At 44.9% G+C, this 144179-nt stretch overlaps 1 protein-coding gene across 1 annotated transcript; it reads left to right on the top strand.

Moving 5' to 3' along the window:
• Nucleotides 1-20177: 20177 nt before the first annotated feature.
• Nucleotides 20178-116516, top strand: LOC144682447 (short transient receptor potential channel 4-like). The gene is made up of 11 exons (XM_078544850.1): nucleotides 20178-20246; nucleotides 63826-64230; nucleotides 70916-71434; nucleotides 85912-86248; nucleotides 98742-98881; nucleotides 100615-100937; nucleotides 104480-104675; nucleotides 105233-105439; nucleotides 105568-105609; nucleotides 114973-115062; nucleotides 115704-116516. Exons 2-11 carry the CDS (start codon nucleotides 63853-63855, stop codon nucleotides 116448-116450), a joined length of 2979 nt encoding a protein of 992 aa, XP_078400976.1. The 5' UTR covers nucleotides 20178-20246; nucleotides 63826-63852; the 3' UTR covers nucleotides 116451-116516.
• The last annotated feature ends 27663 nt before the right edge of the window (nucleotides 116517-144179 follow it).

The raw sequence follows: 144179 nt of genomic DNA on the forward strand, positions 1-144179 counted from the left end.
TATCTCTATGGTGGTCAGTTTAGTTTTGGTACAGAGGCGACAGAGATTAGAGTTTTCCATCTAGATCGTCTTTAATATTTACACCAGGGGGCAGTTAATCTTTGAAGAAGTGGATAGCCAATATCAGGTAGATTGTAAACTGGATGGAGGCTATCACACAGCCTTGCTTGACACTGGTTTAGGTTTTGACGGTGACTGTTTCAGATCTTCCATTCAAGACAGCTTTTGTTTTTATTCATTTTCGGGATGTGAGCACTGCTGGCTAGGACAGCATTTATTCCCCTTCCCTAATTGCCCTTGAGAAGGTGGTGGTGAGCTGCCTTCTTGAGCCGCTGCAGTTCGTGCGGTGTCGGTGCACCACAGTGCTGTTAGGGAGGGAGTTCCAGGATTTTGACCCAGCAACAGTGAAGGAACGGCGATGTATTTCCAAGTCAGGATGGTGAGCGGCTTGGAGGGGAACTTCCAGGTGGTGGTGTTCCCAAGTGTCTGTTGCCCTTGTCCTTCTAGCAGGTAGTGGTCATGGGTTTGAAAGGTGTGGCTAAGGAGCCTTGGTGAATTCCTGCACAGCATCTTGTAGATGGTACACACTGCTGCCACTGTTTGTCAGTGGTGGAGGGAGTGAATGTTTGTGGATCAGGTGCCAGTCAAGCGGACTGCTTTGTCCTGGATGGTGTCAAGCTTCTTGAGTGTTGTTGGAGCTGCACTCATCCAGGTAAGTGGAGAGTATTCCATCACACTCCTGACTTTTGCCTTGTCGATGGACAGGTTTTGGGGAGTCAGGGGATGAGTTACTTGCCGCAGGATTCCTAGCCTCTGACTTGCTTTTGTAGCCACAGTATTTATATGGCTAGGCCAGTTCAGTTTCTGGTCAATGTAAACCCCCAGGATGTTGATAGTGGGGGATTCAGCGATGGTAATACTATTGAATGTCAAGATGCGATGGTTAGATTCTCTCTTGTTGGAGATGGCCATTGCCTGGTGCTTGTGTGGCATGGATGTTATTTGTTAATTGTTTACCCGAGCCTGGATATTTTCCAGGTCTTGCTGCATTTGGACATGGACTGCTTCAGTATCTCAGGAGTCATGAATTGTACTGAACATTGTGTAATCATCAGCGAACATCACCACTTCTGACCTTATGATGGAAGGAAGGCCATTGATGAAGCAGCTGAAGATGGTTCGTCAATACCTTGGCAAATTCCTGCCGTGATGTCCTGGAACTGAGATGAATGACCTCCAACAACCACATCCATATTCCTTTGTGCTAGTTATGGCTCCAACCAGTGGAGAGTTTTCCCCCTGATCCCCATTGACTCCAGTTTTGCTAGGGCTACTTGATGCCACATTCCGTCAAATGCCTTGACATCAAGGGCAGCCACTGTCACCTCACCTCGGGAGTTCAGCTCCTTTGTCCATGTTTGAACCAAGGCTGTAATGAGGTCAGTAGCTGAGTGACCCTGCTGGAACCCAAACTGAGCGTCAGTGAGCAGGTTGTTGCTAAGGAAGTGCCACTTGATACCACTGTTGATGACCCCTTCCACTACTTTACTGATGATCAAGAGTAGACTGATGGGGCAGTAATTGAACGTGTTGGATTTGTCCTGCTTTTTGTGTACAGGACATAGCTGGGCAATTTTCCACATTACTGGGTAGATGCCAGTGTTGTAGCTGTACTGGAACAGCTTGGCTAGGGGCACGGCAAGTTCTGGAACGCAAGTCCTCAGTACTATAGCCGGAAAATTGTGAGGGCCCATAACCTTTGCAGAATCCAGTGCCTTCAGCCATTTCTTGATGTTATGTGGAGTGAATCGAAATTGGCTGAAGACTGGTGTTTGTGATGCTGGGGACCATGGGAGGAGGCCGGATGGATCATCCACTCAGATGAAAATTGTGAAAGCTTCAGCCTTATCTTTTGCACTGATGTGCTGAGCTCCTCCAACATTGAGGATAGGTATATTTGTACAGCATCCTCCTCCAGCGAGTTGTTTAATTGTCCACCACCATTCATGACTGGATATGGCAGGACTGCAGAGCTTAGATCTGATCCGTTGGTTGTAGAATCGCTCAGCAGTTGCAGGATTGAGATGAACATTCTTGGACATTCAAATCTTTGGAGCACAATCCACAGACCCTTGAGAAAGAACAGAAGATAAACCTATAGAATAAAAGTAAAGACATGCATTCATAGAGTGCTTTTCATTATTCACTCGCTGTCTCAAAGTACTTTCCAGCCAATGCCATTCTTTTGAAGCGTGGTCACTATTGTAATGTTGGAAACACAGCAGCCATATTGCACTCAGCAAAAAAAGCAACGTGATAATGACCAGATAATCTCAGCATTTCTGGCAGCATCTATGGAGAGAGTTAATGTTTCCAGTCTAACATGACTGGCTCTGAAAAAAAGTCATGTTGGACTCAAAATGTTAAATCTGTTTTTTGTGATGTTGTTTGAGGAATAAATATTGGCCAGGACACCAGAGATAACTCCCCTGTTCTTCTTCGAAATAGTGTCTTGGGAGCTTTTACATCCATCCAAGAATGTAGATGGGGCTTTAGCTTAACATCTCATCCAACTGTGCAGTGCTCCTTCAGTTCTGCACTGGAGTGTCAGCCATGATTTTTGTGCTCAGGCCCTGGAGGGGAACTTGAACCCAGAACCTTGTGATTTAGAGGTGAGGGGGGCTATCATGTGAGCCACAGCTGACACACAAAGCTCTTAAAAATCTTGTTAGAAATTGCCCTCATCTTGTCTGCTTTTTCTTCTCAGTAGCTGAAATTTCTCAGCTCTAAATTTCTTCTCAGTTACAAATGGTGGCTCTTTGGCTATTTATCCTCCACCCAGTCCACTTTCTGAGATCAGAATATACCATTTAGGATGCATGTGATGGACTGCCTTGAATGGAAGGTAGCAACTTGGGACAATGCCTTACTACAACATAAGTGGCCATGTATGTGTGCCAAAAATGACAAAAAAATGGCTCATTTTTTAAAATTGGCCAGCTTCTGCAATGCAAGTAAATTGAGCTCTACAGTCATTTTACAATAGGGATTTCCCAGCCACCAGCAACACTTAGAATAGGGATATGCAGTTATACATTGGTCCCATCATTCTGAGATCGCAAATGTAGGGAATCATATTGTAAGATTACAGGTTACTAATTTCAATTGAACCAAAGACATGATCTTCCAGGTTTTTCCAATAGGTCATTTAATGGAGCAATCATCCATGTAAAGTGATCAATGTATGAACTGTTGGAAGCAAGCACATTTCTATAATGTCTATTGTTTCAATCGTCAAAACAGGTAATCCGGGCACAGCCATGATTATCACAATTTAGCACCTTAATAAGTAGGGAATGAGTTTCTTCACTTCTCACTTAAATTAACTGCCAATCTGATGTGAATTTTCATGCAATAGCCCAAAAATTATTGTAAAATGTTTGTTCCAGAAATATTGACATGTCTTTTACTGTCAGAGCTACCAGCCAAAGAGTGACAATATTTTATCTCAGTTGCCTTCCCCAATTCACAAACTAGAACGCAAGTTTGGCAAATCACCAGTAGTACCAATCCAATATCCATTACCCGCTGAATCTGGTAGGATGTCAAGAATGTGTCCACGGTTTCAAGAAAACAACAAAAAAGCAGAAACAAGCCTTCAGATAAAAGGCAAGGTAAACCATGGGTGAGGGGCTTCAAATATTCAAGCTTCACATACAAGTAGAAGAAATTAAGACAGAATTCTTTAGCTTAGAGTCTGGAATGAGTGATTCAGGCTGACATTGCCATATATGCATGTGAGATGGAAGAGAGCAATACCACAGAAGTGGAAGCAATTAATCTCATTGATAGAATAAGATGTAGAGATAATTAATGAATAAATAGATAATTTCTAAGTGAAATTGGTTGCCAAGGTTTCCACAGCCTGATTCAACATCAGCATGTGGCTTGGGAAGGTAATGGGAGTAATGGAGGTCAACTACAATGGCTTTAGTCTCTCCAATCTTCAGAAGAAAGAAAACTTACATTTATACAGAACCTTTCATGACATCAAGGCACCAAAAGTCAATGAAGTACTATCAAAGCGTAATCACATGTAATGTAGGAAATACAACATCCAATTTGTGCACAGTGGGGTCACACAAACAGCACTGAAATAAATGACCAGATATTCAGTTACAGTGATGTTGTTGGCCAGGGAGAACTTCCTTGCTCTCCTATAAGTAGTGCTGTGGGATGTTTTAATAGAGGGCAGGAGGGGCCTTAGTTTAATATCTCTTCCGAAATAAGGCATTTTCATTGATGCAGCAGTGCCTCAATATTGACACTGGGTGTATCAGCCTGGATTATTTGCTCTTGCCTCTGGAATGGGATGTGAAGTCGCAATATTCTGACTCAACAACAATAACATTTATATAATGCCTTTAACAGAGTAAAATAGTCTATGGTGCTTCACAATAGCACTATCAAACATTGAGCCATATAAGGAAATATTAGGACAGGCGACCAAAAACTTGGATAAAGCAGTAGGTTTTAAGAGTGTCTTAAAGGAGGGAAGGGAGTTGGAGAGATGGAGAGATTTATGGGGAGAGGTGGGGGGTGGAATTCCAGTGTTTAAGGTTCAGGCAGGTGAGGCACGGTTTTTAATGATAGAGCAATTAAAATTGGCGCATTAAGAGGTCAGATTTGGAGGAGTGCAGAGATAGAAAGGGGCGAAATCCAGAGGGGGGTTTGAAAGCAAAGATGAGAACTTAAAAACTCCGAAGTGAAACTGCTGTCACTGAGTCACTGAGAAAATAATTACTCTTCAAAACTTAATGTCAAACAGTCTGACAGCACAGTGACAATTATAGAGTTGAAGGAATTGGCAGAGAGCTGGGTCTTATCATCACACATTTGAAAAGTCTGTGGAAAATGTCACTGCACAGCAGTGTGTTAATGAGAAAGTGGGCAAAATCCCTGGGAACTCCAGAGGTGACTGTGTGGGAGTAGAGCGAGAAGCCATTGCTGCAGGTCTGTTGCATTTCAACAGGTTCTGTGTGGAACCGAACAATTGCCATCCTGCAGGGTTGGACAATAGGAGGAAGGTGTTGGAGGATGTACCATCTTCAGGGAAGGTACGACATTTTCCATACTTGACAAGGACTCACATGTTGATGATCCACTAACTTGTGAAGGTACATGTGCTTCAAATCCTGTGCCGGTAACTGGTCCAGCAGCATTGGATACGTGATATTCCTGATCTGATCTTCCTTCTCTCATGTGTGAGCATTCTTGGAATCTCCCACAGCAGGATATTCCAAACTCGGTGCAGTGACATTTACATCAACAGACCACTGTATTTTCCTTAAGTCTAAACTAAAGTATAACCAACAGAATGGGATAGACAGGGCATATAACATGCCCTTTATAGAACCTGCCTGATTTTCCTTTTATTGATTTAAATGGTTCTGTAGAAGCCACACAATTGGTCCCTCAGGATTACTGTCCAGACAGTGAAGATGAAAATCTACCCCATGTGTATACTGTCCAGTTTAGATAAAAGAAGGACAAAGCCATATTATGTGACAGGAAGGATAAGTCGGCTTATATGATGTTACAACTAGGATTTTAACACTTGCAGTGAAATTGTTGACAGCTGACAAACCCATGGAGGTACTGGGTGCTCAGGAAATACATTGGCATTCACGACTAATTGACAATTTGGTTATAAATGCAAACAAAAAAATCTGTAAGAGCAATTGTCTTGTTAATTTTGCAGTATCTTTAGTCAAAAATAATTGAGAAATGCGTATTTTATTTAAGTAATAGGTTAGATACCTGTTAAGTCGCTTCCCAGTCTGATGGTGAATTACAAAACTGAGAAAGGCAGGAGTTAATAATTTGTACATTAAGTTTTGAAACAGTTAGGCAGGCTTAAACAAAATTGCCTGTTAGACCATTATATTTGACCCGAACAAAAGCACATGTTTGTTGCTCATAGCATTATTGCATTGCCGATTAGAGATCCTTAAAAAGAATGTAAAATATTAGCTGTCTCCAAAAAAATTCTGATGTAAGTATTTAATCTAATATGTAAGCAAGTGGCTAAACAGTAATTAAATTACTATGATTACAGTTCCCAATAATTGTTTTAATTTAATCTGAGAAGAGGAGAAGCCAGTTCCATCAGCTATAAGTGTATTTGAGTAATCAATCTTAAAGTTGACTTTAATGTAAAGCATAGGTTGCAAAGTTTGGCTCCGTCATGCCTGGTTTTTCAGTGACACAAGGGCTGTTTTGCCTCCAAAATAGAATCAAAATGCACACACACACAGACACACACACACACACACACACACACACAGGATTCCATTTTGGTAATGTTAGTATGCATACGGGAAGCATTCACCTAAGATATGCAAAGTTGTCAGATCATGATGTCTATCAGCATGCAACGATGAGTTAATGCATGGGCTGCCATCTTGGTGCTCAATCCTCCAGCTAACCCACTCCTAACCTCACATAACCGATCATGCATTCAGCAGCGAAAAGGAGGCCCCCAGCTATGTTATTTAAAGGGATCATCAACTATTTTCAGGTTAGTTGTTGATTGATTTCTGTTGGCTCTTGCTGCAATTATAGAAAGCTTTGTTGTTTTCCAGAGTTGTTTAAAGTTGCTGACGTATTTAAAAGCAGGTGAGGTATTAGCTGTAGAACTTTATTCTGACTTCAATGATTCTGCACAAACCATGTGTTGTCATGGATGCAGCTGTTTGCATCTCTCTTGGTCTATAGCACCGGGAGCATGAGCAGGAGTTACACAATGCATGACAAGTTGAGGGATGCAGGGAAGGTGCTCTCAGCTGGAGTGATATCCACCCAGGATGTCCAGGAAGCAATTCTTCAGGAAGGAACATTGTTGTTAGATGCCTCCACTATAGCATGGGCATCCTCACTTAAACCTGCCACTTGCTGCAACTGCAAGTACAACCTCAGAGCAGGGTGAGGACGGCATTGCCAGTGGCTGTGAAGGTGACCATGGCCGTGACCTTTTATATGTCTGGCTCCTTTCAGGGTGGTGCAAGCAATATTTGTAACCTCTCTCTTGTTTTCCATCTACATAAGGGAGGTCAGTGAGGCTCTGTATTCTAAGGGAGCTTTTCATTCTCTCTTGCAAGAGAAGCAGGTAGAGTGAGCACACAAGGAATGCCAACTTCTCCAAGCTGCTAGTGTCATTGACTGCTTACATGTCATTTTGCAGGTCAAACCTAAAATGTAGCACAGCCAAAAGGATTTCCACTCCCTCAAAGTCCAACTAATATGTGACCATACACAGCATGTCATGTAGGTCAATGCATGGTGACTGGCAGCAGTCAAGGTGCTTTCATTTCCTGGAAGCCTGCTGTGCCATCTACATTTAGTCACCATGACAAACCAAAGAGTGGCAACTGGGTGACAGGGTTATCCTTTGATGACATAGCTCATGACTCTGGTGCACAATGCACATGCATGTGGGCAGCATGCATTTAACAAATGTCATGATGCCATTTTGAAATGTGATGGAGAGGCCCATTGGCATTCTTAAACAGCCCTGTAGCCTGAACCTATGTGGAGGTGCCCTGCAGTATCGGGTGCCAAGATTGGTAGTGGCATGTTGTCTGCTGCACAATTTTGCCATCATATGGGCACAGCCCTTACTGCTGGCTATATGGAAACCAGTTGAAGAGGAGGAGGAGGAGGAAGAAGAGGAGGGGAAGCAGAGGAAGAGAAGGAGGAAGCAACCAACACAGCCGTTAACAGGCCAGGATGTCTATGATCCACAAAACCAACTGTGATACCAGTAACTGCAATCCTAATTCTCCATTCATTAACAGTCCCACACCTTACCTTCCCTCTACTGCTGTTACATCACAATGCCTGCTTGGCTACAATGCAAAAACAAGAACCACCACAAAATAAGCATTCCAAACCAAATTTATAAATCAAACCATGCTATACTGCATACAAATGTCAGCCAATCATCCTTGTTAATTCCCTTAGAACCTGTCTTCCATGTGGGTTTGCCTGTCCTAGGAAACCCATGCAGTGTTATTCCATTGGCTGCAGCATGGCTGGTGGAAGGCTGCAGATCTTTACTGGAGGTGACTACAGATGTCCTTGCAGGACACCTCAAGCAGCTCTGGGCCTAGAAAGCTCAGCTTTGGACTCCACCATCTTGGCATGGGTTGCAGCAATCTGATAGAGGAACCGTGTTGAGAAAGCAAATATTGTCATTCTATGTTGAATATTGTCTACTATTTAAATGGAGAGAGATTGCAGAATTTGGTGGTACAGAGGGATCAGGGTGTCCTGGTACATGAATCACATAAATTTAGTATGCAGGAGGAATGGAAAGTAAAAGTAGGGACATTTTGCTGCAGCTGCACAGGGCCTTGTTGAGACTACATCTGGAGAATTGTGTATAGTTTCGATCTCCTTATTTGAAAAAGAGATATAATTTCTTTAGAAGCAGTTCAGAGAAGTTCACTCAACTCATTCCTGGGATGAAGGGCCTATCTTATGAAAAAAGATTGAACAAGTTAGGCCTTTACACATTGAAATGTAGAAGAATGAGAGTTGATCTTATTGAAACATACAAGATCACGAGGGGACTGGAGAGGGTGTATATCCAGAGGATGTTTCCCCTTGTTGGGGAACCTAGAACTCGGGGACATAGTTTAAGAATAAGAGGTCTCCCTCTTAAGACAGAGATGAGGAGAACTTTTTCTCTCTGAAAGTTATTAGAATGTGGAGTTCTCTTCCTCACAAGATATTAGAGACTGGGTCTTCAAATTTATTCAAGGCTGAGTTAGATAGATTTTTGTTAGACAAGGGAGTCAAGGGTTATAGGTGCAGACAAGAAAGTGGAGCTGAGACCATAACCAGATCAGCCATGATCTTACTGAATAGTAGAGCAGACTCGAAGAGCCGAATGGCCTACTCCTGCTCCTAAGTCTTATGTTTCTATGTATCCTGACAGAGGACAGCATGTTTATGCTCCATGCAACCACTGCTAAACTCCAGGGTGGTGTCTCAGCTAACCTATTAATTTGTTGGAAGACAGATTGCTGGACTGCTATGAGTCCCTTCAAGTCCTTTTGAGACTGGTCTCTGCATCTATTATGACAGATGGTGATGATGAGTAGCAGCAAGCTGAGCGTGCATAACAGAAGACTAAGCTTGCATGGCACCAAGCTGGGATTGCATAACATTGGTCTGAGTTTTCACTTCAGCACACAGACATCAAGTGGTTTCTGCTCATGCTGCAATGCAAGCTGAGACATCACCCATCGGAAGTTGCAATATGGTTGGCTCTACAAGCGTGCTAATGGTGTTGGCCATCACCTCTACACTGAAGAGTATGTGCTGCAAGCTCTGTGCAATGTCTTGTGCCAAGTTGGTGCTGGATTCCTCCATGTTCCTTGACATTGACTGCAGGCTTTCTCCTAGGCCCCTAAATTCACAAGCTTTTCATTGTGTATGCACTTTTGTAGGCCACCCCGTTAAAGTCGTCATTTGAATCCTCTGTAACAAATCTTGTATGTGATATTGCTCTACAGTCAGTTGATATTGTGCTACTCTTGTCCCCTGCTCTGGCTTCAGAACACTTTTGTCCCAGTGAGTGCAGATCCCACCACTATCCTCTAAAATACGAGCAATGTCAGTATCTGAACTGGTGGCTACAAGTGTGAGAGCTAGTGATGATGTCTCTTCTTCATCACTGTCTCTCTGCTTCTCCACCTCTTGCTGTTCCACTGCTTCCTGGCCAGGTGGCAGTTCTTGGGTATTTGAAAGGAGAAAGGCAGAAGGTAGGGTTGTGGTGAGGGGAAGGAGAATTGCTATTCCTCTCCACCACTTGCATCAAAGCCTCCGTAAGTAAGAGTACTCAAAATCTTGAAGCATGCTCCTTGCCCTGTTGTGTCATCCTTGCGTCTTCAAGTCAGAAACAGGTGTAGAACGACTTCTGGCACCTGTTGCAGCCAAAATGCACCTCTCATTTAAGAGATGCAGGCTGGCTTTAAGTAGTGCAGGCTAGTTTTAACTCATACAAGGCTCCAACAACTTTGTGTCTCCTGTTCAAATGTACAGTCACTCAATGGCACACTTAATGTCATCAAGCCATTAAGTAAAACTATGAAGTGTTCTTTTGTTAGTCAAGAGGGAAAGATATATATAATTTTTTAATTGAATGTCATTGATTCTGCTTTGCATTCTGCAGACTTGACTATTCAAGTAAGACAAGACAGTCAATATTGCCTTGCATGCACTGAGATAGAACACATTAATTTTGTGTAATGTCCAATCTGCTAATGCAGAAAGAACTGGTGAAGCATACCCTACCGAGAGAGGCAAATTCCAGAGATCGGCATCTCAGAAAATATGTTTTTAGCATAGGATTTTTATAGGTGGCACAATAAGAGTATTGTAGCAATGTTAATAAAGTACATTTTAGGAACATGCTTGGCTAATCCTAAAACAGCAACTTACACATTGTAGTACAAGAAGATAATGTTCTAGTCATACTCATCAATCATTCAAATTTAATCAAGATGTCTCAACGTTAAATAGACCTGCTGAGAGAAATAACACCACACACAAAAATTTCAACCTGACAAACCTGTTCATTTACCAGTTCTACAAAACACCATGCTCACGCATCCAATGCTAATCTGAGTTCTAGCCCATCAACACTCTGTAGGTTGAGAACGATGGTCTTAAAACAGTTGGTTCTAGTCAATGTGTAAAGCATGAAAAATACTTTCAGTAACTGAACTTCACCTTCCTGTTGTCTCAAAGCACATGTATGGAGGGAATGATGATTCAACTACTGACTTAATGGCTCTTTAAAAACAGCAATAAAGGCTTATTTTATGCTTTAACAATGTAACTCAGTAAAGGAATCTGCAAACTTGGTTCCACTTTTGCTAACTATGTTGTACTTTTCCAAATTAGATATTAATATTCCTCCCTCTTCTATTTTTCCCCTTGCTTCATTGTACTCCTTACACATGATGTTAACACCCAGAAACCAGCCTTGATTTAGTAGAAAATTTCTTTGTAACACTGAACCATCTGTATGCTCTCAAAACCTATTGAACATACATATCATGTTAGTATACATTTTATGTTTTTGCTATTTCAGGACAGTGAATGATGATACACTAATATGTCCAGAGTTTCAGCACTCAGTAAGGATAATTTTTAGCTAAGAGAGGCGATAAACTAGTAGTTGGTGAACAGTTGCTTGTTTAATGCCTTGGCTGATTTTCCATTCCAATGGAAATCAAAAATCAAGTGAGGCATTTGACAGATGGCCAATATGTAACTGGCAGCTTATCACCAAAGTTGAAAATGAAAATTACCCCCATTAACTTTAATAAAACTGAAAAATCAGGTGAGGCATATCATGGGCGAGTGATCCACAAATAGCAGTTTACTATCTGCACCTGAAGTGAAATTCAACTCCTCCACTTTTTCCTTCGTCTTAGCTCACGTGGTGCACAAAGAGGGCAGGGCCCTAAATTTCCATCCATTTTACATCATGTATACTGTTATGATACTGTTAATGACCTAAAAAAATCAAGGAAGCTCTCATTTATCATATCACACTACTTAAGTGTTGTTAACGTGCTAGAGACAAGTGTCCTCGAAGATTTTGGCACTTTTCATGATTTGGCTGGCTGAGTCCTTTGCAGCTTATTCATACAGAAGCGCCATTCGCCTGGTGTTGCAGCACCTGGAAATTTCTTGCTTTTATGTGTCATGAAGCTATTAATATTATTCAAAATTATTTTAATTTTAAAATAGATGTTTAGTCTGTGAGAGTGTCTTAAGTGAATTAAAGCCAGCTAGTCTGGGTGCTTTGATGTGTACTAGTTTTGAGATGTAAGAGAGGTAGAGTGTATTTGCATTTTTTTGAATGGAGCATTCAAGAAGTAGGGTGGAATCTGGCACCTAGCTAGCAAAGGCCAAGCACTATGTTTATATTACTAATAAACTTGTAACTATGAAAGGGGTTTTATTGTTAGAAGAGGTGGAATTCAAAGGGGCTGGTGATACAATGAGAATTTACATTCAATGAGCTGTGTTGGGTATAACAGACTGCAGTTTGTGTGTGCAGGGCAGAGGTAATGTAAGATCAAAGCAGCTGTAAGCCTGCAACTGTCTCCTCAGGAATCAAAGCGAAAGGAACCTCATTTTGAATTCATAAGGTGAAAATGCTTTGCCTGGTGTCTAGTTAAGTCTATGGGTTGCTGTTGCCTTAATGGAGATTAGTTTGGGAATTTGTTAAAAGTTATGATAATAGTACTTTTAGCCACATGTACATGTTTAATGTATTGTAACTTAATAAAAATGTTTCATTTAATTTAATATAAAAACCTCTTGAGAACTGGTGATCTGACTCCTGAATTTAGAGTTGCAGCTCAAACGTACCACTTAAAAATATAGTTACGACAGTTGTTTAAAGTTTCCCTCTGGGATTTTTAAATAACTCAGCTTCACCAATTGCTGGGTCATAACATATGTTACAGCTGCACTCTGCAAAAGCTAGACCCATATAAAGCAGGTGAATGTGCTCCCTCACTGATTTAGGCAGAGCTTAGAAGTTCAAGAGCTTTGAAGAGCCTCCATACTTGGCTTACTGATTTCTGACTTCACAGATGTTGAAACATAGAAAATAGGAGTAGGAGTAGGTCATTCAGCCCTTTGAGTCTGCTCCGCCAATTAATATGATCATGGCCCATCCTCCATCTCAACACTGTACTCCAACCCTGTCCCCATACCCCTTGACGCCTTTAGAGTCCAGAAATCTATCTATTTCATTCTTAAATATATTCAGTGACTTGGCCTCCACAGTATTCTGTGCTAGAAAATCTCATAGGTTCATCACCCTCTGAGTGAAGAAGTTTCTCCTCAAAGATAAAAACAAAAAGCTAAAAGCTACTGCGGATGCTGGAAATCCAAAACAAAAACAGAATTACCTGGAAAAACTCAGCAAGTCTGGCAGCATCGGCGGAGAAGAAATCAGTTAACGTTTCGAGCCTTCATGGCCCTTCGGCAGAACTGCAGCATAGTTTCAACAAGGGAGAAATATAAATTGGTTTAAGGTGGGTGTGGGGGGGGGGGAAGAGACACATTGAGGGTGTGGTGTGAGCAGATAATCAAAAGATGTCACAGACAAATGGGTCAAAGAGGTGTTGAAGGTGGTGGTCTTTGTCTGAGAAAAGTGCTAATTAAGAATGGGAAACAGGATATTCAAAGTACAGCTCTAGTGGGGGTGGGGTGGAAAGACTAAAGGTTTTAGTTTTAGATTTAAAAATAATGGAAATAGGTGGGGAAAGAAGAATCTATATAAATTATTGAAAAAAAAGCGGGTGGGGGGGGAAAAAAAACGGGGTGGGGATGGGGGGAGGGGGAGTTTAAGATCTAAAGTTGTTGAATTCAATATTCAGCCCAGAGGGCTGTAAAGTGCCTAGTCGGAAGATGAGGTGCTGTTCCTCCAGTTTGCGTTGGGCTTCACTGGAACAATGCAGCAAGCCAAGGACAGACATGTTGGCAAGAGAACAGGGTGGAGTGTTAAAATGGCAAGCGACAGGGAGGTTTGGGTCTTTCTTGCGGACAGACCGCAGGTGTTCCGCAAAACGGTCGCCCAGTTTGCGTTTGGTCTCTCCAATGTAGAGGAGACCGCATTGGGAGCAACGAATGCAGTAGACTAAGTTAGGGGAAATGCAAGTGAAATGCTGCTTCACTTGAAAGGAGTGTTTGGGCCCTTGGACGGTGAGGAGAGAGGAAGTGAAGGGGCAGGTGTTGCATCTTCTGCGTGGGCATGGGGAGGTGCCATAGGTGGGGGTTGAGGAGTAGGGGGTGATGGAGGAGTGGACCAGGGTGTCCCGGAGGGAACGATCCCTACGGAATGCCGTCAAGGGGGGTGAAGGGAAGATGTGTTTGGTGGTGGCATCATGCTGGAGTTGGCGGAAATGGCGGAGGATGATCCTTTGAATGCGGAGGCTGGTGGGGTGATAAGTGAGGACAAGGGGGACCCTATCATGTTTCTGGGGCCTTCTCCTCCTTCCCAGAAACATGATAGGGTCCCCCTTGTCCTCACTTATCACCCCACCAGCCTCCGCATTCAAAGGATCATCCTCCGCCATTTCCGCCAACTCCAGCATGATGCCACCACCAAACACATCTTCCCTTCACCCCCCTTGACAGCATTCCATAGGGATCGTTCCCTCCGGGACACCCTGGTCCACTCCTCCATCACCCCCTACTCCTCAACCCCCACCTATGGCACCTCCCCATGCCCACGCAGAAGATGCAACACCTGCCCCTTCACTTCCTCTCTCCTCACCGTCCAAGGGCCCAAACACTCCTTTCAAGTGAAGCAGCATTTCACTTGCATTTCCCCTAACTTAGTCTACTGCATTCGTTGCTCCCAATGCGGTCTCCTCTACATTGGAGAGACCAAACGCAAACTGGGTGACCGTTTTGCGGAACACCTGCGGTCTGTCCGCAAGAAAGACCCAAACCTCCCTGTCGCTTGCCATTTTAACACTCCACCCTGTTCTCTTGCCAACATGTCTGTCCTTGGCTTGCTGCATTGTTCCAGTGAAGCCCAACGCAAACTGGAGGAACAGCACCTCATCTTCCGACTAGGCACTTTACAGCCCTCTGGGCTGAATATTGAATTCAACAACTTTAGATCTTAAACTCCCCCTCCCCCCATCCCCACCCCGTTTTTTTTCCCCCCCCACCCGCTTTTTTTTCAATAATTTATATAGATTCTTCTTTCCCCACCTATTTCCATTATTTTTAAATCTAAAACTAAAACCTTTAGTCTTTCCACCCCACCCCCACTAGAGCTGTACTTTGAATATCCTGTTTCCCATTCTTAATTAGCACTTTTCTCAGACAAAGACCACCACCTTCAACACCTCTTTGACCCATTTGTCTGTGACATCTTTTGATTATCTGCTCACACCACACCCTCAATGTGTCTCTTCCCCACCTCCCCCCCCACCCACCTTAAACCAATTTATATTTCTCCCTTGTTGAAACTATGCTGCAGTTCTGCCGAAGGGCCATGAAGGCTCGAAACGTTAACTTATTTCTTCTCCGCCGATGCTGCCAGGTTTCTCCTCATCTCAGTCCTAAATGGCCTACCCTGTATCCTGAGTCTGTGGCCCCTTGTTCTAGACTCCCCAGCCAGGGGAAATATCATCTCTGCATTCAGTCTGTCCCTCCCTGTCAGAATTTTATATCTTTCGATGAGATCTCCTCTCATCTTTCTAAACTCCAGTGAATACAGGCCTGGTCGGCCCTATCTCTCCTCATATGACAATCCTGCCATCCCAGGAATCCTTACGCCAGCAAATGCCAATGACCTCAAAGTCTGCCACAACAACAGCTGCGCGTGTACCTATGAGCTGTGAGATCTAGCAGTTAAGGTGTTTGAATATGAGGAGAAACCTTAGGGTATTTGAGCCAGCTTCACCTGAAATGAAATAAGTGAATGAGCATTAGGCGAGCAGCAAAATAGTGTGTAGCAAATGTGGTGAAAGAGGTGAAGTAAGAGAGGTGAGAGTGTGAATGTCTTGCAGTGGGGTTGTGCAGCGCAGATGCTATGTGCTAGAAAATCTGTGTAGCCATCATGACAGATAGTTAGACAGAAGTGCACTTAGCAATGTGCAGGATTAGTTTTATGCATGTTGATTTAAGAGGATAAACAGTGTAGATGTGCCCAGCATGTGCAGGGATGAAAGGTATACCGTGGCCAGTGTGCAACTGTGTCAAATTTGGTTAGATTGTTGAATTTCATTTGGCACTACTCAGTAGTTCTAGGAGTGAAGGAGTTGGCAGTATCTAGGTCATACAACTGACATTCCTGACTGGTTTGATGGATTACAGACCCAAGAGTCTATTCCTCTTGCTTCAAGCTCAAACAAGAAAGCTTGGAGGTCTCTAGAGAAGGTTCTGAATCATTCTCCTAGTTGTAGCCTGGCTCTGTTGCTTACTAGGCACAGCTGGCTATTTGGTAATTCATAATGTTGCTAAAATGTTACTAAGATGTTGGTGAGAAATGCATTGACATAAATTGAAAGAGAAATTAATGAGAAAAGCATTGATTGTGACTTCCTATTTGTGTTGCTGAAGAGTACTTGCTGATCAATAGTTATTGAGTGGCTGTACAGAAATTCCATGGAGATTCGGCTGATTATACCCATTTTACACAGGTTTTATAGTAATACAGGAACAGAAGACATGCAAATAACCATTCCCAGGAGACATCCATGTATCTCCCTCTAGAGGCCAGAGGTGGCTATACAGTGAAATTTGTTAATTAGGGACGCCTAAAGGACTTGCATCAGGTGTCCTTTATTTGCACATGTCCTTATTTTCAAAATGGCCATTGAATAAACAGTAAACCTGATGATTCTGGGATTGGATGTATCTCCTGAAACCTTCTTTCTCTTTATCTCTCTCAACTCTGATTGTGCCTACTCCTGGAGCCCTAACAACAGAGTGTGATTTCAATATTATTTTCTTGGCATTCATTGGCTTTCCCAGTTCATTGCCATCTTGGGGTGTTTTTCCATTAAGGAAGGAATGTCCCAATCATGAGATCTGCTACATTGGTAGCCTGCACAGGGTGAGATGGCTGCTGTAGGGCAAGAAATATCTCAACCAACTTGCTGGGGGTGGGGGGGTGGCGTTGTGTGGTGCGGTGGGGGGGATTAAAGTCCTGCAGACTGCTGTGCTAGTTCCACAGTGGCACATTTTTGAAGTGCAATAGGGTGTATCAGAATCTGTTGACAGATCATCAGAACCTGCCGCACTGGTGGAATTAGATGTGATCCTCCAATTGTAGTTTCACCTTTTCCTGCGTTCTTTAGCCACTTGTACATTTTCAGTTGGATTTTGCATGCTTGGCTTGTATGTTGCATTCATTGCTTGCAGTTTGACTAGAACCATCCTCCTGCATGGAGGTTTTCATAATCTGCATCCATAATCCTTTGTTCTGCAATTAATAGCCAGTATTTTGCAGCAAAACTGTCAACATTCACTGTCTTATCAACTGAAACTGACAGCAATTTCTAGTGTCCACACATAGCAGTTAAACATGGACATCCAAAAGTTGCTGTAAGTGCTTCCTAGCTCCTCCACAGGTTGAGCTGTTGAAGTCCCTGCAGATATCAATATTTTAAAATTGTTTGAATTGATGTGTGCTTCCACTTTTACACTGTTGGTTTTGCTGTAAAAGCCCTTGAAAAAGTTAGGCCTTATTGAATGAGGTGTAACTGGGTTTTAATGGTGTACTAATTTCATAATTACTTCTAAACATCCACACTGGTCCTGAAAAACTAATTTTATATTTCCAGAATGTCAGATTTCTCCATGATGATATAAATTCCATAGGTTTCTTTATATATATTTTCACAAACATTTTGTCTATGATATTTCAGATGCTAACTTAATCCATCATGTATGTCACAATCTTTACCTTGCTCTCTTCAAAATTAGTGCACTTTACTTTCTGACTTGCTGACTGTGAAAATTCCTCAATGAGATTGGCTGCTTAGCCCATTTGATAACATTACTTGCTGGACAGCGGAGATCACCTATCGTTGCAATCAAAATCAAATTAACACTATAGAGATTGCTAAACCTTTGTCGGAAACCTTCTGTGAGGCCAGTGATTAGCGTTGTCACATCCTCTCTCATCACAAATTGCAGGCCAACACAATTTTAAATCATAAAAATGTGGCGAAGCATCTCATAGCCTAATAGGCCTCAGGTTCAGAACCTTTCTGCTTGCCCCTCCCTTGGTCCTTCCACTTTACTGGCTCATTTCTCACTTCTGCTCCAACACTGTGTTGCTGCTGTTGCTCCTGGCTCTGCAGATAATGATGGTGTCCCCTTGTCCGCACTTGGGCCCCAGTCCTACAACTTCTAGTCCACTTCCCTTCCTATTCCGCTCTATCTGAATGTTGAGGTCCTCGCCACCACCCACCCCCCCCAACCCCCTGACTCAATTTCAACAACAACCCACAATTTTTGAAGCCCCCTGCTATTCTGAGATGTTCCCAATTGCAGAAGCCTGCCACCGGATGCAGAAACCTCTCAAATACAGAGACTCCCACGAATTGCTGAAAGAACGCTCGATGACTCGTGACTCTTCAGCCCATTCCAGGCTGTGCTCCACACGGCCCTCTATAGCGGTGATCAGGTGGTGTCACCTGTGATGCACTGCGGCTGATAATTTAATCCAATAATCACCACCTGTTGGATCCTGGCTACTAGTTTAGTTGGGCTAATGGATCTGGGTTGCACGTTTCTTTTGGGATGGCCAAGTTGGTACCATAGACAGAGCAGGTCAGTAGACAGTTCTTATGTAGAAAACATTATATTTATTGACAAAGGAACTCAGCAGCTAAAACTCAAACCCTGTCTCTACATTACAGACTCTAAGTCTAGACTACTGACTGTTGATTACTGATTAGTAAGGTAGTCCATGCTACTTTGCTATTGGATACTAAGATCATGTGATCTTCTATTATAACTTTCTTCTTAAAGGTATATTACACATCAAATTACCACACCACCTAAATAAGTTTGAGGCAGGGTCTGAGAGACCCAAACCCCACTTTGCAACAGTACCGGTCATTTCAGAGCAGTTCTCAGCCTTTGAAAAATTGAGAGTTTTTTTTTAACCCAGCACCTATAGCATCAAAGAATCTCCTCTATCCTTAGAAGTGAGCCATGCAAGCATTCAATCCTGGAGAAATAGGGTGGTTTCACTCATGCTATTGATGCTGGGTTAAAATAAAATCTTCTTAATACAATTTATAAAATACCCTGTTATATCCTTTATGGTCCAAAGTGGATGACCTCATATTTTCCTACATTGAAGGAGCAGGAGAATAGGGCTAATTGGATTTTTAAAATTTGTTCATGGGATGTGGGCATCACTGGCTGGGCCAGCATTTATTGCCCATCCCTAATTGTCCTTGAGAACTGAGTAGCTTGCTCTGCCATTTCAGAGGGTATTTAAGAGTCAATCACATTGCTGTGGGTCTGGAGTCGCATGTAGGCCAGACCAGGTAAGGACAGCAGATTTCCTTCTAACTTGATTTTTTAATGAAGTTATGAGGAGGCTTGATCAGGGTAATGTGGCTGATGTGGTGCATGTGAACTTTCAGAAGGTGACAAAGTACCGAATAATAGATTTGCTAGCAAAATCAAAGCCCATTGGAGTAAAGGAACATGAAGTGCATTAACACAACATTTCTAAGGAATAGATGGGCCTGGGCTTGCCTGAAAGGTTGATCAAAGCAGATTCAATAGTAATATTTGAAAGGCAATCTTTGAAGTAAAGCAAGTTACAGGGCTCTTCCCCTTTTAAGTGTAACATTTGCAATCTTCCAATTATATGATTTTTTTTCAGCAGAATTCAGTATTTTTTTTAAACAGTTGTATTTAATGTTCCTGTGCCACACGAGATGCAACAATTCTGGCCTTGGCACGCTCTGGCGCACGCTCCCCTTGAGTGGGGAGGGAGAGAGAGAGGACATGCGGTGGAGGGAGTTCCCCTGGTCCCGCCGGCGGTGTGAGCGCACGTGCGCAGCGCCGGTGCTGTGGAGGGAGCTGCTGGAAGGCGGGAAGAGAGCGAGCTGTCAGCGGGCGGGCGGGCCGGCGGGCGGGCGGGCAACAAGAAGGAGACAACTGCTGATTCACCTCACAACCCAAACAACACACACACATCCCATCGCTGAATGAACAGTGAAGGCAGCTCGAGGCTTTGAGGAGGGAATTTAACGCCTGCGTTGTGGTTTATTCTTCAATCTCATTCTGTGTCTCCCGCCTCCTCTGGCTAAAGTGCAGATGAAGAAATTCTCACTTTGTGTGCATCGGCTCATTGGGTTTGGAATTACAAAACGCTATTAATGTTAAAAATTGAACTGTCCGATAGGAGCGAAAATGTGGTCACGTCGTCTCCTGGGGACTGTTTTGGCATCTGAAGCGGCAGCTCCCCATTTACACCGACAATGAGGAGTTACTAGGGGGGGGGGGAATGTTCCAAGGCACGGAAAAATGAGCCGGTCTCTTAAAGTGTGTTTTACGTTTCCTGGGCAGATATTCGATTATCAGGATGTGAGACACTGAATATAGTAAACAAAAAACCCTGAGGACAAAAATGACACGATGCAGCTTTAGAATACCAAGTAAGTGGTCATCCTCAGGTTGTCTTCTCTGTTTTCCTGCAAAGTAGCAGACGGCTGGCTGGCAACTGTTTTTTTTTTAAAAACCGTTGGATTTTGTCGTCTTCGTTCCACATTTTAGTATCCTTTTAGTACATGTGTCCGCAGATACCAGCAAAGAGTTGTGTGGAATTGATTGGGGGCGGGGATTATTCCCATTGCATCTGATGGTTGTGTTGCATTCTGAAATGCGTTCCTGTCAACTCGTTCAGCCGTAAAAAAATATTGGCCTTACTTTATCACATCTCCCGGTTAACCCTATTCGGTCGAAGGAATAGTTTACCCGAATAATAAACGTCCGTTGTTGACTTTTATGTCGACATTTCACATACGGTTGAACTATTAAATCAATGCGTCAGTGGTCGGTACAGCTTCATTCTTGGTGAAGGGCGCCGCTGGTGGACATTTCCACATCCCCATTTGTTTTTTCGACTGTGCAATAACCACTTTTAATTTGGGGATTCCGTCCAGTGGTTTAATCAAATAAGTTAAGAATATGCGCATTATTTCTAGCTTAAAAACCATTAAAAAACCCGAATGACTATTTCAAACTATGTACATTTACCGATCCGTTTCGAAAGTTATAAAACAGAACAAATGTAGAGCAGGGCGCATTGAGTTGTAAACTATTTCGTTGTTTTATGATTATCTACTCAGGCTAAACATGAATTTTAAGACCAGGGAATAGCACTTTTTTTAATGGGTGCTGACTGCGTCAGTCTGTGGTAAACCACATCGAGCATGAGCGAGGAATGCAAAAGCTTTGGCGAAGCTGTGTCGGAGTCAACTTTGTTAGTCGCCAGGTCCTTGTTAATTCATTGTTGTATATCTGTTCCCTAAACAATGTCTACATGGGCCTGCAAGTGAAATATTGTGCAGAACCACAACGCAGTTCCATGCAATAACTCACTTACACCAAGAAAATTCATGATCTGTTCAGAACAGAGTAGGTTTACTCAGGAATAGTAAAGGAGCAGCGTCCTCCGAAAAGAGTGTGGCAAATCGTTCATTTTTTAAAAACACACAATGTAATAAATTGTGTCACTTGCACAAGAACTAGAGGGAAGGGAAGGGGGGGAAGAAATGCACCGCTTCTTTGTATCTCTTTTCCCTTTGACATACACCGATACATGAAGACAGTATCCAGTAACAAGCAACATCACTTGGGTTAGATAGCAACCAGGCATCGGACATCAAAGGATACCAGATATGTGCAGTGTTTTAACGCTCGTTTTATCTCAAAACTGAATGATTTTTAATAATTAGCTGGGAGCTCATACAGGGGGAATTCCATTTTGGAGTCTCCAGTCTCAAAATTCCCTGCTACTGCTCAATGGGAATCATTTTTTGTAGCATTGAGTGCTGTAGGGTCAACATTGCTGCTGCGAAATAATGGATGAACAATTAGATTTTTCGAGGGACGGATACACCGATTTTAACTTTATTATATTGATCAGAGTTCGCTTTTCGAATGTATGTAGTAGCATTTGAATTCCTACAAAAACCTTAAGCATTCGTTTGCTAATATCACTGTAATTTCTAGGTTTATATGTGCTGCCGCACAGAGACTTCTACAAATCATTTCCCACAGGTTTGTTGCCCCCCGCCCCCACAATAATTGCACGAAATGGTTGGATTTAGTGCTGAATTTTACGAATGTCTGTTCATTGCACGGAGATTCGTCTATTTCCGAGAGCCCGTTAGGAATTCGGGCATCGATCCAGCAATTTGTCCAATAACTCAGGTTTCTGCCTGAACTGCCTGTGTTTCCATTAAAATAGCTGCAACAGCTTTCTAAACCCGTCTCCTTGCATGCAAACTCCCAAAGATTCATAATTAATTGTGGCCGAGTCTGTAAATATTTTATCATTTATGATTAGCATGTTGCTCCGCTGTTCCATTTAATATATTCTTCCTTTTTTTAATTCATCGTGGGAGTTGCTTCCATCTATTATAGATTAAATTTGGTACGTGGAGCGTGTGTTTAATTGAAAATTCATTTTGAGTACCTGCAGTACCAGTTATAGCCATAGGTAGCACTATAATAGGTGCAAAGTGTCACGCCAAATGACGGACAATATCTACATTTTTTTATTCTTTCATGGATGTGGGCATTACTGGCAAAGCCAGCATTTGTTGGTTATCCCTAATTTCAGAAGGCAGTTAAGAGTTATTGCTGTGGGTCTAGAGTCACATTTAGGCCAGACCAGGTTAGGACAGCAGATTTCCCTCCCTACTCAATGAATCAGATGGGTTTTTTTTATGACATATGATGTCACAGTTTCACATTCACTATTACGGAGACTAGCTTTATATTCCAAATGTATTTGCTATTTGCAGCCATGTCAGCAGAGCTTGGGCTTCTGGATTACTAGTCCAGTGACATTATCACTATGCACACCATCTGCCTAGACTTCTTTAAATTCATTGGATGCAGGCATCCAGCATTTATTGTCTATGTTCAGTGGGCAGTTAAGAGTCAACCATGTTGTTGTGGGTCTGGAGTCACATGTAGGCCAGACCAGGTAAGGATTTTTTTTTTTACAACAATCGGCAATGGTTTAGTGGTCGTCATCAGACCATTAATCCCAGATTTTCTGCCGTGGTGGGATGCAAACCCAGGTCCCCAGAGTATTATCCTGGGTCTCTGGAATACTAGCCCAGTGTTCATACCACTATGCCACAGCCTCCCATAACTGTATAAGTATACTAGAAAAGTACCGTCTGACCACTGCGTTTCCATAAATCATTCAAAATGCTTTCTGATCTTTTTATCACTTTTTTTCCCCGAGAACTGATATTTCTAACATGTCAAATTATTTTAAAGAATAAAAATGTCCAATAGTACATATTTCACAATAATATTTAATCTGTTCAACGAATTGTCTTCTGTGCTATTTAATATCTTCACAAATATTGATGAAATTTTCAGCCTCCCAAAAATTGCAGTGTGGACTTGGTATTTGTGCCCAGTGTGGACTCTGAACTGAATTTGGATTGTGCAATCTCAGCATGTGCAATGTGACCAGTTGGCTAAAATATATCAATCCCATTCATCTTCTTCTTTCAGCTTTTCTTATTTGACACACTGCTGATTAATCACCCTTCTCCATCTCCCCCTGTCAGTCACCTTTCCTGCTTCCAATCCCAATGCCTTTAAGATAAAAGCAAAATATTGCGGATGCTGGAAATCTGAAACAAAAACAGAAAACGCTGGAAAAACTCAGCAGGCCTAGCAGCGTTTGTGGAGAGAGAAATAGAGTTAACGGTTTTGAGTCCGTATGACCCTTCTTCACTGCCTTTTAAGTCTCTCCCCACCACATCTTTCCACCTGGTCATTGGCCTCCTTCTTCCTGGCAGTCCCATCTACATTGCTCACCTCATCACATTTCCTCTCTCTCGTTCCGCAACCGATGCCCATACCATTTCAACCTCCTCTCGGCTACTTTCTTCCATGTTCCCACAATCTTCACTGATCCTCTGATGTGCTGGATCTTTTCCTCTCTCATTATTCCACACATCCATCCCAACATTCACATCTCATTAGTATACAGTCATTGCTCCTCTCTTAAAATACATCAATACCATTACTTTATCTAATCTGATGGGATACTTTTCTTTAATGTCGAGCCGTTTTTACTCAGTGCATTTTATTATATAATGTTAAACATGAGTACATATTTCAAAAGCTTTATGGCAATAACATTTACATCGAGTATTCTTTTTGAAAAACTATTTTTGTGTGCGAGAGAGAAATCTAAGGAAATAATTCAGATCATATAGCTTTTGTGATATTTGTGTTGAATAAACTTTGGAAAGTGTGTTCAGCTGAAACAGAGTGAGTGGGGTCCGGGAGAATGGGAGAGAGGGAGAGAAAGTGAAGTGCGTTTAGTTGGCTGAAAAGGTAATTGCTAATTACTGCTGTGAGACATGATCCTAATTGTTAACACTTATGAGACTGAGGGAGAAAGATAGCAAAATGATTGACTGTGTCTTACCTATTTTTCTAATGAGTAAAAGTATAAGGACAGTGTTAGCAGCTACAGGTCAGTTAGTTTGACATCAGTGATGGGAAAGGTTTTAGAAAGAATAATCAGAGAATAGATCAGCAGGCACTTGGAGCGGTTTGAGTTAATTACAGATAGCTAGCATGGATTTGTAAAAGGTAGATCATGCTTGGCTAATTTAAGTTTTTGATGAAGTAATAGAGAAGGTTGATGAAGGGAATGCAATGGAGGTTTTCTTTATGGATTTTAAGAAAGTGGCAAGATACCACATAAAAGGCTGGTTAACAAAATTGTGGCTCATGGAATAGGAAGGTCAATGTCAAATTGGATAATAAATTGGCTTAAGGATAAAAATCAGTGAGTCATGGTAAATGATTATTTTTCACACTGGAGGATGGTAGGCAGTGGTGTTCCCCAAGGGTCAGGGCCAGGATCTTTTTTGTTGCCATATATAAATGACTTGGGTATTGGAATACAGAATAAAATTTCAAAATTTGTTGATGATCCAAAATTGGCGGATTGGAAAACAGTGAGGATGATATTAATCGACTGAAACAGGACATTGACTAGTAGAATGGCAGGCAAGTGGCAGATGAATTTAATACAGAGAAGTGAGAGGTGATGCATTTTAGCAGAGGGGTAGGGAGAGGCAATGTAGACTTAATAGCACAGTCCTAAAGAGTGTGCAGGAACAGAGGGACCTGGGGGTACATGTACATAGATCTTTGAAGGCAGCAGGACATACTGAGAGTGCAGTTAGCAAAGCCTATGGGATCTCGGGCTTCAGAATTAAAGTCATGGGGCAGAATTTTCCCCTCATCGGGCGGTTGCATCGGGCTGCCCTGGAAGCGGCTGCAAAACTGACTGCCGCCAGCGATTGGGCTCCGATCACGATTTGACGCTGGCTGGCCAATTAACAGCCAGCCAGTATGAATCGCATACTGGGAGCCTCAGCACTGCCGGGGCGGGGAAGAGCATGAGTGCTGAGGTGTGCACGTGTGCGGGGGAGCGCGCACTGACAGCTCCCTGCAGGCAAGAGCTGCCTCAGGGAGCTGACGGACTTTAAATACAAAAACAAACTTTTAACATGTGAGATAACTATAAAACGCTGGTTAGGCCACAGCTGGAGTACTGTGTGCAGTTCTGGTCACCACATTATAGGAAGGATGTGATTGCACTGGAGAGGGTGCAGAGGAGATTTACCAGGACGCTGCCTGGGCTGGAGGGTCTGAGCTATGAGGAAAGATTGAATGGGCTGGGGTTGTTTTCCTTGGAGCAGCGAAGGTTGAGAGGGGACCTGATAGAGATGCATAATATCATGAGGGGCATGGATAGGGAGGATAGGAAGGCCCTTTTTCCGTTAGTAGAGGGGTCAGTAACCAGGGGGGGGCATAGATTTAAGGTAAGAAGTAGAAAGATAAGAGTGGAGTTTGAGGAGAAATTTTTTCACCCAGAGGGTGGTGGAAGTGTGGAACTCACTGCCTGAAAGGCTGGTTGAGCCTTGGGAGGGAGCAGCCAGTGCTACGGCTGGCACCTCCCCAGTCATCGCAGCCTCATCACTGGCAGAGGGGTGGAGAAGCTGCTGCCGTCATCCAGACGCCCTGAGAGGAGCCTGCTGAGACGACAAGCAGCTCTTATGCCAACGTGAGGTCACTCTGGACCTCCCTACTCACCATTGATAGACAGGTACCTATCTGGGATACTGGGTGCCTCATCCACCTTCCACACTGGCACTGACCACCTAAGGTCATTGCCTGTGTGAGGGCTTGTAGGTCTGAGCACAACCCCAGGAACCTCTGATTCTGTCTGTGGAGCTGCCTCTCCATGAGAGTTGCCACTCTTTCAATGGAGGCGGCAGTGCGCTCGACCATGAGAATCAAAGCACTGCTCATGCTCTGCATGGACTCCTCTACAACAGAGACCATGGCATGTAGACCCTCATGTATTTCCACCAGATCCTCCCGCATGTCCTGCAGGACATCCAGCATGTGCTATCTAATAGACTATTCCAGAGGCTCATCATTTGCCTTCGACTGACTGAGCATCGTCCTGGACCCCAGCAGTCCACTGACTGCTGTCGCCTGGGGCACTCTCTGCCTCCGCCTGCACCTCAAGTAAGTGTGAAGTGCCCTCACCAATGTGCACTGACATTCTAGCTGCCGATCTGATGCCAACCGAGTTGCTGGTATCTGCGCTGGTGCCTGGTTCAGAGAGCGGGTGTGATGCAGGTGCAAATGAAGCATGGTGGTCCTCCGGTGTCAGGGATGACCCTTCTGGATCCAGAGAGAGAGTGCGTGATGGCGAATCGAAAAGCGAGAACAAGGACATGTCATTAGTTAAAGTCATCACACTGTCACTGTGCATGCCAGCTGCTCTGGTGAGACAATAGAGATCTGCATCATGGTGCCCTCCAGGTTTGAAGCTTCCATTACTGAAGAGACGACACTAGAATGGTTGAATCGGAAACTCTCACCTCTGTGTAATGAGATCTTACTATTGCCTGGCACCCCCGCTTCTCCACGCCTGGTTGCATGTGGAGCTCTCCTGCTCAATGGTGTCCTGCTCGAACCTGGTCAGCAGCAGCAGGTTGGGTGGGCCTCCGCCTGTATGTGACCTCTCCAACGGATATGGCTTGTCTTCTCCTGAAAGGACAGAGGCGCATTGATTACGCCACTTTCTACCTGCAGCGCCATTGCAGCCTGGCCAACCCCAGCAGGCCCAATCTGAGTCGTGGGCCTTGAGCTGCAAGGCACTCAGTCCAAGCAGCCAGGGCTCACCCTCTTGGTCACCTCCGGCATCATTGACAGTTGGCACTCAGATTCTATCACCCCTGAGGTCCATAGGGGGGTGGGGTGGGGGTGGGGGGTGGTGCGGGGAGGCGGGGTGGCCACACTTTAACACTTATGCATACTGACCCATGCCAACACGGTACTCACCCTTTATGAGCGCAGCAGGTCATTGAACCTCTTCTGGCACTGCACCCATGTGTGCCACACCATGCCATGGCTGCTAACCAGTGCTGCAACCTCCTCCCATGCCGCCTTTGTGAGGTACAGTGGCCTCCTCCTCACACCTCTGGGGACAAGGGTGTCCCGTCTGGCAGCCACCTCCCCCAGAAGGACTGTGAGGCACTTATCCGAAAAGTGGGGGTGCGGAGTGCCCACCCGACCTGCCCTCCCAACCTGCCCTCCCGCCTGGCGTCTCCAGCCACTATCGACTCCATCACTTTGCTAACGCAGAACAGATGTTCTTCCGTGGCAGCCTTCCAGTGGCTGCCTGTGCAGCCGTTTTTATAAAAAACGTGGGCCCCTCTCAGCCCTTTCCAACCAGTGGGGAGCTGTGTTTCACACTGGGCGGTCCTTAATTGGCTCACCAGTGTGAAATCGCGGTCAGGGGCTGAACACGGGTGGCGGCCCGTTTCCCGGTCGATCCCGGGCCCACCCAGCGAACTCAAATTTCTGCCCATTACGATACCCTCTGCACCATGTGCTCTTATCTTGTGAGACCTTTGATGTGGCACCTATCAAATACCTTTTGGAAATCCAAGTACATCACATCTACAGGTTCCCCTTTATCCACCTCGCTTGTTACTTCCTCAAAGAACTCAATAAGTTAGTTAAACATGATTTTTCTTTCATAAAACCATGTTGACTCCACCTAATTGCATTAAGATTTTCTAAATGCCCTGCAATGACCTCCTTAATAACAGTTTCTAACATTTTCCCTATGACAGATGTTAAGCTAACTGGCCTGTAGTTACTTGCTTTCTGTCTCTGTTCTTTCTTGAATAGAGGAGTTAGCTTCAGTATTTTCCAATCTAATGGGACCTTTCCAGAATCAAGGGAATTTTGGAAAATACAAACCAATGCATCTACTATCTTCACAGCCACTTTTTTTCTTTTAGGGCTGTAGGATGAAGTCCATCAGGTCTTTGGGACTTGTCATCCTTTGGTTCTAATAGTTTTTTTTCAGTACACTTTCCCTGGCGTCTCATAATTGTTTTAAGTTCCTCCCCTCTTGGGTAAAATTTAATGCCCTCCCCCATAGTGGGTTTGGTGGCAAGGGGCGTTTAATCAGGTGGGAGAGTGACGTGTGAGGACCCTGCTACATTCCGGCCTCCACCACAATTAAGTCCATGGCTCGTCCTCCCACTAATTGACGCCCTTTGATGGGCAACTAGTACCTACTTAAGTGCCTCAATCTGCTGCCACTGTTATTAACCCACTGGCGGGCATGGAGCTCACCATGTGGGAAACGTGACAAGCAAACCAATGTGGTGTTGCTTTCGGGCTCCTGGGGTGGGGGGAGTGGGTAGAGTCCCTCATTCAAAGACACTCAATGCTTGATCTGCCTCCCTGATGGCGCTGCATTTCAGAGCTGCTGGCCTCTGATTGGTTGGCAGCTGTGACTTCTGTCCCCGGGGTCCTTGATCCCCTGGAAGGCCTGCTGCTGTCCAGTTTAATACCTGAGTATGGCACTTAATTTGGCAGGCCTTTCTAAAAGAAGCGACCCGAAGCTTATGCGCGGGCCCCGACTCAGGGAATCCCCCCGCCCGCACAGGGAGTGCACAGCGTTTTCGGCCCGCCCACGTAACATGGTGGCGTGCATCCGATCGGGTTCATGCTCGCTCCCGTATGCCCCCGCACAACTGCCCCCCTCCCCTCCCCGGATGAGGGGAAAATACAGCCCATTGAGCAAACCTTGCAGTTTCCAATTTGCAACGCAAAGACGTTAAATGAAGCTGCTGTTTTGTTTACCCTTTTGCACTGGAAGTTGGAGTTGTTTCTGGATTTCTCCAGAAGCAGTAGTGATCACTTCAGGAGACACTGTCACGGTAACCCCACTGCTGCTTCACCCAGAGCCTATAGTCTGCGGAAGGCATGGAGAGAGTAAATTTCTGACAACAAATGTTAGGTTAACTGATCTATAATCCCCTAGTTTTCCTCTCTCACTTTTCTTAAATAGTAGAGGGAAATGCACAATTTTCAAATCTAAAAGAGCTTTTCCCCAATCCAGAGAACTTTGGAAGATTATAGTTATGGCATCTATATTGTCATCATCTCCTTCATTTAACATGCTGGAATGAAAATATCTCATTCTGGGGATTTGTCACTCTTTAGTGCCCTTATTTTCTTTATTACTGTTATTTTGCTTACTTTAATTTTGGTGAATCCCTGCCCTTGAGTTACCCGTTTATTTTTCTTTGGATTTCTGGCTTGTTGCCCTCTTCCTCTTTTGTAAATGCTGCCATAACGTCATTATTCAGCATGTCTGCCATTTTCTTATTTTCAAGGGGTCCACATTACTCTTGAACGGCCTTTCTTTCCTCATATTGTAGTAAATTATTTTGTGTGTTGATTTTTCATAGTCCCCTTGTTGTGATCGAAGCTGATGTTACCACTGGACAAGTCAGATTGTAGGGTGGAAGCCAGCTTGATAGATCCTAACTTTTATTTTTTGTTTAGAGACATGGAGGGCAGCTACTGAACAGAGTCACAGGATTCAGCTGATGAACTTTTAACAAAAGAATAAAACATTGATTAAATAAGAAAAGATAAACTATATTACAATACTCCTTCACCCACAACTATACCTTTACAGAAAATATTCAGATTTGTAAGAATAACACAAGTTACAAAAGCTATCTTATACTCTAATGTTCACAGTAGGTACGCAGTCCATGTAAACCAGTAGGTGAACTGTGGTAAGACATACCACACTCCAAGATCAAGTGACAGATGCAATCCCAAACAGATGCTATAGATCTCTCATCAACTCCCCCCAAACGCTTGTCACATCATGAGCCAACCAGTCTCACTGAGCTCTGTCTTTCACACGAGGGTTTCCCATCTCCACTCTCAAAGAATTGACTTTGGAATCTTCTCCCAAATGATACTTTCTCTCGGACGCCTTCCACGCCCTCTCTGTCAAATACTCAGCCGTGTCAACAGAACACTACTGCTTCATATGCTCATAGTAAGGACTCACCAACCTTTGGCTGCCTCCTCGGATCTTCTGGCTTCTCGCAAGCCCACTTTGTCTTGAGTCTGCTTGCTGCAGCTTTCTCTCTTTAATTCAGAGCCTTTTCCTCTGCTCCTTGCTTTCACTCCAATTGAACAGGATCTTGTTCCAGGTTCTTGCTCTTTTGACTTAAAGGGCTTTGTGAGACGTTTCTTCTTTTCCTTTAGGACCTGCTCCATGCAGCCCCCTCTCATAGAAGACTGCTGACGACCTTGTGATCTAGAACTCACTTGACATTCACTGTTACTTTAACTTTAGAGCAACTCATCTAAGATTTTTAGACTTATTTTCCCCAGAAATCTGCTAGTAAGTGTAACTAGAGAGAGACTTAAAACTGTTTCCTTCATCTTACAGCATAATCACCAAATAACCTCAAACTGTTTTCTGTCTCTAGGCAACAGCATAGTTTTTTTTCTACTTCAAGAGTCATAAAACCTCATTAGAGTGCAGGTATACAAACAAACTTCCCAGAATTGCAGACATCATTTTAAAGTGAAACTAAAACTCAGGTTCCCTTAACACACAAATATAGTCCTTACGCGTAAAGCTAAAACTTAAAGTTATAGCTTAGTCCTAACACCCACAAACACAAATACAACTTACTTAAACTATATCTAGTTCTTAACACCTACAAATACAAATATAACTTACTTAAGACTACCTCAAGTTCCGCACACCCTTTTGAAACTCTTATCTGTTTTGTCACCTTTTGTTGTTTTTTGTATCTTTCCCAATTGCCAGGATCTGTGTTTTTTTTTGCAATTTTGCATGCTTTTCCTTTTAGTGTCATGCTGTCTCTTAGCTTTTTCTTGGGAAGTGAATATAAAATGGTTCTGTATTGCGTTATATTATTTTTTGAACCGATCCCACTGATTTTCGATCCTTTTACCCATTAAAAGATTGCCCAGTTTACTGTGGACAGTCTCTGTCTCATCGCATTAGAGTTAGCCTTAAATCTAGAATGTTAGAAGCTGCTTCACATTTCTCCCTTTCAAACACCACATTAAACTGCATCATATCATGATCACTATTAGATAACACACTGTTAGACCATTATCTAAACCTGGCATATATTACTCATTACTAAATCTAATATGGCCTGTCCCCTTGTTGGTCCTAGGATGTAATGTTGCAGAAATTGTCCAGAACACACACAAGAAACCCAGTACATTTATGAAATTCTGACTTTTCAGGGGGGTAAGACAGAAGCAGAAAAGGCAAGACAGTGATAGAAACAACACAGGGAGCAGAGGCAGACAAGAGAGAGGGCATTTTCTTTCTGATTTACTGAGCATAATTCCAAAGAAGGTCAGCTAGTTCCAAATATTTACCATTTACCCACTTTAAATTGCATTTGTGACTCATCAACCCAGTTAATTATAAAATGGAGACCTTTTTGGTTGTAATTGTACTGTTCCTCAATGTTGAGTGCCTCCTGTTTTTTATCACCTACACATACATGCCCTGATTTTTTATAGTGCTTTCTGTTTGCAATTGTCTTGTTTTGACATGTTTACTTAGTTGGGAGATGTTTGAGCAGGTGTAAATACAGATTGAATGCAGAAAAATGAAGAATGCATTATTAGCAAGCTTTCTGTTATTTGTAACCATTATTCACTTGACAAAAACTAATCACAACAGAGTCCTACAAAATTGTGTCTAGCTAAACAGAGAAGATGCTGGTGACATACACACTTAATGATTCAGTGTGTGGCCAGTAATAACCGTAAGCAGAGTTACACCATCTGTGCAGCAGCATTCCCAATGAGATCAAAGCACCAAAATCATAGCTTTTAAAGGAAAGCTCGCCTACTTTTATATCCGTTAATCCCATGTCTAACTAGTTATTTATTGAAATAATTTTTGAAGGAATTACTTTGCCTTACATTATGTTTCCGGAAGACAATTCCATATATCCACAGTTATATAAAGGGGTGGGGTGGGGGGCGGTGGCGGGGTGGGGAGGGAATGTGCTTTGTTTTCTTGCCACAATGACACTTGCTCATTTTAGAACTTGCTTCCTTCAAACCTGCATTCAAATCATAGAATTCTATTATATGTGTATCATCAATTCTTGTCAGCATTTTAAAGATTTGAGTCACTTCCCTCTCAATCTTCACATTTCCAGTGAAAACAAATACAGTTCTGCATGTCTGTTCTCATAACTTTGAGCTGACCTGAATAGTTTTCTTTGAACGCTTTCCAATGTATCAGTGTCCTTTAGGAAATATAATTTGCTTGAAATTAGATAAAATATTCCAGACAGAATCTCATTGGTGGTGCAACAAACTTGGTATAATTTCTTTCATCTTATTAAAATTGTCCTTAATATATCAGAGAATCATACATTACAGCTCAGACACAGACTTTTTCACCAATCAAGTCTCCTGATAATTTCCCAGTTAAGCCATCTACTCTGATTTCGCTCTCCTACCCACATATGTTCCTCTTTGTCAGGAAACTGTCGTTGTTTTCCTTTTTAAGTAATTTATTGATGCTTCTTCATTGTCTGTGGTTGAGAATTGCACGTTCTGATCATACTGGAGTATAAAAATATATTCCAGTAATTAATTAATTTTCTTGATAAGAACTTCACATTGACTTGGAAATTGCAGTAAAATGCCATCAACCCCAAATGGATGTCCCTTTACATGTAACTGAGGGACATCCATTTGGCATAGATATTGGTTTCTTTATTTCTTGTCCCTGTATTCATTATTAAACACATGTAGATTAAAATCATCTCTCATTCTTTAACCCTGAATGGGGCTAACTTAATTTGCAGGTTCACTTCTTTTCTAAATCTTGGGATAACAATTAGCATTCTGTAGTCAAGTGCAGCTCCATTATTTCTTTGAGGATCCTAGCTGGTATCCCATCTCAGCCTTGTAGGCGTTCTTGGGTTGATTTTTCTGCCAGGCAAGAGTGTTGACATGTGGGAAATGCATGTAAAGCACACCTGGGACTGAATTTTTCAGATGGCGGGGTCTTGCTTCCCGTCGTCGGAAGAGTTGGTGGGGAACACATCCTCGCCAACTCTAAGTGCAATCATTTGACACTCGAATGAGCAATAAGTGGCTGCAGGGGGCTTCGGCCCCTCACTCGGGAGGAAGTCCCACCTTAGAGCCCGAACAGCACTGCAGTGGACAGAAGAAGAAATCCAGGAGGATGTTGAAGCCTACGTCCGGGCACCAGAGGCCCAGGTAAGTTCAAGGAGTCCCAAGGTGGGAAGGGTAGGGAAGGCCTGGGACTGCGAAGGGGATGATCGGGGTCTTAGAGAGAGGCCTGGGGTAGGGAGACTCAGCACTTCTAGTCAGAAGGGGGCTTCTGTTAGATGTTCCCCCGACTGCTTCCCTCCCAGGATCTAACTGTTCTTTTTTGGGCTTCCCCCATGGACATTCAGTCCTCCCGCCAGCCTAAATATTGAGGCGGAGTGGGAAATGGCTGTTAAGAGGCCAATTATTGGCCACTTAATGGCCTCAATTGGGGTAACGGCGGGCTTCCAGTTCGAGGCCTTGCCTGCCCCAGCATAAAATTGCTCTGTGGTCAGGCGGGCAGGAATTCGGGGGGAATCCGTCCCTTCAATTTCAGGCCTCCCCCCTCATCCCTCTCTCAGCCTAAAGACCCACTGGTGAGGGAGCATAAAATTCTGACCCTGGGTGCTGTAGTTACTGGTTCCCATTTTCAATCGTGGATTTAAAAAGTGAGCATTGGGGTTAACTATTCTCTACAAGTGGGTAGAGAAAGGGCTTTACAACTCAACGTTTTTAGTAATAATACTTCCATCTCACTGAATTCAACTGCAGTTTCCTTACACGCAATCATTTAGAAAGTGTAACTTTTCTGCAATCTGATGTTGCAGAAATGCATGATTAAATGCATGCATTAACAATTACTCTTTTTGCAGTAATGTTGGGCGGAATTTAATGCCCTCCCCCGTGGTGAGTTTGGTAGCAGGGATTATTTGTCCAGGTGGGAGGTTGGCAGGTGAGGATCCTGCTGTCTTCCTCCTCTACCCCAATTGTATCTATGCCAGGGAAGACCCTGGATGGCCTTGCCACCTTGCTGCCAGTTGAGGCACCGTTTAACCTGCTGCCACTGATGTTAACCTTATGGCAGGCAGGGGGCTTGTCATAGGGGGAGCACAACAAGCGAACTCATGGGGAGTTACTTGCGGGCTCTCGGGGTGGGTGGGGGTGCGTGTGAAATTCCTTGTTTAATGGTAAACGAGCCTCATCATGAGACCTGGCATCATGAAAGAGGGAGGGGGGCACAGAGAGCCACCCACTGCCCTTGCTGCCGGCCCCATTTCACCCCTGTCCCCGCAACTTGGAACTCATGACCATCCTCCCTCCATTACTCACCTGCGGGCCTCAAATCCAGTGTCGATCCTAGGGTGTGGTACTGGCTGAAGCCACTGCCTCCCTGGTGGTGCTGCCATTCAGTAGAGCTGCCAGCTTCTAATTAGCTTCTGTTGGCGTATGGGACTTCCGCCCCTGGGGTCCTTGATCCTGGGGAAGGCCCACCGCTATCCAGTTAATTACCTTCGAGGCACTTCATGCAGCAGTACTTCCCTAAGAGAGGTGACACAGGGATCTTGTCGGCTCTCCAGATCCCCATTGCCTCCATTAAATTCAGCCCCTGTAAACTGGATTAACTGTAGTCATGCATTACACCGTTATATTTTTCGAATTGACAAAATACCATATACAGATGAGAGGGAATTTTTAATAAGCTAAAGCAGTTAAAATATTTATTTACTAATACATTAAAATAATATGTAACATAATAGAAAAGTTATGAAGTTATATAAAATAAATATAAATGTATTCTCACTGCTGTGTTTTAATGCCACTGTAAAAAGCATAAAGATTTCATCTGATTGCTATATAATAGTAAAATCATCAAAGCATTGCTTTAAAACAATTTTTCAATTTTGCTGGAACTAGTAAATAAAGGAAGCCTTTGCACCATTTTTATGATGTTTCTAATACTTAATGGCCACAGGACACCCACCTTATACTGAGCAAGATTTGTAACAGGCTGATTTGTCCTTTTCAATGACTTCACCTGTAACATTGAAAATCTTTCCTCATCATTCATAGAATCTTATAGTACAGGAAGATCTTATTTAGCCCAATGTGCCTCTACCAGCATATTGTTATTCAGTACCCAGAATAATGTACTAAAATAGCAGCTCCTTTCTGTCTCTGCATCACACGACTTTCTCAACTGACCACCAACCTTTTCAACCTTTCTCATATTTATTCTTCTACCTTGATCCATATGAATTAGGTAATCGGACAAAACTTTGTAAGGTTACATTCACAAATACCATTAGCGATGCTTATCTATATTTGAATAAATCCATATTTAAGTAGAGCTTTATATGATCCAGTTATCATATTTTACAAACCCACCTGCAGAATATTATGGGCAGAATTTTGCCCTCATCGGGCGGGCACGGCAGGCAGGCCGGGGAACGGCTGAGAAACTGACCGCTGTTCGCGATTGGGCCCCGACCGCGGTGACTCGCTGGCTGGCAAATTAACGGGCAGCCAGCGTTAAATGTGCGCTCAGAGCCTCAGCACTGCCGGGGTGGGGGCGGGAGGACCGCGAGCTCTGAAGTACACGCGTGCGAGTGGGTGCGTGCGGTAAAAGCTCCCTGAGGCACAGAGCTGCCTCGAAGCTGAAGATTTTCAGTAATAAAATAAAATATTTTTAAAGTAATGAAAACATGTCCCCTCATGTGACTCTGTCACATAACTTATAACTTATTCTCTGAAGTTCTGTAGTCTATATCTGATAATTTGTTCATTTGTCATGCTAAAGGAATCAAATTATCTAGTAAATTAGATTAAATAAACAATAAAATAGCAGTTTCTTTTTTTTTAGCACAATTCAAACTCTGTCACATGAGCAGGGACATGTTAAATATGAGTGTAAGATGTTTTTTTTAAATCACTGGTTGAAACCTCATCCCGCCCTTGGATGAGGCTTCGCCGAAAAGGCAAAGGCTGCTTGGCGTTATCACTCGCCCGCCAACCGAACGGTTGGACGGGCAGGGAAAAATTCCAAACAATTAGTTGATCAAGGGCCTTAATAGGCTGCTTAATCGTCAGCGGGCGCGCCAGCAACCGAAATATCGCGCGAGTGGACGAAGACATCGGGACACTCGCCCAATGTCATCACGCATCATTTTACGCTCGAGTGTGTTGGGCGCACACCTGCACGCTGAGCGAAAACTTCTGGCCTATGTTCTGCAAACTCGCCTGTAGAAGTACCAAACTTTAACCATTCCCCATCATGAAAATGAACTACTTTGAATTTTTCAATCTATTGATTGGAAGCAGCTTCCTGACTTTTAATCAAAAGTGGTGTGCACACCTATACATTTGTGGTAAATGGGTATATTCAGTCAGTCGTAGCCACGCTGTAATATTGGAATAACTTATTCTCGGAAGTTCTGTAGTCTATATCTGACAATTTGTTCATTTGTCATGCTAAAGAAATCAAATTACCTAGTAAATTAGATTAAATAAATAATAACATAGCAGTTCCATTTTTTTTTTAGCACAATTCAAACTCATGTTACCCAGTAATTTGAGTTAAGCAACATAGTGTTACCAGGATTAGACTATACATGGGTGAACAGAGCAGCAAATCCAACAAGAGTGTAGCCACTTGTTCCATGTGCCTGCCTTTCAGAGGAAGAATAGAATTCATAGTACCAGAATGCCTTACATAGGCCTAAGAGAACAGCATGATATAGAAGACTTCACCTTTCTAAGGAACCATTCGCACAATTTTTTTAGGATAGGTAATTTAAGGGTGTCCTTTGTGATTCAAACTATTCTTCCCGTGGCAGCAAAATGTTACAACTATTTCTCAAATGTTTAACTGCTGATCCATTCAAATCACCTGGGTAATATTTCTCAGCAGGTATTAGTCAAGGCAATACGTCCACCTGCATCCAAGAGGTATGCCACCCCCAGGGTCACCAGTTCATCTATTTCTGTACAGGTTCAGCAAATCATTTAGAGACAACACCATTTCAAGCTGTCAGTAACTTCTGCAGTGTCCTCAGCATGATTGACTGTTCTCACATGGAGATAGTCACATGGACACCACATTTGCTAGAATGGCTGCTGCAATGCAACTTTCATAAATATTAGAGATGAACTCGTAACATGTTTTTCTTGCTAGTTTTTTCTGTAGCAACAGCTGCGTATGTGTGTCTGTGTATGTATACATATATTTTACATATACCTGCAAGTGTGTCTCTAGGTAAGTTCATAGATGGACTATGTAGTTAATGCTACAACTTATATTATTTCCCTGCCTCTTTCATGTCGTACTCAATGAAATAAAGTGAATTGATGTTTGCTTACAAATTCCAGTGTCAACTATGCCCTGTGAAGTCCAAACTCTGGGTTCACAAACTGAAGGAGCCCTGAATTTGGCTCTCTGGCCAGCAGGTTGCACTTCAGTTTCTCACCTCTGTGCTTCACCAAATGTTCCCTCCTGCAACTCACTACCTGATCCCCAAAGTACATGTATCTATATGAGTGATTGTTAATGTAGGACTGGCACAGGGTGCTCCTATTCAGCACCTAGAGAGAGTAGAAGAGGATACTTTGAAATTCTGACAGTAAGATAGGCCTTGAAACAGCCTTATTTGGGATAATATTGTCATGTATATGAATGCAAGTTGCGGAAGGATTGAATGAGTGACTGAATAAAAAGATAAGAATAAAAAGCAAAAGACGATAGTAATCATGAGCTTGGAGAAGCCAGATGCCTTCCCCACTCCCAGTTCCTCAATTATTTCCACCATCAGAATTTCAAAGGCCCTCTCCTGACAGGATTGCAGTGCTGGACTAACCCCTTGTGTCTGCAGATATTGGTGCCAGTAACATGTGACTCTCTCTGGCAAGTATATGAAACAGGACATTATGAGGAATATGCGAAAAGATGTGATAAACCTGAGTGCTCAGGCCAGCATGCACTTTATGTGTTAAGATAAAATCAAATTACTGCGGATGCTGGAAATTTGAAACAAAAACAAAAATTGCTGGAAGAACTCAGCAGGTCTGTTCTGAAGAAGAGCCATACGGACTCGAAACATTAACTCTGTCTTTCTCTCCACAGATGCTGTCAGACCTGCTGAGTTTTTCCAGCAATTTTTGTTTTTGATGCACTTTATGTGACACTGTGAACATGCATTATGCAGGAGCTGGTTTGGGTAGTGTGCTCTGTGATTGTCATACAGTACTTGCTGAAAGACAAAGCACTTCACCCAATTTTATATAACACTTTTCATGACCTCAGGACATCCCAGAGCGCTTCACAGCCAATGAAGTGCCTGAAGCATAGTCACTTTTGTCGAAGCAGGGCGAAAGCTTTGTCTTGTTAGTAATACAGATTGTCATGGGAGAGATGGGCATTTGGAAAATGTGTGAGCAGTTGGTAGAGTGTTGTACATTGTTCATCTGTGCTACAATAACAACCTGTTGCAAGTGCTGTTAAGATGCTTTGTAAGGCAGCACTTTCAAAGGAAATAGAGAAAAATAGGCACTTTATGTAAGTATGTTCTTTCATAACCTCAGGATGTCCCAAAATACTTCATATGTAGTGAAATACTTGTGAAGCGTAATTACTGTCGTAATGTAGATAATCATGGCAGACAATTTGTGCAAAGCAATATTCCATAATCAGCAATGAAGTAAATGACCAGGCACTTTGTCTTTTTAAATCATGTTGATTCAGCGATAAATGTTGGCCAGGATACTAGGAAAACTCCTCTGCTCTTCCTCAGAGTTCCGTGGGATCTTTTACTTCGGCCTGAGAGATGGATCTGGTTGGCATCTCATCTGAAACGTAGCACCTCCAACAGTGAAGCATTCCTTCGGTACTTCATTAAAATATCAATCTAGATTGTATGCTCAGGTCTCTGGATTGACACTGCATTCACCCATCCAGCCATTCACATCTAGGGTGCTCTGGCTCTGCTCTTCACTGAAAGTTGGTCCAATGCTCCAAAAAATGGACTGCCCTTCTTTGCAGGATTGCCTGCAACACCACTTCAAAGAATAAATTTATCAGCCCCATAACCTGCCTTATTTTTCTTTACAGAATTTCACATAGAGCAGCAAAGAGTAAGCTTCTGTCAAATTGTCAGTGTAGCATTGTTTATGCTGAGGTCTATGCCTGTGGCTACTTTCTGCAATAGAGAAATTCATAGTAAGTAAGCTTCATTGCTTATCCTTGTCCTCAGATCAGACAGCTTCTTCTTGATCGCATCTGAAGTGTACCAGGTACATGACATTGCATTAACACTCTTCCTCTTTCTCCTATGCCAAACAGAGGCCGGGATTTCCTGGCCCCGCCATGGTGGAGCCCATCGCGGGAGATTCGGCGGGATCGGACAATCTCGGAGGTGGGCGGGGTTGGAAAATCCCACCCGTGCTCTTTGTTTGTGGGTTCTGTGCCTTTCACCACTACCTCCCCCCCATTCTTAAAATTAATTTGCTGTCTTTTTACTATTGTACAAGAGACTGGAGGACTAAAGGATTCATAATACTTCAGTGTATTTAGAATAATTTTCCTGAATAACAATTAGTTTCTGTAATGTGAATTTTCTAATCAGTGTGACCTTAAAGTTGCTGTCAACCCTTTCATTTTAGGTGGTAAATGTCAGCATTGAAGTAATATCAATTGGGTAATCTAGGCTTGTCCCTTAACATGGTTGGCAGTATTATTAGATTGCTGATGTGACTGTATAGTATTATTGCAGGTGAAACATGAGCTGCTGCACATCTGTTGTGTCACATCCCATGTTGAAATAAGTGCTCCACTCAAAAGCACATGTTCCCGATAGGATTCTCAAGGGCAGTTAGGGATGGGTGATAACTAGTGATGCCCACATCCCATGAATGAATATTTTTTTAAATTGTTAACTATGCTAGGAGCTAGCCCTCATTATTTGGAATGAAGAGCGTAACTGACCTCTAGTCTGCTGATCTTTTTGCAAATAAAATAATGTATTTAAAAATCTCTTATCTATAATGGGCATAGTGTTCTTGACATTTATATTTTCGCATGGTGAACTAATTTTCATTTGCTCCAATGTTTATGAATGTTCAATGAATTATCTTAGTTACAGAATAATAAAATATTTTTTTTAAATACCTTGGCTGCAAAATTGGACTCTGGTTCTGTCTGTGCTGGTGCTGATGTTGGTGGTAGGGAAGCCCCAAAGGAAGAAAATGGCATGTGATGCACAGCCCAGGTGGCACCCAGCCTGGGAGTTGCACCAGTTGTGTCAGAACCGGTCGGACTGTGGCCCGTTCTGGGGCTGGGAAAAAAGCATGGGAGTTGTCATGTGGATAAGCTGCTCACTGCAAGGCGGCGGGCAGCCAATCTGCATATTTAAGGCCACAATTAGGAGCATTTTGTCAGCAGCAGTGCTGTCAGGCAGGCTATCAGGCAGGTCTGTCAAAACGCCAAGCACCAACTTGGTCTGCATTCTCATCAGTGTTATACTCTATGTCACTCCATTGAAGTCTTCATATGAGTCCTCTACAGTAGAACTCATCTGCATCACTCCCTGGATGATATCAAGATGAGAATGAGGTGGGAGTTGAGAAGGGGCATTAAACAGTAATATATTCAATGTTCTCAGCAATGCCAGATTCATTGGGCTCTGTTGCAGTCGGCTGCATGTTGTGGAGCACCATCTCCTCTGTAGGGCTCAGGAGATGTAGGTGTGTTTGTCCCCCATCACTTCTGTTCTGCTTCTTTCTATTTTGTGCCACCTTGTCCTGCTGGAGAATTAGAAGAATGTCTAGTTGTGCTGCACTGCGTTTGGTGATGTGCTTGTCATTGCTGAATATCTGAAGGTATTTGGAGACAGCAAGAGTGCGTGTGAGGCTGGCATCATTGGAATGTGAGGATGGGGTGAAGTATCTGAATGTAATGCCTGAGTCCTAACTGCTAGGAATTACTGAAGGGGTTATGATCCATTGAGCAGCGTGAGAGATTGGTGGTGCATTTGATATGAGATGACCTTTGAAGATGCATTTACTGACCATGAGCACCGAGTGATGTTATTGAACTTTTTCTGGTACTGCTGCAAGGTCTTCGGGGCCAGATTCCTTGCATTGGACACCCAATCACCAGATTCCATTACTTATGTCCTCCTGGCCTCCTGCAGAAATAGCGGATGGAAATTAATGAGGGTGGCGGGGGGCCTGATGTGCGTCACCAAAACTGACAGCAGCCTTGCCAACCCAATCTCCAGGAATTAAGCCCCTCACTGGCAGTGGGAACACTGCTGCTGGGGCTCTTGACTCCTGGGGGATATTTCGTTCCAGGACTGCTCCAGTATCAGAGGCTGGCAGCTCTCCATTATCGGCAGTATAACCAAGAGTGGTAGCTGCTGCCGGTAATATACTTAGACCTTCATCAGGGATCATTGTGGAATACCCGGAGAAAGGTACGTGATGGCTGGATGGAGTCACCGGTGAGGGGGTTGGAGGGAAGGAAGGGGGATTCTCAGCACCCCCCACCTCTCCCATTCCCAATGTTGGGTCCCTCAGTCAGGCACAGAATGCCATTGAAAGAGTGACCTGTCCATCTCCCTGCTTGCGAGTCCCCTTCCCACTGCTGGTTGAATACCAGTGGCGGTGTGAAGAAGACTTTATGTGGGCATTAAGTGCCCACCCTAGGGATTCAATTGGCATCCAGGTGGGAAAGTCGCCTGCAAGCCTTACTGCCCTTGACTTAATCAAGTGGAAGCAGGGAGGAGGTGGGGCCCCACCTGCCTGATCAATCAGCTCTCCCCCACCTTGGAACTGGCCATGGGGGGCATTAAATTCAGCCCAGGGTCCCTCCTCTTATGACAGCTTTGATATGATATTTCTGTGACTAAGGCCTCCAGTGCTGCATCCATGAACTTGGGCACCCCCTCTCTGAACTGGCTCTCCATTTGCTTTGTTTCTTCTTGCAGCCAGTTGCAGTACTGGCAGTCAGAAGCAGCCTCCTGTGATTTGGTGCACCTTCCCTTTAAGAGGAGCACACTTTTTAAGAGCTGGGGGCTACCTGGAACACATGCTCATTTGGTATGCTGTTAAACCTCCTTGTTGAAGAGCATGGGTCCCAGTTGGCTGCATACTACAATCAGACAAATGTTCAGGATGCATGAAAATGGGTGGAGAGCATTTCCAGCCCTTTTTCTCCCCCGTTTTACTTAGCTTTCCTCATGGAAGTGTTGACCCTTGTTAAGGTTCCATGAGTGTCATCAGCCCTATGGCACCTTATCCAAACAGCTATTCTTCATGTGTAAGCCTAATCAGTTAGTAAAGGCAGGTTGTTTCTCTTTATAAGTGATGATGTTCAAGTTCCACCAGAGACTCTTGGATGGTTTTCTCTTCCATAGCACAGCCACTTCAAGGCTAATCCTGACAGCCCAAATGCTGCTCTGGCTGAGATCAGCTAGTTCAGCATTGACCTTAGATCTTATAGATGTTTACAGCACAAAAGGAGGCCATTCGGCCCATTGCGTCCACACCGGTCAACAAAGATCTGACGATACTAATCCCATTTTCCAGTGCTTAACCCATAGCCCTGGAGGCTACGGCAATGCAGGTGAATATCTAAATACTTCTTAAATGTTACTAGAGTTTCTGACTCAACCGCTCTTTCAGGCAGTGAGTTCCAAGCTCCCACCACCCTCTGGGTGAAAAAAATTCTCCTCAACTCCCCTCTTAGTCTTCTACCTCTTACCTTAAATCTATTCCCCCTGGTTATTGACTCCTTTACTAATGGAAAAAGCGCCTTCCTATCCACTTTATCTATGCCCCTCATAGCCTTATACATATAGGATTCTGCCACATTGCATTTGTGCACAGATCTATCAATAATAGAATACTTTAGTGCATACCTATTTATTTATGTGCATTTTTCAAATTTAACAGTCCCTGAAAAGGACTTTGAGATATTTATGTGTTTAATTGCAAGTAATACTTATTTTATGTTTGCTTTATTTTTCAGATGTTCCATAAAATTATCTAAAACTTGAAACTAGTGCAAAAATTATATTATATGATATTGTAAAAACGGCAGTATTTCGTATAGAGATACTGCAGATTTGGCAGGATTATATAGTTGCTGGATGTAATGTATGGTGTGTAGAGAAGAAGCAGTATGAACATCAAATGGCTCGTGGATGTTAAAAGAATCTGCTATTGATGATGGAATGAAGAGGTTGTGAAAGAGGTTAATGCTGCTGTCAGATATTACACAGGCAAGTCAAGGAGGTCAGTATGGATGTCACAGTGTGAGGAGGCGTAAGACATGATATATGAGCACTGGGAAATAAGGTGGATTAAGGCATTTGAAAAGTATCATGATACTTTAAAACCTATTATTGTGGCCATTAACAGTCTGGATTTCATTACAATTCCTGTTTTTATTTCTCTTGTTAGCTACAATATTTTGGGGGTTACTGTTCATTAACGGGGAAATTTCACCTTTTGCTACATTTGGTTTCACATTATACTGATTGTGACATGCCTGTAAATATATAGTTATTGAACACTGCCTGGGGCTGGGAGGTGGGAGGGCTAGCAAAATGGCACAGGAAGGTGTGGGGATTGTCTGAAACATTCCTTCCTATGCCATTTTGCCAGTGGCAGGAAAGGTGGCAGATTGGCCATCTGCCCCATTAATTGGCCAAATAAGAGCCACTTCCTGCCTCCAGTAGACACTTTGCCCAAGTCAGGGGGCCCTTGACTTGGAGAGATGGGAGAGATCACCCAGTAAAATTTGGCTCTGGGTGGTGATGGTAGTTGTGATCTGAAATACATTTAACTTTAAGGGGGTATATCTTAAACTACTGTCAATCATTACCCACCTTGACATGATATGATGTAGTAGCTCATTGACTTGTTGGTCAGTCTGCAAGTAGCAGTAGTTGAAGTCAGACAAGCACCTCACAGCCTCCCAGTGAACATTATCTGTGTATAGTCTTACCTTCAAATAAAGAATTCACATTATTGTTTCATCAATCTGTGTATGATTGGTACGTTTATGTAACAGTGGACCTCCTTTAGGAGCACTCCATGGTCCACGAAGGGGCACCTCGGCAACAATGGCCACCCCAGCTGCTCAGCAAACCCCTGCCATAACGGCCCCCCCTCCCCCATGCCCTGATGGCTTGGGTCCCCAACTCATTACCCCTCTCCAAGCGAGCCCAGCTACTGAGGCACCCTCTCCCTACAGCTGTAGCCTCAAAAATGACCACTCCTCCCGATGACGCTGCTGTGACTGCTGCGCCGCCAGCCCTCTGATTGGAGTGGGTCAGTGTCTTTAATTGGACAGCAGCCCTAGCATCAGCCACCTAATTGGCTGCTGCCAGCAATATGTGCCACCAGGTCTTACCTCCCACTTTCAGCTCTGGCAGTGGGACCCCTGTCGTCTCCAGAATATTCAGCTCAGCATTTCAGGGAATACAATTGTTATGGGCTGAATAAAGAACAAACTCCATAGGTATTAGTGGTGACTGTTTGCTTACCTTTTCAGTTACACAGAGAAGTTAGACCATAAAGAACAACATTAAAGAAGAAACAATATTCAAAAACAGCCCCATAACAAAGAAAGTGATAGTGGGTAAGACAAGTTATAATGTAGTTGGGGTATAAAAAGATACAAAGATTTTAAATACTCTGAGGGAGAATATTTTACTACTTACTTCAATTTTGATATTTTTTTCATTTCTTCCTGGGATCTGGGCATCACTGACTAGGCCAGCATTTATTACCCATCCATAATTGCCCTTGAGAAGGTGGTAGTGAGCCGCCTTCTTGAATTGCTGCAGTCTGTGTTATAGCAACACCCACATTGCTGTTGAGAAGGGAGTTCCAGGATTTTGACCCAGTGACAGTGAAGGAACAGCAATATAGTTCCAAATCAGGATGGTGAGTGAAGGGAACACCACAGGTGGTGTTTCCATGCATCTGCTGCCTTTGTTCTTCTAGGTGGTAGAGATTGGGAGTTTGGAAGGGGGTGTCGAAGGAGCCTTTGTGAGTTGCTGCAGTGCATCTTGTAGATGGTACATACTGCTGCCACTGTGTGTCAGAGATGGAGGGAGTGAATTTTCTGATGGATGGGGTGCCAGTCAAGTGGGATGCTTTGTCCTGGATGGTGTCAAGCTTCTTGAGTGTCGTTGGAGCCACACTCATTCAGGCAAGTGGAGAGTAATTCCTCTCACCCCTGATTTGTGCATTGTAGATGGTGGACAGGCTTTGGGGAGTCAAGAGGTGAGTTACCCTCTGCAGAATTCCCAACCTCTGGCCTGGTCTTGTAGCCACAGTATTTATATGGCTGGTCCAGTTCAGTTTCTGGCCAATGGTAACCCCCAGGATGTTGATAGTGGGGGATTCGGCAATGGTAATTGCATTGAATGTCAAGGGGAGATGGTTAGATTCTCTCTTGTTGGAGATGATCATTGCCAGGCACTTGTGTGGTGCGGATTTTACTTGCCACTTATTAGTCCAAGCCTGGATAAGATGTTGCTGCATAAGGAATGGACTGTTTCAATATCTGGGGAGTTGCGAATGGTGCTGAACGTTGTGCAATCATCTGTGATTATCCCCACTTCCAATCTTATGATGAAAGGAAGGTCATTGATGAAGCAGCTGAAGATGATTGAGCCTAGGACACTACTGTGATGAACTCCTGCAGTGATGTCCTGGAATTGAGATGATTGACCTCCAACAACCACAACTATCTTTCTTCATGCTAGGTATGACTCCAACCAATGGAGAGTTTTCCCCCTGATTCCTGCTGACTTCAGTTTTGCTAGGGCTCCTTGATATCACACTCAGTCAGAAGCTGCCTTATGTCAAGGGAAATCACCCTCACCTCACCTCTTGAGTTCAGCTGTTTTGTCCATGTGTGGACCAAATCTGTAATGAAGTCAGCAGCTGAATGGCCTTGGTGGAACCCAAACTGAGCATCAGTGAGCAGGCTATTGCTGAATAAGTACTGCTTGATAGCACTGTCACGACTCTTTCCATCACTTTGCTGATTAAGAGTAAGTCGATGGTGTTGTAATTGTCTGACCTTTTATGTACAGGACATACCTGGGCACTTTTCCTCATTGCCGAGCAGGTGCCAGAGTTGTAGCTCTATTGGAGCAGCATGGCTAGAGGCGCGGCTAGTTCTGGAGCACAAGTCTTCATTACTTTTGCCAGAATGTTGTCAGTCCCATAGCCTTTGCAGTGTCCAGTGCCTTCAGCCATTTCTTGATATCACGTGGAGTAATTCAACTTGGCTGAAGACTGAAACCTATATTGCTTCTTACTCAAGAGCAGGTCGAGATGGATCATCCACTCAGCACTTCTGGCCTAAGATGGCTGCAAATGCTTCAACCTTGCCTTTTGCACTGATGGGCTGGGCTCTCCTATCATTGAGGATGGGAATGTTTGTGGAGCCCCCTCCTCCAGTTAATTGTTTAATTGTCCACCACGACTGTATGTGGCAGAACTACAAAGCTTAGATCTGAATGTTGGTTGTGGGATCACTTAGCTATGACTATTACACTGGTTCGCATGCAGTGTCCTATGTTCTAGCTTCACTAGGTTGACACCTCATTTTTAACTATGCCTGTTGCTTCTCTTGGCATGCCTTCCTATACCATTCTTTGAACCAGGTTCGATCCCTGGCTTGGTGGTAATAGTAGAGTAGGGGGCATGCTGAACCATGAATTTACAGGTTGTGGTGGAATACAATTCTGCTGCTGCTATTAGCCCACAGCACCTCATCAGTGCCCAGTTCTGAGTTGCTTGTTCTGTTTGAAATCTATCTGATTTAGCACGGTGGTAGTCCCACACAATGTGATGGAGGGCATCCTCAGTATGACGGTGACACTTCATCTCCACTAGGACTGTGCATTGGCCACTACTACCAATACTGTCATGGACAGATGCATCTGCGACAGGTAGATTTGTGAGAAGGAGATCAAGTTGGTTTTTCCCTCTTGATGGTTCCTTCACCACCTGCTGCAGACCCAGTCCACCAGCTATGTCCTTTAGGATTCGGCCAGCTTGGTCAGTGGTGATGCTCCCGAGCCACTCTTGGTGATGGACATTGAAGTCCTCCACCAAGCTCTCATTCTGTGCCCTTGCCATCCTCAGTGCTTCCTTCGAGCAGTGTCTAACTAGAAGAGTATTGATTCATATGCTGTAGGGGACGGTAGGTGGTAACCAGCAGGCGGTGACCTTACCGATGTTTGACTGATGCCATGAGACTTCATGGGGTTCAGAGTTGATGTTGAGGACCACCAGGTCCTCAACTCCCTCCCAACCATATACAATTCTGCCACCATTTGGGACATTGTCAATAAGGTATGATTCCCTGAGTATGACTGTGTCGGGCTGTTGCTTGGTTATTTTGCGGCACAAGCCCCCAGATGTTCATAAGTTTGCAGGGTTGTCAGTGCCTGGTCTATATTGAGTGGTCTGTCCAGTTGGCTGCATTGCAATTTGATACAACTGATTGGCTTGCTAGGCCATTTAAGGGTCTCATGTAGGCCAGACCAGACTTGTGCTTCTCTAAAGGGGCATTCTGAACCAGATGAGTTTTTACAACAATGATTTAGGCTAGGCTAGCTATTAATTCCAGAGTTATTAATTGAATTTAAATTCCACTTGCTGCAGTGGGATTTAAACCCACGTGCCCAGAGTATTAGGAGAAATAAACACGAGAGGACATGGCTTTAGGGTGAAAGGGGAAAGGTTTAGGGGGAACATTAGGGGGAACTTCTTCACTCAGAAAGTGGTGAGAGTGTGGAACGAGCTACCATCTGACGTGGTAAATGCGGGCTCACTCTTAAATTTTAAGAATAAATTAGATAGATACATGGATGGGAGAGATCTGGAGGGTTATGGACTAGGTGCAGGTCAATGGGACTAGCGGAATAATATTTCGGCACAGACTAGAAGGGCCGAATGGCCTGTTTTCTGTGCTGTAGTGTTCTATGGTTCTATTAGCCTAGGCCTCTGGATCATTAGTCCAGTGATGTTACCACTGCACCACTCTCTCTCCCCACTCACCTTTGATAATCTAATCTATACCTGCTTGATGATTCTTGGAATTGCAGATTAAACTTCTGTCCAATTCGACCCATATCTGCATTATACAATTCTTAACTAAAACTAAAACAAATTGTAATAGTTTGTAAACAATGTGACATCGAAAATTCTATAAATAATATATTGAGTGCATGCTGCTAAATTGATGCAGAGTTTAAAATTATCGCCGAAGCTTTGGAACACATTACCATAACTAGTGAGCCATACTGATCATCAGCATTTCCAGCTGCAGGTCTTTAGAATTGATAGATGGTACTGGTATAAAGCTGCAGCTTTGTGATTTTATTCCAAGATTCAGTTTTTGCCTTCTTTTAACTCTAAGTAGTATTCTTACAGTAGGAATGACAATAAAAATACACACATATCTAAGTATATATGGCGGGTTATGTGTACTGTAATTGAATGCCCAATGGAAAGCCAGTGAATAGAACAAGCAGTAAGATCAGTCAGGCTAATTTTATGATTATTATAAAAGCAAAATACTGCAGATACTGGAACCTGAAATAAAAGCTGAAAATGCTGGAAATACTCAGCACATCAGGCAGCATCAGTGGAGAGAGAAACAGATTCACACTAGAGGTTGTTGACCATTCATTAGAACTGAGAAATGTTAGAGATGGAATAGGTTTTTAAGCAAGTGAGGGGGCGGGGGAGGGTGGAAAATGAACAAAAGGGCAGGGCTGTCATAGAATGGAAAGCAAGAGAGAGATTAAATGACAAAAAGATTTAAGGCCAAAGGAAATGATATTGGAACAATCAAAGAATCAAAAAATGAATCTAGAACTAGAGGGGTGAGTGGTAAAATCATGAACATCTGCTGTCTGGAAAAAAAAACAGAAAAATAAGAAGAGAAACAAGAGCGAGAAACAAAACATACCAGCAAAGAAAAAGAAAACAAAATGGGGGCAGAGGTTACGGTCTAAAATCATTGCACTCAGTATCGAGGATGCAAGGTTGTATAGTGCCCAATCAAAAGGTGAGGTGCTGTTTCTCAAACTTGTGTTGAACTTCATTTGAATACTGCAGGAGGCCAAGGACAGAAAGGTCAGATTGGGAGCACAGTGGAGAATTAAAATGACAGCCGATTGGAAGCTTGGTGTCAAGATTGCAGACTGAACGGGGCTGTGTGTCCTGCCAAGTGGTCACCTAATGTGCTTTTGTTTTCCCTGTGTAGAGAAGAATACATCATGAGCAATGAATATCATATACTAAATGGAAAGAAGAACAAGTAAATCGCAGTTTGAACTCAAAGTAGTGTTTGGGGCTTTGGATGGTGAGAAGGGAGGTGTTGCATAAGAAGGCACATTTTTCAAAGAAGGGGCAGGAAGAGGAGGGGAAGAAGGGCTCTCACCAGGAGGCCAAATATGTACAGGGTCTTCAGGAATTTATCCTCCTAATTCAACCACTGCAAGGAACAGTCTGTGCAACATTTCACTAAGGAGGCGTTAACTGAAATTTGACACCTATTGCAAGTCGACCTGTAGCCTCTAAGCAAGATGAGGATGGCACTGTCAATGCTTGGGAAGATGAAGGTGGCATTGGATGTTTTTGTGTCGAGCTCCTTCCAGACTGGAGCAGGTGATATTCCCAACATCGTCTTCCACTGTTGACTAAGGAAGCACTGAGACCCTGAATGCAAAGAGAACAGAATATGTTTCATTCTCTCTTTCCAGAGAAAAGCAGGCAGATTGAGACATGTGGCGTTGCCAGATTAGGAAGCTTCCTCGTGGTGCGGGTTGCCATTGACTGTACACACATTGCTTTACTAGTGCCATAAGTAAATTCAGAGGTGCACATCAATTGTAAGGGATTCCACTCAATCAGTGTTTTGCTGGTGTGTGCCATTCTCAGCATGTGATGCAGGTTAATGCCCAGTATCATGGCAGCAGTCATGATGTCATTATTCAGCAGCAATTTCCTGTACCACTAGCATTGGGCCACCATGAGAAATCAAAGGGTGGCTACTTGGTGACAAGGGCTGTCCTTTGCATACCTGGCTCATGATTCTGGAGCGTACCCATGCCCATGTGTTATTTTTTATTTATTCTTTCACAGGATTTGGGAATCACTGGCGAGGCCAGCATTTATCACCCATCTTTAATTGCCCTTGAGAAGGCAGTGTTGAGCTAACCCCCTTGAACCACTGTAGCCCATGTGGTGTAGCTCTTAGGAAGGGTGTTCCATGACTTTCACCGAGCAGCACTGAAGGTCCGATGATATAGTTCCAGGTCAGGATGGTGTGTGTCTTAGAGGGAAGCATTTGGGTGGTTGTGTTCCATCCATCTGCTGCCCTTCTCCTTACAGTGGTAGAGGTCACGGGTTTGGAAGGCGCTATCGAATGAACCTTGATTAGTTTCTGCAGTGCATCTTGTAAATGGTACATACTGCTGCCACTATGTGTTTATGGCGGAGGGTGTGAATGTTTAAGGTCTTGGATGGGGTGCCAATCAAGTGGGATGCTTTGTCCTGGATGGTGTCAAGCTTCTTGAGATTTGTTGGAGCTGCACTCATCCAGTAAAGTGGAAAGTATTCCATCACACTCCTCACTTGCATTTTGTAGATGGTAGACAGCCTTTGGAGAGTTAGGAGGTGAGTTACTCATTGCAGATTTCTGATCTGCTCTTGTAGCCACAGTACTTATATGGCTGGTTCAGTTCATTTTCTGGTCAATGGTAACCCCTAAGTTGTTGATGGTAGAGGATTCAGTGATGGTAATGCCATTGAATGTCAAAAGAAGATGGTCTGATTCGCTCTTGTTGGAGACGGTCATTGCCTGGCACTTGTGTGATGCAGATGGTGCTGAACATTGTGCACTCATCAACGAACATCCCCACTTCAACCCTTATGATGGAGAAAAGTTCATTGATGGAGCAGCTGAAGAGGGTTGGGCCTAGGACACAACCTTAGTAACTCCTGCAGTGATGTCCTGGAACTCAGATGGTTCACAAACTATCTCAGTTCCACAGCCATCTTCCTTTGTGCTTATATTAGACAATTTATTTTCTTCTTTATTCTTCCATGGGATGTGGGTGTTGCTGGCAAGGCCAGCATTTGTTGCCCACCCCTAATTGCTCTTGAACTGACTGGCTTGCTAGGCCATTTCAGAGGGCAGTTAAGAGTCAGCCACCTTGCTGTGGGTCTGGGGTCAAATGTAGCCAGACCAGGTAAGGACAGCAGATTTCCTTCCCTAAAGAACATTTGTGAACCAGGTGGGTTTTTACAACTTTTGACAACAGCTATATGGTCACTATTACTGAGACTAGCTTTCAATTCCAGATTTCATTAATTGAATTTTTATCTTTTTGTGGAATATTTCAGTTTGGTAACACAGACTAGAGTAAATTTCTTATGCCAAATTCCATCAGTTGCCATGGTGGAATTTGAACCCATGTTCCCTAGGCATGAGCCTGATCCTGTGGATTATTTATCCACTGACATTACCACTACTCCACCATCTCACTGCAACCTATAAGTTGTGGCTGCGGCTTGCAGCAGTGTTAACTACATACAGTTCAGGTCAAGCAATATGTCGTGATTAGTAGGTGAGTGATTGGTGTGGTGAATTGAGCAATCTCTGAACCTAATGGGGCAGGATATGACTATTGAAGATGTATTTACTGACCTTGATCACTTTTTGTGACACTATACTCAGGTTCTCGAAGTTGCACTGCTGGCATGACCACTTTTAGATGCTTTCTGTACTTATTCATTAACTACCTGGCATACTTTTATTTCTTTGTACGTTTTTATCTTCTTGTGGAGGATTTCAGTTTGGCAGCACAGACTAGAGTCAATTTCTAATGTTAGCTACTTAGAATAAATTGAGTGGCTGATATCAGAAAATCGTCAGAAGATATGCCACAGAGGAAATACACTGAGCTTGGCATCCCAATACATTCTGTTGACAGTAGACCAGCAACAGTTCAATCCACTTCTGATGGGAATTTCATGTTCATTCTAATTTGGAACCATTAAGGCATCCCTGAGGCAGACACTGCTTTGAGAAGATCATTTTGTGTGTTGCTATTATAGTTTGGTATTATATTCACGAAAGTGGAGACAATCTAATCAGTCTAGCATTTATTTATTTACGATGTGAAACGTTAGACGCATACACCTCCAAACTCAACTACATTCCAGTTTCAGTGAGTGTCTCTTAATATCTGCTCAAATAAAACCCCAATAAATGCCTTCTGTCTGCATATAATTAAACACAGTTGATATACCTCATAGTCTCCCAACCTCGGACAGCCCGCTTCTACCTCCTCCCCAAAATCCACAAACAGAACTGTCCTGGCAGACCGATCGTGTCAGCCTGTTCCTGCCCCACGGAACTCATTTCTTGCTATCTTGACTCCATTCTCTCTCCCCTTGTCCAGTCTCTTCCCACCTACATCCACGATTCCCCTGATGCCCTACATCATATCAACAATTTCCAGTTCCCTGGCCCCAATCGCCTCATCTTCACCGTGGACGTCTAATCCCTCTACACCTCCATCTCCCACCGGGATGGTCTGAGGGCTCTCTGCTTCTTCTTCGAACAGAGGCCTGAACAATCCCCATCCACCACTACTCTCCTCCATCTGACTGAACTTGTTCTCTCACTTGACAATTTCTCCTTAAACTCATCTCACTTCCTCCAAATAAAAGCTGTGGCTATGGGTACCTGCATGGGCCCCAGTTATGCCTGTCTCTTTATGGGGTATGTGGAACATTCCTTGTTCCAGTCCTACTCAGGCCCCCTCCCACAACTCTTTCTCCGGTACATCGATGATTACTTCGGTGCTGCTTCATGCTCTCATCTGAACCTGGAAAAGTTTATTAATTTTGCTTCCAATTTCCACCCCTCCATCATTTTCACGGTCCATCACTGACACTTCCCTTCCCTTCCTTGACCTCTCTGTCGCAATTTCTGGTGATAGACTGTCCACCAATATTCATTACAAGTCTACCAACTCCCACAGCTACCTCAACTACAACTCCTCACACCCCGCATCCTGTAAGGACTACATCCCATTTTCTCAGTTCCTTCGCCTCCTCTGTTCTGATGATGCCACTTTCCAAAACAGTTCTTCTGACATGTCTTCCTTCTTCCTTAACCGAGGTTTTCCACCCACGATGGTTGACAGGGCCCTCAACCGTGTCCGGCCCATCTCCCGCACATCCACCTTCACACCTTCCTCTCCCTCCCAGAACCATGATAGGGTCCCCCTTGTCCTCACTTATTACCCCACCAGCCCCGCATTCAAAGGATCATCCTCCGCCATTTCCGCGAACTCCAACATGATGCCACCACCAAACACATCTTCCCTTCACCCCCTCTGGCAGCATTCCGCAGGGTCCGTTCCCTCCGGGACACCCTGGTCCACTCCTCCATCACCCCCTACACCTCAACCCCCTCCCACGGCACCTTCCCATGCAACTGCAGAAGGTGCAACACCTGCCCCTTTACTTCCCCCCTCCTCACTGTCCAAGGGCCCAAACACTCCTTTCAAGTGAAGCAGCACTTCACTTGCACTTCCCTCAATTTAGTCTACTGCATTCGCTGCTCCCAATGCGGTCTCCTCTACATTGGAGAGACCAAACGCAGACTTGGGTGACCACTTTGCGGAACACCTGTCTGTCCGCAAGCATGACCCAGACCTCCCTGTCGCTTGCCATTTCAACACACCACCCTGCTCTCATGCCCACATGTCCGTCCTTGGCCTGCTGCAATGTTCCAGTGAAGCTCAACGCAAACTGTAGGAACAGCACCTCATCTTCCGACTAGGCACTTTATAGCCTGCCGGACTTAACATTGAGTTCAACAACTTCAGATCATGAACTCTCCCCTCCATCCCCATCCCCTTTCCAATCCGCCTTTTTCCAATAATTTATATTTTTTTTAATATATTTTTCTTTTCCTACCTATTTCCATTATTTTTAAATGTATTTACATCCATTGTTTCATCTCCACCTTTTAGCCTATTTGGATCCCTTCCCCCCACCCCACCCCACTAGGGCCATCTGTTGCTTGCTTGTCCTGCTTTCTACCCTTAATGTCCCCATTTGCACATTCCTAAGCTAATATCACCACCGTCAACACCCCTTTGTCCTTTTGTCGATGACATATTTGGCAATCTCTCCTTTGCCTCCACCTATCACTGGCCCTCTACCCAGCTCTACCTGTCCCATCCCCCCTCAACCAGCTTATGTTTCACTTCATTTCTATATTCCCTCAGTTCTGATGAAGAGTCATACGGACTCGAAATGCTAACTGAGTTCCTCTCCGCAGATGCTGTCAGACCTGCTGAGCTTTTCCAGCTACTTTTATTTTTGTTTCAGATTTCCAGCATCCGCAGTATTTTGCTTTTATCTTACGGTTGATATACAATTGACGGTGTTACCTTTGCTGCATATAGATTCTTTAATCTTGGAGATTCTGTCAAGGATTTAGTTGCTATTTAGGGTCAGCTATGCAAACAATATAACTTCATACTGGGCACATAGGTTTTCCATTAGGTGTTTCTCCATCCCATGGGGATGACATAAGGATGACAAAGATGTGGAAGCAGCTAGATTGAGACATTGAGCTGAATTTTCCCTGCCCTGTGATGGCGGACTTTGAGGTTGGGTGAGAGGATGGTGTGTGGGAAATTGTGCTGAATGGTCCCCTCTTGACACATTCTTGCTGCTGGGAGTTTTCCCAGGGAAACAGATCGATTGCCTGCTCAACTGAAGTGGGCGGCCAATTTGCATATTCAAGGCCACATTGGGGGGCTTTAGAGGGCTCTCCAGCAGCAGAGTGGCCCTCCACTGCTTGTGGAAGATGCTAATTCCATGGAGCTGGCCTCCCTGTGACAGTCCGGGAACTATCAACACCAGAGACGCCATTCCATGGAGAAGACTTTGGGCATGCTAATAAATGGCAGCAACCATGACAGTGTCCATTACTGTTGGGGGCATCATGAGCCCGCCCACCGTTCTTAATAGGATAACAAGCATGGAGGCAACCAATTAGGAGGCCGCCTCTGGGATACTAGCTTCCGCAGCCTGGCTTCCAACTAGTGTGGTCTCGGGGCCGCCCTTTGTGCCTAACGTCAGGGTTCCTAAAATCCTGACCATTGTAGAAGACATTTGTTCTGTACAAGCAGATATTCACCACAGTTTATAGATCAAGAAGTTCTGTCTTACTTTGATTTTCTAAATGAAGACAGTTTAAAAGGCTGTGCTTCTCTTTGGAGGCTTTTGAGGAGCATATCAATTGCTAAATATCTGCAGCCCACTTGCATTAGATGAACAGCATTGTCCAGAAGAGTCAAAGTTACCACTACCATTAGTTTATTTGCAGTTGCATCCATCTATGGTAGTATTATGTGACTTTACTAGATGGGTGTAACAGCAGCTTCCCACTGCATCAAGAAGTTGACTGATTCAACAAGCTGCACTGTTCATAGCTTCCCAGTGGAACCAGAGAATCGTACTGTTCTAAAACTGCAAAGAGCAAATGATAGAACAATTTATCACTCAAAGCCTCACATGACAACCCACTCTATTTTATGAACATTAAAGTCTTTCATTCTGTTGATCTGCAGCTAGTGGGTGATGCCAGACACTTAATACTGTATATGAATGCCTGATATTCAGGAATCTGTCATTACACTTCCATCACGCAACAATCCACTGTATCAGCCCACATGACCCAATGTATCAGGGTGGTTGGTTGGTGATCAGGGCAGTCGTAGCACAATTAAGACTTCCACAGACAGAGGGTGAAAGCTCTTGTGTTGACATTAGCCCCATTATAAGAAATTTCATGGAACTAATTATTAGTGCTTTGAAGCCTGGATAAACCTAGTGAAGCCTGCAGGGCAGTCCAGCAAGAGTCTCCAGAATCATTTTAAATTGGTGTGTGTTACATATAATTGCAATGAAGAAAGGTTTGCTGTTTCAGGAGGCTGAGGAGATTGACGTTGACAGGGAGAGGGAAGGAAAGTATCTCAATCCCCACCGCCCCACCCGCCCCCACCCCCAGCTCCCCTCCCAGCAACCCCCTCCCCCCCGCAAGCAGCCTACCACCCTTTTCAACACTCCACAGCAAAAAGATGTTGTACAGGAAGGATGTGGAACAGGACAGCTGAGAGCCAGAGAAGAGGGTGAATGAAACTTTTGGTCAGTTGCTTTAAATGCATAACAATTGTCATATTAACTAAAGTTGCTTAACCCCTGCCTGTTCATCCGACCCCACAACCCACTCACTTTCAAAGAGTGTTGTCTGTTTACCTCAACAACCTGTATTTATTACAGTGTCTTAACATTAAAGAATGTTCCAAAGTTCTTCACTGAAAAGTAAAAAATAGGATGTTGAGCAAAAGAATGAGGGGTGCCTAAAATCTTGGTCAGAAGAGAGTTTTAAAGAGGATGTTAAAGGGGGAGAGGGAGGTATAGAGGTAGAAAGGTATACAAAGGGAATTCCAGAGTGTGGCTCTGAACAAGATGAGGCATTAAAAACCAGGGTTGTATTTGTCCTCTTAGATAGCTGTAAAGGATTCCATGGCACTATATGAAGAAGAACTGGAAAATTCTCCACAATGTATTGAGCAATATTTATCCCTTCATCAACATCATTATCTCATTGTTGTTTGTGGAACCTCAATGTGCACTAATTGGCTTTGGCATATTGGGCTGAATTTTTAGCTTGGTGGGTGGGCGTGTGCCCGACCTGACTGAGCGTAACATGACGTGCGGTGAGGTTGGGCGACTGTCCCGGTGTCATTGCACACTCATGCGATATTTCGGTTGGCGGGCGCGCACCGGAGTCGGCAGCGGGCCTGCTGACAATTAAAAGGACTTTTAAGGCCATTAAAAAGGTAATTAAAATCAATGTTTCGCTGCCTGTCCAGCCTTACGGTTCGCGGGCAGGCAAAAAGGCCAAGTGGCCTTTGCATTTTTTGGAAACCTCATCCACAGGCAGGATTTAGCAAATAAAAATAAAATAAAAATTTTTAAATTTAACTAATAACATGTCCCTGCGCATGTGACGGTGTCACATGAAGGGACATGTTTTATAACATTTTCATTTTTTATTTGGAAAACTGTTCATCTCCCTGAGGCAGCTCTGTGCCTTGGGGATTTTCAAGCGCGCGCTCACGCACATGCCTGAAGTTCATGCTCACACTCCTCTCTCTCTCCCCCCCCCCCCCCCCCCCCCGCCACACACACACGCAGCGCTAAGCGCTGCTGCACATGTTTCATGCTGGTCAGGCCTTAATTGGCCCACCCATATGAAATCGCAGTTCCGCCCCGATCACGAACGGTGGTTGGCTTCCCAACTGCCCACCCCTGCCGAGACCGCCCGACAAGGGCAAAATTCTGCCCATTGTACATTGCTATAGTGACTCCACTTCCAAAATACTTTGTCAGGTGCAAAGCACTTTGGGATATGCTAAAGTTGTGAAAGGTGCCATGTAAATGCAAGTTCTTTCTTGTGCACCCTCCTGATGCTCTAAGTGAGTGTCTGTGCCTACAGAAGAGATTTCTGTGGTGATGCCTGACTTTAACATCCTCCAACACAGCCTCTTCTATGTCTTAATTCTTTCCAACATAACATCAAAATATATATATTCTCTGTGACAAATCCATGGGCCGAATTTTCCTGTTGGTGTGCCGACGTGTAAAATGACGCGCGGTGACATGGGACGAGCGGTGGGACATGTCACCGCGCGCCATCGGGATATTTTGGTGGGCGGGCGCACGATGATCTCCGATGCGCGCCCGCCATTAATTAACGGGCCACTTAAGGCCCTTGAGGCACCAATTGACGGCGATTTTTCAGGGCCCGTGTGATCTTCAGGTTGTCGCACAGGTGCAATAGGCAGACGGGTAGAACACATTTGTATAAACCTCATCCACAGGCGGGATAAGAGGGATCAGTGGGGTCGTGAATGTTATCAGTCAGATATTTAATTTGGAAAGTTACTGATGCTTGCCTGTGTTAGCAGAAATACTTCAAAACTCATACCAGCTGCTTGGACAGGACCCACAACCTTCAGGTCAGGACTCTACAGTGAAGATCTTTTTGGGGCCTGCAGGTTTCAGGAAGCCTTCCCTTAGCCTGGGAATGGGAGTTACGCTCTCCACTGAAGGCACCTCCTCTGAGGAGGAAGGGAGGGCCAGAAGTGGGAGGAGGCCAGGAGTGCACATTCAGCCTCCAGGGGAGCCACCTTTGGGAGGAGAGGCACAGGCACAAGGGGCGCAGGGCCAACAGGAAGTCCAATAGGAAGGGGCCACAGAAGATGCCAATATCCTGCTGCCAGGTTATACAGGCGGCAAAACAGCTACCTCAATATGTCAGAGGTGCAGTGCTGAAGGAGGCTCCATCTCTCAAGGGAGACAGTCAACTCCATCTGTCAAATGATAGGCCCTGAGATCTCTGCTAACTGTGTGGCTTGGCACCCCATGGCAGTGGCTCCAAAGGTCACATCTGCCCTCAACTTCTATGCCTCTGGCTCTTTCCAGGGCTCGGTGGGTGATCTTTGCGGTGTCTCCCAATCAGCTGTCCACACTTGTATCAAGCAGGTAGCAGACACTCTGTTCAGGCGTGCATTGACTTTCATCCACTACCGCACAGACGAGGCCAGCCAGGCAGAGCAAACCAGAGGCTTCGCAACGATTGCTGGCTTCCCCTGCATCCAGGGTGCTATAGACTGCACACATGTGGCCATCAAGGCGCCAGCAGGTGAGCCCAGTGCCTTTGTCAACAGGAAGGGCTTCCACTCCATGAACGTGCAGATAGTGTGTGATCACAGGATGCAGATTCTACAAGTGTGTGCAAGGTACCCAGGCAGCTCCCATGACGTCTACATCCTCAGACACTCCCAGTGCCAGGGCTCTTCAGTGCTCCAGCCCAGCTTGATGGATGGCTGCTGGGTGACAAGGGCTATCTCCTCAGAAGGTGGCTCATGACGCCTCTCCGCCATCTAAGAACAGAAGCTGAGCAGCGAAACAATAGGAGCCAAGGCTCCACAAGGGCTGTGGTGGAGAGAACCATCAGTTTTTTCAAGATGCGCTTCTGATGCCTGGACCATTCAGGGGGTGCACTCCAGTACCCCCCAGATCAGGTGTCGCTGATAGTGGTTGCATGTTGCACTATCCACAACCTTGCGCTGGAAAGGGGCGACGCAGTGGACTCATCATGTAGACAGAGTTGCTGCGACTGCACACGATGAGTCCAGCAGTGAGTCCGAAGATGAGCACACGCACGGAAATGCTGAGGGGGTAGATGCTGACCCGGGCATACTCCAGGGAGGTAGGGACACCCGGGAGGCTTTAATCCAATGAACTTTCAGCTAGAACACCGCATATGGACCTCCAACAAAAGCCTATGCTGCAGGCTCCATACTCGATACCTGAGTGCTACATCTGCCTGGATAGGAACATTAACTGAGGGTCAAGTCAGTAAAGCTCAATGTGACATAACCCATTCATAACCTCATGGGTAACCATCCACCTGCAGAGGAAAAGAGGCACCCTCAGCCATGGTCACATGTCTAAACTTAATGATATAACAAAATATTCTTAAGGAAACAAAATGACAAAGGTGTTAAACAACACACCAACTAATCATGCCCTCATTGCAGGGCAACACAAAAGCACCAATGAGAAACCCGTGGTGTGCCTAAGGTGCCTTAAATTTATGCTTTTGGATGCTACGTCTAGGAGCTTTCCCCCTCGCTGGCACTGGCATCTGAGACAGCCTGCTCACCGTGCTGTCCTGTTGGCCTTGATGACCTCTGGCCCATGGAGCCACTGCTAGCCCCGCCTGGGAGGGAGCAGCCAGTTCTACAGCTGGCATGTCCCTGTCATCGCAGCCTCATCAGATGCAACGGTCACTGGCAGAGGGGCAGAGGAGCTGCTGCACTAATCTGGAGCGCCCTGAGAGGAGCCCGCAGAGACGACAGGCAGCTGCTGCGCCGACGTGAAGTTGCTTCAGATCTCCCTGCTCACCGTAGATGGATGGGCACCGAGCTGGGAAACTCGGTGCCCAGACCATCTCCCACATTGGCACTGACCAGCTGAGGTCAATGCCCAATGTGAGGGCTTGCTGGTCTGCGCGCATCCCCAGGAAGCCCTGATTGGTCTCCTGGAGGAGCCTCTCCACGAGTCTCTCCATGGAGGAAGCATGGCGCTCGGCCATGAGGCTCATTGCATTGGCAATGGTCCACGTGGACTCCTCCACCATAGAGACCAAGCCAAGCATAAGCCTCATGTACCTCCGCCAGATCCTCCCGCACACCCTGCTGCACTTCCAGCGTTTGCTGCCTCATGGACGACTCCAGAGGCACATCATCAGCCACGGACTGAGCACGTGCCTGGTCCCCTGCAGTCCTCCGACTGCTGGCGCCATGGGCACCTCTGTCTCTGCCAGCTCCTCCAGCGACTGTGAAGTGCCCTCACCGCTGTCCCCGGGACACTAGCCGATGATCTAATTCCCACCGAGGTGCTAGTCTCTGCGCTGGTGCCTGCCTGGCAGAGATAGTGTGACGCTGGTGGGTCAGAGACTTCAGGACCCTCAGGTGTGAGAGGGGGCCCTGTGCCTCCTACTCCTGGCCCTGATCCGCTGATGCTGAAAGGAAGATCAAGGATATTTGATTAGCTAATGTGAAGACAATGTCAACGTATATCCCTGTCCCCCGGATCATTATGCCCTCATCCTTCCATAAGCAATGGTCAAGCAATGTTGCAAACTTCAATCACTGAACATTCAGCAATGTCATGGCTGCTGGTACACTAATGGTGACCTCACTGCTGGGCTAATATACCTGCCCGTGGCACCCCAACCTCACCGACACCGGTGGACCTGGGCGCATGGCGCCTCTCCAGATCGAGGGCCTCCTGGTTGAACCTGGAAATGATGGCCAACTGGGCCGGCCCTCCGCCAGTCCTCAACTGCTTGGCGGCATTATGAGCATTCTTCTCCTGAAAGGGAGGAAAGAGCATTGATTAGTGCAACTTGTACCTGGAATCTCTTCGCTGCCGACCCACCTCAACCAGAGTGGAATATTGCAGGGCCCCAGTGCCTCCTCACCCCGCAGCTGCTGCACACTCAAACCAGGCCTGTCCCCCCACCCCCACCTTGGCCAAATACTGCCTACATCACATTTGGCACCACACGGTCTAACTTTGCAGAGCAAGGAGGCGCAAGCACGTGGAACGCAAAGGGCAGCAGGTGGATCGGTGTCCCGCCACCTGGAAACTCCCCTCCCAGCATGTCATCACCCTGACTTTGACATGTTCTGCTGTTCCAGCACTGCGCCTAGGTGCAGATCCTCCAGGTTGCCCCCAAAACAGTAATGTGGGTGTCACTGTACCACATGCTGCAGGTGCAGAACCCATCTCATCACCACCCTCTCAGGATGCCCTAGGCAAGGGCAATATCTGCTGGCTCTCCCATGAATGCCGTCAATGATTCAATACAGTAACTACACTGTAGGGCGGGGGAGGGTGCATACAATGGGAATGCCTATCTGCTGGGTTAAGTAACCAATGCCAACATGGTGCTCACCCTTCCAGAGTGCAAAAGGTAATTGAAACGCTTGTGACACTGGATCCAGTGGTGCGGTGCACCATTTTGCGGGAGCTCACCACCTCCACCACCTCCTCCCAGGCACATTCGGTCATGTGGAGGGGGGGGGGGGGGGGGGGGGCCTCCTCCTCCTCCCGTCCCTGAGAATGAGGACCTCCCGCCGTGCTGCCACCTCCTCTAGGAGGGCAGCAAGGCAATTGTCTGAAAAACGAGGGGCACAGTGCACCCCTGCCCTACCTTCCTGCCTGGTCTGTTCACCAGCAACGCTCTGGGGAGCCGTTCTGCTGGCCATGTTTGACAGCCTTTGCAAGGCTGCAGGAGCTCTTTCAAACAGGCCACCGGGTCACCATTGGACCCGGCGATCATAGCAGTCCCGCTGCTGCCCGCCCACTCCCGTTGTCCTTGGGAGCCGTGTTTCATGGCGTTTCATTTTAAAATGGTGGTGCGGACCCGATCACGGGCGGCAATCGGATCCGTGCCCGCTCCCGCATGGCCTGCCCGACAGGCAGAAAATTCTGCCCAAAGAATAGACACAGACGAATGGTGTCAGGTCAGGAATGGTGGATTCTTAGGGCACATCATAGGTCTATAGATAGATAGATAATTGGTGTATTGAAAATGCAGGCATAGGAAATCTCTATGGGAGATGATACGGGTAAAGAGACAAAATAGTCATGAAGAAATCCTTAATTTACCATTACAGTGAATGTTGAAATCATTTATTTTAGCAAGCTGTTAATATTTTATTCTGGTACAAATGAAAGAAATGTAGTTTCATTTTAATGATGAAAAATAGAGGCCCTGAAATCCACAGCAGGAACATGTTGCCTTAACTGCCAGGAGTCACCTTCCTTAAACCCCTAATGTTCACCTAACCAGGGTCAGTACCTTAGCGTTTACCCCACCCCACTTCCCCTATGAAAAACAAAGTACAGATGCCTTCTTTGGTGCCCATTGAAAATGTAATGATTTAAGTTTTTTAAAGAAACATTTGTTTACAAGTGTCCAGAGATCCAGAGGGGGCCCCCACGTCTGTAACTGTCTCAGCTCATCTGCTCTCAGCAAGTGCAGTTGCACCAACCATCCTAGGATATGCAAACTCAGCCTTTTAGCCACGTGTGATTTAAATCTGAACATTTTTCTTTTGAAGGCATCGAAAATTTAATTTATGTTGCTTTATGATATTTCATGCGGCATTATTGAAATGTTATAGACTCTGGAGGCACATTTCATCTGTTTAATACTTCATATCTGCAGAGTACAACATTAGTGTATATTTATTTCTGAATATCATACCTGGGGATAAATTGCTAATGGAAAATACAAAAAATGGTCTTTTATCTTGCAGTTATATGCATCTTGTTGGAGAAATAAGAAAACATGAATATATTAGTGTAGTTTGTTGCAAGCATGTTAGATTTCTCAGTTCCTTCACTGTCACTGGGTCAAAATCCTGGAACTCCCTTCCTAACAGCACTGTGGGTGTACCTATACCAGATGGACTGCAGTGCTTCAAGCAGGCAGCTCACCACCACCGTCTGAAGGGCAGTTATGGATGGGAAATAAATTCTAGCCTAGCCAGTGACGTTCACATCCCACGAACAAATATTTTAAAAAGCTGATATTTCTACAGTATTTCACATGAAGAAACTTTAAGAACTAGTGTCAATTAGGATTGCTTAAAAACATGAGGATCATTTTCTTTTCATTCCGAAAATGAATTGCAACTATTATGGTAAAGATTACCCAGTCGGATAGTCGATTATAAAATATTTTTGTGCTTTTCTTTCTTTAAGAGACAAAACTTTGACATGGCATGAACGATGGCTCAGCTGTACTACAAAAGAAGTGACAATGCACCGTACAGAGACCGAATTTCTCTTCGAATTGTAAGAGCAGAATCTGAACTCTCTCCCGCAGAGAAGGCTTACCTGAGCGCTGTTGAGAAAGGTGATTACGCAAGTGTCAAACAAGCTCTTGAAGAAGCTGAGATTTATTTTAAAATCAACATTAATTGTATTGACCCTCTGGGGCGGACTGCACTTCTCATAGGCATTGAGAATGAGAACTTGGAAATCATTGAACTTCTCCTGAGTTTCAATGTGTACGTAGGAGATGCGCTTCTCCATGCCATCCGGAAAGAAGTTGTTGGAGCTGTTGAACTACTGTTAAATCATAAGAAGCCTAGTGGAGAAAAACAAGTAAGTTGTATAAAAAATGAAAAGTACAGCATGTATAGCATACCTGAATTGAATCTTAATGGTCCAACATTTGTCCAGCAATATATTATTTTTAATATAGAGATTCCTCATTAAAAAATACAGTTAAGATGTTAAGGATTTTGAATCTGCAATGGAGAATTCTTTGCCTGATTTATAATATCACATGATGCAATGGGTTGAACAGATAATGGAGCAATGTGAGATATGATCCAACAAATAGACAAATGAAGCAGTTAACCAGGCAAAGGGAAAATAAACGTTTGATAACTACACTCAAGATATATTTTGAAGGACATTAAAATTTTAATAAATGATTAACAAATTTGTAATTAGTTATTTTAATAGGCTATTACTTTGGACCAGCGCTAAAATTAAAATTAATCTAAGTCTGTATTCATGGTTGCAGTGTATTTGGAGAATATAAAAATGCAAAGGGCAGACAAGCAATTTGGGTAGAATTCATTGATGGTTACAGAGGTAAACTTATATATAGCTGGCCATCAAAGATTGCTTTTTTTCACTTATATCTGTGAAATGAAACCTATAAATGCCTTCAGACTAATCGTTTTGCACATTTAGCACCTTAGGAAGTTAGGAATTGGTCAACAACAACAAAAAAAGTTCCATCGAGTTTGCCACCCACCAACCTGATAGTCCCCATGATACAACAAAAATGGAATTATTGAATAACCATGGCAATCAATCCCTAACAGGTAGTCTACAACAGACCCAGTGATGATGTGAGGAAATCCCACAGTTCTCGAAAGTTTTGGGAACCCTTAAATCCACTTAGGCTGGAATTCTACGACCCCGTCGGGGCGGGGATGGGGCTGTAAAATGTGGTGAGCCATTCTAAACTCCATGGGCAGGATTTTTCAGTTGGCGTGCGGGGGTGGGCCCGACATGCCGACGCGTCAAATGGCGCCCGATGACGTCGATATTTCGTTCGGCGGGTGCACGCCGGAGTTGGCTACGTGCCCGCCAATATTTAAACGGCCTATTGAGGCCATTAAGGAAGTGATTACAGTAACCGTTAACACTGCCTGTCCAACCTTAAGGTTGGCGGGCAGGCGAAAAGGCAAAGCGGCCATCGCGTTTCTTAGGAAACGTCATCCACAAGCGGGGTGAGGTTTCCTAAAACTTTTATTAATTAAAAAAAATTTTCCTAAATATAAAAACATGTCCCACCTCATGTGACACACGTGAGGGGACATGTTTAAATACATTTTTAATCCGTGTATTTAGTATTTTCAGTAGCGATTCAATCTCCCTGAGGCAGCTCTGTGCCTCAGGGAGATTGAAGCGCTCTTTCGCGCATGCGACTCTCTCTCCTCCCCCCTGCCTGCACAGGTAGCGCTGAGCACTACCGCTCGCGTCTTACGTTGGTCGGGCCTTAATTGGCCCACCCACATAAAATGGCGGTGCGCAGCCGATCGCAGGCGGCGATCAGCTCCGCGCCCATCCCCGACGGAGCCCACCCGCCGCCTGAAAAATTCAGGCCCATTTACTTCAGCGGAAAGGTAAAATTCCTTTGGTGAGTGCCATGAGTTAGATACTTTCCCTCACCTTTTAGTTCTAATACATTTTGTGCTGGAAATTGTTGGAAGTGCCAGCTGATAACAGTATGGCAATATCAATGAGATACCTGAGACTTTGGCGAATGATGACATAAACAGACATAATCAATTAAATATAAGGATACAGAATGAAACAGAATGAACGATTGAGATGGAAATACGGTGGGTTTAAGCCCAATTAGATTTAGGTGGAGAAGTTAACAGAGAGAAAGAAAGATTCAGTTGAGAGAGAATAAAGGGACAGAAAGAAATTTTGAAAATAAACCTTTAGGAAGAGTATGCTACTGGCAGGGGTGAGACTCCACATTTCAGTTGTTCCCTTTCTCAACCTCTGAGGTTGAGTGGATATTACAGAAGCATAAATGTTGTCTTAAAAGGATTCTTAAATCGTGGAATAGCAGCACTGACTTTCTGCAGTGAGTTTACTTCACATTTGCAGCACAAATGCAGCAATTTCTTGAAACTCATGGGGGAGGTTGACGGCAAGCTTCAGTGTTTGTGAGGCTGACCATGGAGCATCACAAATTGTCCAGCAATTTGTTGTGATTCTTAATTCATGGCCTATCTCATTCTTGTCAAGTGCTGGATCCTCTACACACTAATAAGGGTGTGGACCTTTAACCCGCCATTATTTTGGTAGCCAATTCTGGCCCATTGTTTCTAAAGACTAGTTTTGAATTTCCCACTCGTTAGACTATGCCCTCTGGTTCTAATGCGCTGGGCAAGTTGAAATAGCATATCATGGTGGACATCACCTTGTCCCTTTAGAATCTTAAAAACAGTAATCGGATCACCTCTCAATCATTTCTTTTCCAATGAGAGTTTGCACAATGTACATGAACACTCATAATTGATCCCGTCATCCCCTCAATCATTCTGGTGGCTCTTTTCTCTTTCGTTTCAAAAGCTGCAGTTTTCTTTTTACACTGCGGCGACCAGCACTATACACTGTATTCCAAGTGCTGTAATATCAATGATTTATAAAGTGAAAGGAATAACTAACTATTTCAGCACAATATGCCCTTTTATTACACCTAACATTTAATTTGCTTTATTTCACTTTCACCAAAATTTATTGCGATAGCTTCAATATATTGTCAAGTGGATGTCAAATTGGGCAATATTTCTGAAGGGAGGAGAGTTAACAGGAGGAATTATAACCTCCAAAACAGGTGGGTTTAGATCAGATGGGAAGAAGAAATGAAAAAAATCTCAAACCTGAACCCAACCTTCCTCGAAACTTCCCAGATCCAGTTTTAACAGGCAGGTGACCAACCCTCTGCCAGTAGGCAAGTCATGCCTTTAAATATTTTAATGAGGTTGTATGCATCATATTTTATCTATTCCAGCCTTAACGCTGGCTGACAAGGCTTTCTGAACATTGGGAAACACAGCAGCTCAAGGAAGGTAAGGGCTGCTGCATTAAACAAGTAAGTGCTTTTCCAGCACTGCTTGTGGGCCATGGAGGAGCAGGAGTCCTTCCCCTGGAGCCCCCCCCTCAAGCAAACATGTTACCTTCCCCACTGATTGAACCCACTTATCCAGTGATCTGATACCTTGCCGATGGCCTTCATTGTTCGCAATGTACCCCAGTGGCTTCCCTCAATCTTCACCACTTCTCCACCAATCTCTATGGCCCCTTCATTGACATCCCCCAATCTCTTCGACCCCTTATTGTTATCCACCCCATCTCTTCCACCCACCTTGATGGCACTCGCCCCTCCCAACACCTGATATCTGGCCCCACCATAGGCATCCTCACTTATCTCTCCAGCCTCATGTAGATGTCCCCAAAGGCACCCCATTCTCTCCCACCTCTCTATTCCCCAGCTGTGGCTGGTTGTTACAGACCTAGCAGCCTGACCTATCTGCATCTGGGAAATGGATTTCCAAAGTGGTAATCAGGTGCTGCTGTTAAATTCAGCAGGACCTGAGAGGAACCTGTTTTTCCTTTATTCTAGGTTCCTCTCCCTGTTGTCTCACCCCTCACCTCCCCATTAAGATTGGCACCAATATTTCAGGTTGCTGACCTTTCTCTGATGAAAGATCACTGGCCTGAATCGTTAACTCTGTTTCTCAGTTCACAGATGCTGCCTGGCCTGATGGGTTTTTCCGGCACATTCTGTTTTTGTTTCTGATAAAAGTGGGGCCTTTTCTTGCTGTAAGAGAGAAGGTTAAAATGAAAACGAATCAAGATGTGCAAGGTGATGAAGATTTTTGACAAGGTAAACAGGGCATAAACTGGTTGGTAAGCTGGTAACTAGAAGGCATAAGATTGCCACGAAAAGAAGGAAGGGAGAGGTAAAGAGATTTTCGAACACAGAGGCCAGAATTTTTCCCTTGGCGGGGATGCTCGGCGGGAGTGGGCAGGGGCAGTCGGGAAGCCGCTCGCAATCGGCTCTGCTCCGCGATTTCACGTGGGTGGGCCAATGAAGGCCCGCCCTGCGTGGATTGTGAGCGGCAGAGCTCAGTGCTACCTGTGCGGGCGGAGGTGGAGGGAGAGCCAGGCCTCGCGCACAGTTCACGCATGCGCGAGAAAGAGTGCTTCAATCTCCCTGAGGCACTGAGCTGCCTTAGAGAGATTGAAGCGCTTTTTAAAAAAAATTAATGAATCCAATAAAAATTTAATGAAACATGTCCCCTCATGTGACTGTGTCCCGAATCTCATGTGTCACATGAGATGGGGCATGTTTTTAATTTCAAAATAAAGTGTTATTTAATTTGCATTATCTTTAGGAAACCTCATCCCTCTCGTGGATGAGGTGTCCTAAAAAATGTCAAGGCCACCCGGCCTTTCACCTGCCCACCAACTGTTAGGCTGGACGGGCAGCGTAAATTTCAAGTTAATTAGCTCGTCAACGGCCTTAATAGGCCTTTCAATTATCGGCAGGCGTGCAGCCGACTCCGGCACACACCCGCCGAACAAAATATTGCGCAATGGCTTCGGGATGCACGTCATATGATACTCGTGTGTGTCGGCGTAAAATTCTGGCCAGAGAATGGTTACAGTGTGGAAATGATACTGGAAACAGAATCCATTGTAGATTTTATAAGGAAAATGAATAAAAGATTGGTACAATTTTTATGGGATATCATGGGCAAAGGGAAGAGGAATAGCAATAAATGAATAGCTCCTTAAGAGTAGCAACACAGGCACAATGGACTAGGTGGCCACCTATTGTAGTTTAAGCTGATATATTGGAGATTGGTCATATTTTAATGCATAAAAAGATTGACGTGTTCATAGCATTTTATAGCTGGCAAGCATCATAGCTAGTTTAAATTTGAGTCCTGCCTCATTCAGAGGATAACAAAATGATCTCACTGGGACTCCCAACTTAGCTGATAACTATGTGAACAGAATGTCTTTTTGTCTGTGATGCAATTAATTAAATTTGATCGAATACGCAGGAGTGGCATCAGGAGAAATAGAGAGGAAACATTAATGTAGTAAGTGAGAGAAGATTTACTGAATAGCCGTACATTAGAGTTAATCATTCAAGAAGCACTTTTTCACACAATGATGGTGGGATTTTTCTCCCCAGAAAGCCTGTGGAAGCTGAGACCATTGAAATTTACAAGGCTACAATTGACAGATTTTTATTAGATAAGGGTATCAAGGGATATAGGTCAAGTGCATGTAAATGGAGTTAAGATACAGATCAGACATAATCTAATTGAATGTTGGAACAGGTTTGCAATTGGAAATTGCACAGGTTAGGTTACAGTTCAGGTTTCTGCAAAAACTCTTCTGTAAAACCACAGTTATAAAATCTTCCATGAACCAGTGCAATCAGGCAGAGCAGTAGGACATCCTTGTTTCTTGTTATTTTCTTTCCATTACCTTGATGTTTTTAAGAGTGGTAATCTAGGGCAGAATTTTGCCCTTGGCGTGCGGGCTCGGCGGGGGTGGTCAGGAAGCCGCCCGCAATCGGCACCACACCGCGATTTCACGCTGGCAGGCCAATTAAGGCCCAGCCAGTATGGAACGTGAGCAGCAGTGCTCAGCGCTCCCTGTGCGGGTGGGGGAAGGAGGGCGAGCGGGCCAAGCATGAACTTTGCGCATGTGCGCAAGTGAGCACTTCATAATCTCCCTGAGGCACAGAGCTGCCTCACAGTGATGAAGCGCTGTTTAAAAAATAAATAAAGAAAATAAAAATGTCATAAAACATGTCCCCTCATGTCACATGACTCTGTCACATGAGCAGGGACATGCTTTTAATTCAAGTGTGACATTTTTATTTGCTTTAGGAAACCTCATCCTGCCTGTGGATGAGGTCTCCTAAAAAGTGCAAAGGCCGCTTAGCCTTTTCGCCTTCCCGCCAATCGTAAGGTTGGACGGGCAGCGTAAATTTGTATTTAATTACCTTTTTAATGGCCTTAACAGGCCTTTTAATTGCTGGTGGGCGCACTGCCGACTCCAGTGCACGCCTGCCGAACAAAATATTGCTGGACTGCGTGATGATGTTGGGACGCTTCCCCAATGTCATTGCACGTCACGTGCACAGCCGGGTCGGACGCGTGCCCGCCCGCCCGCTGAGCTTAATATTCTGTCCCTGGTGTAACTTTATTAATATCACTTGGAAATGAATTTATCGTCATAAATAAGAATCTTTAATAAGGGTGTCCAGTCCTCCACCTGTGAATAACTTAATTTCAAATTACTAAAATTGCTTAATAAAGCTTTACCGAAGCATTTATAATTTCACCAGTATACATCAGTCAGTTTCTTAGTAAATGAACAAATCTTTGATTAAAAAAACACATTTAAAACACGTGGAGCAGTGGCTGCAGTCCTAAGGAAAAGAGCACAGTTTGAAGAGAGTGCCCGAACCAGTTCAATCAGTTGAATCTCGGAATTTTGGCCTTAAGGGAGGGCCAGTTTTATGGGGGAATTGAATCTTGAGCCAGCATAAAGATTGTTGAAAACACAATTTAAGTGGCTTTGGAGATTTAATTTAAGATTAAAAATCCCCAATCTTTTGCACTGGTTTGGCCAATCTTTGCCTAGATTGCACTGATATAACAAGTGGACACTCAATCCCAATACGTTCTGCTGACAATGCATTTCCTGTTTTGTTCCACAGGTTCCACCAATACTACTGGATAAACAGTTTTCAGAATTTACACCAGATATTACGCCAATAATTCTTGCAGCTCACACCAACAATTATGAAATAATAAAGCTCCTTGTGCAGAGGGGAGTTTCTATACCACAGCCTCATGAAGTTCGTTGTAACTGTGTTGAGTGCGTTTCCAGCTCAGATGTTGACAGTCTGCGCCATTCTCGATCAAGGTTGAACATATACAAAGCCTTAGCAAGCCCATCTTTAATTGCTTTGTCCAGTGAAGACCCCTTTCTTACTGCATTTCTTTTGGGCTGGGAGCTTCAGGAACTAAGTAAAGTGGAAAATGAATTTAAATCGGAATATGAGGAATTATCACATCAGTGTGAATCATTTGCGAAAGATTTATTGGACCAGACAAGGAGCTCCCGGGAATTAGAAATTATACTTAATTATAGGGATGATAATAGCATTCTGGAAGAGCAGACCGCTAATGATCTTTCTAGGTTAAAGTTGGCAATTAAGTATCATCAGAAAGAGGTAAGACTTCTGGAAATCATATGTTATTAATATTTGACTTGTGGTGCCATGATCAGAAGACTGTATGTGCTAGACATAAGTGGGTAGATGGGTCAGCACTTTCAAGATTTAATGAAGTGTGGATTTATTTAAAATTATATTGCAGATATTTATTTTATCATCTCCCACCTTCATGAGTAGTGCTTATTAAATTGTTCTTGTTCAGAGAGAAGAGCAAATGAAAGACAAAGGTACTGTACTAAATTAAAATGTTACTTTTTCACAGAATAATCAATATAAAATTATTAAAATAACCACAATACAAAAATAGGAATTTTCACCAAGACTGTATAAACTGTGTAGTTGTAAGCCTCTGTGCGTTGAAATTATATAATTTGGAAAATAATATAATTAAGATCCCGGATGCCTTGTTTCTCCAGACACAGATCAATAATAAGATACAAAGGAGAAAGGAACATTTGGTCCATTGATCTGTCTTTACTCATTAGGAATTGCTCCCACAGCGCTACTGATATAAATCAATATGATCACTATAAAAAAATTTGAATTATTACCTATGATATCTTGGCAGGGCAAAAACACTAGTGCACGCACATTCTGGTACCCAACTGAACTGGTTTATTCCAGTTTTGGTTTATATCAATCTGTCTCTTAAAAAAAAATTCTAATTGATACCCTATTCTCTATTGAACTGTAGATTGTTCAGGGAGTGGAAGCAGGTCTCTTAGCTTGCCCACCTAGGCATTCACCTGCCTCTGTCTCTGTCCCTGGCCTGCTTCTGGAGGCAGTGGCCCAGTTCCAGTTCATCCCCACCACCCCACCATGAAAATACTGTAGGTAGGCATTGCCAGGCAGGAGGCGGGGTCAGGATGTGGGAAAAGGTCTGACTCACAATACCTGCCTTGCAGATGAAAATCTGGGCCCCAGTGTTCAAAATAGCTATGATTGGGGATTAATTGATCCGTATTTATTTCTTATTGGGGAGCATTAATCTCATGTGGAGGCAGTAGAAATGGTTTCCATGCCTGTGATTGAGATGATGGGGAAGTAGGAGGCGTCCACAATGTAAATCTGCAACACAGTTTAGAAAGTGCCATTGTATGCAGAAGACACTGGAGAGAGTAGCAATCCAAAAGATTTCTGGAACACAAGATGTCAGCAGTAGGTAGTAAGGACATTGGTGGCTTCTGAAGTGACAGCAATCACTCCTTCAGTAGACATCTTGAGGATCAACCTGAATGCCTGTGCGTCGCTGACTGCAACTAATCAATCTGTAATGACACCAACCAGTTTCCCTGTTCAATGCCAGTGATCTGCTAGGAATGACCGTAAATGGTGTTGCCTCTGTACAGAATGGCAATGGACCTATTTCCTTTAGGCCTCCTCTATTAACACTTGAGGGAACTTCAAACATGGTCCACCATCCTTTGACACTGCAAAAGAAAAACTATCAGGAGCTGATCCCTCTCAGCTAATCTGTTCATTGAGATGATAGTCATCACAAAACTCTATGGACAGAATTGTCCCAGATTTGCACAAAGTTTGGTAGCGGGCTGGAAAAGGATGTTCTACCGGCCGGCCGCAATGACGGGTTTTCACATTGTATCACCCCATTCCCAGCAGTCCCGCCTCATTACTAATGCATTCCCAGGAAACACACCAAATCACTGATGGGGTGGCATCTGATTCACCCGCCATGCTGTCACCTCAGGCCTTCAATAATCCAGGTGTCATATTTAAAGGATGCCCCTGCAGAGAGCTAGTTCTCTCTAAGGGATCGGAAGCTGCTGCAAAGTCATGGCTGCCAAAGGGAGGAAACATGCTGCTCCCAAATTTAACAACACCTCCCTTGGGTACATACTGGATGCAGTGGAGGCCAGCTGTTAAGTCCTCTACCCCCACTCTGGATGAAAACTAGCAAGCAAGGAGACAAATCCAGCATGGGAGGTGGTGGAAGCAGTGGTCAGCACCAGCATCCTGCAAAAGAGGACAGCTACCCAGTGCCGACAGAGGATGAATGATCTCCTCCGTTTTGCAGGGTAAGTCACTCTTCTCATCACTCTCAACTCTCACACTCACAAACCCATCACACATCCACAGGGATCTCACTCACGGCCAGTTCAAGGGACATCACCATTCACTCTCCCACAAAAAAACTTCATCTGCTCTGCGGATCGTATCCTTATCCTGTCCATGGCACCACTCTGCATCCACACACGCCAGGCATCCTTCTCATCTGGCCTGGCAGGTGTCCTGCTCAGACTCTCTCTATTTGTCTTCATACAGGGCAAGCTGGCACACAACAAAAGGGAGAGGTCGCAGACTGGTGGAGCAATGTCTGACATCAAGGTCCTCAGAGACTTTGAAAATAGTCATCCAGCTGGCTGAGGATGACCTGGACCGTTCCTGTGCTGACTTGAGGTTGGCGGTGCACAACCAAGTGAGGATCCAGCAGTGCAACATCCATCAGGCAACCATGTTGTGAGCGAGTTCCCCTGTTCCGTAGTCCCCTGCCATGCACTAATTATCTCTCCTTGCTTTTGCAGGTCCATCCGGGAAGCAGCCGAGGGGGTCCATGGGCCGGATCCTCGACTCAAGCCCCGAAGACACCTCGGAAGAAGAATCTGATGACACCCTAATTGAAGACACGTTACAGCGTTCACCCACACCCTCCACTGGCGCAGAGACATACACCTCGGTGGGACCTAGCTTTAGAGTAGACTCGGGGTCACAGTCTGGTGAGCACATCTCACTGTATCATCCACAGCGGGTGGCGGCAGGGTTTCGACACTCGGAGGATTGCTGGAGGCCAGAAATCTGCTGAGTCTGAATCAGGTGACGAGCCTTTGGACTCGGTCATACCTCAGTTACTGGAGCTGCAAAGGCAAGCTTGGGAACATCACGAGATGTCCGCTGCACTCCTGAAATTGCAAGGCACGATGGAGGAGTCCGTCCGCCTTTAGTCTGAGGTGATAGCGCCGGCATGCAAACACACTGAGATTAACACTGGTAGGATGGCGGCTGCCATGGAGACTTTGGTCCAGGATATGGGTTCTGCACTGCTGCGAGGGCTGAAATCCATCACTGACACCATAGTTATCCTCCAACAGTGTCAACGCGAGAGGGATGCAGGGCAGCTTGATCTCACTCCAGCTTGCCCTTCTCCTCAAGGAGTCAGCCAGGACCCTCGGGCACCCATGGAGAGGAGGATCATCAGGTGCACACTCTGAGGCCATCCACCTAGGTGACTCCAGGAGTGTCCGGCCTATCCGAATCCCCTCTTCCTGTGACCCCAGCAGCTCCAGCTCCACAGGCTGAAGAGGCCGCCACTGCCACACAGCAGGACCCTGAAAGAAGGTCAGGGCCCTCCAGGTCTCAGCCTTCCAGAGGATACCCACCAAGGTCATCACAGACAGGGTGTAGCAGGCAGCAGGCTGCCTCCACTTCCGCTGTGGACGTCGGAGCGCACCGAAACATAGCGGCAGGGTTTGGAAGGTTAAGAAGGTGCAGTTGCACAGCCTGTAAGTACAAGTTAATCACTTAATGTTCACTATTGTAAATAAACTCCCAAGAATGTCTCCTTGCCTATGGCTCCTTGTTATGTTGAGCAGTGTGTAACCTTTAGAGCAAAGTGAGGGTCCGGCTTCACACTCACTGGACACATTAGTGATGCCTGCACCTCGAAGGTGCTTGTCATTGCTGCTAGAGTGTTGTGGGGAGGCGTCACACGGTTCCGTCATTCTCTCTTCAGCACCTTTGAGGCGGGGCTGGCCCCCCCATCTCTTCAGCATCTACGACTGGTGACACTGCAGCTCCTCAAGGGGTCAGGTGCTGAAGGCTGACAAAGGATCCGGTGCATTTAAAGTTTCACGGCTACATCTCCATGATATGACCCTGATCACAGAATGCAAGCGAGCTGCTCTCAGCCAGACAGGAGTCAGACATTCACAGAGACAAAGTGAAGATCTTTGGAGTGTCCTCACTGCATGTTGTCATTATCCTCCTGGAATCTAGCGACTATTAGGGCCTCCGCTGTGTCTCCATGATATGAGCCTGACCACTGAGAGTATGTGCGCTGCCATCAGCCACACAGGAGTGAAACGTTCACAGATGCAAAGTCTGTCCTCACTGCATCTTGTCATCTTCTTCCACGAATCTTGCGGCTGTGAGGGCCTCCTGAGCGTGCCTGTCTCATCAAAATACCTATTGTTTATTGCACCAAAGTCTGTCACAGCATGAGCTTCTTTGCACCCTCGCTGTACTGCAGTCTGAGGCCGCCACACAGGCGTCATCAGCCACGTCGTCTCTGGGTAGCTCTTGTCCCCGAGGAGCCTCTCAACCCTGGAAGATGTCAGGGATCTGAGACCTACTAAGGATTTAGGAGTCGTGGATGCTCCCTGGGAATTGTGTACAGACCTGCAGGTTGTGTTTCTGGCGGTTGCACACCAGCTGAACATTCGGTGAGTGGAAGCACTTGCAGTTGATGTAGTGGACTGCTTTTTGCCACGGAGATCTTAGAGGCACATGAATGCAGTCGATTGCACCCTGCACCTGTGGGAATTCTGAGATCTGCGCAAATCCCAGCGCTCTTGCTTCCTGGCTTTCCTGATCCCGGGCAAAATGTACAAAGTTCTGTGCCTTCACGAAGATGGCGTCCATAACCTCCTGGACACACTTGTGCATGAAGGCTTGCGAAATCCCGCACAAGTCAACTGTGGAGCCTTGGAAGGAGCCAATGGCGTAAAAATTGAGCCCTGAGGTCACTTCCAAGGCCACTCACAGTGGCTGCCCTCCATGTCCCCAAGGCGCCAAATCCTGCTGCAGGTGGCACATGTGACTGTCCAGTTCCCTCGACATGCACAGTCTTCGGCGACACTGGTTCTCGGTCATCTGCAGGAATGACAGGTTCCGTCTATAGACCCTGGGTCTAGAGAGGCACCTACGAGCGACAGGTCACTGTGGATCTTCAGCTGTGTGTGCAGCAGGCCTGCCGCACCTTCATCTTGAGGGAGCTGCTCCTCCCTTTGCCAAGCAAGGCACCTCCGCTGCGCGCTTCTTCTTCCCTGGTCTCTGTAAGCCATGAGGCATACCGCTAAGTCACCAGGCTCCATGATCCTGATGTTCTCCTCCTGCAGGATCAAGGAGAGAGATGTGTGGGTTAGCATGGGTGTACTAAAAACCTCCCTTGGATAAGTCTGAAGGCCCCTTCATGCACGTAGGAGTGTGCTGGCCACTACCGGGATGGCCAGTGTGTAATGTACTCATTGGCTGTTTGAAATGCCACCCGCCTCCACGCCAATCCACTTGACTGATTGGCGGCAGCTTTGGCCACTGGACTGCATGCTGCGCTGTCAGCTCAGGCACAGACATTTTCCTAACCCACACTGCAAGTCTACGCCGTTAGCTTGAACTATAATGGATACTGGTCCAAATCCTAACAAAGACATTGCAAGGGGCTGTGAGCACCCCCACCAGTGACCCTGCGGTGGCCACCTATCACAAGGTGATTGTACAACTTGCCAAGTTGGCCAATTGCTCTGCTGCCCCTTAAGATGTACATTAATTTGCAGTCTGCGCCTGAGGGGTGAAAAGTTCTGCAGCATTTGGTGGCACATTCATGCTTTTGCATTGCTTGAGTCGGCAGAAAAGCTTCAGAGGCCCAACTCCAAACATGCCAATGGAGCTGTAACTGAACAGTCTCAGCTGTAGAAGAATGCTCACTTTTGACAAAGTTTTTCAAGTACATGGCTGCTTCCTTCATTCCCCCTGCCTCCCACCCCCACCCCCCACCACCCCCCCCCCCCCACCCCCACCCCCACCCCACCCCGCCCCCCGCCACCACTTGCCCACTTGCCCCGGGCATGTGCTTGAGTATGCTTCCTGGCACGTCACAGTATCACAGAATTTTAACGGCACAGAAGGAAGCCATTCAGCCCATGGTGTCTGCTCCAGGTCTCCAAATAAGCATTATGACCTAGTGCCGTTGCACTGTCTATTCCCCATACCCCTGCACATTGTTTCTATTCAAATCATCATCTGATGCCCTCTTGAATGCTTCGATTGAAGCTGCCTCCACCACACTTCCAGGCAGTGCATTCCAGACCCGAACCACTTGTCGTGTGAAGAAGTTTTTTCTCACGTCACATTTGCTTCTTTTGCAAATCACTTTAAACCTGTGCCCTCTCGTTCTTGATCCTTTTATGGCCATTACTCTCTGCTTCAGCCAATTTTGTATCCATGTTGCTGCTGTCCCTTTTATTCTATGAGCAATAACTTTTCTCACAAGTCTGTTGTGTAGCACTGTATCAAATGCCTTTTGAAAGTCCATGTACAGCACATCAACAGCATTACCCTCATCGAACTTTTCTGTTACCTCTTCAAAAAACTCCAGCAAGTTAGTTAAACATGATTTCCCCTTTAGAAATCTGTGCTGGCTCTTCCTTATCAACCCATATTTGCCCATGTGACGACTAATTCTATCCCAAATAATTGTTTCTAGAATCTTGCCCACCACTGAAGTTAAACTGACTGGTCTGTAATTGCTGGACTTATCCTTACAACCTTTTTTTGAACAAGGGCATAATGTTTGCAATTCTCCAGTCCTCTGGTACCACCCGAGTCTAGGGAAGTATGAAATATTATGGCCAGCGCCCCTGCAATTCCTACTCTCATTCCTTCAGTGTCCTTGGATGCATCTCATCCAGTCAAGTATTTCCTTCAGCCTGTGCTACCTTGCCACCAACTACCACCCCCCACTCTACCCAGTTGACCCACACTGGAGCCCTTGCCCCGGCACCACACTGAAAGCCAGCCGGGAAAAAGAGACTTGCCTGTGCCCCTTGCGAATGCATGGCGCCTCTTCCTTGTTGTCCTATGGGCGATGCACACCAACGGCTGCGCAAGGTTATGTGCACTCACCTTCAAGTTCGCCTCAAAGTTCAGGCAGCAAGGTACACACCTTGTAAAGGCAGTCGTGAAGCATGCCGTTCTGAAGCCAGGCTGACGTGGGTGATAAATTTGACATGGGGGGATGATTCCAGCGAGCAAGCCTTATAATTAGATGCAAATGTATTAAAATGATGTTCCTGACGTGTGGCGATGGGAAATGTGGCCCACCATTGACAGGTGGAGTGGACAATCGCAAACTGGTTTCAAGATGGCGTAAAACCAATTTTTGGCATGCTCACTGGTTAGGCATCAGTAACGTTTTGTTTAAAGTAAATAAAGTTTGAGATTCAAGACACCTGCTTTTGGAATAAAGCCACAAATAAACAAAAACAAAATTTTCCCTACAAGTTCAGAAAGTTAAAAACAATTTACAATACGTATCTTATACTCTAACATTCTAACTCAAAGTATGAGGTGCATGTGCATGAACAGAAAAACTGTCGTCAAACACACCACACTACAGAGTAAATGGCAGATGCAACCAAGACAGAGCCCATAGATTTCTCAGGAAATCATCCAGACATTAGTCTCACCATAAATCAACCAATCTCACTGAATCTTCGGGCGGAATTGTATGATCCCGTTGGTAATGGGCATCACGGTGGGCTGTGGGGGGTGAAATTTGACGTGGGGCTGAAATTAGTTTCAAATCGGCGTGAAATCACATCAGGGGTGGAGACAGCCTGTGCAATGGTTGGCCCTGTTGCCTCTGATGACTTTGGCGTGTGTCCTCCGGAGAGCCGAGGCTTTGAGGGCTCAGGTTGCTTTGGCTGTCCTCCTGTGGGCCAGCTGCTCCCTCCGCCTTGACAGAGGGTGAGGTTGAGCGGGTCACAGGCGAAGGGGACTTGGAGGGAGCAGACAGCCCCTGAGATTCCTGAGTGGATGACCCAAGGGTGTCCAGCTGCCACTCCTCCTCCCTTTGGGTGCCCAAAGGCTCTGGCCTGACTCCTTGAGGGGAAGGAGCGCCTGGGAGGACGTCAAGGTGCCTTGTTTCGTCATTGTGTTGCCACTGCAGGAAATCACCCATGGCTGCTGCAATGGAGTGCAGGTCTGCGCGCATCTCCGTGTTCTGCTGGACCAGGGTCCCCATGATCTCCACCATCCTCCCCATGGAGACCTCCATATGCGCACATGTGGGCACCTCTTCATCAAAGGGCAGGCGGACACACTCCTCTGAATTGCGTGCCATCCTGTTGAGGGCTTCCGACAGCTCTGTGTGATGTTCCCCCGCCTTCTGCTGACTGTCCAAATTAGTTGGGAGGCCGAATCCAGAGGTTCATCATTTGACTCGGACCTCACGGATGCCTCTTGCCCAGCAGTCCTCCAAGTGCCGGGGAGCTCGGCTGAACATGCCTCCACCTGCTGCGGACACGTGTCCGTGCAGTGGCCACCAGCAGCTTGCTCTAGATCTAGGTCCCACCGAGGTGTGTGTCTCTGTGTTGGTGGAGAGTGTGGTTAAGCGCTGTGACGGGTCTTCCAGACTGCTTATTTCCAACTCTTCAATGGAGGAGGTGTCCTCTTGGCTGGAGGTGAGGACCTGGATAGAGCTGAGGGATTGGCTGGCTGAGGGGGTCGATCGTTCGGCAGAGCTCCCTGTGAACCAAAGTAGAGATAATTAGTGCATGGCCGCAGAGTCAAAGGCGCAATGGCACACTCCTCAAAGTGTGTGAGGGGCCTAATACCACTCCAGCCTCCGCCTGGGATCTCTCCCTGCTGTTGTGAGCCAGCTTCACCTGCATGAAAACAGATGGAGAGAGTGTGAGCAGGACGCATGACACTGTGTGGATTGCTTGTGTGGTGAGCGGAGCCATGGGCGGGATGAGGATGCGAGCTCCAGAGGATCTGAGCCTGATGGAGATGTGAGGGTGCGTGTGAGAGATTAGGTGGTGTTGTCCCTTGAGGTGTGAGATCCCTGTGGATATGTGATGGGTTTGTGAGTGTGTGCATTGAGAGCGATGAGGTGGTTGACTTACCTTGGCGGAGCGGATGAGAGTGTTCATCCTTTAGCAGCACTGGATGGCTGATCTCCTCCGTGGTCCAGTGGTGCTGACCGCCACTGCCAGCACCTCTCAGGCCAGATTGGTGGACCTCCAGCAGCCAGTGCAACCTTCCACTGCATCCAGCAGGAACCAAGAGAGGCATCACTAAATGTCAGGGCTGCTGTCTTCCTGGCGTTCAGGGCCATCTTTCGCCTGGAGCAGCCTTGGTCTGTAGACATGAAGCATGCTGTGCTCTGGTGTGCTTTAATATGACACCCGGAGCAAGTAAGTGCTGAGGTCATGACGTGGCGGGCAAACTTGAGCCCGCCTGCCAGCAATCCGGCATGTTTCCCATGAATGCATTCTTGGTGATGTAGGACGCGACGGGAAGGGGATGAAATGGCATAAAAACCCAGTCATTGCGGCCGGTAGTTAAAACGTCTTTTTTCACACCCAAAATCATCCCAAATCTGGGATGATTTCACCCTTCGTCTTTCTCATGAGGGTTTCCAGTCTCCACCTTTGAAGATCCTGACTTGGAATGCTCTTTAAATATCTCACCCACTTGGAGGCCTTTAACAACAGGTGACTTCGCAGGGTTTCAATCTCAAGCAGAACACCGTTGCTCCAAAGGGGTACCTTTGCCCCCAAAAGCCCACAGTATGGAGCCAGTCTGCTAACTGCAGCTTTCTTTAATTCAGAGCCTATTTCTTTGCTCCCTTCTGTTAATTTACTTAACAGGAGCTATTCCTGTCACTGTGTCTGTGACACTTCTTGGCTAGCAGACTGCTTCAAACTGACTTCCTGAAGAAGAGTTGTCTGCTGACCCTTGAATTGTTCTAGAAACCTATCAAAGCAATCCCAGAAGGTCCCACCCTTGTTACTAGACAGGATCCAGAATTGGGACATCCTGTACCTTTGAATATCACAATCTCTACAGATCAATGGATTTCATGACAGTTTCAATGAGATCATGTCTCATCCTTCTAAATCCTAAGGGAACATAGTCTTACTCTACCCAATCCCTCCTCATAGGACAATCCTCTCATCCCAGAAAACCTTCAGTGCACGCCATCTAAGGCAACTATATCCTTCCTTAGATTTAAAAAAAAACAGAATGTGGGCGTCTCTGGCTGGGCCAGCATCCCTAGTTGCCCTTGAGAAGTTGGTGGTGAGCCACCTACCTGAACTGCTGCAGTCCATGTGTTATAGGAGTACCCATTGTGCTGTTCGGAAGGGAGTTCCAGGATTTTGACCTAGCGACAGTGAAGGAATGGTGATATAGTCCTAAGCCAGGTTTGTGTGTGGCTTGATGGGGAACTTGCAGGTGGTGGTGTTCCCATGGGTCTGCAGCCCTTGGCTTTCTAGGTAGTAGAGATCACAGGTTTGGAAGGTGCTTTCGAAGGAGCTTTGGTGCTCTGTTGCTGCAGTCCATCTGGTAGATGGTGCACACTCCTGCCACTGCATGGCAGGGAATGAATGTTAAAGGTGGTGGTTGGGGTGTCAATCGAACAGGCTACTTTGTCCTGGATGGTGTTGAGCTTCTTGAGTGTTGTTGGAGCAGCACTCACCCACGCATGTGGAGAGTATTCCATCACACTCCTGACTTGTACCTTGTAGATGGTGAAAGGTGGGTTTGGGGCAAGGCTTGGAGCAGGAACAGGAGGTTGGTTATGTCCAATTAGCTGTTTCAAAAGCAGTGGGGTGGTCTAACAGTTAATGTTCAAGGGGAATGATGCAATTTTTATAGGTTCATCATAATTCAAGTTTTTACTGCCATATTTGAAGCAATAGTCACCAGCGCTCTATTTTACTGAGTTTCACATGCTAGAAACACCCAAAAATAGATGATAAAGCAAAGAAAAGAAAATCAATCTATGCTTTTTTTGGGGGGTTGCCAGTGACTTCCATAAGAAATGCCTAATATGTTGATCAAAATTATAGTCCTGGAGATTCAACAATGCGGGTCGTGTTTTGTGGAACAGTGGCCCAGCCTAACAAGACAGAAAATATTTAAAGATATTCCTTGAAGATATTCCTTGAACATTGCTTGGGCATCCCAGGCAAATTGTGGGGTTTTTTCCTAGTTAATAAACTAGTTTTCTCCTAGTTAATAAACAAATCGGGACCTTTAGTGAGCTGTGCGCATGTACAAAGACTGTATGTAACAACAGCTCTTGGTGGGATATTGTGCACAGCAGGAATGCCCCAACAGAAATATGACCCCGAATGCCTTTACTAATATGGCAAACAATGCTATTCCAGCTCATGACAAGCATCAGATACTGGCCATATCAGAGACTTAGGATGTCATTCGACACTCAAAAGACAGGTGCTGTGTAGCCATATTCTTTAAACATCGCCTTACTTTGTCCTGTTAGTTCATATTAAAGTGTTCAGTACAATTTCAAACATGTGACAAAACTGCTCCTACTCCTGCTCCTAATTCTTATGTTATGTTCTTACGTAAGGCATTATTCATTCACGACATTATCATGATGGAGAACCTCTCCATCATGGCGAAAATGGCGGGCAAACTCGGAAATTCTAAGTCCCGCCCCCGAACACGGCATTTCCTATTTTCCTATTTGGGCTGGGGTTTGTGCATGCATAATTTATGAAGGCAGCTGGCCATTTAAAGCACCAGCTACCTCCACTGAAGTGGGATTTTGGTAGGCCAGGTTGATTAGATTAGACCAGGTAAGAGCAAGTCTGAACTTGGTGGATTCTTTTCGATAGCCAGGGTACCCCTTTGGATGTGGTCCCGGGACACCTTTGGGAGAGGTAAGGCACACTTTGGGATTGTTAAAATTAAACATGATCGCGTGTAAAAAGTGCATAAACACATTAGAACTGTCAAAAGTTGTCAAAGAACTACTGATCCAGCCCACCCCCCAGAACAAAAGTCCTAACTGCAAGTGGCCATTTTTAAAGGCCAGGTTCGCAGAACTGGGAATTCTCTCATCTCTGCACACCCGACCCGGGAGTGAAAATCTGGGCCTCAGTCTTGACTGTAGACAATAACCTAACACCAACAGTTCTTGGGTAGAGATTTCCAAAGATTCACAATCCTCTAAGTGAAAAGATTTCTCCTTATTTAAGACATATATGACCAACCCTTTACCCTGACACTTTGATCCCTAATTCTAGAGGCTCCAGCCAGGGGAAACACATACAAGACTTGTACGTGTTTCAATAGGATCATTTCCCATTCTTCTAAGCTCCAAAGAAGACCATTAAGTGCATATGACAGTGGTTTACAACCTTTTCTCGGTTAAGGAACCCTATAATATATTGTGAAACTCTGTGGAATCCCACCCTCTCTCCCTCCTTCTGCCCCCCCACCACCACCACACCACCACCGTATAAAGCAAAAGTGAAACTAAAGTAAAAAAAAACCATTGAACAAATGAATGGGATTGCAAAAATTTTATTGATTAGTTTTCATTAAATGCATTTCGTTCCCTGGATATTTTGGGTTTTATTTGTTGCTCTGGTGCCTTGAATGGGGTTTTATGTCGGCTACAACAGACTGGTTGGAAAATTGCATTCATGTCACCAAGACTGAGCTGAGATGGAGCCTGGAAAGTTGGTGCAGAGTTTGAGAAGTTTGAAATTTGGTGTAGAGTTGGGGAAGTTTGAAAGTTTTGAAGTGATGAAGGATGAATGTGTTCAGACTGTCTGGGGTTGTGTCCCATTTACTGGTGATTGTTATCCTCCTGGGGAAAGTATCAGAAACTAAATCCTGTGATGGTGAGTGAGAGAAACACAGAGGGAGAAAGAGAGTGCGAGAGAGAAGCCTGAAAGTGTGCAGGGAACCCTCTAGGGATGTTCGTGTTGAAAAACACTGGCATACGATTTGAAGTCCAAAACTTTTATTAATCTGTCAAATTTCACCCTACTTTTTGTTAACACCAACAATTGCAACTTAAAACTGGAATAATTTTGGCTTGGTGAAAATGTAGTGGTATTTTTTATCTTTATCTGTTCTTGGGGTATGGATCCACAAGCAAATCTGCATTTATTATGCATCATTAGCTGCCTGTTGTAAGTAGTGGTAGATGTTATTTTAGCATTTTTTTCTACAACTGAAAGGTTTGCTAGACATTAGAGGGCATCACGAATAAGCCAGAATAGGTGGGTGTAATAGGCTTCCTTCCCTGAAGGATACTAGCAAACAAAAAAAGTCAATCATTTAAGACTGAGATGAAGAGAAATTTCTTCACTCAGAAGATTGTGAATTTTTGGAATTCTTTATCCCAGAGAGCTGTGATTGCTCAGCTATTGAGTATAATCAAGGCTGAGATCGATAGATTTTTTTGGGGCTGTAAGGGAACTGGGCAAGAAAGTAGAGTTGAGGTTGAAGGTCAACTATATCTTTTTGAGTGGCGGGTTTGAGAGGCATAAACTCCTGCTCCGTTCCTTATGTGGTTCACTTGAACAATCTAGCAACCATTTTTCCAGGTGTTAGCCCATACATTGCCATTCAGTTTCAGAGTTGGTACGATTTGACGCCTGCATTGCATAATCACTATCTAAGGGTGTCACTTGTTATTTTAAACCCCCATATGCCATATCTAGTTATGTTGTCCCATTGAGACAGATTCTGTTGAAGAGTCATACGGACTCGAAACGTTAACTGTGTTCCTCTCCGCAGATGCTGTCAGACCTGCTGAGTTTTTCCAGGTATTTTTGTTTTTGTTTTGAGACAGAAATTCCTCTGTTCACTAGATGTGGCAATATTGCAAATGTGCATATGGTGATTTATTGTATTTATAATTTCTATTCAAATTAAATTTTGAGAAAAGTACCAAATGAAAAACTTGTACTTATACATTTGCAATGATGTTATATTTATTTACCAGTGGAATTCTTATTCCACTCTGCAAAAAGTCTCATTCATTGTACAACACCTAATGGACCAGTGGATATATACACTTCCTAGTGTGGTATAGAGCCACATCGTCAAACATGTTCCCAGATTTGTGACCTAATCTCCACTGACCTGATCTTAACCAGACTGTAGTCCAACAAGACTACTAAAAGTAGCCATGCCCCTGGGTAAGGAGGGGGAGGAAAAAACTTCATAGCTGATCACAATCCAATGCTGGAAACTACATGTGGGTGGGTGTTTGATAAGGACTGAATTTTGCTGTGATTCCCTACATGATTGAATAGAGTGCTAGTACTCGCATTAAAAATAGCCACTATTGCAGGCAGGTTGGTGCCAGTGAAACTGTATCCTTGCTATGAGACACTACTTTCAAGACAGGAAAGGGAAATATTGGGTGGCGGGGGTGGGGGACAGGAGGGATGGAGCTGGTGGTGACAGGGAAGTGCAGTTGAAACGGATTTATTGTAAAACTCAACTTTAGACATAAAGTATGCACTTTAAACTGTGAAACGTATGTTACAACTAAAATAATATGCTGGCTTACAGATTAACTGACTTAAAGGAAATCTTGTCTTTGTTTTAATTAATTTTAATTTATCCTTGTTCCCTCTGAATTTATTTTTTTTTAAATGTATAATTCTTGTCTTGTCTTCTAGTTTGTTGCCCAGCCAAATTGTCAGCAGCTCCTTGCTTCCCGCTGGTACGACGAGTTTCCTGGCTGGAGACGACGACACTGGATCGTTAAATTCTTGACCTGCATCAGCATCGGACTGCTATTTCCAGTCTTTTCCATGTGCTACTTGATAGCACCAAAAAGCACATTTGGCCTTTTTATTAGAAAACCATTTATTAAGTTTATCTGTCATACTGCATCATACTTGACTTTCCTTTTCCTGCTGTTGTTGGCATCTCAACACATTGATCGAACAGATTTAAACATGCAAGGTCCTCAACCAACCATTGTTGAATGGATGATACTTCCCTGGGTGCTAGGTAATTTATTTGCATGTGATAATTAATATGTACGCTGGTGGGATAGACCCCTGGTGCCCACATTAAATCCAGGTCAATGTGTAAATCTCAGATGAGTACAGAATCTGGTGAAGCTGAGATGTGTACCATCTTTGAATTCTATTTTAAAACTAACTAGGTTTACAGAGGAAGAGTTGCCTTTTGGGTGAATTACAAGAAGGCATAAAGCACTTGTAGACCAATGACTTAGCAGGAGTGCATGGGGTTTGTATCCTGACCTTCCCTACCTTGTACATGGTAGAGTTTCTAACCACCCTAAGCAAGGCTAACAGCTTGGGAGGGACATGTCGCACATCACTGGTATGGCAGAATATTGAACTTTTGGCCCCATCAGGCCTTTGGTGAGTTAGCAGTTTGCAGCCAACCAGTGATTGGTAAAGCTACAATTAGCCTCAGTACCACGGGTTAAGAAGAAGACAAATTACTCCAGATTCTTGCTACTGATCACTATCCGGCTACCTCAACTGTGAATTCCCTCCCACATTGAACAGACTGTACACGTGCACAAGAACAGCTATTGATCAGGCTCGTGCATGGAGGATACCCACTTTGGCAAATTGCCTATTCCAGGAGAGGAAAGAAAATATTGGAATTTTGAAAAATATATAAAATGGAGCTGAAAAGTTAGGTTGGTTGGGTTAGCTATATTGCAGAAGGAAAGGAGATAAAGGAATATGGAAGGAGGGTGAGAAATTAGGAGTGGGATGATTGGTATGTGTGGAGGATGAACACCAACACTGCCTGCTTTAACTTTCTTTGTAATTCAATGGGAAAAAAATGAACAGGTTGAATAAAAAGCTCTGAAACTTTAAGTTTTAGCTGTCCTTCATCCTGAGTTACATTTTGTACATACCATTTTTCCAGAACTTTTCATTATATTGAGTGGATTAATGTAGTGCACACTACAGAGCACTGCAGGTTGCAAATATTATGGGGGATAAATTTTAAAATACTATCAGTCACACTGTGGGCACAGTGCAGTAACATTGACCTGCATCTTGATTATGCTGAAGGACATTAGCATTAAAGGTCACAACGAAATTAAGGTAAATTACCTGAGGTGATGGCTGCAAACCTGGGCTCTATGATAAATTTCATGAATTGAAGCTCCTAGCATGAAGCTTCACCTACCAAGAGCACTTATTTACTTCTTACCCTTTACATGCCAATTCGATAAAGCTGAACCATAAGTATCTTTGTTGATAGTTTTTTTTCATTTCATTTCTACATATGATTGTCATACGCAGTATAATCTGATCTCTGTTTCAAAACCTGGGCTTAGAAATTTAGGGAGGTCCATTTTTAGGTATTGCCATTATATAGCAGACCAAAATTTTACCTGGCCACATTACATGCTCTTAGACTGCTATCGCTGTGTAATTTCTAAGCCTTTAATACGAGCCATATTTAATCACTTAAGTTTTGTAACAAGGTAAGCAATACTAATTGTCTGTTTACATATGCTCCATATTTTTGCCCTGTCACTTTGTCTGTCTATGTCCCTTTGTAGCTTCCTCATTTGATCCACATAACTTATATTACCTAACTTAGTGTCAACCACAAACTTGGATATAATATGCTTTATTCCTTAACCTAAGTTATTGATATGTGGAAAGCTAACGCCCCAGTGCAAATCCCTAGGAAATACCACTTGTCACATCTCACCAATCAGAATACATCCCCTCTTCCCTCCTCTCTATCTCCTGCCTCTCAACCGATTATCAACCCATGTCACAAAGTCACCTCCGGTTCTCTGCACTTTCATTCTTGCTAATAATCTCTTTGCTTATTAAAACTTTCTAGAATTTTATATAAACAACATCCAATAACATTCACTTATCCACTATGCTATTGGCCTTCACAAGAAATTCAGCTACATTAGTCAAATGTGACCTAATCTTCACAAATCTGTGCTCACTCTTTATGATCAGTTCAAGCTTGTCCAAATGTCCAGTCACTCTGGGCAGAATTTAATGTCCTCCCCGTGATGAGTTTGGTGGCGGGAGGCAGTTAATTAGGCAGGAGGATGGCGGGTGGGAATCCTGCCACCTGCCCAGGGTGGGAAGGCCAACGAAGCCCACTTGAGGGCCTCATCCCACTGTCGTTGGTATCAACACAGCTGGTATTAACAGGCAGGAGGCTTACCATGTGGGCTGCACAACAAGCAGACCTGTGCAGGGTTGCTTGCAGGCTCCCAGTTCAATTGGCTCAGTGCCTGATCGAGAGGCCTGGCATCAGGTGGGGAGTGGAGGGGGGTGCCACTGTAAGCCAGCCCCTGCCCTTACCGCTGACATTCCTCTCCCCACGCCCCCACCCCATGACCCCACTTCTGTAGTCACTCACCTGTGGCCTGGGATCCAGTGACGATACTAGACCTCGGGTGGCTGTCATATCACAGAAGCCATCTCCTCACTGGTGGCGCTGCTGTTCAACAGGCCTGCCAAGCTCTGATTGACTGGCAGCTCTTGGCAGGTGTGACATCTGCTCTGGGGTCTTTGATCCTGGAGAAAGCCTGCCGAATGGCACTTAATGCGGCAGGCCTTCCAAGAGGGGCTCTTGCCAGCTCTCCAGCCAGCGGGCATGACCACTGTCACCTCGATTAAATACCACCCTCTGTCTCTGATGATGGATTCCAGGAATTTCTCTGCAACTGATTTTAAAGTGGCCATTACCCATTTTTTCCTAATACGTAGATTGATATTTGCAATTCTCCAATCCATAGGCATGATTCCTGAATCTAGAAAGCTTTGGAAAATTAAGACTACCAAATCTTCAAATTCTTCACTTATTTTTTTTAATACTCTGGGGTGGAAACCATCAGGTCCTGGAGAGTTATCTATCTTAAGTCCCATTATTTTCTACATTACTATTTATTACTTACATTAAATCCACTAAGTTCCTCCCCTTGACTTATTTTTAGGTTCCCTTGTACTTCAGGTATTGTGTCCTCTTCCTTCACTGTGAAAATGGATACAAGGTACTCATTTAACAAATCTTCCATTTCCATATTGTCCTTTATAGTCGTGTCTGCTTCAGCCTTCAATGGGCTCACATTCCCCTTTACCACCCTCTTTCTCTTAATACATAACATTTTTATGCTGTTAGCTATGATGTCCCTTGTAAGAATTTTTTATATTTCCTTTTTGCACTGTTTATTACTTCCTTTGTTGCTTTTTATAGCTGTCACAGTCAGCTAAATTTTCACTTCTTGCATCTGTGTAAGCCTTTTCTTTTAACTTGATACTTGTTTGCCATGGTTGCTTAACTACACACGTGGAGCCTTTGCCTTTTAGGGGTATGCACTGGTTTTGTATCATGCCAAAAATCTCATTGAATACTGCTCGCTGTTTGTAAGTAGGTTTACCCATTAGAGTTTAACTCAATTTACTGTTGCCAATTCATTTCCATTCCCTGTGAGGTTTGCCTGACCTAAACTTGCAATTTCGGTTTGATTCTCCCCTCTCCCCATTGTCGATTGTAAAACATATTTTGCTATAAAGCTGTCCCATTGATTATAAAAACTCAATGCCAACTATAAACATTGTTGTTGCTCCATCCTTCCCTCATATCTGTAATTATATATTCCCCCCCTCCAATCCCATTACGTCAATACTATCAGGAGGTCTGTCGTTATTCAAAGCTCTTTATATACTTTGTTCCTTTCATACGAAGTGAGATTTTTTTTTAGGTTCATTTCCCTTGCCAGCACAAATCAAGAAAATCGTGCTTTCCGTCCATTGGCTTCAGTGCATGTTCACTGTCACACTTGGAAAAATTACCCCATTGTATCAAGACAATTATATAGATATGCCAGCATTATCACAGGACCTATAGTTGGATGAAGGAGACAAAGGGCAAAATCATCCCAGATTTGCACTAAGTGCGGTAGTAGGCGGGACAAACAATGTTTGACCCGCCGGCTGTGATGGCGGTTCCTCACGCCATATCATCCTACACCCGCCGCATTGATTATGCATTCCCAGGAAACATGCTGATTCGATGGTGGGCGGGCTTTCCTTTGCCCGTCAAGCCATCACCTCACCGCTTCTTCACGCCAGGCGCCACATTTAAAGTGCAGCCATGTGCACACTTCTCAGTGCTTCCAGCCCATGACTGCCGCACGGAAGCCATGACCCGGAAAGGCAAAAACACTTCAGCCCCCAAGGTCCCTCGAGCGCCTTTTGGGCGCAGTGGAGGCTCACCATGATGTCCCTACCCCGCTCTTGCTGCAGGATGGGCAGCAACATCACCAATCCAGCTTGGGAGGTGGTGGCAACGGTGGTCAGCGCCAACAACCTGCAAAAGAGGACAGCCACCCAGTGTCACAAGAGGATGAATGATCTCCTCCGTTCCACCAGGGTAAGTCACTCTTCTCATCACTCTCAACTCACACACGAACAAACCCATCACACATCCACAGGGATCTCACACCCCAACGGACAACACCACTAACTCTCTCACACACCCTCACATACTCCTCAAACTCATATCCTCTGGAACTCACGTCCTCATCCCATCCTTGTCTCCATTCACCACACAAACATTCCATGCAGTGCCATGTGTCCTGCACACGCTCTCTCCATCTGTTTTTATGCTGGAAAAGCCTGCTCACATCAGCAGGGAAAGGTCCCAGAGGTGGGGTGGAGTGGCCCACACTAGGCCCCCCACTCACTTTGAGGAGCATGCCGTTGAGCTGGCTGGTGAGGATGTGGACCGTGCCTGCGGTGACGGTGAGGCAAACACCCTTGTGATCATTCTGTACCACATCATCCTTCTCTCAACGCAAATGTGACTGCCCTCTCCTGCTTTTGATTCTGCTGCCATGCACTAATGATCTCTACTTTGGTTCACAGGGAGATCTGCCAAGCAACTGACACCCTCAGTCAGCCAATCCCTCAGCTCCATGCAGGCCCTCACCTCCACCCAAGAGGATACCTCCTCCATTGAAGAGCTGGAAGAAAGCAGCCTGGAAGACCCATCACAGCGCTTACCCACATCCTCCACCAGTGCAGAGACACAGACCTCGGTGGGACCCAGATCTAGAGCAGGCTCAGGTTCACAACCTAGTGGTCACCGCATGGACACATGTCTGCAGCAGGAGGGGGCAGGTTTGGCTGAGCTCCCCGGCGCTTGGAGGATTGCTGATGAAGAGGCATCTTTGAGGTTCAAGACAGATGATGAGCCTCTGGATTTAGCCTTCCAACTCATCCGGGAGAGTCAGCAAAGGGTGAGGGAATATCATGCAGAGCTTTTGGAAGCCCTCAACAGAGTAGCACACAATTTGGAGGAGTGTGTTCGCCTGCTCTATGATGAAGTGGTGCCCACATTTGCATGTATGGAGATCTCCATGGGAGGGATGATGGACACCCTGGAGACCCTGGTCCAGCAGAATGCGGAGGTGTATGCAGACCTGCACTTCATCACATGAGCCATGGGTGACTTCCTGCAGTGGCAACACGAGAGGGAAACGGGGCACTTCAGCACCCCTCCAGGTGCTCCTTCCCTTCAAGGGGTCAGGCTGGGGCTTTTGGGTACCCAAAGGGTGGAGGAGCGGCAGCTGGACACCCCAGGTCATCCACTCATGAATCTCAGAGGCTCTCCCTCCAAGTCCCCTTAGCCTGTCACCTCCTCAACCTCATCCTCTGTCACCACAGAAGGAGCAGCTGGCCCACAGGTTGTCAGCCAAGGCAAGCCAGGGCCCCCAAGGCCTCAGCTCTCCAGTGGACCCACACTGAAAGCATCAGAGGCAACAGGGCCAACTGTTGTGCAGGTTGTCTCCACCCCTGCTGTGGATGTCAGGGCAGCAACTTGAAGCCTAAGGCGTTCAAAAGGTAAGAAATTCTGATCGCAGTTGGTTGCACAGGTGAACACATTTTGAACACTTTACAATTTGAAAATATATTCACTTTCACTGAATAATGTGTAATGGTGTCTTTCAGCTTCATTGACAGGCTTCACGAGTCCTCCCACTGTATTCACCGCACCCCCCACCCCACTAGCAGTTCAGCTGTACACAGCTGGCCCACAAGTGATTCTGGAGGGAGAAGTTTGTGTGTGGCAGGGCCTTTCGCAACCTTGTACAAGCACTCTCCCACGCACATGGACCCTTCCCGCATCACACTCATCTCAATGTCCTGAACATTTTCAGTGCTGCCTTCTAGGGTTCACTTTCAGTTCACCATCTGAGCTGACCTGCATCTCTGCCCAGCCACTGATCACACTCCCATGCAGCACCTGATCTCACCCACCATGACTCTCGTTTCACTTTTGATTTAGCCAGTATGGTGATAATACAGTTTTTCTTTAGCTTCTCCATCTAATCCCCTACCCTAGTCACCTATTTCCTTTCCCCCATCACTGTCAGCCCCAGGCATCACCTCTACTGTGACCTACCAGCCACAACACTTCTCTTTCTGGGATGTCCAGATGAACATGAACGTTCCCTTCCTTCCCGAAAATCTCACCCCCATCCACATTCACAGAATCACAATCACAGAATCTCACAGTGCAGAAGAGGCCCTTCGGCCCATCGAGTCTGCACCGACACGTGAGAAACACCTGACCTGCCTACCTAATCCCATTTACCAGCACTTAGCCCATAGCCTTGAATGTTATGACGTGCCAAGTGCTCATCCAGGTACTTTTTAAAGGATGTGAGGCAACCCGCCTCCACCACCCTCCCAGGCAGTGCATTCCAGACCGCCACCACCCTCTGGGTAAAAAGGTTTTTCCTTACATCCCCCCTAAACTTCCTGCCCCTCACCTTGAACTTATGTCCCCGTGTGACTGACCCTTCAACTAAGGGGAACAGCTGCTCCCTATCCACCCTGTCCATGCCCCTCATAATCTTGTACACCTCGATCAGGTCACCCCTCAGTCTTCTCTGCTCCAACGAAAACAACCCAAGCCTATCCAACCTCTCTTCATAACTTAAATGTTTCATCCCAGGAAACATCCTGGTGAATCTCCTCTGCACCCCCTCCAGTGCAATCACATCCTTCCTATAATGTGGCGACCAGAACTGCACACAGTACTCCAGCTGTGGCCTCACCAAGGTTCTATACAACTCCAACATGACCTCCCTACTTTTGTAATCTATGCCTCGATTGATAAAGGCAAGTGTCCCATATGCCTTTTTCACCACCCCACTAACATGCCCCTCCGCCTTCAGAGATCTATGAACACACATGCCAAGGTCCCTTTGTTCCTCTGAACTTCCTAGTGCCATGCCATTCACTGAATACTTCCTTGTCAAATTACTCCTTCCAAAGTGTATCACCTCACACTTTTCAGGGTTAAATTCCATCTGCCACTTATCTGCCCATCTGACCATCCCGTCTATATCTTCCTGTAGCCCAAAACACTCAACCTCACTGTTAACCACCCGGCCAATCTTTGTGTCATTCTCAAACTTACCAATCCTACCTCCCACACAGTCTTCTATGTCGTTTATATAAATGACAAATAATAGGGGACTCAGCACAGATCCCTGTGGTACGCCACTGGACACTGGCTTCCAGTCGCTAAAGCATCCTTCTGTCATCACCCTCTGCCTCCTACAACTAAGTCAATTTTGAATCCATCTTATCAAATTACCTTGGATCCCATGTGCCTTTGCCTTCTTTATAAGTCTCCCATGTGGGACCTTGTCAAAGGCTTTGCTGAAATCCATATAAACTACATCAACCTTCATCTACACACCTGGTCACCTCCTCAAAAAATTCAATCAAATTTGTTCAGCATGACCTCCCTCTGACAAAGCCATGCTGACTATCCCTGATCAAACCTTACCTCGCCAAGTGGAGATAGATACTCTCCTTCAGAAATTTCTCCAATAGTTTCCCTACCAGTCACATGAGACTCACTGGCCTGTAGTTCCCTGGCTCGTCTCTGCAACCCTTCTTAAATAGCGGAACCACATTAGCTGTTCTCCAGTCCTCTGGCACCTGCCCCGTGGCCAGAGAGGAATTAAAAATTTTGGTCAGAGCCCCTGCGATCTCGTCCCTTGCCTCCCTCAGCAGTCTGGGACACAAATCATCCGGACCTGGAGATTTGTCCACTTTTAAGCCTGCCAACACCTCCAATACCTTGTCACTCCCTATATCAAAATGCTTAAGAACCTCGCAGTCTCTCTCCCCAAGTTCGATACCTTCATCCTCATTCTCTTGGGTGAAGACGGATGTGAAGTATTCATTCAACACTCTAGCGAGGTCATCTGGCTCCACCCATAGATTGCCCCCTTGGTCCCTTATGGGCCCTACTCTTTCCCTGGTTATCCTCTTCTCATTGATATACTTATAGAATATCTTGGGATTTTCCCTACTTTTACCAGACAGAGCTTTCTCATATCTCCTCTTTGCTGTCCTAATTGCTTTCTTAAGCTCCACCCTGCACTTTCTGTACTCCACTAATGCCTCTGCTGATTTGCTTCCCTTGTACCTGTTAAATGCCTCTCTTTTCCTTCTCATCGTAACCTGAATATCTCTGGTCATCCATGGTTCTCTGGGCTTGTTACTCCTTCCTATCACCCTAGAGGGAACATGTTGAGCCTGTACCCTCCCCATTTCCTTTTTGAACACCCCCCACTGTTCCTCTGTAGATTTCCCCACAAGTAGCTGTTCCCAGTCTACCTTGGCCAGATCCTGCCTTATTTTACTAAAATCCACTCTCCCCCAATCCAAAACATTTTTTTGCAACTTGTCGATTTCTTTGTCCATAACAAACTTAAACTGTACCATGTTGTGGTCGCTATCACTAAAATGCTCGCCCACCACCACCTCAGCCACCTGTCCGGCTTCATTCCCCAGAATTAGGTTCAGCAATGCGCCGTCCCTTGTTGGACCCTCTACATATTGACCTAAAAGGTTCTCCTGTGCACATTTCAAGAAATCCACTCCATCCAAGCCCTTAACACTATGTCTATCCCAATTAATGTTGGGAAAGTTGAAATCACCTAATATAAATACCCTATTATTGTTTTTACACACCTCCACAAGTTGTGCAAATATTTGCTCCTCAATTTCCCACTAACTATCTAGGGGTCTATAATAAACACCTAACAATGTGGCTGCCCCTTTTTTATTCCTGAGCTCTACCCACAAAGCTTCATTCGATGCCCCCTCCAGGATATCATCTCTCCTCACTGCAGTAACTGTTTCCTTAACTCATTCACCTCCTCGACCTCATCTTTCCCACTCCCAGGGTTTGTGACTGCCTCTGAGTCCCCACCAACCACCCTCACTGTCCCTTCCACCGATACCGTCGAACACTTGCCCTCCCACCCTATCACCTCACTCTGTCCTCGGTCATTCTTACCACTCCCTCGTACCACATCCACCTTCAGTTCACTCCCAAGGAGGCATTCACGGACAGATCAGAGCCCTCCCTTTCATGTTCACCTGGACAACCCCCCTGCGGACCCCTTCCCCCGTTGGAACCCCTTTCCCTCTTGGAACTCATTCGCCCCCTTGGAACTCATTTTCCCCCCCCACCTTAGTCCTTCTGCCACCCCACCCCCTCTGGAACCACCCAACTTAGTCCTTCCCTTTTCCTGACTACTTCAGATGCCCTTATTTCTTCCGCCACCTTTACTTTCTCCCCGCTTCACACTCCTTCCTCCCCCTGGACTCCTTCCCCTCTCTGCACTCCTTCCCCCCTCCGAACCCCTTCCTTTACACCTTCCACACCCCCCCTTACACCTACTTCCCCAGTTGCCATTTTTGCCCCAGTACCCCCTCCTCCCCCTCTAGTCCCTCCCCACTCCCAGCCTCCCCGCGACAGCTTCATTTCCTCCCCCCACAACCTCACCCCCCGACACCTTAATTCCCCCCCTTCCAACCTCACTCCCCCGACACCTTCGTTCCCCCCCTCCAAACCTCACCCCCCGACACCTTCATTCCCCTCCTCCCAACCTCTCCCGCAACACCTTTGTTACCCCCCTCCCAACCTTATTTCCCCATACACCTTTGTTCCCCCCTTCCGACCTCATCCCCCGACACCTTCATTCCCCCTCTCCCACCCTCACTCCCCCTTCACCTTTGTTCCCCCGCTCCCAACCACAACCCCCGACACCTTCATTCACCCCCTCCGAACCTCATCCCCCAGCACCTTCATTCCCCCTCCCAACCTCATCTCCCGACACCTTCGTTCCCCCCCTCCCAACCTCATCCCCCGACACCTTCATTCCCCCCCTCCCAACCTCATCCCCCGACACCTTCATTCCCCCCCTCCCAACCTCAGCCCCCGACACCTTCGTCCCCCACCTCTCAACCTCACCCCATCCTGCCACCTCTTCCTCTCCCAGTCAATCCTAGACCTTCGATACATCTTCCTCTCCCAAAATCCGCTGGACCTTCCTCTCCACCCCCTCAACCATCATCTAATGTGAGCAGACCCTCAACGGTGACTTTCCACCTTCCGTGAGCTGCTTCACAGCAGAGCCATGTCCATGAGAATCCACCCTGCATGCCATGGACGTTCCTCCAGGGTCCCATTGCTGTCTGGCTCACATTTTCTGTTCCTCGGATGTCCGCGATGTGAGCAAGGCCCTGGTAGTAAGTCCTGACTTCCATGTGCCACCCTTGTCAAGACATGTTGTGCACTGGCGTGTTTTCCCGCCCATGTGGTTGGATGATTCAGCAAGGAGGAGATGATTCCAGTGGGCTGGCCTTATAATGATATGCAGATGTACTACAATGTGGTTCCTGACGTCCGACAGCAGGGAACATGGCCCGCCATCGACGGGCTGAGCAGACGATCACAAACTGGTTTCACAACGTCTTGAAACCGATTTTTGGCTTTTTTTGTCATATTGTCTTCTCACGCCGCCGAACATGCCCGATGCCAGCAGGCACGGATAATTCCGCCCATAGTATACCTCACTCCATCTCCTGTCTCAGACACAGGATTGACAGTTGGATTAGATATATTGCTTTAAATGTAATGCAAGACACCAAACTTACACATACATGAACTGAAGATATGCTGATGGACCTATCCATGAATTTAATGGATGCTATGTATTCTAGTGTCAGCTGTAGCTCAGTGGGCCTCTGAGTCGGTAAGTAGTGGATTCAATTCTGACTCTCGAGACATGGGCCCAAAACCTAGTTGACACTCCAGTGCAGCATTGCTGGTAGCGTTATCTTTCAGGTGAGACGATTAACCAAGGCCCAGTCTTCTCTCTCAGGTGAATGTAAAAGATTTCATGGCATTATTTGAAGAAGAAAGGAGTTCTCCTTGGTGTCCTATTTATGCCTCAATATTGTGGGGTATGTTTAAAGGTACAGATGTACACTTTCTCCAATATGCAGATTAGATGACTGGGAACCTCTCACAATTATGGGGAATGGTTCCATTCTAATACTGGAGCCTATTCATAAAGCAACTGTGCTTTATCGGCATGATTATAACAATGTTTAGACAGCATTGAAAAATAAATCTTAAAGGAGCCAGTTATAAAATGAATTTAAAAATTATTTTATTATATTCTTGCAAAAAAAACATGTCTAACTAAAAATACAAATAACATAACTTAAAATTTTAGCATGGTATGCTGAAAACATTTTCATTTTTCCCACCTGGGTGGTAATCTGTAAGAATGGGCCAACCATCCATTTATAGAACCCATCTGATTTTCATTTTACTGCTATCAGTGGAATGAAAACCAGATGGGTTTCATAATGGGCAGGAAGTTTCCTTGCCAGCTTACCAGCAAACATTGAAGATCAAAATCTATCCATTGTTCTCAAAATTAATAACAGAAGTTGTCATCTGTTATGTCCTAGCACAGTATGTTCATGTGTATTTGATTTTTTTTAACCAGTCCACAATTTTAGATTACAAAAACAGAATTACCTGGAAAAACTCAGCAGGTCTGGCAGCATCGGCGGAGAAGAAAAGAGTTGACGTTTCGAGTCCTCATGACCCTTCAGCAGAACTGAGTATAGTTAGGAGAGGGGTGAAATATTAGCTGGTATATTTCACCCCTCTCCTAACTATACTCAGTTCTGCTGAAGGGTCATGAGGACTCGAAACGTCAACTCTTTTCTTCTCTGCCGATGCTGCCAGACCTGCTGAGTTTTTCCAGGTAATTCTGTTTTTGTTTTGGATTTCCAGCATCCACAGTAGTTTTTTTGTTTTTATCACAATTTTAGATTTATTGCTCACAGTATTCCCCTGACCAAAACAAGTGCTTCTGAAATAAACTTCTGTGAGTAGGATTTTGTTGCCTTTTCTTATGATTTGAGAAATTTCAAGCACATAGAAAGATAAGGGGAGATGTAGGAATATAAATTTGAGTCAATCAAAAAAGGGACAACTTGCTGGGTCTTTCCTAATTCTGAATTTCTTTCACTCCTGATTTAACTATAAGCATATTAATAGTTATATTGTTATTTTTTTCAAGAATATTGATAAGTACATTTTCAGATGCCTTTCTTTTCTTTGGCAACAGGTTTCATTTGGGGTGAAGTAAAGCAAATGTGGGATGGTGGACTTCAGGACTACATACACGACTGGTGGAACCTTATGGATTTTGTAATGAATTCTTTATACCTAGCAACAATTTCTCTTAAAATTGTTGCTTTTACTAAGGTAATTTCATTTTCACTCTTCCCATTCTCCTCAGGAATTGAACTTTTCAAGTGAACAAAAACCTGAACAGAGAAATAACTTCTTACATTACATAGCTGCAGTTGAACGAAAATTGGTGATTCTAACGAGGTTACAACTACAAAAAAATTATCTAAAAAATTCAAAGCAACAAACTCTTGCTTCAGTATGATTTTTGGTTTATTCAAAGAGGGTTGCATAATAGGTGACAGAAAGAAATGATATGAAGAGAGAGGAAAAGGGAAGGAAATGAAGTAAGAGGAAAGAAACTAGGGATGAAAGAGAAAATATTAAATAGAGAATGAATTAAAAACAAGAATGAAAGGGGAGAGGAAGAGCAACAAGAAATACACAAGATAAAAGAAACTGAAGTGAAAGGAAAGAAAAAGAAAACAGCTGAATGGCGAGAGAGAAACAAGTGAAGAAGAAAATTAAAAGAATGGCAAGAGTAGATAAAAGAGAAACAATTGATGGGAGAGAGGCTAGTGATGGAAACAGGATAATGAGAATGCAGAAATAGAAGACATAAGAGTAGTAAAGGACAATGTAAACTTTGCAGACTTTTCTTTAGAATACCTTTTGGTAGCAACATTAATAACTCATGGTTTAGTTGGCTATGAAAAATTTCTAGTGTATTCAGGCACAAAAATAGTATTCCATCATCCAGGTCTCTAGCCTTGTTCCACAAATTGTCACGATTTGAGGATAGACTTAGTACCTGCCTGGAACTTAGCCTATGATTCTCTGATGCATGCCAATAATATACATAGATAAGTTTTAATAAGGAACTAGGATATGTTTCATAGCTAAGGAAATTTTTAACACAAATTTGTTTTCCACATAATGAAAAAAGAACCACATCTTATATACAGGATGTTTACAATTACAATGTAATGTTTTCTGTACCAACAATTTTAGAAGCAGGCTTTTCCATTCCTATCTTATGAGGATTTTGAAATTTTTGTATATTTGTTACTGACTTTTTAATTTTTCTTATTATTCAATAGTTTAACTGTCTTTGATGAAAGTAGTCTTATAGTTCTGAAGTATTAAAAGTAACCAGATTAAGTAGTCCTGCTCAAAACTGTCTGTTAAAATATAGAATTACATTTCTGAAAAGTCAAACACTCCTCATCTATCACATGCTTTATTTTGAGTTCTATTTTCCATCTTTAATTTAACAGTATCCTATAATTAAGCAGGAGTTTGAAGAAAAGATTACCCTGCGCATCATTTCCAGATCAATTAAAAACACAATGGTTTTCACAGCAGTAATCATTATGCTTTCAAAGAAATAAGATTTCTCTTTGAATGTAAAAACCTCTAAAAATACAATCTATATAACATACAGTACCTGTAAGCACCCAGATACTATGGTTAACAGCTGCTCCAATAAATCAGTAAAACAGTAAGAGAACGCAGTCATTAGAAATGTCATTTGGGGTTTGATGACAATAATTAAACTGCAAATCATTATGTTCATGCATTTTGAAATTGATACCTGATATATGCTAATAACTGTAGATTTTATACTTAGACTGCATAGGTCAGTAAAACAAAACAAACATTGTTTCTTTATCAGGGATTATTACGATCATTTTCTGATTTGTACAATGGAATATTTTATTTTCAGGACAAATAAATTGTCATTGACCTATATCAAGCTCATCAAAGTTGAGACATGTTTTATACTAACACCATTATTTTGTTTAAAGTACAGTGGTTCACGCCAACGGGAGGACTGGGAAATGTGGCACCCCACCTTAGTTGCTGAGGCACTATTTGCTATTGCAAACATCTTCAGTTCCCTTCGCCTAATCTCACTATTCACGGCTAACTCTCATCTGGGACCCCTGCAAATATCTCTTGGACGTATGCTCTTGGATATTCTAAAGTTCTTATTCATATACTGTCTGGTGCTACTAGCTTTTGCAAATGGTTTGAATCAGTTATACTTTTACTATGAGACAAATGCATCAGAGGAACCAAATAACTGCAAAGGAATAAGGTGTGAAAAACAGAACAATGCCTTTTCAACGTAAGCATTTTTGTTTTCTTTTACGTTGCAATGTGTAGTTAAGCTCATGGGAGGACCTTTCTGAGTTTGTGCCAAAATTTTCACCATGCATTGTTGGCTCACAGGTACTAAGTAAATAACCTCCATATCTATACATACTTTGCATTGAAACTATAAGGGAAAGTCTGTACTCAGATGTTCTATTTTTACTATTGAGCCAGTGCAGTAACAGGGGGAAGATAATCCTGTAAGCAGGCCTTGTATCTAACTGGCACTCAGAATCATCCATTATTTTACAGCCAAACTGTACTAGGTTTGCTGGAATCTCTCAGTGACAATATATGAAGGTGGTTTGCTTTGGAAATGCGAAGACAACACAGTTGGCCTGCAACTTCGGTGCATAGAAGACCATGACCAAATCTGATTTGTTTTTCTAATCCTTCAAATTTATCAATATGATTGAATTTTTTTATATTTAGGTCTCTTGTTTGGGCTATGTTGAGTGCATTTAATTTATTTTGTTTTTGACCTGTTTTCAATTTTGAATTTGTCTGATTTGCAAAAGCAGGCAGCATGGCTAGTAGGGTAAAGTTGTAAACTATGCTGCCTGTGATTTATATTCATTTGGGTTGCGGCCTTCAAGAGAACAGGAATAAGGGACTGGACCTTGTTTTAATGTTTTGTGCTTTAGACTTGATGATTTAAAAAAAAATTGGAGCATGGGATTTGTGTAGATGTTCGTTACTATGGCAAACAAACCAGAGGCAAGAAGAGGTTGAGTCACTTAGTTCTCTTTATCACTTGCTGCTTATGTTGTTTCACATGTAGTAGTACTGTGCTGTACCTTCACCAGGTTCACACCCCATTTTTAGGTACGCCTGGTGCTGCTTCTGGTATGCCTTCTTGCACTCTTCACTGAACCCAGGTTGATCCAGCTTTTGGAAGCTGAGATGTCACTGTTGCTATGCAAGCAAACAGGGACAGTGATTTTCTGCACAGCTATATTGAAAATCATTTTGTCATGAGTCAAGTTTCAACTTTGCTTCCTTGATCTTTTTTGGGAGATTTTTTCCGTACTTTATCAGAAGCAGAAGTCGTAAACTGCCCTGCAACTCCAATAACTGATATGCCTCTCTACTCCTGGCCACTGCCTACACTGTCGCTCACAATGAAGTAACAGAGTAAAACACTGGAACTGAGCTTGCACAGCTTTGGCAACAAAAGCAGCCATAAATAGCAGTTGATGCAAGATCAATTGTTCATTTTAACTGAGAATGATAGATTTTTGTTAACACAAGTTAAACCAGTTAGCTCAGTTGACTCGATGGTTAGCATGTGGTTTAGAATATTGCCAAAAGCGCAGGGTTTGATCCCTGTTCTGGCTAGGTAGACTGGGCCCTGCCTCCTTGCCCTGCCCCACAGTAAAATCACGGCATCATGGTTCAGTGACCCTCAAATAATCAAGGATGCTACCTGAAGAAGAAGTAAGGTCAACCAAAAATAGTAAAGGGTTTGGGATAAAAGTGAGTATGTGAAGTTAGATTGCAGACTAACCATGATTTCATTGGGCTTGATTTTACAGCCCTCCGCCAGCATATCTGAAGGCAAGGTGCTCATAAAATAAAGCCTTCCCACTGCTTTCCCATCCACCCCAACCTGTTTCCAATAATGCGGCGGGTGGAGAAGACATCAGGCAGCCAGCCCACCCTGAAGTGGCCCTCATTCTGCCTCCGCCATTGTTTTATGTCTGGCAGGGGAAGGTGGAGGAAAGACAGGGAGCCCGTGCTGCTGTCAGGAATGAAGGGGGAGGGGTTCTGTGCACCCTTGAGAGGCACCTCCACAAGATCATATCCCTCCCATCCTTTAACCGTACCCGCGCACCGCGCCCCCCACCCCAGCGGCACCCTGCCACGCCCCTTGCCCCTTCCCCCATCCCCTCATGCCGAGTCTGCCAGCCAGGCCCATCCAAAATCCCAGACTTACCTTTGAGTCCGGACTCCATCACTTTTCTTTCTTGGGGACCGCCTGTAGTCTCATCAGTGGCCACTTCTTGACCCCGCCGCTGCTGGGCCAACAGAGCTGCCGGCCAATCAGCTTGGCCAGCAGTTCTCTCGGGCAGAACTTCCCAAATAAAGGCAGAAGTCCTGCTCTGAAACAATTAAAGCTGCTCCCGGTGTAATATTGCTATGGGGCAGCTGGGTTTCAGGTGGATGGGCTGAGGACTGACTTCAGTCAGGCGGGCGGTGTAGAAGCGTAGAAACTAGGAGCAAGCAGGAGTAGGCCATTCGGCCCTTCGAGCCTGCTCCGCCATTCAATATGATCATGGCTGATCCTCTATCTCAACGCCTTGTTAGAATTTTGTACGTTTCAATCAGATCCCCTCTCATTCTTCTAAACTCTAGTGAATACAGGCCCAGTTGAACCAATCTCTCCTCATACGACAGTCCTGCCATTCCCGGTATCAGCCTAGTGAACCTCCACTGCACTACCCCTATGGCAAGTATATCCTTTCTTAGGGAGGGAGACTAAAACTGCACGCAATACTCCAGGTGTGGTCTCACCAAGGCCTTGTGTAACTCCAGTAAGAGATCCGTACTTCTGAACTCAAATCCTCTTGCAATGTAGGCCAACATACCATTTGCCTTCCTAATTGCTTGCTGCACCTGCCTATTAACTTTCATTGACTGGTGTACAAGGACACCCAGATCCCTTTGTACATCCACATTTCCCAATATATCATCATTTAATTATACTCTGCCTTTCTGTTTTTCACACTGAAGCATATAACTTCACATTTATCAATGTTATACTGCATCTGCCATGCGTTTGCCCAGACACACAACTTATCTAAATCACCCTGAAGCCTCCTTGCATCCTCCTCACAACTCACAACCCTGCCCAGTTTTGTGTCATCAGCAAACTTGGAAATATTGCATTTGATTCCCTTATCCAAGTAATTTATATATATCGTGAATAACTGGGGCCCAAGCACTGATCCCTGCAATACACTATTAGCCACCGCCTGCCACCCGGAAAAAGACCCATTTATTCCGACTCTCTGTTTCTGGTCTGTCAACCAATTCTCAATCCATGCCCAGTATATTACCCCCAATCCTATGTGCTTTAATTTTGCCCACTAGCCCCTTACGTGGGACCTTATCAAAAGCTTTCTTGAAATCCAAATACACCACATCCACTGGTTCTCCCTGATATATTTTACTAGTTACATCCTCAAAAAACTCCTGTAGATTAGTTAAGCATGATTTCCCTTTCATAAACCCATGCTGACTTTGTCTAATCCCGTTAATGCTTTCCAAGTGTTCTGTTACCACATCTTTTAAAATAGACTCTAGCATTTTCCCCACTACTGATGTTAGGCTAACAGGTCTGTAATTCTCTGTTTTTTTTCCGTCTCTCCTTTTTTAAATAGTGGGGTTTAATAGTGGGAGTGGGGAATACTACGCCCTCTACAATCCAGCCTGTTGAATGTCAGAAGGGTTAAATGAATTACTTATACTCCTGATCCTTCTGTGTGTATAAATTCAGGTTGTTGTTGTTTGCAGGTTATTTGAAACTCTCCAATCACTGTTCTGGTCAATATTTGGTCTCATTAACCTATATGTGACAAATGTGAAGGCTCGTCATGAATTCACAGAGTTTGTAGGTGCCACCATGTTTGGAACATACAATGTTATCTCTCTTGTGGTTTTGCTCAACATGCTCATAGCTATGATGAACAATTCTTACCAGCTTATTGCGGTGAGTTCTTCCTGGATATTTTCTACTGTTAAAAAGAAAGAATTATTTCAAATATGATGACATATATTTCATCCAAGAAACTAAGTATAAATCAGGGAGTAAACATTAAACACAAGAAATCTAAAATAGAAACGGAAAGTGCATATAGGCAGATTAGCATTTAAAAGAGAAATGTACCCAGTTGACCATTTCTGATAGTGACCAAAATCTTCACCTGTCTTTCTATTTCATATATTGACTATGCTCCATATTTTTCCTGTATTTTTTTTAAGTTTGACCTTAGCTAATTTGAATTTGCTATGATGGAGATATCAAAATAGAATTACCTTATAGGTTTAAGACATGATTGCAAATTAAATTCAACACGAATGACAGAAAAATATGGAAATGATAAACAATTAACATGAAAGGAATTATCAGTCTTTTATGGCGGAGGTTACAACACCTGTTTATATTTAAACAGTGAAACAAAAAATTTGAGTGGGAGGCTGCAATTCATGCATATTCCAGCAGGCCATTTTCAAATGTCACCATTTTAATTTGATTGATTTATGTAGGACCATGCAGATATTGAGTGGAAATTTGCAAGGACAAAGCTTTGGATGAGCTATTTTGAAGAAGGTGGAACTCTCCCAACTCCTTTTAACATTATTCCAAGTCCAAAGTCTGTCTGGTATTTAATAACATGGACTCGAAGACACTTATGCCTCAAAATTTTCTGCATGCAAAAACGAAAGAAACCTGAAAGTCTTGGCTCTCTCGGGGTAGGAAATGTAATTTCTTCCTACATATTTTACCAGACGTTAATATCGTAAACGCTAAAATGCACAATTGCTATTTCAAAGCATGTTTCTTTACTTATTTACTCAACTGTGTGTTTTATCTTTTGAAGAGGCGCGCAGCTAACAATCTGAGACGAAACCACCAGTACCAGGTAAGGGAAATCTTTAAAGTACGCTTTGGTTTTCTACAACAGCTAAATTAATAAAGCACCGAGATTACACCAAGTCAGCAAACTACTCTCCTTCATTCCTTATCTGTCATATTGGGCGGAATCGTCCCAGGTTTGCACTAAGTACAGTAGCGGGTGGGAATAAGAATGCTATACCCGCTGGCCGCAGTGGCGGCTTTTCACTCTGTATCATTTTGATCCTGCCTCATTAATCATGCATTCCTGGGAACCACACCATTTCGCTGGCGGGCAGCCTCTGATTCACCCGCCATGCCATCACCACATCGCTTTCTCACACCAGGCGCCATATTTAAAGTGCAACCGCGCGCACACCTCTCAGTGCTCCGAGCCCAGGACTGCTGCACAGAAGACATGGCCCCAAAAGGCAAGAAGACTGCAGCCTCCACCCCCCGCCGTGGTGCATCCATGGAAGGCCCTTTGGACGCAGTGGAGGCTGGCCATGATGTCCTCTGGCCCCGCTCTGGGCGAAGGCCAGCAAGCAAGGTGACCAATCCAGCATGGGAGGAGATGGCAGTGGTGGTCAATGCCAACGCCCTGCAAAAGAGGACAGCCACCCATTGCTGAAAGAAGATATATGGTCTCATCCGTTCCACCAGGGTAAGTCACACTTCACATCACTCTCAACTCACACACTCACAAATCCATCACACATCCACAGGGATCTCGCACCTCAAGGGACAACACCACTAACTCTCTCACACACCCTCGCATCTCCGTCAGGCCCATTCCCTGTCGTGCTGATGTCCTCATTCCGACCATGGCTCCGCTCACCACATAAACATTCCATGCAGTGCCATGCGTCCAGCTCACACTCTCTACATCTGTTTTCATGCAGGAGACACTGACTGACAACACCAGGGAGAGGTCCCAGACCGGGGTTGGAGTGGCCCACATAAGGCCCCTCACTCACTTTGAGGAGCGAGCCAACGCATTAATGGGTGAGGACTAGCACTGTGCCTGTGGCAACACTAAGTTCAGTGGTGAACACCACGTGAGGATCCTGCACCACATCATTCCTCTTTCAACACAAATATGAATGCTCACACTCCAGCTTTTGACTCTGCTGCCATACACTAGTTATATCTACTTTGGTTCACAGGGAACTCGGTCAAGCAACCAACACCAACACCTTCAACCAGCCAGTCCCTCAGCTCCATCCAGGTCCTCACCTCCAGCTAAGAGGACACCTCCTTCATTGAAGAGTTGGAATTAAGTAGCCGGAAGATGCATGACAGCGCTTACCCACATCCTGCACCAGCGCAGACACACACACCTCGGTGGAACCTAGATCTAGAGCAGGCTCAGGTTCACAATCTGGTGGTCACCACAAGGACGTGTGTCCGCAGCAGGAAGAGGCAGGTTCACTGAGCTCCTCGACACTCGGAGGGCTGCTGGGGAAGAGGCATCTGTCAGGTCCGACATCAGGTGATGAGCCTCAGGATTCAGCCTTCCAACTCATCATGGAGAGTCAGCAGAAGGCAGGGGAAGACACACAGGGCTGCTGGAAGCCTTCAACAGAGTTGCACGCATGTCGGCGGGGTGCGTCCGCCTGCTCTCTGATGAAGTGGTGCCCACATGTGTGCACATGGAAGCCTATATGGGAAGGATGGCAGACGCCATGGAGATCCTGGTCCAGCAGAAGGCGGAGATGCATGCGGACCTGCACTCCATCACGGTAGCCATGGGTGACTTCCTGCAGTGGCAATGCAAGAGGGAAACGGGGCACCTCGACATCACTCCAGGTGCTGCTTCCCCTCAAGGAGTAAGGCCGGGGCCCTCGGCCACCCAAAGGGAGGAGGAGCGGCAGCTGGACACCCCTGGGTCATCCGCTCAGGAATTCAGAGGCTGTCCTCTCCCTCTGAGTCCCCTTTGCCTGTGACCCCCCCTCAACCTCATCCTCTGTCACCGCAGAAGGAGCAGCTGGTCAAAGGGAGGACAGCCAAAGCAAGCCGGAACTCCCAAGGCCTCGGCTGTCCAGAGGACCCACGCCTAAGTCGTCAGAGGTAACAGGGCCAACCATTGTACAGACTGTCTCCACCCCTGCTGTGGATGTCAGGGCAACACCCAGAAGTGTTAGGCCTAGAAAAGTTAAGAAATTCTGATCACATTTGGTTTCGCGGGTGAGCACATTTTGTCGCTTTATAACCTGAAAATATATTCTCTTTCACTGAATGATGTGTAATGTTGTCTTTCAGCTTCATTAACAGGCTCCTGAGTCCTCCCACTGCATTCCACCACCCACTCTTCCACCACCCCGCCCCCGACTGGCATTTCAGCTGCACGCAGCCAGCCCACGAGTGATTCTGGAGGGAGAAGTGTGTGTGTGTAGCAGGGTTTTTTGGAGCCTTGTGCAAGCACTCTCCCACCCATGCGGAGCCTTCCTCTATCACACTCATCTCAATGTCCCAAGCATTCTCAATGCTGCCTGCTGGGGTTTGCTTTCAGTTGTCTATCTGAGCTGACCTGCATCTCCGCCCACCCACTGATCACACTCCCATGCAGCACCTGTGCCCGTCCAACACGAGGCTCCACCCACTTTCGATTTGACGAACATGGTAGTGGAAAAGTTCTTGATCAGCTCCCCTGCCCTTCCCCCTCCCCCAGTTACCCATGTCTTTTACCCCAACAATGTCGACCCCCCTGACATCATCTTCCAACTTACCACTGTCGCCGAATAGCCAGAACTGTTTTTTTTCGGGGATGTCCAGGTGAACATGCAAGTTCCCTGCTTCCCCGAAAATCCCGACCCCACCCACATTGACCTCCCCAACCTTCTCCTCCCTACCCCCAGGGTCCGTGTCTACCTCCGAGTCCCCACCAACCACCCTTTGCCACCCCTTCTACCGCTACCATTGCACTCTCACCCTCCCACCCTACCGGCTCACTCTGCCTTCTCTCATTCTCACCATTCTCTCCTACCACCCCCACCCTCATTTTGCTCCCCAGGAGGCAGCCATCAATTCCACAACCCCCTCCATTGCACGACCATCTGGACATCCCCACCCCCGCCTTACTCCTTCCCCACCTCTGGACTCGTTCCTCACCCCTGGGACTCCTTCTCCCCTCCAGACTCCTTCATCCCCTTGGACTTCTTCCTCCCCCTGCATTCCTTCCTCCCTCGGAATTCCTTCCTCTTCCCGAAGTCCTGCCCCCCTCGGAACTCCTTCCTCCCACCAAAGTCCTTCCCTCCTCCAAACTCCTATCCTTACACCTTCCTGCCCCCTTACACCAATTCCCCAGTTGCCATATTCTACCCCCTTATACCCTCCTCCCCCCTCCCAAACTCACCCCCGTCTGACACCTTCGCTCTCCCCCTTCCAGCTTCACCTCCCCTGACACGCCTTTCTCTCCCAGTCAAACCTACACCTTCCCCTCCACCCCCTCGATAAGCATCCATTGCAGACCATATCCAAGACACTGAAGTCCCAAAGCAGACCTTCAACGGTGATCTTCCACCTTCCATGGGCTGCTTTGCAGCAGAGCCATGTCTATCAGAATCCACCCAGCATGCGATGCACCTTTCTCCAGGGTCCTGTTGCTGTCGGGCTCCAGCATCTTCTGCTCCACTGATGTCCACGGTGTAAACAAGTCCCTGAAGGCTGATTTCTGCACACCATGCTTGTCAAGATGTGTTCTGAACTGGTGTGTTTTCCCACTGATGTGGGTGGTAAATTTGACATGGAATGATTCTGGCAAGCTGGGCCTATAATAACATGCAAATGTATGACAATGAGTTCCCGACGTGTGGCGGCAGAAAACGTGGCCCTCCATTGACGGGTGGAGCGGACGATTGCAAATCAGTTTCACGACGCTCTGAAACCAATTTTTGGCCTTCCCACCATGTAATCCACTCACACCCGCCATGGCGCCCAACACCAGCAGGCATGGAAAATTCCATCCATTATTTTCACATGGTGCTACCACAGACCTCATATTTGTATAAATCTTTAAGTGTTTTATTAATAGAAATCGGCCCTCTTAGACCAAGAGACAGGGAGTATTGTATCTAAGTTTACTGACAATCCAAAGCTAGGTGAGAATGCAAGCTCTGAGGAGGACACAAAGAGGCTGCAAAGAGATATAGTTACGTGAGTGGGCGACAAGGTGGCAGATGGAGAATAGTGTGGGGAAGTGTGAGGCTATTCACTTTGGTCATAAGAATAGAAACACAGAATATTTTTTAAAAGGTGTACAACTTGTAAATGTTGACATTCAGAAAGTCTTGGGTGTACTCGTACAAGGAATCCAAAATGTTAGCATGCAGATACAGAAAGCAGTTAGGAAAGCAATAGTATGTTGGTCATTGGGCTGGATTTTCCTCACCTGCCCGCTGCTGTGATCTTCCGGTCCCGCCGCAAGTCAATGGACTTTTGGCTGGGGCACCACCTCACCCACGGAGGGTCCCGCCCGTGACTGGGCCGGAAAACCCCGGCCATTATTGCAAAAGTTTGGAGTACAAGAATAAAGAAATCTTGCTACAATTGAATGGGGCTTTGGTGAGACCACACCTGGAATACTGTGTACAATTTTGATCTTGACATTTAAAGAAGGATATACTTGCATTGGAGGCAGTACACTAGAAGGGTCACAAGATTTCTCCCTGGGATGAGAGAGTTGTCCTACATTGGGTCTATATTCTCTGGAGCTTAGAAGAATGAGAGGTGATCTCAGTGAAACGTCCAAGATCATGAAAGGGATTGACAGTTTATGTACTGAGACGTAGGTGTTTCCCCTGATAGGAGAGTCTAGAACAAGGGGGCACAAGTTCAGGATAAGGGACTGATAATTTAGGACTGAAATGAGGAGAAATATTTTCACTTAAACGCTTGTGGATCTTTGGAATTCCCTGCTCCTGACGGTTGTGGATGCAACATCAATTAATATATTTAAGGCTGAAATAGACAGAATTTTGGTCTCTCAGGGAGTCAAAGAATTTGGGGAACGAGCAGAAAACTAGAGCTGTAGCCCAAAATCAGCCATAATCATATTGAACGGTGAAGTAGGCTTGATGGGCCATATGATCTTTTTATGCTCGTATGTTTTCTCCTTGTGAGGTCTAGATACCGAACATTTCCTTAGACCTGTTTCCACTCCACCAGAAGTGTAAATTAGCTTTCCAGTAAAGTTCCTAGAAACTTCATGTAGCAAAGTGGCAGTAGCTCCAGAAATGTTCCAGATTAATGGATTTTTGAGAGCTTATGATTTATTTTATACTGAATTCTAGTTTGTTGGACAATTTGCCTGACTTTCTGGTAGGAAGATTTTAAAACTCTGGATATCCTGAGGAGGATACTTTGGAGGTGCAAGAACAGGACCATAAGAGGGATGCAAAGGAAACTCATTTATCCCAAAGTTAGAAGCAAAATACTGCAGATGCTGGAAACCTGAAACAAAAACAAAAATACCTGGAAAAACTCAGCAGGTCTGATAGCATCTGCGGAGAGGAATACAGTTAACGTTTCGAGTCCGTATGACTCTTCATCAGAACTAAGAAATATAGAAATGAGGTGGAATATAAGCTGGTTGAAGGGGGTGGGACAGGTAGAGCTGGATAGAGGGCCAGTAATAGGTGCTCGATGTCCACCCTTGGCCCGCTATCCAGATTCTGATGTGGTCTGGCCCTTAAAACAGACTGGTTATCCTGTCAGAACCATCAGTTGGCCATCTGGCACAATCTGCTGGCTGGCCACCCGAGATTGGCTTGGTGGGAAAGCCTACAGCAATGAGATACATGTAGACACCATTATCATTGAGCATGGTATAGACAAGACTTCCTCCAACTGAAGCAATATTTTCATTCCCCACTTTCCAGTTACGCCTGAAAATTTGTACCTGACTGCATCCTGTACCATGATCAGAATGAGCCTGACAATGTACTACCTCTAACCTCAAGCCAGGACATTCAGTCCACCTGCAAGACAACTTGCATTGACCTGTACCATATGGTCCATTTCCATCCCCACTTTCCTACGTGTGACAAAACCTTTATTCATGCTTTATAATTTCCAGGCTCAACTTCTCTCACTTTCCTCTTGTTAGTTTCCCAAGTTCCATCTTACACCGATTCTAACTCATCCAATAGCCACATTCTATCCTGCATTAACTTTTGTTCAACTGTCAACTCTGTCTTCAGCAAACTTCATTGGTTTCATGTTCCCAACACACTGGGGGGGGGGGATTTTCCCCTCGTTGGACAGGTCGGGCCTGGAAGCAACCCGAAAACAGTCCGCCGCCCACGATCGGGCCCCGACCACGATTTCACGCTGACTGGCCAATTAACAGCCAACCAGCACGAAACGTGCGCTGAGAGCTTCCATGCTGCCGGGGTTGGGGCGGGAGGAGTGCGCGCGCTGGAGTCTGCGCATGCGCGGGTGCGTGCTCACTGAAAGTTCCCTGAAGGCACAGAGCTGCCTCAGGGAGCTGAAGATTTTTATAAACAAAATTAAAGATGTTAAAAATCTAGAAAAAATGTCCGCACAGCAGACTCACGCACCTTTACACGATGATTATTAAAATCCTGCCCAAACATTTTTTTTTAATTATTGAAACCTCACCCGCCCGTGAATGAGGTTTCGCATAAAATGTAAAGGCCTCCTGGCTTATTCGCCCACCCACCAGCCATAAGGTTGGACAGGCAGCAGAAAATTCAACTTAATTACCAGCTTAAGGGCCTTAATAGGCCTCTTAATCGTCAGCGCGCATGCTGCCAACTCTGGCACATGTCCGCCAACCAAAATATCACGCGAGTGCACAGTGACATCGGGCGCTTGCTCGACATCATCTCGTGTTATTTCAAGCTCGGGCATGTCGGGCAGGTGCCCACACGCCGAGCTGAAACTCCTGCCCATTGACTTCAAAGTCCATCTAGCCTACAAAACATTTCATGGCTTTGCACCATCCCACTTCTGCAGTGTTGTTAGGCCTACATTCTTTCATTAATTTAGGCAGAACTGTCCTTTTGCGATTATTCCTTCCAATAAACCATTGATGGTCGAGCCTTCAGTCATTCAGACGTATTTGAACCCTTTACCTTGTAACATCTCTTCCCACTTTTACCATTCTCTTGAAAATTTACCTCTTTGTCTACACCTCAGTCACCTCCCCATCCCTCCTCAGATACACCTGCTAAGTATCCAGTCCTCTTTTAGATACAGCCTGGATGTTTCACTAAATTAAAGGGACTGTATAAATGCAGTGTGATATTGTAGCTTAAGGAACACTATGATGTCATATAAAGAGAATAACAGCAGAATCATGACTTTCAATCGCTAGGCCATGTTGCAAAGCAATTTAGGAGCTAATGGAATGCTGGGTACAAAGCCAGAACAATGAAGTCTACTGAAATTATGCATAGATTTGCAATCTGCTCATCAAACCAGAAACTGAGTGTTAGTACAAAAGCAAAATACTGCAGATGCTGGAATTGTGAAATAAAAACAGAAAATGTTGGAAATACCTGGCAGGGCAGGCAACACCTGTAGAGCGGAACAGAGCGAACAAGCTGGATTTAGTGGAGCCCACTGGGACGGAATGATGGCGGAGGGAGTGGGTGGGAGAACCTACATCAGATTCCCAACATTGGGAAAACTGTCCCCAATTAATTTGCGGGTAGGAAGGGCCCGATGCATGAATATCACCCACCAGCAGCAGGAAGGCAATTAGGCTTATTAGTGAACCACTTAAAGCCAATTATCCGTGAACCCACCAGAACTTCGTGATGGCTCAGGGATTTAATGAGAGTCGCATGGCTTTCCCATACCTCCCGAGGGCCAGCCAGCAAACGCCATCGGGTTTGCCTGCAGCCTTGGGGGGTGGTGGGGGTGCATCCCCCATTGACAGGTACGATGTGCTCAATCAAGGGACCCAGCATCAGGAATGGGCAGGCCGCTGAAAGCCACCCCCCCTGCTCTTGCCGCCAAGCCCCCTGCCTCCCTCTTTCCAACAGCCCCCTCCTTGTGACCCCCATCCCGCCCTCACTCACTTGTGCCCTGGGATCCAGCAAATATCCTGGGCCTGGGCCCCAGTGCATTACTGGCAGCAGCCACCACTGCTTGGTTGGTAGCTCAGTGATTCAGTTTGGTGATGACCCTTCATCCTGATGGCATTGAAGACTCTTTAAAGTGGCATGGGAGATAAAGGTCTGCACTAGATCTCCCTTTTCCTGAGCTGTGTGGGTGTGCAGCCATTGGCTCTGCTCAACTCTTGAACAGAGAACGCCCTGTTTGTGCTAATCACAGGGAGTGAAGAATATTGTGCTCTTCCAGATGGAACTGATGAATATACTTTATGTGTGCATCCATTAAATTAGCGGACTGGATTTTACATGTGGGGAGGGGGCGTGGTGGGTTGGTTACTGCTAGCACCCCCAGGAAGAAAGGTTGGTTCTAAACCGACCAACTTTGAATAAGGCCGTTCCGCAGAAATAACACAATGCCAGCAGCCTAAACAAGCTGAGGGTTGGACATCCGCCCCTCTGTGAGAGGAAGCCCCACCCTCAAGAGCTGCCAGCTAATCTGATTGGGGGGTAACTCTCACGATCCCAACTGCATCAGAGCTCAGTAGGGGATGCTGCTGAGACTGCAAGCAGGCCACAGGATGAAGAGAACATGGCCAACGGAGAGAGGTAAGTCTGGGGTTTTGGACAGGGCAGGATCGGGGAGCCTAGGGAGGGGGTAGGGGCGAGGCTGGTGGTGGCATGGGTTTTGGAGACCTGGTGGGTAAGAACAAAGGGGAAGTTACATTTGGGGGGTGGGAAGGGCACTGAATGTGCACAGGGCACACCCCTCACCCCAAATGATGTGCACTCCTCTTTCTTTCCCCATCTTTTCAACAAAGTTGTTTAAAAAATGGCATTCCCATTCTGACCCACCTACCACTGGCCAGAATTTTATGGCAGTGGAGTCCTAAGGGCAGGCAAGCTAGTTGGCGGCTTACCACCCCCTGTATTATGGGGTCCAATTCGGGCATGGTGGGAAGGTGGTGGGCTAGCTACCTGACATATTGCACGTGCCTCCCATCCCGCTGAAAACATGCCAAGCAGGACGCCGTAAAATCCAGCCCAGTTTATTTTTTTCAACAGGCCCATAACTTTTCCCAATCTTCTGTTCTCATACTAATGGGCATGTTAGCCACCTGCACCAAATAGGTATTTTTTATTGAAATGCAAACAACTTATTAATGTTTTTAAAAAGATGATTTGATATGAAAGTGACAGTACAAAAGCATAAACATTTATTCAAAAGTGCTAACAGTATAATCTTAGGCATATTTTGTTATATTCTGTAAAATGAAGTAATTCTTATTTTGCCTGTACCTGTCTTTCAGGAAGTTATAAGAAATTTGGTGAAAAGATATGTTGCTGCAATGATCAGAGATGCGAAAACTGAAGAAGGGCTGACTGAAGAGAATTTCAAAGTAATTTTCTCACCATTGTTTGCCAAATTCTGTTCCTAGAAAAAGAATCACAGTGATAGTTGCAATAACTTAAAAATTGGCAAAGATCATTTCCAGTTGAAAAGAAAGTTCACCAGTAAAACCTCAAATATGAGTAGAAATGCTTTAGTGTCAATTCACAAAGTGTCCAATGTCCAGTGTTACCACTTGTTCTGCTTCTAAGTTACTGGTAAGGGTGGGAAGAAATCTTGATTACCCTAAATTATAAAGTAGGTGACCAGCAATGCGTCACCAATTTATAATTATTAAAAATATGTCTATTCAATTGGAGTGGGTGTGTACATAGAACACACCAGTAATGCAACAGTCATTATGTTGCAATATATTAGGTGTAAAGCAACTGTAATCCCATTCTATTGCTAAAGTAGAACTTTACATTATTTACATTACCTGTGGTTCAGTTTCGTGCTGGTTGCAGACTGTGCTTGAGCAACTTGAAGTTTTCCTGATTATTACTGATTCTAGCAGTGAAGTGTTAACAGAAAAGCATTAATATTGTTGGCAAATGGATATTTGCTGATCATTTTGTTAAAATATTTGTTTATTGGCTGTTTTGACATCATTGAATACATTAAAATAGATGACTTTTGCTGTGATCATAGGAACTGAAACAGGATATTTCCAGCTTCCGCTATGAGGTTTTGGGTCTTCTGAAAGGAAACAAGCTTCCTGGTAAACAGGCCTTTAGCACAGCATCAAAGGTATCAGATTCCAATGAAGTTTTGAAAAGTGAAGATTGGGCAACTGACCACGTGACTGTTTCAACAAAGAAAATAACATGTGCAAATGAACAGAAGAACAAGCTAAGCTTTTATGATTTAACATCTTTGGTTTGTCCAAAGCCAGTGTCTAAAATATCAGACACTCCAGCAGCATGTAATACCTTAAGCAATGGGTCCACCCCAAAAGCAATTGATATATCCAAGGAAAGGCAAAACAATAAAAGTATTGTTAAAGACTCTATCAAAAATTTAGGATTCTTTCGAAAAAGAACAAAACCATGCAATGCAGAGCAGAAAAGCAATAGGATTTACACAGTTTCTGAGGAAATTACTCAAGAGGAATGCCTACTGAAAAACAAAGAAAGCTCTGAGGGCATGAGAGACTTGGATCAAATGGTAGTCAACAAGACTGACTCCGATATAAAAGACCTTAATATGAGTAACACATGGAAGCCAGAAACAGAAGAAAAGATACATGCACTTTCACACAGACAGTCTCCAGATGGCAACACCAGTGCTCACTCATTAGAAGCAACAGAGGATACTCTGGCAAAGGATTCAGGGAATGAAGACAGTGTGAATCAATGGACTGTGACACAGGGTGATTATGTGACAACTAGATTATAATAGTATTTATTTTGCAGATTGCTTTTGAGAATAATAATAAAGGAATTATATTAAGAAGATATGGTAAACCTTCATATTAGCAACGCTTGTTTCTTTAAGTTATTGATTATTCTATTAGTGCTCATATATGTTGCCTTTGCAAATAACCTGAGTGAGTCTGTAGAGCTCTGGAAAAATGTAACTGACAATCTCTAATTAATATGGGTAGAAATCAGGGAGGAAAAGTTGATATTTCCCAAGAAATATTGCAGCCATTGAAAGTGGAGGTCTAACTGCTATCTGTAGTACCCTATTTTTCAGTCTTCTTTCCATTGCTAAGCTTGACATATAAATTCAAGGTAAAACTTTATCAGTTATTTTTCAGGTGATGCATATACACCATTTGTAAGTATGCAGATGGAGACAGTACGAGAAATGTAGAAGTATTTTCTAATTTTCTGGATATGTTTTGCCACAAGTACCAAATCAGGAGCACATTATGAATGTACATCATTGGTTTCATTCAAATCATTAGCGTCCTAGATTGTTTAACTAAATGTCATAGTATAAAACTTAGCACAAACATTTTCTTAAATACATAAAAATAGTATGATACAAGGAATAGGAATATTAGGAACAGAAGTAGGTCATTCAGGTCCTATCATTGCTGATTTACACGTAGGCTATGTTTTCCCACCTTTGCTCCATATCCCTTGTTTCCCTCTGTTTATCTGTTTATCTCATTCTTGAAAGCTCCCAGTTGTCCCAAACTCTACAGCCTTTTGAGGAACGAGAGTTCCAATTTTCTCCTACCCTTTGAGTGAAAAAGTGCTTCCTGATTTCACTCCTAAATGGACTAACTCTTACGCCCCCCCCCGATCTTGATTTCCCCCACTAGAAAAAATAGATTATGTATATCTAGCCTATCAAATTCTTCTAATGTTTTCAACACCTCAGTCAGATCATCCCTCAATCTCCTATTCTCAATGGTATAAAATACAAGTTTATGCAACCTTTCCTCATAGTTTAAGCCTCTAATAATATTTTTTTCCATACTATAAAGACTTGTTTTGAATCTATGATATTGTGTTCCACAACTTCAGTAAAAATCTAAAAGAAATAATTATTCATACATTTACAATCAAAAACATTAGCAGTTACACATAAACCATTACTATAAAAGAAGCTAGTGACACAATGAAGCACTGAATCATACAGTCATGTCCTGTAGATTCAGTTCCGCATTCGAATGAACTCCTGGCCTCAGCTGCATTGCAGATTGTGGGGTCAAGAAGACGACAGGTGTCTCCCCAAAAACACTGAAGCAGATTTCAAGTGACATTCATCTCTGGTGCGTTCTCTCATTCAGCCCTGGACTGGCATTGGCAAGAACTATCGAAGGACATACTAGGCCACACTTTGTGTACGGTCAAGGGAACTTTTGGTAACAGTAGTGTAATTTCAAACCTTCAAAACGAGTATATTGATAATATATTGTAGTTAGGGATTCAGGTTATAAATAAAAATCATGTTAGAAATATTTGGGGGTGGGGACGGAATCGGAAGCATAGGGATCATGACCTGTTTCGACCGGACTTCTGCTTCTTTCTGTCCCTAAAGACAATTTCTGTTGTTGGTGAGGCCAGTGCTTCTTCTCCATACCACTCCCCCACCCGCCCCCCCCCCCCGCCAACCAACTCTCCCACCATAACATCTCTGTTGAAGTGTAGCAGGCATAGCGGTATTGGGTCCCACAGTGTCATATTTGAATAGTAATTAATCCAAGAAAAAGTGTTGTATATTCAGATTAACAAGAGAGCAGCATCACTCAGAAATCCTGCTGGCTCTGTGGAATGAGTGTTCCAAGTGTACAGTTATTGGTGTGAGTGCCACCTCCCATCAACAAAATGACCTCCTCCCTGCAATTTGGGATGGTGTTAATGCAAGTGCAAATAACCAGGCAGAAGTCCCATCCCACCCACTGCATTTCTAGCTAAAATACTGAAGTAAAATTCTGAATCTATTGTGTGTGATTCCTAATTCAAACTATAGCAAAATGACAGTGATTTCCTGAATTCTGTGTAGAAATTCCAGCACTAAGGTATCAGGTGCATAAGAAATGCTTCTATGAGGCAATCTTACATCACTACTAATTGCATCATAAATGTTTAGTTTGGTTGGAAGGATGATTTGGAACATAGAACTTTAAAATGTATTTGTTTTCTCAATTGCCAGTTACATTATCCCCACTTGCTGCCTTCATTCAGTTATTCCATCAACTTATTGAGCAACACAACTTGAATCTCGGGTTGAAGTTGCTTCATTGGGAAATGCATTTTACTATACAGGATAAATGTTCCTGCTGACTTTGACTGAAGTTGAGATAGCAAGTCCTGCCACTATGAAGACCTTCAATCAACAAAGTAGCCAAGGATCATGAGAACTCAGACATATAGAGGTAGTCAAGTCTAAATAACAGTCAAAACTGGAGTGAAACTCCCAAATTAGGCATCTCAACATAATTCCAGTGCGCGAATGGTGGAGTTACTGGGCTAGCTAATATCATTTGTTCTATGACAAGTAACACCATCAATGAGTATTGAAGTACTCATATATACTAAAATGCTAGTGCAAGTTAACTGATTACCTGTGTACGTTTATATAAGGATATATACGATCATTTTATAATATGCAACAGCTTCAGTGTAATTTATTAATGATGTCCAAATTATAGAAATGAATAGTTTTGAATAGTATCCAATAAACCAGCTAGAGAAGGACTCTTAATGTATCATGCTAAAACACTGCCCGTAACCATTAAACCACTAACTTCTCTCAATTGCTTCATCTTATACCATAGCCCAAATCATAGGCATCATAACTTGGAATTCCCATGGGAATTTTCCCAATGATCCAAAATTATGGCAGGAGAACAAGAAGCCCCTGCACAAATTCCATTGAATATAAACATTTTGTCCAATAGTAAAACAGCTGGTGAGTTTGAGCTTCATAAATCCAGATCCTTGTGAACAAATTTTTAATCAAAGAATTGTCCTGTAATTGACTTTTTTTTTGGCAGTTTTAGTTCTGAGAGGCCTTAACTAGTACTCAAGTAGTAAAACAAGAGTTAGGATTTAATAATGGGTGTCTCATTAATTTTGTTGATTTAAATTGGAGAGGAGGTGTAATGTGAAAGTTAACACTCCTCGGTATTTCAGTTTTTCACTTTTTGTGTAATTTGGTGTAATTTGCAAAAGCTATGTTTCTGGTACTTTCATTCCCCATCTTGATTACATTTTTTAAAAAAACTCTTAAGACTAGGGTCCTTCAAGGTGCTGGTGTTTAAAAAGAAACCTAAACCTTCAAAATAAATATTAGACTAAACTCCCTAAGCTTTATTTTTTTAACTACCATATTTAATTATTGCACTAATGCTGGCCAAAAGCACTTTCTAATTTCTGCCTCGATGTTATAATAAATAATTTATTGTAATGTATGATCAGCATCTTAACCGCACGATTGTTTACTGTGCCAATTTTATATTGACTTTGTGATTTAATATTTTATTCTTAAATCTAGATAATTGAAGCATCAAGAGTTACATCATGTTAAATCATGAATAGTGCAGAACTTTATGCAGTGAAACACCATGGCTCTGAAGTTAAGCAATAGGGTGAACAGTGGATAAATACCCATGCATTCTTCTAAGGCCCCTGTCTCCAGAATCTGATTAGATACATTAACGACTTAACACCTTTAACAAAATAGCACAGAAAAGATTTGCAGATTAATATATTAAGTGCTCACCCGCAAGAATTCCATGGCTCAAATTTAAATCCATTTAACTTGTTTTTACTTCATTATATCAGCCTCCTTCATACTTATTGGTAGTAAAAACAATAAAATGCATGTTTGCATTTGGCTAAGATTAGGTATGCATTGTGTCTTTAGTAATTGGTCATCAATTTATATAAGATGTGGACATTATTTGCATGCTCTTCTGAAATTAAAATGCATTCTGCACACTGAAACCCAATGGGTTCATCTTTTCAATACGGTAAATGATGACAGCTATATGCCCTTTGGCACTTTCAAGAAGGTCTGCATTCTCTCTTTTATCAACATGTAAAAGTGCCTTAAATTCTACCCTCTGTTGTGCACCTTGCTGTAAGATTCCAACTGACATTTGCTGTAAATATTAAAGACTTTTCAAAATGTAGTATGTAACGATAATGTTGGCTTACTGTTTAATTCCAGAGATTAGATTTTTTTATTCCCTACATCACTCGTGCTAATGTTGCCTGTCTGCCACCTCTCTATGAGCATTGACTTGTCAGCTCAATAATATACATATTTTTTATTAGATTTTAACCAAACCACATTAGTGACTTTTAGTCATCATACCAATTTCTAATAAAAATGGGCATGCTGTAAATTTGCTGTATATATTATTTTTAAAAAGATTTGCATTCATATAGCACCTTATCAAATCTCTCAGAATTATCCCAAAGTGCTTCATTTCCAATAAATTACTTTGAAGTGCAGTGATTCTTGTTATGTGAGCAAACACAAATACTTTCTAATCATTGCTGTGTTAGATCAGTAACTTAAAGCATCAAGCTAAATTTGGGTCTTTTCAACTGTTTGGCTGCAGCTCTGATCATTAACTTCTTGTCTGAGTCACAGAAAAAATGTGTAAAAAATGATAGCTGTACTCAAAACTTTCGCCGCAGAATTCGGATTGGGAGCACCCATCATTTGGGTGCTACAGGTGCCATTGGGCACCCAAATAGTGTTTGTGGTGCACACCCACACTTCTAGATTATGTCATGCCAGGCACCATATTGGTGACGGTGTTAGCAGATGCACAATGAATGGCTGCTGAAAGAATGTAGGGCAGGCAGATCATGACATCAATCATGCAATGTTGATTTGATGCCAATGGTGCCATTTTGGAGATCAATGCTCCAGCTAATGCCCTCTTTTCACTTCACACAGCTGACCACACACTCAGCAGCAGGAAGGACCCTCCACCAGCATTATTTAAAGGGATCATCAGCTGCTTGCAGGTTCGTTGTTGGTTGATTTCTTCTGGCTGTTACTTGGATTCAACAATGTTTGGTGCTTTCAATAGTTGATAAACTTGCCTAAATCTGCAGGGAGGGTTGTGACTCATGCAGAAGGAAATTTTGGCTGGCTTCAAGGCTTCTGCACAAATTAAATGTTTCCAGATGTGTGTGCACTAGTAACACCCCTTAAAATACAGTATGACTTGGAGAATGAACAGAGGGCAAACAAAACAGAACCAGGTGCTGGGAGAGGGAGAAGGAAGAGGGGGAGAAAGGAGGTCATATTCTCCCAGAATATTCTTGAGCAACTCTGTGCTTCAGTAAGGATGTCATCACTGAAATCTGCCACCTGCAGCTACAACTGCAACCATTGTTGCGTGAGGGAGGTCACTGAATCTCTATTCAATGATAGCTAACTACATTTTATTCTTTCTTGCCAGAGAGAAGCAGGAGGAGCGAGCAAACTGCTTCAATTGCAGCTGTTCCCAAGGTCATGGTTTCATTGACAGCACACACATTGCTTTGTGGACAACACTTGTCAATGTTAATTGTATGTACATACTGGGCATTAACTGGGGATTAATTTAATTCTTATAACTAGACAAAGACTGAAACTGTGGTGATTGGATTAGGAGGTGTATGCTTGTAAAGTATAACTCTGTAAATAAACAAAACACTGTGTAAAGATTGGTTCCAGATTATTCCTTCACCAACTGGCTTCCTGGAAAACAACATGGTAGCAGACAATGGTTGCCTAAAGGTGAAGGTTGGAAGCTAAGAAAAAAAAAATCATACAGAAAACTACCAACTTAGTAGCCATTTTGGAAAATTGAAGAAAACAAATGTAAATTCTCAGGGTATAGTTACTCTACAAAGTTCTCTGAGCCTGAGACATACGACCAATGGAAGAACGAAGTATCTATGTAGATACGGGTTACATCTCTACCAAAGAGGAAATAAGGTATGGCCTTGGCATTGTCACTTCATACCAAAAAAAAAATTCAGAAATGAAGTATTTTGCTGGAAAGTGATGAGGGTTTGGATCTTTTATTAAAATTCTTGGACGGAATCTACAAGAAAGATGATCTGTTAAGTTCCTCTGAGGCATGGTCAGACCTCAATAGATTTGGAAAACAGATGGTCATTCCATGGAAGAATATATCGTGGACTTTAACATATTGTGTAAAAGATTCACTCAATTTAATTTTTAGGTCCCTGGAATGGTATTAGCATTTATCTTGCTGGAACTGCAGCCAAACAGTTGAAAAGACCCAAATTAAGCTTGATGCTTTAAGTTACTGATTTAACAAAGCACCATTAGCAGACATGCCTATTACAGCAAAAGGCAGAATTGGAATAGCAATAATAGGCAAATAAATCCCTGGAATGCCCAAGGAACAGCTAAAAGGTGCCTCAGGCATGACACAAGTCATTATGTGATGGGCTACACAAAGTGAAGAGGCAGGGTGCTCCAAATGACATACGATTGAGAAATCTGAGGAAGAGGATGAAAATGATGAATCTGCAGAAATTATACTGATCACAAGGAGCTTTCGACCACTTCAAAATGTGTTAGCTCCAGACTTGTGTAACTGTGCAGTGCTGGAGAGTACATGTACTTTAACAGTATGTGGAACAGATTGGTTGAAGTGTTATCTTGGTTCACTGAGTATTGACAATTAATGCAAGGTTAAGAAATATAAACCTGCTTTGCACTGAGTCACTGAAGAGAGTTCCATATAAACTTGCTGGACTATGACTTGTTATAAGTACAGATGCAGCATCCAGTGAGACACCAATGTTGTTGAATAAACCTTCCATGAAAAAGCCACAAATAATACCTGACATGAAGCATGTCAAGAATTAATTGTTAATTCATTCTTAAACATGAATTAATAGCATCAGGTGATTCCTGAGAGAGACAAAAAGCAAATTATCTTAAAGTTACATAGATGATTTACTATCTACTTGTCAAAGGTTAAATATGTTAAATGATGCAGGTGTGGTTGAGGAAGTGTTTACGAGGCTAATAGAGAAGATTAGTAAGAAGTGTGAAACATATTATGTATCAAAGAATGCCGGCACATGCTATTTTAAGCCTTCCATTGGCCCTTGACTTTAATGAGGTAGTTACCATGGAACTAAAGTAAGGGATAAAGGCAGAAATACTTTCATTCCATAGCTTGTAGACTTGGGAAACAAATTTAGTCTCTGTACAATAATACTTAGTAAGGACAAAAGGCTTATCATAGACCAAAGCATGGAGAAGTGAATAGGGACAGGGCTTGGGACACCAGTGACATTTTTGACTGATAATGGAGGGGAATTTTCCAAAGAGGATTTTGGAGCCATGTGAAAACTTTATGGTCATGAACACCACAGCTAAAAATCCTTTCAGCAATGGATTCTGTTAAAGGAATCACATGGTGATCGATGAAATGCTGCATAAAATTTTAACTGATCAACCAGAGTGCAAATTGACACCACCCTGCATGATTCATACAAAAAATTCACTCCAGATGGTTAGAGGGTATAGTCCCTATCAATTAGTCTATGGGCAAAATCCAAAATTACCTTCTGTACTGTGTGATAGTCTTCACAGTCTAAATGGCACTGAAATTAGATCCATTTTTTTTCTGCACATTTGAATGCTTTATATGCAAGGAGACAGGGCTTTCAGAGGTCTTGAAAAAGATCCAGAGAGTACTGAGGCATCGTATAAGACCTTCTGGGACAGAATTGAATCCAGGAGATTGGTGTATTACTAAAAAGAAGGGGTTAGGGAATAGAAAGGACTTGGCACAGTAACAGATCATGATAGTAAGACAATATTTACCATACATGGCAGTCAAGCTGTTCATTCCCCACAATTAATTGGAATTCATTACAAAATCTCATATTCTGAGCAGTTTATACAAGTAAACAAGGGACCATGCACTCCAAGCGCTCGTTATTTTGTGATGAAGATCTTGAGGAACAGAATATGGTAGGTCAAGAGCTGAATAGTGGTAATGTGAGTGGTCATGATACCCTTGACAGAGCGCTTACATCGAAAAGCCAGTTGTCTAGGGCAGAATTTTCAGTTTGAGGTGCAGGGAGGGAGCCCCGCACGTCTGCGTGTAAAATGACGAGCGGTGAAGTCGGGCGTGCGTCCCAACGTCGCCGCGCCATCGCGATATTTCGCTAGGCAGGCGTGCGATGAAGTTTGAAGCCATTAATTAACGGGCCAGTTAAGGCCCTTTAGTTGTCAACCGATGTCGGTTTTTAGGCGCTCGTGCGATCTTTGGGTCGCCACATGGGCGCAACGGGCAGGCGGGTAAGAGATTTTTCTATGAGCTGCATCCATGGGAGGGATAAGAGGGCTCAATGGGGTCGTGGAGTATTTATTGAAGAAACTATTTTAAACTTGCCTGTGTGATCTGCAGTAGCTCAGAACGCATCCCAGCAGCTTTCTGTGTACTTTGAACCTTCAGGTCAACACTCTGCAGTCAGCAGTCTTTAGCGGGCCAGCAGCTTTCCGGAGGCCTCCCCTTAGCCTGGATATGGGATCCGACATATCCACTGAGGAGGAAGGGAGGGCTAGAAGCAGGAGGAGGCCAGGAGTGCACACTCAGCCTCCAGGGGAGCCACCTTTGGGAGTACAGGCACGGGCACAAGGGCGCAGGGCCAAGAGGTAATCCAAGGTGGAAGGGGCCACTATCCTGCTGCCAGGGTATACAGGCAGCGAAGCAGCTACCTCAATATGAGGTGCAGTGCCAAAGGATGCTCCATCTCTCAAGGGAGACAGTCAACTACATCTGTCAGATGATTGGGCCTGAGATCTCCGCTAACTGTGTGGGCGGACACCCCATGCCAGTGGCTCTGAAGGTCACAGTTGCCCTCAACTTCTATGCCTCTGGCTCCTTCCAGGGCTTGGTGGGTGATCTATGTGGTGTCTCCCAATCAGCTTGTCCACACTTGTGTCAAGCAGGTCACAGACCCTCTGTTCAGGCGTGCATTGACGTTCATCCACTTCCACTATGACCAGGCAAGTCAGGTACAGCAAGCCAGAGGCTTCGCGGCCATTGCTGGCTTCCCCCGCGTTCAGGGTGCAATAGACTGCACACATGTGGCCATCAAGGCGCCAGCAGGTGAGCCGGGTGCCTTCGTCAACAGGAAGGGCTTCCACTCCATGAACGTGCAGATAGTGTGTGACCACAGGATGTTGATTCTGCAAGTCTGTGCAAGGTACCCAGGCAGCTCCCATGACGCATACATCCTCAGTCGCTCCCAGGTGCCGGGGCTCTTCAGTGCTCCAGCCCGGCTTGATGGATGGCTGCTGGGTGACAAGGGTTATCCCCTCAGAAGGTGGCTCATGACGCCTCTCCGCCATCCAATATCAGAAGCTGAGCAGCGGTACAATAGGAGCCACATCTCCACAATGGCTGTGTTAGAGAGAGCCATCGGTCCTCTCAAGATGCACTTCCGAAGCCTGGACCGCTCATGGGGCGCACTCCAGTACGCCCCAGATTGTGTGTCTGTGATAGTGAACAAAGAACAAAGAACAAAGAAAAATACAGCACAGGAACAGGCCCTTCGGCCCTCCAAGCTTGCGCTGATCACAATGCCAGTCAACTAAAACATTTTGCACTTCTGGGGTCCATATCCCTCTATTCCTGTCCTATTCATAAATTTGTCTAGCTACCTCTTGAACACCACTATTGTACCTGCTTCCACCACCTCCTCTGGCAGCGAATTCCAGACACTCACTACCCTCTGCGTAAAAAACTTGCCCCACATATCTCCTTTATAGTTTTTTCCTCTCACCTTAAATCTATGTCCCCTAGTAATTGACTCTTCCACCCTGGGAAAAAGCTTCTGACTATCTACTCTGACCATGCCACTCATATTTTTGTAAACTTCTATCAAGTCGCCCCTCAATCTCCGTCGCTCTAGTGAGAGCAATCCAAGTTTCTCCAACCTCTCCTCATAGCTAATAACCTCCAGACCAGGCAACATCCTGGTAAACCTCCTCTGCACCCTCTCCAAAGCCTCCATATCCTTCTGGTAATGTGGTGACCAGAATTGCACGCAATATTCCAAGTGTGGCCTAACCAAGGTTCTATACAGCTGCAGCATGACTTCCCAGCTTTTATACGCAATACCCCTGCCAATGAAGGCAAGAATGCCATATGCCTTCCTGACTACTTTATCCACCTGCGTTGCCACTTTCAGTGACCTGTGGACCTCTACACCCAGATCCCTCTGCCCATCGATGCACTTAAGGGTTCTGCCATTTACTGTATAATTCCTGCCTGTATTAGACCTTCCAAAATGTATTACCTCACATTTATCCAGATTAAACTCCATCTGCCATTTCTCCGCCCAAGTCTCCAACCGATCTATATCCCGTTGTATCCTTTGACAATCCTCTTCACTATCTGCAACTCCTCCAACCTTAGTGTTGTCTGCAAACTTACTAATTAGCCCAGTTACATTTTCCTCCAAATCATTTACGTATACTACAAACAGCAAAGGTCCCAGCACTGATCCCTGCGGAACTCCATAGCTCTCCATTCAGAAAAGCACCCTTCCACTGCTACCCTCTGTCTTCTATGACCAAGCCAATTCTGTATCCATCCTGCCAGCTCACCTCTGATCCTGTGCGACTTTACCTTCTGTACCAGTCTGCCATGAGGGACCTTGTCAAAGGCCTTACTGAAATCCATATATATATAATCCACGGCCCTTCCATCGTCGATCATTTTTGTCACTTCCTTGAAAAACTCGATCAAGTTAGTGAGACATGACCTCCCTTTCATAAAACCATGCTGCCTCTCACTAATACGCCCATTTGCTTCCAAATGGTAGTAAAACCTTTCAGAAGAATTTTCATCAATAATTTCCCTACCACTGACGTAAGGCTCACCGGCCTGTAATTTCCTGGATTATCCCTGCTACCCTTCTTGAACAATGGCCATTCTCCAGTCCTCTGGGACCTCATCCGTAGCCAGTGAGGATACAAAGATTTCTGTCTAGGCCCCAGCAATCTCCTCCCTTGCCTCCCTCAGTACTCTGGGGTAGATCCCATCTGGCCCTGGGGACTTATCCACCTTAATATTCTTCAAGACGCCTAACCCCTCTTCTTTTTTGATCTCAACATGATCCAGGCTATCTACACACACTTCCCTCGACAAATCGACCGCTAGGTCCTTTTCTTTGGTGAATACTGATGAGAAGTATTCATTTAGTATCTCTCTCATTTCTTCTGGCTCCACACACAGATTCCCACCTCTGTCCCTGAGTGGGCCTACCCTTTCCCTGGCTACCCTCTTGCTTTTTACATATGTATAAAAGGCCTTGGCATTTTCCTTAATCCTGGTTGCCAGTGACTTTTCATAACCCCTTTTAGCCCTCCTGACTCCTTGCTTAAGTTTCTTCCTACTTTCTTTATATTCTCCACGGGCTTCATCTGTTCCCAACCTTCTAGCCCTTATGAATGCTTCCCTTTTCTTTTTGACTAATTTCACAAAATCTTACGTTATCCAAGGTTCCTGAAACTTGCCATGCTTATCCTTCATCCTAGCAGGAACATGCCGGTCCTGAATTCTTATCAATTGACGTTTGAAAGCCCCCCACATGTCAGTTGTTGATTTGCCCTCAAACATCCGCCTCCAGTCTAGATTCCTCAGTTCCTGCCTAATATTGTTATAATTAGCCTTCCCCCAATTAAGCACCTTAACCCGAGGACTCCTGTTATCCTTATCCACCAGTACCATGAAACTTACTGAATTATGGTCACTTTTCCCAAAATGCTCTCCTACTGAAACTTCGACCACCTGGCCGGGTTCATTCTCTCATACCAGGTCCAGTATTGCCCCTTCCGTAGTTGGACTATCTACATATTGTCTCAGGAAGCCCTCCTGGATGCACCTTACAAATTCTGCACCATCCAAACATAAATTTGAATGTCCAAACAAACACTCATGACATTTATCTTAAACATACACATGCAGAACAAAGGAGCCACCCTCAGCCATGGTAACACATCTGATTTTTAATTTTAACATCAGATGTTCTCCCAATTGCAAAACAATACTGTAAGCAAGAAAAAATAAATCATAAGGAACTAATCTCGGGCCAACACAAAAGCACCAGTGAGAAACCCGTGGTGTGCCTAATGTGCCTTACGTTTCCGTTTGCGGGTGTAACGTCTGGGTGCTGCCCCATCGCTTGGAGTGGCATCTGAGACAGCCTGCTGATCCTGCTGTCCTGTTGGCCTCGATGACCTTGGCGGTCATCCTCTGGCCCATGGAGCCTGTGCTGGGCCCGCTGGGAGGGATCTGCCAGTTGCACAGCTGGCATCTCCCCAGTCATCGCAGCCTCACTGGATGAAGTGGTTACTGGGAAAGGGGCGGAGCAGCTGGTGCCCTCATCTGGAGCTCCCTGAGAAGAGCCCACAGAGACAACAGGCAGCTGCTGTGCCGATGTGAGGTCGCCTCAGACCTCACCATGGATGGATGGGTAACGAGCTGGGAAGCTTGAAACCCACACCATCTCCCACATTGACACTGACCAGCTGTAGCCACTGGCGCTGTGAGGGCTTGCAGATCCGAGCATAACCCCAGGAGAACCTGATTGTTCTCCTGGAGGCGACTCTCCACGTGAGTCACCACTCTCTCCATGGAGGAAGCTTGACGCTTTGCCATGAGGCTCATTGCATCAGTGACGCTCCGCGTGGACTCCTCCACCACGGACACCAAGCAAAGCATAGCCTCACGTATCACTCCCAGATGCTCCCGCACACCCAGCCACATTTCCTACAGCTGCTGCATTGCGAACGACTCCAGAGGCACATCATGAGGCACTGACTGAGCATGTGCCTGGTCCCCTGCAGTCCTCCGACTGCTGGCGCCATCGGCACTCTCTGCCTCTGCCAGCTCCTCCAGCGATTGTGAAGTGTCCTCTCCACTGTGCCCTGGGACACTAGCCGATGTTGCAATGCCCACCGAGGTGCTAGTATCTGAGATGGTGCCTGCCTCGCAGAAATGGTGTGACGCAGGTGACAGTTGAGGGCCCTCAGGTGTGAGAGGGGGCATTTGCAGTTCCTCCTGCCGGCCATGCTCTGATGATGCTGAAATGAACAACAAGGACAGTGGATCAGTTAGCGTTCACACACTGGCACACTTCATCCCTTTCCCCCTGGCTCATTATGCGCTCAACCTTCCAGAAACAATGGACACGAACATTGATGGGGTGGTAAATATTGAGGAGGATAGCCTTACATTACAGGCAGATATAGACAGGCTGGTCAGATGGGCTGATGAATGCCAAATGGAATGTAATGTGGATAAGTGTGAGGTGATGCACTTGGGCAGGACAAACAAGGCATGAGAATACACGATGAATGGTAGGACCGTGGGAAGTAATAAGGATCAGAGGGACCTTGCTGGGCATGTCGACTGGTCCCTTAAGGTAGCGGGAAGGTATAAGGTGTTCAAGAAGGCATATGCTATACTTGCCTTTATTAGCCGAGGCTTGGAATATAGGAGCAGGCAGGTAACGTTCCAACTGCAGAAAACGCTGCCTAGGCCACAGCTATAGTTCTGAATGCAGTTGTGAAATGTGCTTCATGGGAGGGATGTGATTGGAGTGGGGAGAGTGCAGAGGTCGTTGACCAGGATGCTGGCTGGGCTGGAGAGTTTGACTTATGAGGAGACATAGCATAGACTGGGGTTATTTCCCCTGGAGCAGAGGAGATTGAGGTGCATAAACTTATGAGGGGCATAGATAGGGTCAACAGAAAGGAACTTTTCCCCATGGCGGAGGGATCAGTAACCAGATGGCAAATAATTAATGTAAGGGGCATAAGGTTGACAGGGGATGTGATGAGCAACTTTTGCAGAAGGTGTTGGGAATGTGGAACGCGCTGCCTGAAAGGGTGATGGACACAGAAACCCTCCTAACATGTAATAAGTATTTGGATATGCAGTTGCGATGCCAGCATACAAGACTATGGACATAGTGCTGGGAAATGGGATTAGGCAACTTTGGAAGGTGTTTGATGCACACATCCTCGAAGGGCCGAAGGACCTTTTTCTATAATCCACACGTCTGACTCTATCACTGTGACCCAGCAATGTTGCAACAATAACAAATTAAACAATAATCAGTGCTATGGATGTTGGGAGGACATAGCGGATCTCGCTGTTGGCCTCAAATACCTGGCCATTCCACCCCTGCCTCACCGACACCAGGTAACCTGGGTGCATGGCACCTCTCAAGCTCCAGGGCCTCCTGTTCGAAGCAGCTCAACATGAGGAGGTGAGCATGGCTGCCTCCAGTCACCGAAAGCTCCGACGCATTATGAACATTCTCTTCCTGAGAAAGAGAGAAGGCCATTCATTGCGGCAATTTGCACATGGACTCTGCACGCGCACATCACACCCCAACCACAGTGTCCCATATCAGGCCTCCAGTGCCTCCTCTCCCCGCTACTGGTGATCAGTCACACAAAGATAGTACGCCTGCTCCCAACCCCTCCCAACGGCCACCTTGGACACATTCTGCATCCAACGCTTTAGGAAACACACGGTCTTTGCTCCCATAGCAAGGAAGCACAACTACGTGCAGTGTCGAGGGCAGCAGATCCACAATCTCATCACTGTGAATAGGACATGTGCTGGAGTTCTGAGTATGCGCCTAGCTGCATCTCCTGCAGGTTGCCCCCAGACTAGTCATGTGCGACTAAGAGCAACACATGTGGCAGGGGAGAACAAATCTCCTCATGAACCAGTCAGGTTGATCTAAGCATGGGCACTATCTGCTTGCCCACCCAGCGTAGGAAAAATGCCCAACATGATTCAATGTAGTCACAACAGTAAGACTGTGGTGGGGGGGCTCAAAGGCTATGGCTACCTGCTGGGTTAAATGCCCAATGCCAACATGGTACTCACTCTGCCAGGGTGCAACAAATCATTGAAGAGCTTACAGCACTGGGTCCAGGTGCGCTGCACCACATTGCGGGAGCTCACCACCTCCGCCACCTCCTTCCAGGCACGTTTGGTCAAGTGGGGGAGCCCCCTCCTCCCATCCTGGGGGACCAACACCTCCTGCCGTGCTGCCACCTCCTCAAGGAGGGCAGCAAGGCATTCATCTGAAAAGCGAGGTGCACATTGGCCCCTCGCTGGCCTACCCTGCAGCCTGCCCTGCTCCTGTGGCAGACCCTGCAGCCTGCCCTGCTCCTGTGGCAGACCCTGCAGCCTGCCCGGCTCCTGTGGCAGACCCTGCAGCCTGGCCTGCTCCTGTGGTAGACCCTGCAGCCTGGCCTGCTCCTGTGACAGACCCTGCAGCCTGGCCTGCTCCTGTGACAGACCCTGCAGCCTGGCCTGCTCCTGTGGCAGACCCTGCAGCCTGGCCTGCTCCTGTGACAGACCCTGCAGCCTGGCCTGCTCACCCTGTGGTGTGACCTCGAATTGGCCATTGTCACCAGCCTACAGGAGGTTGCCAGGCCTTCCTTTAAACAGACTGCCAGGTCGCCATTGGACCCGGCGGTCTGTGCACGCCCGCTGCCGCCTGTACACTTCCGCTATCCACAGGAGTCAGAAATTACGCTGGGCAGGCCTTCATTGGCCTGCCTACGTAAAATGGCAGCACGGATCCAATCGAGGGCACCGACCAGGTTTGCGCCCGCCCGCACCCGCTGTCCCCCCCAACACCGGAAAATTCTACACCTAGAGTTGGTACTTGGTGAACGTGTGATGGCAGTGTTGGCATGGCAGTGTTATTAATTTCGAAACAAAATGATTTTTAAAAAAAAGTCTGAAACAAAATGGATTCTGATGGTCATGTGACTTCTCTTGTGGATCTTACCCCTACCATTCAGATATGGACCTCAAGAGGATTCACAAAAGACATTTTGAATTCAATGGGTCCTCAAACAGACAATGGCTAAGGTAAGCCCCATGCCTAGGCTAACCAGTTTGCTTATTTGGAACGTGATTCCACTTATTTGAGAAAATGGCCTTCTTGGCTTGCTTGCAGAAATGCATAGAAAAGGTCGGCCAAGCTGCCTGAAACACATATCCATCTTGATCCATCTTGGATATCCAACTTGAGTAGCTTCAAACCAGGGAGAGACAGAGAAAGACATCCAGAAATAGCCACAGTTTCTGCTGTAAGTAACTAGGCAGTTCAAAAGTGCCACACTTACAATTTTACAGAAGAAAGGAACTTCTCTTCCCTGTGAACCTAATTCCACCTACCAAGCTATCTGTGAATGCAACCATCAGAAAGTCAACTGTGGAAGCCATTGCAGCTGCTAAGACAATTCTACAACTTCAAAACTTTCACTAAAGACAACGCAACAAGTTGACTTCAAAAATACAGGCCTGCACCAAATACAGATGGAGCTTAATTCAATTTTTATAACCGTTGCTTTTATCTTCTTTGGCAACACATCTTTGTGGGCGTATCTTTTCTTGAGTAACTTCAAGAACAATGCAAGAAATAAACTAAACTTTCCTTTTAAGCTAAAGGCTTTGCTTATTTTTTTTTAAATTGAATTACTCCACAGGTAAAATATACACACTCACATACAAATACATTGTTCACAGGCAACTTTACGGAAACAACCGTTGAAGTGTCCGTGACACATACGTTGCAGAAGGGTTTGGTGAATGGAGGGATGCAACAATTGTGGGACATGCATGAAAAGCTACAGGCAAGCTTAAATATTGGTTGAATGCCAAAAAGAGAGGTCCATTGACTGGTGGAATGGGGTGAAAGAGTGGAGAATAAGAAAGGCAGTGCAAGTACTGATACTGGGTGTGGAAGCAGAAGTAATCCCAACATATATAAAAGTGCAAGGAGATGTTGTAACATGAATAGATTACACAATGCAATAAAAGCCACCAAACAGAGCAGGAAGCTGAAGACCTCATGAGTGTGAAGCTGTCTGCTAATAAAACTGAAGATAAACTAATAAGAGAGGCAAATCAAAGAGAGTTAGATAGTTGGAGGAAGTTTGGAGTTTATTCTGAAGTAGAGGCAAGCAGTTTTATGACAGGTGGATTTGTACTGAAAAAGTGCTTACAAATGGCAATTATAAAGGTTAAAGCAATGCTAGCTGCTAGGGACTTTAAAGAGTGACTGGGTGATACAGATGTTAAGGGTGGACTCTCCTGCAGCTGGAAAAGTAACTCTGAAAATATTTAAAGCTCTTTTAACCTCATATTCATGAGACGGTAGATCAAGCGACATAAAGCTCAGTTTCTACTGAGTGACACTTTTCAGAAAGTGGAGTTTCTGAAACTGCCCTCAGAGGCAGAAGGAAAACTATCGAAAGTAAAAGTGTCTATTGCTTGAATGGCGCTTCCAGAGCGTGGTATTTTTTGCTGAGGCCTGTTTTGCTGAAAATTGGGTGTATTCAACGAAAAGCAGATTGAACAATGTTTACTCTCCTCCCTGCCCTGACCAACATGCCCTCCGCCCTCCCTCGCTGAGGACTGTCAGCTTGGCCTCTGTGGGATCCTGGACGTACCTGAATGTCCTGGTCTATCGCTGAATGTCATCTCCTTGGCCTAACAGTTGTACCAGCAGAGGCCACCGCTCCTGCTGGCACTGCCGGTGAGTAGAGCTGCTGGCCTCTGATTGGCCAGCAGCCCTGTGAAGTGGGGTTTCCCCCTGGAGACTGACAGAAGTCCCACCTCATACTAATTAAAGGGCTGTCGTCAAAAAAATTAAAGCAGGCAGGGCTGGCTAAGCAGAGGTAGCACTTCTGATATGCCTTCCTTTTCCCTTAGCCAAGGATTCCTCATCATAGTTGATGGACGTCTCCACTGTGTCTAATATATTTCATGCACTCTGCTCTCACCCCTTTCCCTCCCTCCTAGAGCCATGATAGGGTTCTCCTTCTCCTAACTTTATACCCCACCATCCTCCATATCCAACGGATCATCCTCCACCATTTTCATCACCTCCAGCATGAAGACACCACCGAACACGTCTCCCTCTGCCCTGCCCTTTCAGCTTTCTGAAGAGACCGCTCCCTCCGCAACACATTGGTTCATTCCTCAGTCTCCGTCAACAACCCCTCCCTTTCCATGCAAGTGTAAGAGATGCAACACCTGCCCTTTTACCTCACTGTCCAAGCCACCAAACACTCCTTCCAAGTGAAACAGCGATTTACTTGTACTTCTTTCAATTGAGTACACTGTATTCCCTGCCCACGGTGTGGTCTCTTCTACATTGAATAATAAATAGCCATTCAAAAATATCTTCAAAAACTTCATAAACATCTCAATCTAAACAAAGCTCATAGCCCCCTAGATATCCGAGTCACCAGCCCCTGCTGAGCTGAATCCATTAGCAAGGTTTGCAGCTCACCCAAATATTCATAATAAGATTCCATTGCACAACTGTGTCAACACAGCCTTCAGAGCTGAATACATTCAAAAACTTTGCCGTAGTGGAACAATGGTCATCTGTGGCACTGCTTCAAAGGCTGATCATCTGGCTGACCTGTCAATTAATGAAAACATTCAAAGTACAGGGTGCAAGTGAAACAGTAAAATCTGAATCTAAACACTGTTCTGCTGAAGGGCACTTTATCCACTGGATAATGTTTCTAAGGTTTCTCTACTTTCACAATACTGGTCAATTTAATGATCATTTATCTTTTCTGAACAACACCCTATCAAAAACCATTGTATTAATAAGATATTTAGCTTACCATAGACCATTGCATTATAACACATGAAGCTGGCAACAACTTTTGAACTTACCTGTCCAAGGTTCCTGACTCCAAACTAGGGTTCCCCAAGGTTCACAACCCCTCTGAGATGCCATGAACCACGTTGCCTACCAAAACAGGCCTGACTCCACGAAAACAGCAGTTTTGGAGTAATGGAGTTGGCAAGGTAGGGAGCGGTGCGTGCGGGCTCGTTACCTATACCCTTATCCTGCACCATTAATAATAGCTGGCGATGGGAATGGGAGCAGAATCCTGGATTTGGAACTACTTGCCAGTTTTAAATCTCAACTGCTTCTGTTCTGTTCTGACATGGATGGAAGCATGAAAATCTGGCCCTGGGTGACTGCTTCGCGGAACACCTCTGTTCAGTCCGCAAGTGTGCCCTTAGCTTCCTGTCACTTGTCATTTCAATTCTCCCTCTTGTCTCCACTCTGACTTTTCTGACCTTGGCTTGTTATAATGTTTCAATGAACCCAACAGAAGCTCTAAGAGCATCGCATCTTTTAACTCAGCACTCTACGGCCTTCTGGACTCAACACTGACTTCAACTATTACAGATCATAACCTCTGCCTCCATTTTATTTCTCTTTTTGCTGATTTTTTTTGTTCTTTATTCTTTCACTTTACATTTGAACAGCTGCTATCCAGCCATTCGTACCTCATCCAAACAAACCTTTGGTTCCTAGCTTTATCAGCTACCAATTTCTTTGGCTTTTTAACCATTTGTGATTTAATCTCTCCTGCCCTTCACCCTATCACAGACCTTCCCTTTAGGCCCTTTCCCCCTTCCCCAGCCCTTTCATTTGCTTAAAACCTATTACATTTCTATCTTTCCTCAGTTCTGATGCAAGGTCATTGACCTGAAACATTAACTCTGTTTCTCTCCGCAGAAACTGCCTGATCTGCTGAGTATTTCCAGCATTTCTGTTTCTAATTTAGGTGTGCACTGTCCAACTAACACCCTGAGGGAGTTAGAAACAACCTTATTTTAAACAAAATCTGAATTATGGTAGAAGATATATATACACAATTTTAGCCTGCTAAACTAATAAGTATCCCAAGCCCAATATGTAATAGATGTTAACATGCACTGGGTGGCAGTAGATAAACATTACAATGAGGAGCAATCTTCATGAAACACTGGGCAAAATAGGTTGAGCAGTGCTCATGGTATCCAATGTGTGCAGCTTGCATGAGAGGCTCTCTGCCAGTTATAGATGTTCATAAAATTAGCTCTTAGGAGCATAAATCCTCTTTGTGCAGTTCCTATTGAATGGCAAACACATAAGTATTTATCTGTTTACTGTTTTAACAAAGATCTAAATCCATTTAAACCAATTAATCATTAGAAAAAAGCAAGAATTTTACGCACCTCATTTAAAAAAAAATTCATTCACGGGATGTGGTCTTCGCTGGCTGGGCCAGCATTTATTGCCCATTCCTAGTTGCCCCTGAGAAGGTGGTGGTGAGCTGCCTTCTTGAACCGCTGCAGCCCATGTGGTGCAGGTATATCCACAGTGCTGTTAGGAAGGGAGTTCAAGGATTTTGACCCAGCAACAGTGAAGGACCAGCGATTTATTTCCAAGCCAGGATGGTTAAGTGACTTGGATGGGGAATTTTCAGGTGGTGGTGTTCCCATCTATCTGCTGCCCTTGTCCTTCTAGATGGTAGTGATTGTGGGTTTGGAAGGTACTGTTGAAGGAGCCTTGGTGAATTCCTGCAGTGCATCTCGTAGATGGTACACACTGCTGCTACTGTGCATCGGTGGTGGAGGGAATGAATGTTTGTGGATGTGGTGCCAATCAAGCAGGCTGCTTTGTCCTGGACGGTGTCAAGCTTCTTGAGTGTTGTGGGAGCTGCGTTCATCCAGGCAAGCATTCCATCACACTCCTGACTTGTGCCTTGTAGGTGGTGGACAGGCTTTGGGGAACCAAGCCATTAAAAATATTGCATAGAGAAATATAAGGGTAGTCATTACTAATATTAGAAAATATCTGAGTAACATGAGGTCATTATTGGTGGAATTTTACATGCCTGCTGACGTCGGGTGTGTTTGGCGGCATGAGCGGACAATATGGCAAGAAAACCAAAAACGGTTTCACAACGTCATGGAACCAGTTTGCAATTGTCCATTCTGCCCATTAATGGTGGGCTGCATTTCCTGCCGTTGGACATCAGGAACCTCATTGTAATACATCTGCATATCATTATAAGCCCATTCCGCTGGAAAAATCTTCCGCACGCTGGATCATCCAAGCACACTGATGTGTTTCATAACAGCATACGTAAGGCATGCACTTGGCGGGCTACACTTCGAGGGGAACCCGGAGGTGAGTGCACAGTAATGTTGTGCAGCGCTCATGAGAGTCGCCTGTTGACTCCAAGGTTGAGGTGGGTTGGGGAGGGCCCAATGGCTGCCCTGCAGTTGAGGTGAGTTGGGGGGCGCAAGGGCTGCCCTATGGCTGAAAGCGGTGCTCAAGCCCAAAACCCCACCCTCCTCCGTCCCACTCCACCTGACCAATTGGCGACAGCTTTGCCCATTGGACTGCATGCTGTGCTCTCAGCTCAGGCGCAGGCATTCTCCTAACCCACACTGCAAGGCTGCACTGTTAGCTTGAACCATGGGGGAGAGTGGTCCAAATGTGTGGGGTTGGGGGGAGGGAAGCAGCCACACATTAGGCAAACCTTGTATAAAGTGACCATTCCTCCACAGCTGAGACAGTTCAGACCCAGCCACATTAACATACTTGGAGTCGGGCACCTAGCTTACCTGCCCACTCAAGCAACACAGAGGCATCAAAGTGCCACCAAGTGCTCCAGAGTTTTTCACCCCTCGGGCACAGACTGCAAACTAATGAGTATTTTAGTGGACAGCAAAACTGCACATGTTGTACGGTCTCCTTGCGAAAACTGGCCATGGAGCAGTCACTGGTGGAGGTGCTCACAGCTCCTTGCAATGTTATCATCCCAATTTGGACCAGTCGCCCTCATGGTTAAAGTTAACAGCGCAGCCTTGCAATGCAGGTTAGGAGAATGCCTATGCCTGAGCTGAGAGCACAGCCTGAAGTCCCGTGGGCAAAGCTGCTGCCAATCGGTCAGGCGGAGTGGGACGGAGGTGGGTGGGGTTTCGGGCAGCCATGCAGTGCACTAAACTCTGGCCATCCAAGTGGTGGCCAGCACTCAGGCTTAACCAAGAGAGGTTTTTAGAACACCCATGCTAACCCACGCATCTCTTTCTTTCATCCTGCAGGAGGAGTACATCAGGAGCATGGAGCCTGGTGACCTAGCATGCCTCGTGGCCTTCAGAGAGCAGCGATGAAGGTGAAGACTGAGGTGCCTGGCTGCGCAGAGGAAGAAGCAGCTTCCTCAGGAAGAAGGGGTGGTTGGGGCGCCCCCAAATGCCACTGAAGAGCCACAGCGAGTCGTCACTGGTCTGCACCTAGTTAGACCCAGGGTCTATAGACGCTGCCTTTCATTCCTGCAGATGACCGAGAACCAATGTCATCAAAGACTGCACAGGTCTAGGGAACTGGTTGGTCACATCTGCCAGCTGCTGCAGGATTTGGCACCATGGGGACATGGAGGTGGCCGTGAAAGTGACTGCGGCACTCAATCGTTAGGCCAGTGGCTCCTTTCAGGGCTCCACAGATAACCTCTGTGGGATTTCTCAAACCTCCACCCACAAATGCATCCATGAGGTCACGAACGCCATCTTCATGAGGGGACACAACTTTGTGTATTCCACCCGGGACCAAAAAAGCAGGAGCAATTGGATTTGCCCAGATCTCAGGTGCAGGATGCCATCGACTACACCCACGTGGCACTCAGATCTCCTTCGCACCAAGCGGTCAACTATGTTAACCAGAAGGGCTTCCATTCGCTGAATGTGCAACTGGTTGCGATCACCACAAACCCATCCTGCAGGTCTGCAAACAGTTCCCAGGGAGTGTCCATGACACCTACATTCTCAGTCAGTCACAGACTCGTGACGTCTTCCAGAGTCCACAGAGGCTGCTTTGGTGCTAATCTTCCGAGATTCTATAGACTCTGGAAAAGTTCCTACAGATTGGAGGGTAACTAATGTAACCCCACTATTTAAAAAGGGAGGCAGAGAGAAAACAGGGAATTATAGACCAGTCAGCCTGATGTCGGTAGTGGGGAAAATTCTAGAGTCCATTATAAAAGATTTAATAGCTGAGCACTTGGAAAACAGTGGCAGAATTGGACAGAGTCAGCATGGATTTACAAAAGGGAACTTATGCTTGACAAATTCTACTGGAATTTTTCGAGGATGTAACTAGTAGAGTTGATGAGGGAGAGCCAGTGGATGTGGTTCATTTGGACTTTCAGAAGGCTTTCAACAAAGTCCCACATAAGAGGTTAGCGTGTAAAATTAAAGCGCACATGATTGGGGGTAGTGTAATGAGATGGATAGAAAACTGGTTGGCAGACAGGAGACAAAGAGTAGGAATAAACAGGTATTTTTCCGAAAGGCAAGCAGTGACTAGTGGGGTTCCGCTGGGATCGGTGTTGGGACCCCAGCTATTCACAATATATATTAATGATTTAGATGAGGGAACTAAATGTAATATCTCCAAATTTGCAGATGACACAAAGCTGGGTGGGAGGGTGAGCTGTGAGGAGGATGCAGAGATGCTTCAGTGTGATTTGGACAAGCTGAGTGAGTGGGCAAATGCATGGCAGATGCAGCATAATGTGGATAAATGTGAGGTTATCCACTTTGGTAACAAAAACAGGAAGGCAGATTATTATCTGAATGGTTCTAAATTGAGAGAGGGGAACGTGTAACGAGACCTGGGTGTCCTCATACACCAGTTGTTGAAGGTAAGCATGCAGGTGCAGCAGGTGGTAAAGAAGGCAAATAGTATGCTGGCCTTCATAGCAAGAGGATTCGAGAATAGGAGCAGGGATGTCTTGCTGCAATTATACAGGGCCTTGGTGAGACCACACCTGGAATATTGTGTGCAGTTTTGGTCTCCTTATCTGAGGAAGGATGTTCTTGCTATAGAGGGAGTGCAGCGAAGGTTTACCAGACTGATTCCTGGAATGGCAGGACTGACATATGAGGAGAGATTGAGTCGGTTATGATTATATTCGCTGGAGTTCAGAAGAATGAGGGGGGATCTCAGACAGGGTAGATGCAGGAAAGATGTTCCCAATGGTGGGGGAGTCCAGAACCAGGGGTCACAGTCTGAGGATACGGGGTAGACCATTTAGGACTGTGATGAGGAGAAATCTCTTCACCCAGAGAGTGGTGAGCCTGTGGAATTCGCTACCACAGAAAGTAGTTGAGGCCAAAACATTGTATGTTTTCAAGAAGGAGTTAGATATAGCTCTTGGGGTGAAAGGATCAAAGGATATGGGGAGAAAGCGGGAGCAGGCTATTGAGTTGGATGATCAGCCATGATCATAATGAATGGAGCAGCAGGCTTGAAGGACCGAATAGCCTACTCCTGCTCCTAGTTTCTATGTAGGGTTGGTTCCTTGGGGACAGCAGAGGACGTGGCTGATGACACCCATGCGGCAGCCTCAGACTGCAGAAGAGAGAAGGGACAATGAGGCTCATGCTGCAACTTGCAACTTGGTGGAGCAGACCATGGGGATGCTGAAAATGAGGTTCTAGTGCCTGGACCGGTCTGGTGGAGCCCTGCAATACAGTCCGCAGAGGGTGTCATACATCGTCATGGCCTGCTGTGCCTTTACAGACTGGCACTGCAACGGGGAGAGTAGCTGGCTGAGGAGGAGATGGAGGAGCCAGGGGCCTTCTCCAGTGAGGAGGATGTTGATGGGGATAAGGCTGAGGAGGTCCTCGAAGGCGACAATGATGGTGATGAGGCCATTGCACTTGCCAGACAAGGCAGGCGTGCTCGGGAGGGGCTCATAGCTGCTAGATTTGTGGAGGATGATGACGATATGCAGTGAGGAGACACCATAGATCCTCACATTTCATCTGTGTACGTTTGACTCAAATGATACCAGAAGTGAGAAGTTCAGGAACGATTGAGCGGCTTACCGCTCCTTATCTGAAAAGAGAAAACTGAAAAGTGACCTGGTAACGATCTCTAAAATTAGCAAATTGTTTGACAGGAGAGATGTAGACAAGGGCTGGGGTTTTCCATGCCCACCGGTGTGGGCGTGTTTGGTGGCGTGAGCAGACAATATGACACCATGGCCGTGAAGCCAGTTTGCCATCGCCTGAACAGCATGTCGACAGTGGGCTTCAAGTGGCCGGCCCAGTGATTTTACTGCAGCCAGCCTCGTAATTGGAGAGTTGCTTGTCACTGAGGCAGGCAGCAGACCTCAGAAACTTGGAGAGGAAAAAAAATGAAAAATTCAGGGGGCCAAGAATCGGAGGGAAAAGCCTCAGGGAGATCAATGGTGCTGAGGGGCATGGCTTCCATGGCTTGGATAGCCCTCCCGGACTGCCGCAGGGAGGCCACCTCTATTAAGCTGGTGGCTTCCCCATGCGGCACAGGGTGACCCTGCCATTGATAAAATGCTGTTGGCTCTGTAAAATAGCCCTTAATGTTGCCTTTAAGTATGCAAACAGACTACTGACCTCCTTGGAGAAAGTAGCCGATTCGCATTGCAGCCTGCCACTGAGAAGATGCGTCGGCGGGGGACTGCATCAGGGGTCTATCCCAGCATGGCTACCTGCTATTTTACTGCCCCTCCCTCCCCAGCCTCCACCTCCCGATCCACAACACAGGGGTGAGGGGGAAATGGCAAAATTCTGCCTTGTGTTTCCTAAATTCATGCAGAGAATCCCAAATTACTGCAGAGGTTTCCAAATGTTCAAAACCCACCTCCTGTGAAATGACGCCGAATAGATTTTCTACAACTGGTATCAAACTCACTGACGTGTAGTCCCCAAGTTCTAATTTTTGTTTACTTGAACATTACACAGGAAACTCAATGTTACGATGCATGCTGATGTGTGCTGTAGAGTTTGACATGGCCTGGGACTATCCTGATTAGATCATGTTAATTGTGTCCACCACTTGTCTATGTTTGGTCACAGTTTATCCAGCCACTTACATCTGTCAATAATTAACAGTAATAGCTTGACGGGCTTTTTCCTTTTATACTTCATGCACAGCCAAAAGAATAGAAGCCATTTTCCCAGCATGCAGTTACAGAAACCATTTTAAGTTTAGTATCTTTCTTAAAAGAGTCTTATGGGGAGAATTTTCTCCCCTTTGGTGGGGGGGTTGGATGGGAGCAGGCCCGGGCGGACGCACAGCTGATCGCCACCCGCGATTGGCTGCGCGCCTCCATTTTACATGGGCGGGCCAATTAAGACCCGCCCAGCGTGACGCGTGTCCGGAAGTGCTGAGCCTTCCCTGTGCAGGCTGGGGGGGAGGAGGCTGAGTCGGGGCCTGCACTCATTCGTGCATGCACGCGAAAGAGTGCAGAAATCTCCCTGAGGCACAGAGCTGCCTCAGGGAGATTAGTTTGATTTTTAAAAATTTCGATAAGGACAAAAAAATTTTTTTAAGGCATGTCCCCTCGTGTGACAGTGTCACATGAGCTGGGACACGGTCAATGAATTTTAGTTAAACGTTTTATTAAACTTTAAAAACCTTCTGAAACCTCATCCCACCCTTGGATGAGGTTTCATGATAAATGTGAAGGCTGCCTGGGCTCTTTGCCCGCCCGCCAACCTTAAGGTTGGACAGGCAGCTCAGCTAAGTGTTTTATTTGATATTTAAAATAGCCTGAATAGGCCTTTGACAGTTCGGCAGGCATGCAGCCGACTCCAGTGCGCGCCTGACATCACCGCGCATCATTTTACACGTCGGCGAGTGGGGCCCGCCCCCGCTCGCCAACCCGAAGATTCTGCCCTATGTTAAGTTGAAACATGCAGTACAGAATGCAAGGCATAAAGTATGGATAAATCAATCTTTTTTTCATTAGAGTGTATCCATAATCCTTAGTCTAGAGGGATTTGGATGACTCTTGATGGAATTAGTGCTGGATCTTTGGACTGAAGATCATGAATACCAAAACTTTCCTCTCTACTCAAATCTAACAGAAATCCCAGGTTAAAAAGAAAATTCTCATTCCTATTAAAAACACATGTGATTTTGCAGCCACCACTGGAAATATTTTCCAAAGAATGTGAGAACATATTTTTATTTTTCACATAAAATGAAGACATGTCTCGTAAATACAACTATGTTACCACTAAAGAAATTGAGAAGGCTATTACTCCTTCCTCTAATATTCAATTACATGATTAAGTACGAGACTACGTATTAAGGCGTGTCGGGGTAATTTTTTGACTAACAAAATTTCTACATCAGTTTACCACTGGTGGAAAATTGTATTGTGTCTGATTAGCATGCCAATTTGCAAATTCTGACCTTGGTTTAAAATATCAGTAAACATTAACTTAGCCAGTTATTGAGAATGGACATAATTAACTTTAGTCCCGCTGTAAATATGAAATAGTTACTTGGTGTACATTGCTAGATTTTGGGCCAGGTCGTAATCCACATACCAGATCAAAGTCAATGTGATGCAGGGCTTTATTTTAAGGAGTCTGTTAAAATGAGCATACATGCCATATTAATGGGTCCAGAGAAATACACTAAAACTGATGAATTACACCTCAATTGCAATAAATGCCACGATCTCTCATTGCATCACATTTTACGTTAGTGCACTATTAAGAATGTAAATATTGGAAATGGTTGTAAGTCTATTTTCACAGAATAAAAAATTTTCTGTGTTGTAGAAAATGTGGTCCTGATTCCCTACTTATGCAGCATACCAACAGATCATTGGAAGGCTAGGCATCTGTCTACCACAAGGATGCACTCTCAAAGACCTGCAATCAGTTGCTTAGTCCTCAAGTGCCTTAAGTTTTTAAATGCCCCCTTTCACTGCAAAGAAGCTAATGAACTAAAGCTATTGTTTCAGCAT

The sequence above is a fragment of the Cetorhinus maximus genome, chromosome 7 (genome assembly GCF_964194155.1).
Source record: "Cetorhinus maximus chromosome 7, sCetMax3.hap1.1, whole genome shotgun sequence".
Classification (NCBI taxonomy): domain Eukaryota; kingdom Metazoa; phylum Chordata; class Chondrichthyes; order Lamniformes; family Cetorhinidae; genus Cetorhinus; species Cetorhinus maximus.

What these genes read in the sequence shown, in the direction of transcription:
- LOC144682447 (XM_078544850.1), top strand. Translation starts at nt 63,853, where the DNA reads ATGGCTCAGCTGTACTACAAAAGAAGTGACAATGCACCGTACAGAGAC. An exon ending in GATACTTCCCTGGGTGCTAG is followed by an intron (nt 86,249 to 98,741) that starts GTAATTTATTTG and finishes CTTTGGCAACAG; the next exon opens with GTTTCATTTGGGGTGAAGTA. An exon ending in GACGAAACCACCAGTACCAG is followed by an intron (nt 105,610 to 114,972) that starts GTAAGGGAAATC and finishes CCTGTCTTTCAG; the next exon opens with GAAGTTATAAGAAATTTGGT.